Source organism: Eublepharis macularius, chromosome 9 (genome assembly GCF_028583425.1).
Source record: "Eublepharis macularius isolate TG4126 chromosome 9, MPM_Emac_v1.0, whole genome shotgun sequence".
Lineage (NCBI taxonomy): Eukaryota > Metazoa > Chordata > Lepidosauria > Squamata > Eublepharidae > Eublepharis > Eublepharis macularius.
In genome coordinates, this window is record NC_072798.1 from 18,345,602 (window position 1) to 18,467,497 (window position 121,896).

The 121,896-nt window shown below is 44.6% G+C and overlaps 2 protein-coding genes, 1 long non-coding RNA gene and 1 other non-coding gene across 5 annotated transcripts; 2 read left to right on the plus strand and 2 right to left on the minus strand.

Annotated features, from left to right (window-relative positions):
* Positions 1 to 31,212: 31,212 nt before the first annotated feature.
* On the minus strand, positions 31,213 to 80,226 carry DERA (deoxyribose-phosphate aldolase). Its single transcript, XM_054989226.1, has 9 exons — positions 80,122 to 80,226; positions 75,456 to 75,553; positions 71,915 to 72,062; positions 66,745 to 66,840; positions 65,375 to 65,509; positions 57,880 to 58,008; positions 41,217 to 41,329; positions 34,942 to 35,091; positions 31,213 to 31,457 (listed from the first exon to the last, which is right to left on the minus strand). The coding sequence occupies exons 1-9, from the start codon at positions 80,150 to 80,152 to the stop codon at positions 31,401 to 31,403; spliced, it is 957 nt and encodes a 318-aa protein (XP_054845201.1). The 5' UTR covers positions 80,153 to 80,226; the 3' UTR covers positions 31,213 to 31,400.
* Positions 80,227 to 83,289: 3,063 nt separating this feature from the next.
* Positions 83,290 to 95,271, minus strand: STRAP (serine/threonine kinase receptor associated protein). Its single transcript, XM_054989426.1, has 10 exons — positions 95,028 to 95,271; positions 91,004 to 91,139; positions 90,671 to 90,752; positions 90,419 to 90,491; positions 89,560 to 89,656; positions 88,203 to 88,340; positions 87,165 to 87,301; positions 85,470 to 85,619; positions 84,619 to 84,684; positions 83,290 to 84,078 (listed from the first exon to the last, which is right to left on the minus strand). Exons 1-10 carry the CDS (start codon positions 95,137 to 95,139, stop codon positions 84,017 to 84,019), a joined length of 1,053 nt encoding a protein of 350 aa, XP_054845401.1. The 5' UTR covers positions 95,140 to 95,271; the 3' UTR covers positions 83,290 to 84,016.
* A 1-nt stretch (position 95,272) lies between these two features.
* Positions 95,273 to 109,270, plus strand: LOC129336298 (uncharacterized). 2 transcript variants are annotated; one of them, XR_008597658.1, is made up of 4 exons: positions 95,273 to 95,367; positions 105,922 to 106,050; positions 107,727 to 107,981; positions 109,060 to 109,270. It is a non-coding gene; the product is annotated as an uncharacterized LOC129336298 (long non-coding RNA). The 2 variants fall into 2 exon arrangements; XR_008597659.1 differs by lacking the exon at positions 95,273 to 95,367 and adding an exon at positions 103,389 to 103,471.
* Positions 109,271 to 120,717: 11,447 nt separating this feature from the next.
* Positions 120,718 to 120,859, plus strand: LOC129336389 (U4 spliceosomal RNA). Its single transcript, XR_008597707.1, has one exon. It is a non-coding gene; the product is annotated as a U4 spliceosomal RNA (small nuclear RNA).
* Positions 120,860 to 121,896: the final 1,037 nt, after the last annotated feature.

A 121,896-nucleotide genomic window follows, 5' to 3' on the forward strand; every position in this document is an offset into this window, starting at 1 on the left:
TTTCCTGATTGTGGACATCTGAGAAGGCTTTAAACAAATAAAAGAAGAAGTCAGAGTGTGGGGTTTGTACAGTCATAAACCCATAGGGCAGTTTACCTCAGAAGTCCCCCCCATTTCTGTTCTCTCCTCCTGTTCCCTCCTTATTGCCACTACAGCCCTTATTCAGGAAGGCGAAAATCAAGCTGGATTGAGAAACTTTCCAGGTGGATCTCTCTAAATTAGGTGAATGGGCAACAACGTGGCAAATGAAGTGGGCAACAACGTGGCAAATGAAGTTCAGTATCGGTTAATGTACGGTGACACACATTGGAACAGAAAATCCAAGGGACTGAACCTGGAATTTTCTGCATGCAAAGCAGATGCTCTGCCACTGAACCACAGACCCTTCCTTGGCATGCAAGGGGTCCTCAACGCAGAAGAGGGTCCTCTAAATTTTGAGACTTTGAAATCCATGGGCTCAGGTCTGTATTTTGTCCTCCAATTGAGAGGCAGCTCTACAATATCTCAAACAGAAGCCTTCCCGAGCCTTGTTTTTTAAGCCAAAGATGTGTTCTGATGTTCCCTGAGTCCCAGGTATGTGTGAACCCAATTCAAACTGGGACAAACACATACCTGGTGCCATTTCCCCAAGGTGAAACAGTCCCCTAGGAGTCATTATTTTCTCCATTGAGGAAACTTACGTGTAACCATCAGAATATGCACGTTTTCCCAACAGATCAAAGAAGCAGCTCCTGGCGGCTGTTTGAGGTCAAGAAAATGGCATGGTGGGGGATGTCTGAGCACCCTCTCCCAGAATGCTACTGAGTTCCAGAACACATATGTGTAACATGTGAGTAGATTATGCTATACCTGCTTCTTATTATCTTCTCTGTAATGTTGAAGGGAGCCCCATGGCGCAGAGTGGTAAGCTGCAGTACTGCAGCCCAAGCTCTGCTCACGGCCTGAGTTCGATCCTGGCGGAAGCTGGGTTCAAGTAACCAGCTCAAGGTTGACTCAGCCTTCCATCCTTCCGAGGTTGGTAAAATGAGTACCCAGTTTCCTGGGGGTAAAGTGTAGATGACTGGGGAAGGCAATGGCAAACCACCCCGTAAAAAGTCTGCCAAGACTTTTTGCAACGTCATGATGCAATGTCCCCCCATGGGTCAGTAATGACTCGGTACTTGCACAGGGGACTACCTTTACCTTTTAATGTTGAAGGGTATGCACCCCTGATTTCTAACATACAAAATATTTCCTAACCCTTCTGTTATCCACTTTGACATTTCAGTTACTGATTAAATATTAGATCTGTATGAAAACAATAGGAAACTCTGAAATATGAACATTCGCAGAGAGAAAAATGCTTTGTTCATTTGGGTTTAAGACATAGCTCTACGCTTCACCTGTTTCTTCAGAAACTGAGTCTAATTTAAGCTTTATATTCTTCCTTGGGGAAGTGAGTAGAGGAGCTGGCATTGAAATCATGAAGGTTTCTGCCTCCTTATTTTCAAGAAGTGTGTCATTCAACTCTCCCCTGATTTTTTTTTAAATTCAAGTATTAATTGCCCTTCTTAATAAACTGAGCCTTGGCAGCTACAGTTACTGGCATCTCAACAAAAGGTGATCCAAAAAGCATGGCTTGAGGCCAAAAAAAGGTTGCCTTGGTTACCTAGATCCCCAAATGTTTTTGTAGTACTTCTAATAATCTTCTCTGCACTGGGCTTCTTCATTGTTTCGGGCTCCATACTGCATCGATTTCTCTCCAGAGTTTTGCACCAATCTCCAAACTGCTTCCCAGACTTTTTTGCATTCTGCACGATGAAAGGCTGATTCCGCACACATTGGATAATGCACTTTCAATGCACTTTAGCAATCGTTTGGAAGTGGATTTTTTGTTTCACACATGAAAAATTCAGTTCCAAATGATCTCTAAAGAGGATTGGAAGTGCATTATCCAACGTGTGCGGAATCAGCCAAAGGCTACATCAGCTGCAGAATCGATTTTTCTCCAGGTTTTCTGTGGTTTTTCTCTCTGTATGCATACCTTGATTCCCCCCTCCCCTCCAGCAAAGTCAAACAATGGCTTTTTTGAAGTGCAGACTGCTTTCTTCGATGTGAGGCTTGGCCTTGGCCCTGCCTTTCACCCTCCTTTATCCTCCTGCATCCTAACTGGTTGAACAGCAACCGATCCAGTTTTTCTTTTCTTTTCTTTTAAAAAACAACAACATTGCAATGCTGGGCCATTAAAAAAAACCCTTGAAAGTTTCCTTTCGGGTGATGAGAAAGACTTCCACTTGAGACAATGGTCAGGTGCTGCCAGTCAGGGTCACTCTAAACGTTACTTCTTTCATGCGTTCACCACAGAGCTAACCTGTGTTCCCCATGCAGCAGCTTTGGGGAATGGCTTCTATGAAAAAAAGTGGAGGTATTGTGTGCACACGCAGCAACAGAAACAGGAAAACTCCCCCCACCACCACCACCCTGCACTGTTTTTGCATGGGGGGGAGCTTGGGAGAAAGGCAGGAGTTCTCCCTCCCCTGGTGGCAGCTTTCCAAGCCCATTTGTGCTCTGCTTTTTTAAATAGGAGTCATCCCCCAGAGCTGCTGTGTGACTGCGTAGCACATGGGTTGACTCCATGTCAAACTCGTGAAGGAAGTAACATTTAGAGTGATGCTTAGAGTAGTTAATACAGACTGATAGCTCAATGGTCTGTTTCATTAGAAGTTATCTTTGTCTGTTCATACCAAAAAAAAGGGTGTTTTTGAATTAAAACAATGTGGCTTCAAAATTCTGCAGCATCTTCACTGTGTTGTCATGTCGTATGACCTGGATAGGCAGCATATATGGTATTTATATGTACAGGGTCTATCATTCATACATATAATATACAAGTCTGAATTATTGATGCGCAAAAGCATGCTGGAAAATGCGTATGTTTTATGATGAGAGGAAACAGAATATGGCATGGAAATAAAGAATCAAAGGTTTGTTTCACACCCAAGAGAAGTGAACTCAAAATGTGGATTTTTCAGGTCAGTGGAGATGACAATTTGAAATCAGTTTCCCTGGCCCATCACAGGGAAAAAGAAATCTCTTGGTTTACCATGCAATAGAACTCTTAAACAGACACTCTGAATGGGCAGGGATCTTATAACCCATCTTTAGTAAGAGCTGGAATAATAGCTGGAATCTCCTGGAATTACAATACCATCATCGCAATTAAGAAATGGGGGTGGTTGTGGAGGGTTCTGTCTCTGTGCTTCTGAAATAGCGGATCCCTTTGTAGACACAGCTGGACTCTGTTAAAATTTCACTGTGGCTTAAGATTCCATTTCTTAATTAGAGATAAAACTTTAAAACAGTCCAGCTGCCATCAAAGCTTAGCATCTGGTATGGAGGCGTGAAGAAGGTAAGACTGATGCAAAGTGATCTCGAGGGGGGGGGACACGACAAGTGGGAGACATGGACATTCCAAAGTGGGGGTTTTTTAGTGGCTTTTTGAGCAGCTATGCTCTTCCTAAAATACACCCCTGATCGGTTTTTGTTTTTTGGCCTGGCACTCTTATTTGCATTTTGAAGTGCTAAATGGAAACCATCAAAATGGAACATGAGTTAGTCAATTCAAAAACAAGAGAGATTCTCCACCACCCGCACCCTCCAGCGTGGCGTGACGATTCATAGGTTGGCTTCGATAGGGCAGTCCCAAATCCATTTCAGCCATGTAATTAAATAGAATCACTTGGGACAAATCTCTGCCTCTGGGCCAGACATACCTCACAAGGTCGCTCACAAGGAGATAAAGATTGTATCTAAGCTTGCGGTCCCTGAATGGAACATCATTTAAACAGAGATCTGCATCTTCTTAGAATCTTGCCGCAAGAATAACTTAATTATATCAGTTTTTTTCCTTTTTCAATTTTAAAAAACTCCTCCTTCTGCAAGGTTCATTCACGCTATCAGAAATAATTTTTAAAGTGTTTTAAGCTCAGTAGTGATGTTTTGGCCAAACCAGGTGCCATATGTAACTTGCCGAGGGAGCAGCCTCCTTCCATCAGAGGGACGTGATAGGGGGAGAGGCCAAGGAAGGGGAGGGGTCCTTTCCAGGGCCATTTGGGCCTCCTAGTCCAATGATCTCACAGGCTGATTTCCTACTGCAGCTGTATATAAATCGAAATTGATTTATTTGACGTTTTTAGCCATATATTTATTCAAAAATTGCTCCTTTTTTATTCTACTCATTTGGATTTCTTCAAAGGAAAGTTCCTTGTTTATAGTTTCGTTGACTCTGCACTTTAGCTTCCCAGATATTTCCTTGGACACAGAATGCTGGATTAGATGGACCGAGTATGTTTTACTTAATACTTTCATTTGTAAGTTTCCTCTTTTGAAATCAAATGTGACCATGCTGAACTTTCTGAGCAACTTTCCACTGTATGAATATTGGACTTGATTGCACTGCTATAATTGTTTACCAGTAGTTCAACCACATTTATATTTTTCCTCAAATCCTTGACACCGCCCCCCCCCCGCCCCCGAGGACCAAATTCAGGGGCTACTCTTTTCCAGTCAGCTCTATGATTAGTTCTTCTAAAACACAATCTTTTATCATATCCTGAAATGTTCTCTCTTTTTGTCATGACCCCCAAATAAATACATATCCAGGCCATTAAAAGCCACTCAGCATATTCTCATTTTCTATCTCCCCGATTTCTTCCTTTACCTCAAGATCACAATTACAATTTTGGTTTAGGAGAGGGAGACAGTGTTTCCCCACTTACTGGTAACCCCCATAGCCTCCCTCCCCTTTTCTGCGTCCTTCTCTTCTTCCCATTCACCAGCCAACGTACTTTTATCTGACCCACATCTTCAGTTGCACATGGCCAGCCACTGGGCTTCTTTGCACAGTGTGTGTCATAGCCTAGTTCAGGATGGATGAGTCTGAGGGCTCCTCCGGAGGAGAGGAGCCTTGTGTAACCAGCCAGGACTCCTCAGGAGAAGAGGAACCATATGTAGCCAGCCCTAGCCCTGACTCAGCAGAAGCCGTTTACAGCCAGCAGCTGAGGCAGAGGCACCAGCACCCTCCAGCCCCAATACCACAGGGGAAGCTCAGCCAGGGACATCCAATGCCCCAGGTGAAGCCCAGCCAGGAGCTTACACACACACACACACACACACACACCACAGACAGAAGCAGAGGCTAGAGCTGCAGGAGAGACGCTGACACCAGCTGCTGGAGAGCAAGGATGAGTAGCGTCACGAGTAAGCCCCAGCAGCTGGCTGCAAACCACGCCTGGCTATAAAAGCCAGGCTGGAGGAACTGCCAGGCGTGGAAGCAAAATGTTACTGCTGTTGGTAACTGACCTTGGACTGGACTTGTCCTGGAGTCTGGGCACGCCCCTGGTGTTTTCCCTTGTGCTCTAACTATGGACTGGACTTGGCTTTTGAATCTTGAACTCCCCTTTGGCTTTTTGTTGGTGCTTGGACTCCGACCACCCTGCTTGGGCTGGCCCAGCCCACAACAGCGTGATAATCACAAGGACTTGCAGGGAGGGCTCACTTTCCCTTGTATCTTTTCTTCTTCCAGGCAGCCCCCATAATCTCATCTTTCCATGCTTTCTTTTCTCTTTTCCACCCATTCACCTTTGTCTTGCCCCTCCTCAATCTACAGCTATACATATTATTTATTTACTGCATTTATACCTTTTTCGACAGTGGGACCCAAAGCATCTTCTATCGTTCTCCTTTTCTATCAATCTCTTCTATTCCATTTTATGTTCACAGGTAAGCTGTGAGGGGAGCTCCTGTGGCACAATGGTTACCCCCACAAGTAGGGTTACAGCTCCAAGTTGGGAAATTCCTGGAGATCTAGGGGGTGAAACCTGGAGAAAGTGGGGTTTGGGGAGGGAAAGGAACTTGGCATGGCATAATTCCATAGAGTCCACCCCCCAAAGTAGCCATTTTCTCCAGGGGAACTGAAGGGGCAGGACATAGGTGAATTTTCTCCAGTCACCTGGCTGGTGGGGGGGAAAGGCCCAGAGAATGGGCCTAGGAGGCAAAAAATTTCCTGGGCCCGGGCACAGCGGGCACACTCCCACTGGCAACAACAACATCATTTCCTTAAGTAAAATCGTGCCCAGCGACAGGCATGTTGCCACCCTTCACATGGAGATCATAACAACAACAACATTCGATTTATATACTGCCCTTCAGGACAACTTAATGCCCACTCAGAGTGGTTTACAAAGTATGCCATTATTATCCCCACAGCAATAATCACCCTGTGAGGTGGGTGGGACTGAGAGAGCTCTGAGAGAGCTGTGAGTGACCCATGGTCACCCAGCTGGCATCAAGTGGAGGAGGGGGGATCAAATCCGGCTCTCCAGATTAGAGTCCTGTGCTCTTAACCACTACACCAAACTGGCTTGGTGTAAAGGTAACCTGGCACTTACGTAAAGGTAAGTGCCAGGTTACCCCCCCTCCCACTGGGAGGGTAAGGGGACCTGGCAATCCTAGCGAATGAACTGGCATGCCACATGCCTGGGGAACGGTTGGCCCACTTGGCCTGCTCCAGACTGCTGTGTGCCCCCACTCACCTATCAGCCCAACCTCTTGTGTTCCAGTGATAACATCATGGAAGTGATATCATCATGCTGGGGCCTGGAGGGTGCACACTTTGCGGGTGCACAAAAGGAAAAAAGGTTAAGTAAAAGAGGCCCCGTCTGATTGGGGGGGGGGCATCTGGTAACCCTATGTTGGGGCTGGTTTCCAGAAATGGTAAGTTCCTTTTAGCTAGTACTCTTTTCTGCTTGTATGTCCCAACTGCAACCCTGCTTGGGGCAGTTGTTCCCCTGGGCAACTGCCCTGGTACAAGGAGGGACCCCAAGTTACAGGGGCGACAACCAGGGGTGGTGGCATACTACAAGAGAGAGGCTCAAGAGCCTACTTTGCATGGTTGCTATTATTTAGTGGGTATGACGGTTCAAGTGATTTCCAATAACTCTTTTATTAACAGGAACATCACCACTCAAAGCACAAACATCAAACAGCAGTTATAGAACACTCAACTCCCCACCAAAACACGCCCACAATTAAATTCAACCAATAGCAAACACCCGGTATCCAGAAACCCTATTCGCTAGTTCACTAGTCTGTAGGGGAATCCTGATTGGCCAGCTCAACAACCTGGCCAATTGGAATACAACTGTACAGAACCTTGCTACTAAAGCCTTTTTCTTGAAGCTCCCAGTACACTACAGTTGCTGGGGAGAGATTAGAGCACATGCCTTCCCCACCTCAGCCTCTCAAGCAGAGACATTGTACCAAAGAGGGAAAAATAAAGCTTCCCCAATCAGTTGGAGTGAGGAAAGGCATGACATTTCCCATAAAAATCCCTCCCTATGGGCAAAATCCTGCTATATATCTACTGCGAAACAAAACCCTGTCAGCTAAGCCCTCCTTCTCCCTGCAATTTCCCTTTTGTTGTTTCAGGTTAATTAATTACTTCCTGGTTTCACCAGGTTTCCTGCCAGCTCTCAAGTATAAATGTTTATCAGCCTTTCTTGTGTGGGGGTGGTGTGTGTGTCTTTTCTTTTTTTGCTTTGTAATAATCCAAATATCACCACTCATTTTTTAAAAAATGTATTATATTAATGATACTAATACAAAATAAAATAAAGATTTTGCTACAAAGGTAGAGCAGACTAGTTCTTCCACCTGTTCCTCTCCCCCAAATGCTGGTATTCAAGAACTTATTCACAAGGTGGGGCAAATGCAGAGAAATCAGGAATTAATTAATTAATTAAGCAGATTGGAAAGAGAAGATAAAGAATTTTTTCTTTAAAGGGATGGGAGTCCCAGGAAGCCTAGATAGTGGTTTGATTTCCTTCATGGGATAGTCTGGCAGGCAATTGTGTTCTAAGTAGGAGGGGGCGGGGGCAGGGGCTGGGGTGGGGGGGAGCACCACAAATGAAGTCTTTAAAGAGATGAGAAAGCAAGTCAGGGAATACTGGAATGCACCTGGTAGACCCATGATGTCGCATGGAGAGTATGCAACATTTGAGTGAACAAATTGTGGCAACTGCAGATTAAATAATTAGTGTGGTTTCACCAGCCTATATTTGTTTATTTAGATATTTATGCCCCCTTTTCTCCAAGTGGGGGCATAATCCTCCCCTCCTCTATTTTATTCTCACCACAACCCTGGGGGGGGGGAGGTGAGGATGAGAGAGGGTGACTGGCCCAGGGTCACCCAGCAAACCTCCACGGCAGAGCAGGGATTCGAACCTGGGTCTCCCGGATCCTTGTCCAACACTCTGACCGGTCTCTAATTCACTTCCTCCATCTTAGCTTGGAGGTTAACTCAAGTCATACAAATGCCATGCACTGTCTTCCTCCCCCAAAGGCCCTTTTTATATGCTATTTTTCAAAATACCTTTTTTCCGTTTTTTCCAAGTTGCCACTCTAGGCCCCCAAATCCAAATCCTCCTTAAACAGAGTCATCTGAACTAGGTGCTCCTTAGAAGCGACTGGCTTTCCCCTGGAAAGCAGTTTAAAGACTCTCCACAACCTTTGCGATGCTAAACACCAGCAGTCTGGTTCGGTGGTAGTTTAAGGAGAGCCCACCTGTTGCACGGACTCCGTATGTCCCTGAAAGGCACTGAGCAACTTAAAAATCCAAGACCTGGCCTATACACCTGGAAGAATGAGGTGGCAAAATCCTCCAGTGGCAAAGCAAGATGTCCTGTATCACACTGCTAGTAGCCATTGATGGGCCTTCTCCGCCGTTAAGTCCTCTGTGCTCATGGTAGCCACTTAGTTCTCTGGCAGTTAATTCCACTAGGTAACAACAACAACATTCAATTTATATGCCACCCTTCAGGACTACTTAACATCCACTCAGAGCAGTTTTCAAAGTGTGTTATTATTATCCTCACAACAAACACCCTGTGAGGTGGGTAGAGCTGAGAGAGTTGTGACTGACCCAATCGTAACCCAGCTGGTTTCCAGCAGAGGAGGAATCAAACCCGGTTCTCCAGATCAGAGCCCTCCTGCTGCTCTTAACCGCTACACCAAACCGGCTCTCACTCACTCACCAAACTGGTAGACCTTTGGCTTAATCCATCATGGCCGTGCTTACACTTTTAAAATGTATTATTTATTTACAACACTTTGAAGTTGCCTTCCTCCAAGTATATCGTTAATACTATTAAAAACTTTTGAGCTTTCAAAAGAGGAAAGTACTAAAGGAAATAAGAATATTACTGAATAAGAGCAGTTTCTCTCCCTGACAGAAGGAAAGGCGCCGATTTGGCCACCAGACAGGAAGACAATCTTTTCTTTGTCCCTGGAAGGAACCTGGCCCTGCCCTTGAGAGTGATCCCGTGTTATCTGCCAGTTGTTTGAATTCCTTTGTCAATGTGCCATGTCAACATGAGAAAGTGACCATATTTTTATTTTAACAATTCAGTTGACTGTTGCAGGTTTTTCTCCACAAGGAGTGAGCGTGAGGGGAAGAAACTAGAAATCTCTTTCGGCTTTTGAGCGTTGGCCTCATTTCTCCCTTTTAAAGATGTCTCAATTTATAGATTTATTTTGTACTCTTGTCTTCGAGACAGAATGTATCTGGATTTTTTTTTAGTCCCTCTTTCTCTGTTCTGTCACTTCCAATTCACAGTTGCTAAGCGTTCCAAGAACTCACCAGAGGGACCCTCTCATAGTGTGATTTGAAAACTTTGAAATAACACCTACCAGCAGAAGCACCATATGCTCTAAAGTTTCACAATGAACCGACAGGAGCATTCCAGATAGCATTTGAAAATCCCAAAGACTTCAGCCTTTGCTACCCACAAAAGCCACTTCAATTAGGGTTAGGGCCCTACCAGCCAATTATTTCTTTCCCCTCCCCAAATTTCCCCTTTATATATTGCTGCTAGCCTGCATAATTGAACCCTGAGGTGTCGTTACGTGCAGAGGGACAAAAATTTCTTCTTGTGAATTCAAGAACTCAGGAAAAACCAAAGATTCAGCCATAATATAATGCCATAGAGTTCGCCCTCCAAAGCAACTGTTTTCTCCAGCAGAACTGATCTCTGTAGCCAGTTGTAAATAATTCCAGATCTCCAGGCCCCACCAGGAGGCTGGCAACCCTATCAACTCAAAAGATGATAGCTGTGTGGATCAGTTGTGCCTTTGGAGCTAAGCTTCATTTACTTCTGTACTGCGGCTTGTGCCTGTGCAATTGGTGGACTCAGTCTTCTCAGAGAAGACTGCAAACATCCCCCAAGTCAAAGTAACTGAAGAAGGGCGCTCTGGCTCTCGAAAGCTTCTACTCTGAAAAACTTGTTGGTGTCTAAGATGCCACTGGACTCAAATCCTGCTGTTCTACTGCAGACCAACACGGCTACCCATCTAAAACCAGGGTGAAGTTTGTATCATTCAAGTGGTCTACTGTTCAAGCAAAGGTCACTCAGTGTTGCCCCTCTCTGTGAATGTATCTTTGGCCAGAGTAGTGTAGTTGTGGTTCAATTCAAGGTTCAGGTTATCACCTACAACCCCTCAATGGCCTTGGACTAGACATGGGCACGAACCAAAAAAACCCCAAACCATGAGGTTCATGGTTCGTGGATTTTCAAAAACCAGGAACCACAAACTGGCACGGAACTGGGGCCAGTTACAAACCAGTTGGTGGTTCGTAGGGTTTAAATACCCCTTACTGGCTGCTTAGCAGCAGAAGGGAAAGGGGCCTTTAACAGTTTAAAGGCCCTTTCCTGCCTTGCAAGTGGCAGCTCCCTTTAAACTATCAGCTGGCAGGCAGTGGGGGGATGCCCCCCTCGCTGCCTGTCAGCTGATAGTTTAAAGGGACCTGCTGGTGGCAGTGGCCTTTATACTGCCCAAACCCCAGCCCCTCCACCCTCACCCTGCCAACCCCAGCCCCACACTTACCTTCCCCTGCGGCATGCGGCGTCCTCCCTCTCCTCCCACGATGGGCAGGAAGGCTGTTTTCAGCCTCCTCCATCCCTCTGCGGGCCTGCAGGGTGGTGGAGGAGGCCAAAATGGCCTTGCTGCCCCTTGCAGGAGGAGGGGGGGAGGCCGTGGGCCGCAGGAGTCATCAAGGTAAGTGTGGGGCTGGGGCTGGTTTGTGGAACGTAGGGCCCTGCCATTTGCAAGCAGCAGGTCCCTTTAAACTACCAGCTGGCAGGCGGCAAAGGGATCCCACCTGCAAGCTCATAGTTTAAAGGGCCCTGCTGCTTGCAAGCTGCAGGGAAAAGGTTAAATGGCCATTTCCTCAGGGAAATGGCCATTTAGACTGTCCCTTTCCCAATACGACCCAAACGAACCCGAACCAGTAACCAGCCTGGTTTGTGTGTTTTTTGGGGGTCGTAATTAGACATGGGCACAAACAGCGTTACGAATGGAAAAAACCAACGAACAGGCCTCTCGGCTGCTTGCCAACGGGCTGTTCGTGAGGCGCCATTCCAGCTGAACAGGTGGTCAGTACAAGCCTTGTTCGTTGCACTCGGCCGCTGTTTGGGAAGCTAGACACTCAGGCGCCTTCAATCAATTGCCTCGGCAACGGAGGGGGGGAGTGCCTGAACTGTGTCTGCACTCCCTCTGTCACCCCGGACACCCCAATCAAAGCCCAACTTATCTTGATGGGAGGAACTTTGGGAGGTGGAAGGGAGGGAAATTAACTAGAATTCCTTCGAGACCACACAAGAAGGTAGTTTTGCACATAGATCTGAACAGCTCAGATTCCAGTGAGTGAGACTGTCATAGTGAAACACACACAGACACCAAAGAAGCGAGGCTCAACACAAAATGTAAAATGTTATTTTTAATAATGTGCCCTTTCAGTTGAAGGCAGCACCACTCCTGGATTGGGGAGGAGGGAGCAGCTGTGATAAATTCACACTTGTGTGGTCTTATTTCCCTGCAATTGGAGACATTAGAGCTGTTCAAACAGCTCATCGAACATTCATTTCCTACGATCACTTCAAGCAATGAGTACACAAACCAAACCTGTGGGTGATGAAGCATCCTTGTCACTCTTTCTAAAAAAGACATTTGTGTCTTTGACATGCTTACTAGTGCACAGGTTTGTTCCAATGTTTCCAAAAATAGCCCCTTGCAGTGCAAAAACAGAAATTAAGACAATGATATAGAGCCAAAACAGACGAGACGCCTGATGCGTGGAGGACATGCATCAGTTTCCCACAAGGTTCCATGGGAACTGTAGTGAGAAAGAACCTCTGCCAAGGAGAAGAGTCTCTCTTCTCCCTAGCAGAGGTTCTTTCTCTAGGCGTCTTGTCTAGTCTGCTAGGCCCCCTCTCACCACCACCTTTGCTCCCCTAAAAGCACTCAGCAGCCAGAGGGAGCTGAGCATGCAGGGCAGCAGCCAGAGGGAGCAGATTGTGCCAGCAGCAGTCAGAGGGAGCTGGCAATGGCGATAGACTCCTTGTCCCCCTTGCGGCCACCAGCACACTCGGCTCCCTCTGGCTTCCGAATGTATTTAGGGGAGCAAGGGGAGTGCACTGGCGGGGGCGAGAGGGACAAGGAGCCAGTCACCACTTCCAGCTCCCTCTGACCAGCTTGCTCCAGCATTCAGGGTCTCCTCTATTCATCAAGCTGTAGTCTCAGCCTGGGCTGCCAATGTATTTTACTGTATAAATTAAAGGTGTTATTGATGACCAGCAATGTTCTCGCTATCATAAAGTTGTCACCATCTTAACAGGTAAAGGGTATCACAGTTGCAGCCTGCATTCTCAGGAAGAGCTTTCCATGTAAATTCCAAAGAAAACGTTGATGTGTGAACATATCCTTCTTGCAACCTGAAAACATTAGGTTGGATCCAGACTTGTATGAATGTACGGAGCTTGTGCAAGCTGATCTTCCCCTTCCTTCTCATATCCACAGGAGCGCCAGCACACTATGAGCAGAACCACAAGTGACAAAAGGCAGAGATTGGACACTTGTCAGCTTCCCTCAAGTTTTGATGGGAAATGTAGGCATCCTGGTCTCGCAGCTTCGCTCTCTGACTGCTGTCCAATGGACTTTTCAACTGTCACTTGTCCAACATTCCGCCAAGCTGCCTACATTTCCCATCAAAACTTGAGGGAAGCTGACAAGTGTCCAATCTGTGCCTTTTGTCACTTGTGGTTCTGCTCTAAGGGACATCAGACTCTCGTAAGCAATATGATATGCCACATCAGAGACTGCAGTGAAGAGAAAATGGGCCAAATAATGACTTCCCCTTGCTCTTGCACCAAGCCCTAAGCCAAAGTTGCTGATACCACAACTCAATTTATTTTACTTTACAAAATGTAAAGCCCCACCTTTCTGCCCTCCTAAGGACCAACAAGATGGCTAACAAATTAAAACAGATAATAAAATCAACTTTTAAAACCAGCACAAAACACATCATTAAAACAATTAAAAGCAGAGATAAGGTATATATACAAAAACATAAAAACAACAATTAAAACATTGGGCTGGAAGGAGGGATCACTGAGGGAACACCAAATGAAACAAAAAAAAGGTTCATGCCCTGGCAGAAGATGGCAACAGAAGGGAACTGGAGAATCTCCCTGAGCTTTTGGTGCCACGACAGAGAAGGCCCCCTTGGGTTGCCACCTGCCTAATCTCAGAAAATGAGGGCACCCGAAGCAGAACCTCTGAAGATGACCATAGTGGTCAGGTAGGTTTATAAGGGAGAAGGGGGTCCCTTCTGTGCCGCGTGCCAAACCTTCTCAGTAGCAAATTAAGACTCATTTGTTTGCCAGAGTTTTGATGGTGCATTTTTATTGGTTGTGTCTGGCAGGCACATTTGCTGACATTGGTGTTTGCTGATATTATTTTTCTGCTGCTGCCATTTAAAAAATATTAGCAGCTTTATTTCTTCTTAGCTGCTGTTAATTCGTTTTATAGGACTTTTTTTGGATTTTAATGACGGCTGATTGACCGTTTTATAAGGATTTTTGATTGTTAGTGAATGCAATTATTTTAATTGCTGGAAACTGCCTAGGAAAACATTTTAATTAAAAAGTTCTCTATACAGATATGTTAAATAAAGAAACACACCCTGGTTCCCTGTCATCTAAATATGAGCTACTGGCCTCTCCCTTTCTTTTCTGTTCCTTCTGTCTTGTAGACCCTGGGGGCCATTCCACACATTCCTCAGCAGCATATCCAGAATTGTGACTGAGTATACACTTGACATGAAGCAGCTATCAGTACTAGCTCTCTGGTGAGAATCCATATTTCTGAAAATGTGTGGAGTTTTTTCCCTCATTCACCAATGGCCATGTGCAAATCAGTGCTTTCTCTCCTATCCATCCCCAGCTCTTCAGCATCCTCCACTGAACTTCCAAATGGAGCAAACGTCCTTCTTTTGTCCCACAAACCAGCCAGCCCCTTCTGCGGCCAAAATGTCAAACCAAAACGCGTTAGCATGGGTGGCGCGATCCGTTGGTGAAGAATTCTCTTAACGTTCACTCCAATCAACTTCATCTGCCACATGGTTTGTGACAGGTGGATTCCTTTACTCTTTCTAACACTGATAATTCCATGTACCCTTTTTGATAATAAGATGGAGCATGGAGGAATATCTTTTGGAATCAATCAAAGGCAAACTTCACATAAAACACAAGCTGTTCCCTTTGTGGTTAATTTTCATCCAGCTGCACTTAACTACTGATGGAGCCAGCAGAGAAAACTACTTGGCAACAGCTCCTAATTAGGGGACGTTAATTACTGCTAAATACTATACAGTTTCAATGTTAGAAGAGTTCATCTCCATCAATGTTATTACAGTATTAAAGGAATTAATAATGATTTCAGACTTGGAAACGGTTGCCAAAGTACCCATTAGTTTAGAGTTTTAAAAGTGGCTCCACAATGCAATCTCAGTATCTACATTTGCACAAAAGGCTTGGAGCCAGTCACGCCTGGCGTTCCTATTGCAACTGGGATAGAGGCCTCCAACCAAATAACATGGCTTGCGATTTTTCAAATCAGTATTTATTTATCACACCATTTATATCCTCTCTTTCACTGAAGCAATGAAGAAATAATCAAAACAACAGTAAAACCCCCACAGTTACAGAACTGCAAAAATATAAGCATCACGTAAGATTCAGAACTAAATCAAAATTGATAACCGTGACCCAAGAAGCAGGAAAAACAAGCAGAAATGTGAATTAAGTCTACCTGAAGTCCCCCTCCCCAACCCAGCACTTTTTAAAGGTTTAACCCTGCAGCCAAAGAAGATGAAAGAAGGAACAACACAAATCTCCTAGGAAAGGAATTTCATTGTCTTGGTGCCAACACAGAAAAGTCTGTCTCTCTCATTTATTTATTTACATCATTGCATAAGCCTTTCTCCCCAAAACAGCTTATGTAAATCCTCTCTCCTCTTTTTTATCTCTACAATAAAACTATGAAGTAGGTTAGGCCAAAGGTTTGTGACCAGGGCTGCCACACCTGCCCCAGCTGGCTCCCATTTCCTGCTACTGTATGGAGCAGCAGTGGGAGAAAAATAAAAGACTGGCCAACAGGAAAATCCCAAAGCGACAGTCATCTCTAGAAATTGTTGGAAATGTTTCCTAGAGAGGTGTGACTAGAGTTGCCTCCAGGTGGGGACCGGAGATCTCTGGGGATTACTGATTTCCAGATGACAGCGATCAGTTACCCTAGAAAAAATGGCTGCTTTGGAGGATGGACACCATGGCATTATACCCTCCCCGCTCCAAACCCTGTCTTTCCAAGGGTCCACCCACAAATCTTCAGGAAGTCCCCAACCTGGAACTGGCAACTCTGGGCATGATGTCATGTCTGGGTTTTCTCATTGTAAATTGGGACATGTCCCTTAAGTACATGTTTTGCAAATGTCCTGTTATTTGGTCTTTTGGAGGAAAGTCATTATTAATATGAATGTTGTGTTAGAATATTGATTTTTTTGATTATGCATGTACTTCTAAAATGTTCGTGAAGATGTATGTATTTCTAATCAATTTGCCATTTTCCGGGATCCTAACCATACCCTTACTGTAGCTAAAAGACTTACATTCCAGCATTGGAGAGACAAATGCCCACCTCCCATTATTCAGTGGATTGAGGAGGACCTTACAACTTCATCAACATGTCAATATATGGCATACAGATGACAAATCGTATGGATTTATTTTTGGATATTTGGAGACGTTTCATAGAAGTGTATGTGTAGACTTGCCACCATTATTGTTGTTGTATAAAAATAAAAATTAAAAGAACAATCATTTTTAAAAGCCTGGTCTTTCTCCATAAGCGATGATGACATGCCATTGCTAATCCATCTCCATTTCCTTAGTCTCATGATGGTTGGCAGACTATTCCTGACAACCTTCTTTGTGATTGGCCCAAGGACACCTAGTAAACTTTCGCAGCAGAGTAAGAATTCAAATCTGACTCTCCAAGACCCTAATCTGACATTTTCCCACTCTTTGTATCTGACAAAGGAAGCTCTGACTCTCAAAAGCTTATACCCTGGAAACCTAGTTGGCCTTTAAGGTGCTACTGGACCCAACTCTTGCACTTACACACCAGATCTCATGGTTACATGAGCAAAACTTACATTTTACAGACACAACTGTGGCCAGATTGGGTGAGTCTAAGGAGACAATTGGCAAACCAGATGCTGCTGATAGAAGGCAATTTTGGCCACTGCTCCAGCCTGCTGTTCAAATAGGAAGGCTGCTCCAGGAGCATCTCCAAGCTCTTAACCTGCTCTGCAGAAGCCAACTCCACTCTGTGCAGGATGAGTAGACGGTAGACCCCATCCTTCCAGAAATCATCTTTCTTGGACCAGCATTACCTCTGCTGCCCTGACCTGGATGGTCCAGGTCATCTGCTCCTGCCAGATCTCAGAAGCTAAGCAAGGTTGTCCCTGGTCAGTATATGGATGGGAGACCACCAAGGAAAACCAGGGTTGCTATGCAGAGGCAGGCAATGGCAAACCACCTCTGTTAATTTCCTGCTAGAAAACTCCAGCCAGGGTAGCCATAAGTCAGCTGTTACTTGATGGCACACCCGCACATATAGCCTCTGCTTGTCTGGGTTCAACTTCACCTGACTACGAAATCTAAGCACCAGCTTGCAGTGGAACCTCGGAAGCTCCAGGAGCCAATGGCATTGATGGAATCAGCTTCTCTCAAGAGACAGACGGCTTAAGGAGGGAGGCTGAGAATTTTGTCCTGTTCTGCAGTAATACTTTCAGCATTGAACCTGCAGCATTTCGATTTCAGCAGATTCACTTCTATTGCTGTCAAAACAAGGATGGCTTAAATCTAAACACTTTGCATTAATTGTGCTGTGGGCTTGGCAGGGTGACCGATCGGAACCTCAGGCCAACATCACTGCTTTATTAAGCAAAATGTATTTGCGATTTCTTTGACCCAAAAGCAGCACTCTTCCTATTTGAAACATTATTATCATCAAAACAAACAAACAAACAAACGAAAATCTCATTCAAACATTACTCATGATCTATTAGAATACTGCAAGGTATTATTTCACACATTCCTCCACACAATGGCTTGCCTTTCACTCTTTTCCATCACAGTTTATTTTTCAGAAGTGGTGCGTAGAGAAGCACTCTTCAATTATTCCTTCATCACTTAACAAAAACGCATAACTATTATGCTTCTCGTCATACTATAACCTATTAACTCATGCACGGTGAGAGAGAGAAACAGTGTAGAACTAAAAACAGGAAAAAAAGATTCTATTTCTATGGTATTTTCAAGGTGATGCATTTGCTTTGGAGCTTGCTTATTCCATTACCACACAATTACCTGCTCCCTGATTCTGCTAAAGCAACATGAGATCTGAAACCATAAACGCAAATGTGCTGGGGCAGTGAAAGGCACATCTTATCCAGCATTCTGTGCCCCACAGTGGCAAACCAGAGGTGCAAGTATACATACATGTATGTGTGTCCCAGGAGCACAAAATGGCAGCCCGCAATGTGTTTCCTGACACTCCCTTCTCTCCAAAAGCAAACAGCCAACCCTGCCTTTCTTCCACCTCACGGGAGCAAGAGGTATTTGTGAGGATAAAATGGAGGAGAATGATGGAAGACACTTTCGATCCTTACCGGAGGGAACGGTGGGGTATAAATGAAGCAAATCAATAATTAGTTTCAATGGTACGCTCTTGATTTGCTATTAGAAGGAAGAAGTTGGGGAGCTTGTAAGGACTTAAGGGGGAACTGTTTATAAAAATTTCTTCCCCACAGTACAGCATTCTACAAGCTCTCAGAGGTTTCAGGAGGCTGATCTCTCCATCTCCCTCTGCTCTGATTTCCCTTTCACTAATGCTCAACTATTCTCAGTATCCATACCTCCTTAAAATATGCTCAGTCCTCATCTCCCCCTGCCCCTTTTAGTTAATTTACAAGTCATCTTTTTTTGTATGCTTGAGGAGTTCCTAAATATGTAGAAAACCCTTACCTTCTCTGTGGCATCCTAACTCTACTAATTTGTGATTGGCATGAGCCAATGGGAGACCTTCAACGAAGACCCGGGTTACAGAGGCAGGCAAACCACCTCTGTTAGTCTCTTGCCATGAATGCCCCGCCAGCGGTCGCCATGAGTCAACTTTGACTTGAGAGCACTCTCCACCACCACCATCTTGTAAAGGAAATAAAGGTCTGTCTCTCTTAAGAGCTCTTTTCTCCCTCATTCTTTTGGAGGGTGCCCCAAATTGGGAACCTGGTATACATAGGCAGAGTTAATTGCCCAGGTGATATGTGTTGAGTCTTATATGTGTAAAGGATACTTTGACTGTTATAGACCCTGTACGGGTACCTATTTGGCTAACAGCCTTGGTGCCCACACCCTCACAAATTCTACATTCTCACTTTGGGTATTTGCGCCTAAGGGCCAAACTACACATGACGAATGACACAGGTTGGACACTTGTCAGCTTCCCTCAAGTTTTGATGGGAAATGTAGGCAGCTTGGCGGAATGTTGGACAAGTGAGAGTTGAAAAGTCCATTGGACAGCAGTCAGAGAGCCAAGCTGCAAGACCAGGATGCCTACATTTCCCATCAAAACTTGAGGGAAGCTGACAAGTGTCCAGCCTGTGTCATTCATCACTTGTAGCTTGGCCCTAAGAAGATCAATGGTAAATTCTAAAGCCTGGTTCACACACATAGGAGAATGAGATGGCAAAGGCCTGTGGTACTAAAAAAGACTGCACCACTTCAGACAGCAGGAGAAAGATTACAGAGAATCATATTTTACAGCACTGTCCTATTCTTAAAAACAACCCGTAAATAGAAAATCAGCATAGGGGGCAGAAGGAAGGCGAGTGGAAGCTTTCTTCTTGCTGCGCTACTTAAAGAGCAATCTTAAAATAGTCTGCTCAGAATCTTACTCAGGTTTATTCAGTGGGGCTTACTCCCAGGAATGCGTTCTTGGGATTGCACAGTTATTATGCAAAGCAACATTCAAAGCTGGAAGACACTGTCTGCATTCTGCCACCTCAGGCCTCTCTCTGTAATCTCATTCCCTGGCATGTTTGAATCAGGCCCAAGTTTACAAATTCCGCTTTTTTCTTGAAGATGCCAAAGTGCCTACTCCAAGTCCGAAACAGAGGAAGCTCTCTGCTCATAGAAGGGCCCTTGTGGATCGAACCCCTTTCAGCCTTCTGAGCTGAAGAGGCCAGATTGTTCTGTGGGCATCTGATTTAAAGATGTAAAATAACCACAGCAGGAAATTTGGTTCTTTGCGCCTGGTTTAGAAACACAAACATGAATTTGTTGCATTTCTGACTTAAAACTGGTTAGATGGTGGTAGAAAAGCAAAGACGTGAATGAAAGAGGCAGAGAGCTATGAAATTCTGTTAAGCAGCACAGAAACTGAACCTTTGTGATCTCTCCGGAATAAAAATGTCAATAATAAAACACAAGGGGGCGGGGATTAAAATACATGTAAGCTTGAGACTGCATGTTAAAATAGATGCCAGATTAAAAATAAGAGAGAGATTTTCTCATCTGGAAACATAGCTTGCTTTATTTTTCCTCCCTCCCTCCTTAACATTTTATAGTTTTCCTTTCATTGCAAGCCAGGCTAGGAAAAGGGGGGAGGGAATAAAAAGAACTTCTGCCTTGCTTTGCTCTGAACTTTTAAGAGAAGAGAAATGTGTTCGCAAGGGGGCAAGTTCTTTCCGCAACAGTCTGAGACTAATTCCCAAGATGCATTGAGAAACACTTCAAGATGTTAAACAGATGCACTTTGTGTGCGCGCCAAGACGGGGGAGTTAGAGACTTAACATCTTTAGTATCAAGAAGAATTTTCTCCTTTATATTTTAATAAAGTTCAAAGTCATGATGAGCTTTCTCTTGCATTCAAGAATAGAAGATCACAATTAGGGCTGTGGTGTTTTGATGAACCTTCGATGCTAAAAAGGTGTCCCTATCCAATCAGGCAGAATTTTTAAAATGTTTATTGCTAATGCAAGAATGACAAATTCTGTACGCAGCAGGGACCATCTGAGATAGGGCAACCTCTTCTCGCTCTTTCACACTTACAAAGGAATGCCTCTTTCTATGAATGTGCACAGATGTGACAAATATCTGCATCACCTGAGAATAAGGAACACATGCTCTCTCCTCCCCTTTAAAAAGTACAGTTTTATTTACATCTAATCAGGGCTTTTTTCCGGCTGGAACGTGGTGGAATGGAGTTCCAGAACTTCTTGAAAATGGTCACATGGCTGGTGGCCCTGCCCCCTGATCTCCAGACAGAAGGGAGTTTAGATTGCCCTCTGCGCTGCTCAGCAGTGCAGAGGGCAATCTCAACTCCCCTCTGTCTGGAGATCAGGGGGCGGGGCCACCAGCCATGTGACCATTTTCTCCGAGGGCAACGCACTGAGTTCCACCACCTCTTTTCCCAGAAAAAAAGCCCTGCATCTAATAAAGGCTGTTTCCACATGTCTTAACTGTTGCGCAAAGTCGCACAAAACTCACAGAACAATAGCATCTCTATGGCGTGATTTCACATCAAGACTCCATTTCGTGGCGCGATGACATCAGAAATCGTACTGCGAAACAATCATGATGGGAAATCGCGCCATGAAGACACCGTTCTTCTGTGAGTTTTGCACGATCTTGCGCTACGGTTAAGATGTGTGGAAATGGCCAGTCATGACAATCAATGCAGATTTAATGGGATAAAAGCTACAGGAAGAGTCCCAGAATTTCTGAGCTTGTGGGCACTTAGAAATTTTGAGAACCAGTAGTTGGCACCACTTCAAAATGGCTGCTTCGGGGACATTGTTGGGAGGATCTCAGTCAACTATGATGGAAGTAGCTGATTCCAAATGGAATACGTAGACGATACCTCCTGGGCTCTTGTTTATTTACTTCATATATACCCCCACTTCCTCCTCAATACAAATCCCGATTGGTTTACATTATTCTCCTCTCCTATTTTAACCTCACAACCCTGTAAGGTAGGTTGGATTGAGAATATGTGATTGGCCCAAGGTTAGTTGGTCCATGGCTGAATGGGGATTCAAAACCAGGTTTCTCAGATCACAGTTTGACACTCTAACCAATCCACACAGACTATGAAACAGGGGAACCTACAGATGTGGTAGCATCGAGCACATAGTATGGGTCCTGAGAAAATGTGGATTTTCCAATCTTTTATTTCTCCAAACAAGCTCTCACAGGTCCCTGTTTTTCAAGCACCAACCATAGCAGTGGCAAAAAGCACCACTGTGCAACGTTTCTTATCACAAAAGATTTCCATTCTAACCCAACGAAACCACAACTATACTATACAGGCAGGAGGGATTCCCCTCCCCCCTCATGGGAGTTTAGAATAGTTAAGGTTTCAACTCAGATAGCCATTAGACTTTTTAAACACTTCTATTGCACAATAAGAATGCTCTAGTTTTCTTCCACCCTATTAAAAAATTGACCAGATGGAGAATTTTTTTCCTATCTTTTCCTCCTGAGCAGGTTGAATTTAATTAAAAATGATTTTCCTTTTAATCCTACCCCTGGCATTTTATCTATCATCCAGATGTTACCTCTGATCACTTCAGCAAAGGATCATCAGGATAAAAAAAACCCCCACTTCTATTCTCAGAAGGAAACAAGAAACCAATGTTACATCCAACCAAATTAAGATATGGGAAGATAGAGCTTTTTTTGTTCTCTTTGGAGTTACGAAAGTTGTGGACGTTATAGGTCATCTTGCCCAACATGCTGACCTATGGGGCAGGAGGGAAATCAGAACTTTTGTTCTCCCAAAGTTATTGCCCAGAACCTAGAATCCAGCTCTCAGATAGACCAACAGATTAAAACCCATCTGCTGAACTTCCACATATGCACACCCCAGCTCTGAGAAAGTTCTCATGAGTTTATGACAAAATCTAATCTACATATTTATTTGTTTTAAAAAACTTGTATGCAGTCTAAAAATTAACATCAAACAGGCCAGGATGTAAAAAAAAACGCAAACCAGGGCATAAAACAGCCAAAAAACAGCAGTCAACAACCTAAATGGTCTTCATAAGGGACCGCCTCTCGCTATATGTTCCCTGGAGAGCTCTTTGCTCACCCAATCAACATCTTTTGGTGGTCCCTGCCCCCAAGGATGTTCACCTACCCTCAGCTAGGGCCAGGTGGAACTCTCTCCCCATCGAGATCGGGGCCCGGCTGGACTTTCTACAGTTCCACCAGGCCTGTAAGATGGAGATATTCCTCCAGGCCTATGGTAGTGGTTGGGGACTGGGTGGGCTACCTGGTTGTTGTAGGCTTGGTCCACTATCTATCTGATACATCTATAACCTGCCTGCCCTACCCTTCCTGGTTGTTGAAGAGGTGTATTGTTTTACTATCTTGCTGCTGTTGGAGGGTTTATGGTTTTAAACTGCATTTTGTATTTAGTACTGTCTAATTTTAGAATATATTTATTGTTACTGTATTTTAACAAAGTTGTTACCCACCCTGAACCCACTTGCAGAGAGAGTGGGCTAAAAATTCAATAATTAAATTAAGGTTCTCCTTAGGCTAAAGGCATATCATAAAACAATTAAAAATGAAGTGAGAAACTGAGCAGGTAGGATTCTAGAATAGGAGTTGGATTCAAATAGCTCTTCTGCTGGTAAAACAGGAAGGTGGGATTTCCCTTTGATCATCAAAAAGGCTATGCTGGGGGTCATGGAACATGCATGTACAAAAGCCATGTGGGACAGGGCCTGCAGAAGGGAAGAGAATTGGGTGAGATTCAGGGAAAAAAAGCTGGCTGGATCCAACCCTATCTGTTATATCATCAACAGCAGCATCTTGTCCTTCCATTACCACCTTCTTCAGAGCATACATGGTTGTCGCATCTGAGGTGAGAGCGCCCGTCCTAGGTGCCAGGCAGGTAGGCAGGCAGGCAGCTCACCGGTAGGCTACCTGGATGGCCAAAGTTCAGTCAAAGGGCAAAGCCAAAGCCAAACCAGTCAGACAGGGGAGCTGAAAAGAGGGAGAGTCCAGGAGGCAGGCCATGGTCAGAGTCCGATAAGTCCGTTCCACACAGGGCAAGGTCAGATACAGTGCTACTACCAGCAGGGAGTAGTGAACAAAGTTGCTTCCATGCTGGGTGCTGCCCAGCACCTGCCTTTTATGTTCATCTTAACTAGGTGCAGGTGTTGTCTCTTCCTCTGATACCCTTGCCCTGTGCTGTGCCTGTAAATGAGCACTCCTCTGTCTTTCCCACACAGCTGCCTTTGCCTTGTTCTTCCTTCTCTTAGCCGGCTCAGGTTTCTTCTTAGCTCTGTGGGAGTCTTCCTTTACAACAGCCTCCCCAGAGGTTCCTAGGTGCTCTTCCTGGGTTTCCTCTGGAGCTATGGCTGGCTCCAGAGTAGACCCTGCTGGCTCTTGCAGCTCTTTGTCCTCTGAGGAGGACTCTGGGGCAAGTGGCAGGGTGGCAGAGCGAGGCTGGTGCACGTCAAGGCGGGGCTGACTGACAGGGTGAGGCTCACTCATGACAATGGTTCTCCTATCTCCATTTACTCCTCACAACCATCCTGCGAGGTGGGTTTAGCTGACAGAATGAATGACCAGTCTCCCCACAACTAGTCTAACATATTTACCACCATATCTCACAGGTCTGTATCACTTAAACAAAGGATGCTGTCTTATACTGAGCGAGAATACTGGTCCATCTACCTAATTATTGTCTTACTCTGGCAGTGGCTTTCTAAGGTCTCTAGTAGAGGTGGGCACAAACTGAAAAATGGACCAAAATTTTACACAGACTGGGCTGGTTTAGCATTCGCAAGCCGGCAAGTCATGGGACGCGCCTTTTTTCACAGACGTGACAAACTTTGGCTGGTCCATCAGTCCGTGAAACCAGACCTCCTGGGGCCGAGGAATCAATTCCCCAGGCAACCTAGAAGCTGCCTGCAGACCTTCTGCTGCCCTTGAAACACACCAATCTTAGCCCTGAAAAACCTTGATAGGCAGCTCTGGCTGCCAACCAGAGAGCTCCCATTATTCTCTATGTGAGTGTTTAGTATTGTCATGTATGCCATGCATCCATGCCATTGTTGTGTTATATGCCATCACTGTGTTCTGACTTTTATACTGAGAATGATGTAGACAATTCTACCATTGTGGTCTACTGCATTTTATATTATAATACTGTATCTTATGCATTTTGTGAGAAGACTCCTGAAGGTGACCAAATTGCTAACATTAATTGCCAAAGGAGCTGGCAAGCTCTCCCTTATCTCTAAGAAATATATGCTTTCATTTTTGTGTGGCCTTGGCTAAGAGCTTGCAACTGGATACTAACATGTATCTGTTTCACAGGAGAGAAGACTCCACTGTGTACCTTATCTCAGACTAAACTGCTTTTTGTTCCCATGTAACTTCTCAGGCTTTCGCGCCTAAATGCAAAAGGGAGGGAGAACGTCCCTCTATATCAGTAGTCCTATTGTTTGCCTAATTACTTCTTCCATCTTTTCCCTATGAGTTAATACCTGAACTGAATGGATCTCTGAATAAAGTTCTTCAACCAATGCATTTGTTTGCTTGCTGTGAGGGACTTGGGGATCTTACTGCCAGGGACTGACACCCTAGGACTGACAAGTATATAAGACACAGCACACAGCTGCAGTTTCACTTTCCAGCCTGCAGTTACCAAGCAAGGAACTGCTTACTGTGGGAGTTTTTTCACATTGCATGTCACAAGAAGGAGGCTTGGGGCTTGTGCTGCAGCAAGGCTCTTAGGTTGGACTTATTGGATTTCCTCACTCTTCTGGCCTTTGGCTGAGGGCTCATTCTTGTTTCTCTTTTTTCCCTTTTCAATACTTATTTGCTTATGGGGTGGTCGGCTAGCCTAGGGCTGTGTTGCAACCCAGTCTCAGAGCTGCAGTCAGGCTCTGGGACCAAGCTTATTGGGTTTCCTCAGCTGAGGGCTCACTCTTCTGTCTCCTTCCCCCCCTTTCAATTCTTAGTTGTGGTGTTGGGATAGGGTTATGCCCCACCCCAGTCTCAGGTGTGGGAAAGGCTCCTTCCAAATAGAGTAGCACAAGTCTCCTCCCTCCAGCTGTGGGGAAGGCAGATGGTCCGTTCCATCACATCCACCACGTTGGCAAAGTGGGTTTTGCCAGGGACCACCCAAGGAATAGAGGAGCACAAGTCTCCTTCCCTCAGGCATAGAGACGGTAACCTCCAAAGGCAGACATTCTGTTCCCTCACGGCCACCGTGTCACCAACACAGTGTGGATGCCCCCCAGTCACAAGGGGATGTTGCCCCCACCCCCGCTACAGGAGCCCGTTGCCCCCAGGGGAAGGGCACCCAAGGTGTCCCGGGACCGGCGAGGAGGGGGCGGCCACCAAAGAAACCCACCTCAACAATGCGGTTTGGTCACCCACAGTCAGAAGGGGTTGTTGGCAGCTACCCCACCCCCTGCTACAGGAGCCTGTCACCCCTGGGGGAAGGAAGAGCAGCGGGCCCCTGAAGCCTCCTGTGCCCGCGAGGAGGGGGCAACCACTGATGAAACTCATCTCAACAATGCAGTGTAGCCACCACCAGTCACAAGGGGGGTGTTGGGGGCTACCCCAACCCCCGCTACTGGAGCCCATCGACCCTAGGGGAAGGAAGGGTGGCAGGCCCCTGAATGCCTCCCAGGCCGTTGAGGAGAGGGTGGCCACTGACAAAAGAGACCTCACCAACATGGCAGCTGCCCCTAGTCACAAAGGGGAGTGTTGGGAGCTGCTCCACCCCACCCCCTGCTACAGGAGCCTATCGCCCCCAGGGAAAGGAGGTGGGCCCTTGTCTCCCTGGCCCTTGAGGAGGGGCAGCCACTGACAAAACCCACCTCACCCTGATGGCAGCCCCTACGACTGGAGCCCATGACCTGCAGGGAAAGTAAGGGAGGCAGGTGGCACTTGATGGCCTCTCAGTTACATGAAAAAGAGGGCGACCACCATCTGAAGAACCCAGGCACTGGGGGAGGTGTGGTGGGCCACCCTCGCCTCAGGAGCCCATTGCCCCTGCACAGCTGACCGTCAAGGTCACAACCGAGGGCCAGTAGGTGTCTTGCAGAGTTGGGATGGAAAGGGTGAAATGAACTGCACTGTTGTTTATCTGGTTGCAACGCACAGCTTGCTCCCCCTCTTGAAATTCTTCTAAGGGCCTCTTGCTCCTAGAGAGCCGACACCCCTGTCCCCACCAGTGCAGCCTCTGTACCTCCTCGCAGAGGTCCGGCTTCTGCCATTGGTGGAGCTCCTCATTATGGAATACAATCCCAACATGCAATGGAGACTTGCCTGGCTGTCCACACCTGCCTCCTCCCAATTCTGGTCTCCCCCCAACAAAATCCTCACTTTCATCCTCCTTTCCATGTCTTCCCTCAAGATGTCTGCCCCCTCCCCAAGAGTCCTCCTGTCTTTTAGTCTCCCCATGCCCAGGTCTGCCTCATGATGATTGTTCTCCCTCCCAGAGTCGACGCTTTCAGCCTCCCCTCTGGCAGCTCTATGGGGAGATTTTTATTCCCCAAAGGAGACTCTCCTTCCCCCCAGGATCACCTCTGTCCTATTCTGTACAGGAATATTCCTGTCTCCCCAAAGAAATCCACTCCCTCCCCCCAAATTTAACTTCCTCTCATAGATTGTCTCTGTCTTCGTGTCCTTTAAAAGAACATTCCTGCCGTCTTCCCAAAAACATCTCCTTGACTGTCCCCTCAAAGAGTACTTCTCTCCCTCCCCATTCCAGCCCCAGAGCAGGTTTTCTGCTCCCAGGAACCATCATTCTACTCTGGGGGCCATCATTCCATTCTCCAAGGAAGATTCTCCAACTCCATCCCATGTTTTCATTACAACTGTTTGCTGCTGCAAGCCGATGCAAGTTGCCACTCCTATGTACTGGAAATTTCCTGGGGGAAGCCACTTTGAGGGTCTGTAACTCGGATGTCCGAAAAGCAATCTTGGCCAAACTTGGAGTGTGGCTGGAGGAGAGCCTGCTGAAGACTCACTGTGAGTTTGGCATCTGTAAACACGAAGGGGGCAGTCCCAGGGCCCCTAGAAATGACGGACCATGGACGACAAACCAGTCCGTGAACTGGGGTGGGTCTGTGAACTGTCTGTGGTCCGTGAAAATTGACAGACCACGTACAGATGGCCCATGGTTTTTTCCTGATCTGTGTCCATGTCTAGTCTGTAGCAGACAAGAGTCTTTCCCCACACCTGTTCCTTGAGAGGCTTTTAATTGAAGATGCTCAGAACAGAACCTGAGATTTTCTGCATGCCAAGCATACACTCCACCCTTCAGAGTGCAAGAGAAAAGGAAGCTCACATTTCCTGACTCCATAGAAAAGAATTCCTTGCAAGTAGAGAACAAGCACAACAGGCAGTATCACTGAGAGCAGACTTACCCCTGATTTCTGGCTATTATTTGAAGAGATTTTTTTTAAGATGGGGGAGAATTTGAAAATATTATCCAGCCATCTAATAGGACAGTATTCTATCAGTTCTTTCTGTGTCAACTTCTTATGTTCATCAGAGCTGGCTGGCAAAAAAACCCATGCTGAATTACAACCCCCAACTTCATCTTTAAGTTGTTTTTTAAAAGCTCTGGGCATAATGGCAACCTGGGATTCCCCCCCCCCCCGCCCAATAATAGGACTCATCCAGTGTCTCTGAGCATGTGCAAAGTGCCCCCACCCGAATAAATACAAGCACATTTTGTCTCGGAGGACAAGCTTTGCAGGCAGTCCAAGGAGCCCAGCTTCTCAAAAAAAAAATAGCTAACATTTTAGCTCAACAACATGTCCTTTTAGCTAAATACTTCATGCGATGGTGGCGGGAGACAGGAGATTTAATGAGGAAAAACACTTAGTCTGGCCCAGCATCTATGGCAGAAGGCAGTGCTGAAAGAAAGCGCCGAGCTTACTGTGGCCTGATCTTTAGAAAGGTAACGATTTTAGTATTATTTTTAGTTACGTTGTGTGCGTGCCTGCACTAATTAATCTCAAGTGAAATGAGAGAGAACAATCCCTGCACAGATTATTCTTTTATTTAAACATATGTTCTTAAAATGTCAAGCAATTTATTTCTGCAAAGTCAAAGTTGAAACATTTCTAAGATTTCACAAAGTAGAAACTTTTTTATTTTAAAAAAAGAGGCCCAGATTCATGTGTTAAAGGACTTTTAAAAAATATATTTGCATATTGGTGTGCTTTTTTGTTTAACCGTGACTCCCTATTTCCCCTGCCATTGCCCTATGAATAGTAAACTACACAAGTAAATGGCATCCTGATGGTTGGACTCAGAAGCTATTTATTTCCTAGGGTTCCATGGACTCTTGTGCACAAAACAGAGCTCTGCAAAACCAGAAACTTCAGAGTATTCAATATCACCCATACAGAACGTTCGCCGATACAAAATGAAAATAGGAAAGATCCAGTTCATATATCCAGAGGAGTTAGCCATGTGAGTCTGTAGTAGCAAAATAGAAGAGTCCAGTAGCACCTTTAAGACTAACCAATTTTACTGTAGCTAAGCTTTCGAGAATCACAGTTCTCAGTGCATCTGACGAAGAGAACTGTGATTCTCGAAAGCTTATGCTACAGTAAAGTTGGTTAGTCTTAAAGGTGCTACTGGACTCTTTTCTATCCAGTTCATGTGAATCTCTGTGCAATTCTAAGTATTCCACAGAATCATTGGCTCAGCTCTATGGGATTAATACCATGGGCACATGAGATCCTTAATAGAATCCTAATTACTAAAAATTACTGTAAACTTCCAATTGCTCTTTAAAAACAATGCTGATGTGAAAAAGTGAGAGTATCTTGCCCAGAGAGGAAAATAACATAAATTTCTTATCAGGAAAAGATGGAAGGTATCACTTTGGCCATTTCTTTACTGGAATTCGGTACCAGCCCGTACCTACTTCCCGTCATTCTTTATTTTGTTGCCACATGCAAGCATGAAAACTCAGGACAAAAACCAGAGAACTCAAGAGCACAGAGCAAAATGTGGTGATGGGGCAGAGGGTGCTTGAAAAAATAGTCATGGGTGATCCCACCCCAAACAATAAAATAACTCATGCCCTGTTGAATCAAGATCAGCCTACTAAGACTCCATGGCTGTGATCTTTGGGAAAATATGGGCTATACTTCTGCACAGTAAGATCTCACCTTTCCCCACCCAATACAATAGAAGATTTTGAAACTCTGGGGACTTTAGAACTTTTCTTCCACTTTCATCCAGTGGAACTTTAGAGACCCACAAGGTTTTCAAAGTGTAGGCTTTCAAGAGTCAGAGGTCCCTTCCTCAGACAGCTCCGACTCTCGAAAGTTTATACTTCGAAAATCTTATTGGTCTCTAAGGTGCCACTCGACGAAAATCCAGCTGTTCTGCTGGAGACAAGCACAGCGACCCACCTAACTTTCTTCCACAGGTGTGTGGAGGGGTGTACGAGGAAAGAGAGATCCTTCATTAAGCCCTGCTGTTTGCATTCTCTTGGAAAAGACATGCCAGATCATGTCCCAAAACAATTACTGTATTTACCCAAAAAGATGACCTTTCCCCTTTTCTGGCTTTGTAACGAAAAGGCTGGGGTTGTCCTCTCTTCAGGTATAAAGATGGGAGGGAGGAATCCTCTACTGTCTCTGCCTCCCAGTTGTCCTGTACCAGCATCCCATCACCACTTGGCTCATCAGACTACAAGCAGGCCTGAAAGCCAGCTGGTTTTCACCTCCCTCTGCTCCCACACCTTCTGGTTGATGCAAGAAATCAAGGGGGTGGAGAGATCAGGAATGGTTAAGTTCAGGTTTTGTCTCCATTTTTTTTGAGGAGGTCATCTTCCTTTTATGTAAACACAGTAATAAAACTACAAGTCCAGCAGCACAATATAAAGAAAAAATGGACATTCTTGGACATGAAGCTCTTATTGATGTCTGCGGTACCATACATCTGGGAAAGGCAATGACAAACCATCCGGTAACAAAAAGTCTGCCAAAAAAACGTGATGTCCCCCATGCGTCAGTAATTACTTGGTGCCTGCACAGTGTCATGTCTGAGCCCCATCCATGCCAATACTAATGCTGTTTAAATCAATGGTTCATGCTGTACCTTGATATCCTATTACCAGTGCCATAAATGTTTCTTCTGTTCAATTCTTTCACAGAATGAGTACAGGTGTTTATCTAGCAAACTGCAGAAACGTTCAGTCCTCATGACCTTGTATACTACTCACTCCTGTTCATTGCTATGTCTTGCTTCCCAGTGACTCAACCTGATAGTACAAATATGTGAGATGTTCTCACACAAAGTGCCCGCCAAAATCATGTTTATTGTTGGGAGGGGGAAGGAGTAAACGTGTGTGTTAAGATGAAGGGTTTTTCCACAATTCCCCATTCCTGTCAATTTCTTGCTCTTACTGCTTAGATCCTTCCATGCTTCTGAGCAGTCCTATAGACATATATATGGAAATGATTTGATTTCTGAATAAAACCATTTAACCAAAAGCCTGGTTTTCTTGCTGCAATGCTACAGGGATCTGTCTACCATATCCTGTCATCCATAGCCTGACACACAGGGGACTACCTTTACCTCTTACCACCATACATCGCTACCAAGCAACAAAGACCTGGAGGTCAATTTTCCATCAATAAAAGTGACACTGATATCATGTAAGGGGGTGGGGAGAGACAAAACAAAATTAAATGCTGCAAACCACAAAATATTCAGAGGTTGCCACATTTATCCTTAAAGTTTGGCACATTCTTAGGTACAACAGAACCATGAAATCGTAGCAGCCGGTCTTCTAATCCTTCCGTAAGCACTTTGGGAGCTTGACTGCAGGAAACAATTCAAGGATAGTTTTCTTTAAGCCTGTCTCTCTCTCACACACATCCTGAATTAATCAACAGTTCAAGCCATGGGCAGGTCATAGTACGCCGCATATCTGCCAGTCACATGATGGTAAATCTGCAAAGGAGGAGGATGGAGAGAACAGTTGACTAGAGAAGGTCCAGAAATGCAGAAATTAAACAGATGTAACAAAACTGACTAATTAAGGGCAGGTTAACAAGAAGGCAGATGCATAATTATAGTTACTCCCGTTTATTAAAATAAAGTGTGCTATCCAAGGATCTCTAAAGCCATTCCTCCGGGTGAAAAAGACCGAATGATCTCATTCTATCCAACTTGCTTTAGATTTTATTACCTGCTGTGCTTGTTTGCTGTTCTTCCTTCTCCTCCTCTGCAACGGCTTACCCGGGTTGCATTTTATGCTTGCTTATGAAGAATGATCCTGCTGGGCTTCACAGCGACTGGAGATCAGCCTCATCCAAAACCCGAGTCATTACTATCACTTTTTAAACCTCACCTTTCCTCTAAAGAGCACAGGATGGATGGTTCTTCATTTCCCATTTTAACCTCACAACCATCTGGTGGGGTAGGTTAGGCTGAGAATTACTGGCCCAAGGTCACTGCTGAGATTCAATGAGGAGTGGGGATTTGATCCAAGGTCTCCTAAATCCAAGTTTCCAACCCGGGGTCCCCAAAATGGTGCCCAGTCACCATGGTGACCACCAACATCTTTCCTGGTGCCCACCAAGTGCTTGTAGAAAGAGGGGCGGGCTAGGTAGATCTTTTGTCCCACCAGGCTTCTGATTGGTTATATGCAGATTAAAAAGCAACCTGTTAAACAGAGCTTCAGCCTGAAATGTTGAAGAGTTACTGTTAGAGTTATATATAACTCGCTCCCTGACATTTTGTGGTTGGCAGCCATTTTGTGGTTGGCTCTGTCCCCTGCAGCAACCATTTTGTGAATGTGCCCACCACCTTGTATCAAAATTCACGATTTGCTGACCTGGATGTGACATTTTCACGAACCAAACGAACCGGTTTGCTAACCGGGGCAGGTTCATGAAAGTTCGTGGTTTTTTAAATGTGACGAACCACAAACCACACGGTTCGTTTCCCCCCCGGTTTGTGCCCATCTCTACTAAGCACACATTTCTGACTGAGGAGCCTCTATGCCAATCTTCAACAGGAGGGCTGTTTCAGGTCGCCAGACTCTCCACACAGGCTATCCTAAGTGCTTCCCCAGGGCTGCCGTTCACATGGAAAATGTGGAAGGAAAACAAACCACCACAGCAGCTGCTGTCACTGCTAGGAAAAGTGTTGTGGCTGCACCCATACATGGGTCAGGGCAGTTACTATTTTCTCCACAGAATCGCAAACATGCAGGCCCAAAGAACAACTAAGGTACATAAAAAGAAATTCAAACATATGAATCAAGTTGCAGAGGAGTGTTCAAACTGGAGGCGACCTGAAAGGTTTACTAGTTTGTTTAGAGTCCAGTAGCACCTTTAAGACTAACCAACTTTATAGTAGCATAAGCTTTCGAGAACCACAGTTCTCTTTGTCTTTGTTATGGGTGGGGAGACACCTGTCTCCGCTCAAGAGTACAAGCCCATGAAATTACCTTATACTACATCACACCACTGGTCCACCTAGCTCATTACTGGTTCCTCAGGCTGGCAGTTCTCTTTGTGCATCTGACGAAGAGAGCTGTGGTTCTTGAAAGCTTATCCTACTATAAAGTTGGTTAGTCTTAAAGGTGCTACTGGACTCTTTACAATTTTGTGACTATAGACTAACATGGCTAACTCCTCTGGATCTTAGTTTGTTTAAGCTATTTATACCCTGCAAAGCACAAGACCGAGAGCCAATTCAAAAGTACATAGTCAACAAACACAAAGAAACGTGGTATGGTCCTCCCAGGGATCTGTGTTACCTCTGAATGTAAACTGTAAAAGAGTGGAAAGCAAAATCCATCCATACCCACATATAGAGAGACAACAGAATGGATGTGAGGGGTTTTTTAAATCTATGCACCCCTCCTGTTCACAAAATAAAACAAGAGTAATTTTGGGAGGGGGAGTCTACTTTTTACACCAAATGAGCTGTCCAGGTGATTGGTGTCAATCATTTCCTCAATTTACTTACCCATATTCTGTGGCTTCAGATTCTTTTATCCCAGTCTAATACCAGATGGGGGAGAAAAGTGTTTGAAGCAGCCAAGTGAGAGAGATAAAGAGTGTGCGTGGGGGGAGTGCAGCTCTCACCTCCCATATTCCAGTTGTGGTGTAAAAAGTAGAGTCTCCACCTTTTGCTCTGTATGAGCAGGGCGGGCATATGAAGAACAAACATGGCTGATCGATAGATCTAACATGCTCCCCCCCCCGCCCTCCCCATGCCTGGTAAAGACAACGTATTCCAGCACTTCTTTCAAAAAGCAAAGAGGAAGGCAAAGAAATGAATTCTCTGGAGAGATTTCACGCCCCACACTGTTGACTGAGATGGCGTTACAGAGAGGGAGGGACTGACCTTGCGGCATCACACGTTGCACAGCAGGAATTCTACCTCTGAGTTGTTACTACGAATCATACCTATGGGGTCACACTTCAGGGCACAGGAGCACAGGTTGACAGTGTGAGATAGTGGTTAGAGTATCATGCTACAAGCAGAGAGATTCTGGTTCACATCTCTACTTGCTACAAAGCTCACTGGGTGGCAGTGGGGGAATGACTCCCTCACAGGCTTGTTGTGAGGATAAAATGGGGGGACAGAGGACCTTCCACACCCACCCCAAGCTCCTTGGAGGAAGAATGGAAGGGGGGAAACCCACAAATCAATCAATAAAAGGGCACCAGGTCCAATTTATGGCATCTCCAGTTAAGATGAATCTCAAGGAACAGCTGGACAAATCCTTGCCGGGGATACTTTAGGCTGTTCCTGCATTGGGCAGGGGGCTGGACTAGATGGTCTGGAAGGCCCCTTCCAACTATAGGATTCTGTGGGTGGGGAGACACCTGTCTCTGCTCAAGAGTACCAGCCCATGAAATTACCTCATACCACATCACACCACTGGTCCACCCAGCTCATTACTGGGTTCTCAGGCTGGCAGCAACTTTCCAGGCCCTCAGGCAGAAGAATGCCCTTCCTAAGAACTCCCTCTGGGTATAGAGCAGGGGTCACTGGGGGAGGTGGGGGGGAGATAACTATGAATTTTCTGCATTGTGCACGAGACTGGACAATGTCCCCTGGGATCCCTTCTATCTCTCTGTTTCTGATTCCTGCAGCTCTTTTAGCCAGAGATGAACCTTGCATGCCGCACCTGACCCGAGAAATGCTTCAACTGGAGAAGCCAGGAATTGAACCTGAATTTCCTGAGCGCAGGGCCTGTTCTCCACGGCTCCTTCCCACAAAGAGCTGCAGTTTGGACCAATACTAGCTTCTTATGTCCCGCGTGCCCAGAAAATGAACACAAGGTCTGGTGGCTATAGAGGACACTCATATCCCCAAGGCAGATCTCATATTTAAAAGGGTTGGTTGGTAACCAGTAACAAAAAGCAAGGCCCTGTTAATTTTAACCACAAGGCAGTTAAAAAAAAAAACTAACCTGTCTCTCAATATCTGCCAGCAAAGTACTGGCACCCAGGCGAAAGAGTTCCGGCTTCAGCCATTCATCCCCCAGTTCTTCCTTCATCAGAGACAGCCAGATAAGGGCATCTTTGGCAGTACGGATTCCTCCTGCGGGCTTAAATCCAACCTTGATAATAAAAAAGAAGAAAACAGGAAACAGAAAGATGTTGCTTAGGAGCACAGGAAGCTGGGATATGGGAATCTGTAACAAAAATGCTTATTTACATACAAAATATGTAACGCAAGGTTGTGGGGGGGCATTCATGGTTAAGCGGCAGAACCCTCTCGGCCTAACCTACCTCAAAGGTTGCTGAGAGGATAAAATGGAGGAGAGGAGAATGATGTAAGCCGGTTTGGGTCCCCGTTAGGAAGAAAGGTGAGGTATAGATAAAGTAAATAAGTAGGCTGAGATTGGGCTCAAAACAACCAAGTATGTGTGTGTCCTCGTTGTTATACATTCAACTTCTAAGTCCCCATTGATGACCTACTTATTCTATTCATAACTTCTTGGAGTGGGCTGCAACACTTAACAGCCACTTGCAAAAGCAGCGTGTGGATCAAACACAACGAAAAGGAAACTTCCAAGTCAAAAGAAGATGAAAAATGAATACAAACGTTATGTGGTATCTTGGACTACAAAAGAGCCTTGGGATGGGAACTTTTACACATACAAGCAATGGGGGGAGACTGTGATTTTTTTTCAACTGCAGCTCCTTATAATGTATAAGGGCAGTTTGGGGGGACACATCCCCTGGATCTTGGCTATCCTTCTTTTTCGCTTAAAGATTTACCACCACCCCCAACACACACATACAAAATTCATTAATTTTCACCCCGATTTGCCGATCATTAGCCTTTCTCCATTTCTGCTCATTGACTTCCCAAACAGTCCACCTGACTGCCAAAACATGCCATTTACAAATAAAATGTTTCACTGAAGAGCTATATAAAGTCTGGCTACTTTCCCCCTGCTGTTTCCCACCATTTCATTATTTTGTTTAATAAGTTCATCTCCTTGAGAATTTTCTTGTCACCTTATATTATTAAAAGTAATAAGTTTTGCTGGACTGGGGATTTCCCAGCAGAAAAACCAATTTGTGTGTGTCCTTCAATAATGACAGGAAAAAGATTATTTCCCATTATGCTGCGTACTTTTTTCATATCGCCACCTCCGCTTATCATTCAATAAATGTTACCCTGCAACCTCCTTCTGTCCTCCGGAGAAGTTTAATTTCTACATTAACCTGTTTTTACTAGCCAACGCCTTGCTGGAAAGCATCTGTACGGCAGCCAAATTGGTTTGTTAAGGAAGCCATTTAGAAATCTCTCGTCAGTGATAAAATTGTCTTCGTTTAATAAAAAGGATATGAACTCGGTTTACATCTGATTTTTTTAAAAAAATCCTGAGCAGGTGCATGCGCGCCTATCTTTTGTGTTAACAGAACTTTAAAAAAAATGTTTAAACGAAAGGTAAATTTAGCAGTTATCTTAATGACACGCAAACTTTTCTGCTAAAGCAACATGTAAAAGACCAAACCCCATCCTCTGTCATGCAGAGCAATGGGGCAACCGAGAACTGTGTGATATTGTCACAACATAACATAGTTTCTAATGTTATATTGCCCAACTTGAACGCCTTGCTGGGAAAAAGACAGCCTAAAAAATGTCACGAATAAGTAGACCTATGGGACAAGGAGCTTTTCTCCATGGCAACCGATGCCATTGTTTCAACCGTGCACTTCAGCTGGTATAGCAGAACAGCATGGTTAGATATATTTACCAAAAGTGACAGGCCTCTTATGTTTAAGTCCCATGATGGGAGGGGGGATGGACCTGTTTTACTGGAGCCAGGAGTAATGAGATGGCTCATAAGCCTAACATTATAATATGGTGCATTTATGACTCTTCAGAAACGGAAATCTTTCTTTCAGGACTCAGGACATCATAAGAATGTGATGTGATTGTGTATCTGTACAAGGCCATATTCTATATACAGGGTCTAGGGACAGTATGCTTGGACCCAAGAGAATGGGGTGTCCACATACTATGGTGACAGGTAACAGTGAATGGGGGGGGGGGAGTGGAATTTCTTTCCTTATGAAAAATTGTTCCATTGTTTCTTATCTCAACCTGCACTAAGTCCTCAGCTTTGAACAGCCACCATTTAATTAAATAAAGAAGAAAAAAAGGAACACAGGAGAGGAACACAGGAGAAGAAGGGAGGGGCGGGCCAAACAGCATTCGTCTGACAGGGAGAGATTTCCTCTCAAGTCTGGTTAAAGATGATCCAAAACGACCAACTACTTTACCAATTCACGTTAGCTCCAATGCTACACATATTTTCTCCCATGTAAGTCATAATTACCTCAGTACAACTCACTTCAAAGTAAACATACGCAGGACATGAATTAAGCTTCAGAAACATCTGGAAAAATGGTTTTGGTGAGTCAGGGCAATCCAAGGCAATTGCCTAAAACAATTCTGTTTTCGAGGTACTGAACAACCAGCAGCAGGTCAGTACTAGTAACAGCTCTTAGAGACTGCCTAACAGGAATTCATAGTGGAAGAATGGCTGGTTGGGAAACTTGTTATGTTAATGTTTAAGAGGATACTGAAGTTTTTCTCTTCTTTGAGTGAAAGGATTTTCTGCAACTGGCATGTTTTCTGAAGCGACTGAGACCCTGAAGCTTTCAACTGTCTACAGTGGAATTAGAGGGCAAACCACAACCAAGAAAACGAAGAACAAGATTTATGAAGGCAACTACCTTATACAACCAGAAAGAATTTGCGCCAGTTAGATTAACAGTTCATGCTGACGTTTATGTAGTAGCTTTAAGCTATTTGAAGAAGCGCTGCCAAAGAGAGCCAGTTTGGTGTAGTGGTTAAAAGCGGCAGGACTCTAATCTGGAGAACCGGTTTTGATTCCCCGCTCCTCTGCTTGATGCCAGCTGGATGACCTTGGGTCAGTCACAGCTTCTCAGAGCTCTCTCAGCCCCAATCACCTTTCAGGGTGATTGTCACGAGGATAATAACAACACACTTTGTAAATCGTTCTGAGCGAGAGTTAAGTTGTCCTGAAGGGTGGTATATAAATCGAAAGTTGTTGTTGTGGCAAACAGGTGAAGAGTGGGAACAGCAGTGGTGGTAGCTCCAAACACTGTTGTCTGGTACACGTGAGAGCCCTACACATCCACTGAACGCACAGGAAGGGAGAGTAGGCACGAGCATGTTGACCCTGATCCCAGCCTGCATACAATTGGTTGTTTGTCTGCGGGGGCAACTGCATGTAGGAAGTAGCCACCCAAACTCTCCCTCCCCGTAATCAGCAGCATTCAGAAAGCAGCAGTGCAGATCACAGAGGGGAGTGTTCATGCGACCACTTCTCCATGTGGTCGTCCCTGCAGACATCCAGGTATCTGCATGGAGACAGTGGAGACAGCATGCTTCTATCTGCTCTACCTCCCCACACATTCAGTGAACTCATGAGGCTGTTATATGTACCGGGTTTATATTTACTAGAGTTGAAGGAGCTCTTCGGATGAGTGGACCCACTATCACAGCCCAATTATTGGTATAGACAGTTAAACATTTCTGCTTACAAACTCCTAGATAGGTTGGTCGCAGGGGCTATATTCAGACTTTACAAATAGACTTTGGTTTGCATGCAACAAGACACAGCCAGGAAGTCTTCGGCTCCATGTGCTCTCTTCCACCTTCCTCCTAGTATTTGGCAGGGAGCTGAAAGAGTTTCTAGCATGAAACAAAAGGCAGTTTGTTGCAACATCTGGATCAGGTGAAAATTACCAACTGCAGCTTGCCTACCAACAAGAATTCCAGTGAATTCTAAGCCCATGGAGTTCAATAAATTTAGAAGGGTGCTATTCTGCTTAGGACATGCAGCAAATCACTTCAACCTGGTTAGGCAGCAAGAGTGAACCACAACTGGTTATCTCGCCCAGTATGGGCTTCACAACAAACTGGAGTTTTCCAGTCCAAGAAGTCTTCAAACAGTACTTTACTATGAAGTCCACATCAGGTGAAAAGCCAAACTGCGGTTTGTTCTCTTAGCAGACAAACTTGGATTAAATTATTTCAAGTGTCATCATAAAAAGAGTTACACCATTTAATTTCAATAGACATCACTTCAGAGAGATGCTTTGGTAAAGGGATAAGGACTGTAGACCATACTACTGCATACTGTCTATTGTGGTAAGTATGCTCCTACTGGGTAATTTCTGCGTCATTATATATTGCTTATGTTTTGTTTCTGCGTTGTTTCAGATCTGTATCAGATTTTTGCTCATTTTTTTAAAAAATCTGCAATCCATGCTCTATTGTATTGTTTATTGAATGTCCCAGATACTGATCATATTGACTTACACTGTAAGCGGCCTTGAGTCTCAGTGAGAAAGGCGGACTATAAATAACACAAATAAATATGTAATTATGTTCAGGATGGCATTGTTGGGATCCTGGTTGCAGGCAAGCCACATTTGGTAATTTAATCTGATTCACATTTTGCAACCAGGAAGTCTTCAGTCTCCATGTCACACACTGCGTGGGGAAGGTTTGATCATGACATCTGAATGCAGCCAAGAATGCTACAGGGGCTCATACTGCTTTGTCATACAGCATCTAGCTTGAGACAAAGTTGTTATAGAGGGAGGGACTTTCTTGCATAATATTTTTCCCTATTTTAACATACGCAGTTGGGTTGAAGTTATCTCTGATATGAGCCCTTTTAAATCATGTGCTGATAAAGAGAGGCTCTCAACCAAAAACCACATCTCATACATTGCAAAGACAATTTTAATTTTTCTCCTTCAAGTCCACTGCACAATCTAAGATTGCAGATTTATATCATTTTGCCACATAAAGTCACATCAATTATATTAAACCTAATACGGGTCTCCAACTTGAAGCTACTGAAATAGCTTGCTAGTAACATCACATTATTTGCTACACGCAGTTTGGCCTTCTTCAGAGTAAACAACTGTATCTGTCAATCAGCATTTGTATAAGCCATTCTTCAGTCTTAAATTAGAGGACTGCTTAGCCAACCCAAGTGAATTTGCTTGCTCTTGGATTATTTTGTTTTCTCAGCTCTGCAAGAAAGAGTGCACTAAAGGATGTTCGAATCAGGTTAAAGGCTACTCTGACTCTACAAAACAACGTGCTCTATACAACAGATATTCTCCTCTGAGCAGTTAGTGTGGTGTGAGCTACATTTGACTCTCAACCTAGCGGAATGTACAGTGCAACCCTAAACAGATCTATACCCATTAAATCCACTGAAGACAATGGACTTAAAAGGATACAACTCTGTTTAGGATTGCACTATTAGCCACAAGGAACACATATGTAACTTTAAGAGGCGACTTAGAAAGCTGATGGACAGTGCTTGCAACCTTTTTCAAATCTGGCAAAAAAAAAAGAAGGCTAATGTTTGCTTCATCATCAAGTTTCAAAATAAAGCCAGAGTGGCATGGGAAATAGAGTACTGGAGTTGGGCAGCAAAGACTCAGGTGTGAACACACAGCCATGAAGCTCCGTTGGTAACTTTGGGCCAGTTACCCTCTATGCTTACCTCTATCATAGGGGGAAGACAAATTGGGAAGCTGGGGATGCATCCCAAACTCCTTGGACGAAAGTTGAGTTAGAATGCAATAAATAAACAAATGCAATCAAGTACCATTTGATGACTCTGCACATCAGGGGTCCCCCAATATGGAGCCCACGGATGCTATGGTATCCAACCACACCTTTCCTGGCACCCACCAAGTGTTTTTAGAAAGTAGGTGGGGGCTTTTGCACTGCAAGGCACCCAATTGGCTGTGCAGATTTTTTTAAAAAAACATTGCTTTGGCAACAGCTGCACAAGTATCTTCGCTGACTGACTGAAGGTAAACTGCTGCAACCATTTTGTGGTGGACTCTGCCCCCTGCAGCAGCCATTTTGTCACAGCCATTTTGTGGCTCTGCCTACCGCACTGTGTCAGAATTCCAAAGGTGCCCACAAGCTCAAAAAGTTGAGGACCCCGGCTGTACATCCTTTCCTAATCAGGGGGCCCTCTGATGTGCACTGGTAGCCCTGATGGGGGAGAAGAGTGGAGTATACTTTCTATACATAAATAAACGATGATGAAGATGAAGCGGCCAGGGGATCTAAGACCGTGATAATGTGCCCCCTTTTGGACACCCTTCACTCTGATGTTTTCAAGAACACAAAAACTTAGGCGTAGTACTCGGTTACCTTCTGGCCAGTTCTCCAGAAGAAATCTCTGATGGCCCTCACCATTACCAGCCCTACTGGAATGGTAGCATTAACCGCTTCTTTTCCTGTAGAGGTCTTAATGAAATCAGAACCTTAAAGGCAATAAAAAAAGGAAGAGTCACCAAAATGATATATTACTGGCTTAAGCTTGGCTAGTTATAAGAAAATAGTTATTCGTTATAATACAGGAAACGCAACTGCTGCGTGTGGTGGTGTGTACAGAAACACCGACCCCTTCAATTACCTCCCAATAAAACCAGTAGCCGTGATGCTGTTTGTAAGTCCAGCAAAATTAGATTCCTCCTTCGCTCTCTCAACACAGGCAAAACCTCACAAGAGACTCTGAACTTGAAGTCTTTAGGGTTTTCCCACCAGAAGACTTTCCAAGCTGTCTTGGGGACCATAACAGCTGGAAACAGGTGCATTATTTGGCTGAGATTAAAAAGTTGTAAATGACTAGTACAGAAGAAGATGATCACAAGGATGACCCAAGTTTGGCCCCAAGCAAAGCTTTCTGGCTGTTGATATGAAAAGAGACGGGGTTTAAAACTAGGCCTATCAGCTCCCGACTGTTGCTCACCTTCGTTTCTACCTGCTATAGGAAGACAGCAGCCACTGTCTGGAGCAGATATGAGGAAAAGATGGGGAAAGAGACCATTGTGGCGCGGCAGGAAACACCATGCCTGCTTATCTTTCATTATATCCAAGCTCTGATAATCTCTGGGTTCGATCTGGCAACCTTTATCAACTTCCCTCTTCAAGCTTGTTGGTCAAAAGTTTCTTCCTCCCTCCTTTCAGAAAAGCAAATCAAAAACTTTACCATACCAATTTCTACTTTTATGTTTTCCATTTTTTGCAGAGTTTAAGCCCTTTCGCACAATAGTCCCCCCGCCCGCCCGCCCACACACCCGAAAGACACATGCATACACTCATCTCTTCAGGATAAGGTAAGTCAAAGCTTTTATAAGTCTGGTAATTAGATATCTCTATGGTACAGTTTCATTAAAAACTTTCATTAAACAACATCTGCCCTTGTATAGGGTCTCCTAATCAATTTGGTCAAACAGAAGGGCTTCTAATCGGCTGTTGATAAAAATAGAAGATGAAATTTTAATTCTAATAGATTAACCACAAACTCCAGATAGTCTTCAAAATCCATCTCGCTCTATTCTCCAGTGGATTTAACGACTATTCAGCAACTCATTACTAAATAGAACAAGATGAACATTTTCCAGTTCATTAAAGAAATGTACTATGTATTTTTGCATTGTCCTCATGATTCGTTACAGGGAGTCTTAATTACAAGATAATGGATAATGGTTATTAAACGCAGGCTCCAGTAATGAAGCTCTATTCATTTGTGAGCCTCGGAGACTTGCAAAGAGGGGAAAATAAAATTACTAGCTTCAAAAGATTAACGGATCAAATTATTATTCAATTTTGAAAATCTCATTCAGACTTTGCGGAAACAAGAAGGGTCTTTTTAAAAATATATATATACACATACACTAGTATTAGGGCTGTAGGGATGCACTTATTTTTTTAACATAAAATAATATCTTAAGGCTATTAGCAGAATAATCAGCTTGAGATGTGATTATCAAACATTCAGCCAATTTAGCAGCATCTTCTCACAATGAAAACAATACATTTTTTATTTTATGAACAAATTCTATTTATGATATGAATGAGAGCTTTGCTAGCAGCATTCCAAAAAGGATGCGGAAGATCTATGCTATCACAGAGCACTACGGTATCAAGGTATTATTAACATTTTGTATCCCACTGATGAAAATGGGATCTTACACATATATCCAAAAATCAACAACTGCTTCAAAATAGGGGCCATTAAGCATGCTAACTTTTAAAATGAGATGACGTTGGTTGTATTACTCAGTTAGTAAATGGTGGGGGATTTTTGTATGTGTGTGTGCGTTTTTAAAGAGTAAACCAAAATAAAGAAAGATCGAGAGAGATTAGGCAAAAAGGCCAAAGTTTGGACACAAAGTTGCACCCAACATCAAGAACAAACAAAGCACCTGCATCATTTTAGCAATTCTGGGTGTCAGAGTAGGTCAAGAACAGATCAAAAGTCATCTCCAAGAGAACTTAAGAACAATCCTATTAGATCAGACCGAAGGTCCGTGTAGCTCACAACCCCATTTCCCATAGTGGCCAGCCCGATGTCCTTAGAAAGCCTACAAGCAAGGCACAGAGGCCAAAATCTACCCCTCCTGTCCCCTGCCCTCAGCAACTAGTATCCAGAGCTTCTGTAAAGCTGGTGCCACACATCTCAGGGATTTGTGCCAATTTAGTTGGTTCATAGTAAAACAAAATATAGCCAATGCAACCAAGATTGTGAATTATTCTAAAGGCAGAAGGTACATCCTGCCCCACTCCACTGAGCAAAGTGTGAAATATTTTCCCAGCCAAAGGAGACGTCCTCCAGCTTGTGGCGCTTCCATTGGAGAAAGACTCCTTGGATGATAGGTAGGTCCAACCCAGCTTGGCTTTGTCCTGTCCTTAATCCTAAGAACTCAAGGTGTTGTGCGTGATATTTCCTCCTTGGGGTTTCAACCTAAGTTACCTTACAGGTAGGACACATGGTGTTGGTTCCTACAACTCTCTTCTGCAAAGCATTCCTTGAATAGAGAGAGTCTTCTTCTGCTACAAAAAGACATTTCTCAATGGAGGAGCTTGTTAGAGGAAGACTTGTTGTTGAAGGACTTGTAGGAACCAATGCAGCAGAAGGATTCCATAGGATCCAGTCCTTTGGCACGCGCAAAGTCACGTACTATGCTACACAGCTGAGCACAGATCCCAAACCCTAACTCTTGTCCAAACTCCAATGTAATCTACCCGCTACAGCTAGTCGGAAAGGCTTAGGATGGCCTGTGGGCAACTGGTTCTCGTCGCTCTGCTCCATGAACATTGCAGAACTGGTTCAACAACTCCAAATGGACACTTCAGATGTGAATCTGTTGAATGGACAGGTCCCTTATTCAGAAATATCCACTCTGACTTGGGGAGAAGAAGCCAAAGACTAACATGAAGGGATCTCAAGCAGGGCCAAAGTACCCACAGTGCTGGAGAGTCCATGAATGGAGCCCACAAGCTTAAAAACAAGGAACAGCAGGCACGTCGTGCATCAACTGAGACAGTGACATTCGCCAGAGAGGGGTTTCACCCTTTCTTCCAATGCTTGTTTCCTCTGCTTTGAAATGACTCTACAGAGCAGCCCCAAGGAACAAGCCTAAGGCAACCTACAAAATGACTGTCTATTTGCCACACTGGGGCAAAGAGTGGCTCCAAGGAACAGTTTCAGCGTAGGAACCATGGCAGTGGCTGGGGAGGGGACAGGATAATCCATCCCATTTCTCTACAGTCAGAATCAGGACCTTGCAAACCTATTAAAAAAATAACCACTTAGGCCTTAGAAAAACAATACAGGGCAATTATCGAAACAAAGACCAAACACCCAACAGAGGTCCGGTATCAATCAGCCTCCCCTTGCCTCTTCCAAAGGAGACCACCAAAGCCGAGCCATTTCGGGGAGCCATTTTTAGGCTCTAGCATTGAAGCAGGGGCTTTCAGTGCTTAAGACTCAAAGCACTGAATTCCACAATCTAAAATGAGATAAATATAAAATGCCTTAGGGGAGTGTTTCCTGGGAAAAAACATTTCCGGGGTAAACACAGATGAAGCAGAGAGGTGGGACAGGTAATGCTCAGCAGGTTTTAATATCGAAACCAAAGAGATGCCAAGCCTAGAAAAACCACCTTGAGGCAGAAGTAATGACCCTAGCTGGCACAGGTCTAGCAACAGCATGTGGGTTTAAGCCGTTCTTACTCTCATGCCCTTCAGCTCAAATGCAGAGAAAAAGCTCTTGCGTTTCTAAATGCAGCCATTTACATGATTAAAACTGGAGAGTGGTATTCAGCTAGCTATATCGAAGAACAATATTATGGCCCCATTATTAAGCAGTAAAGAATAATAAGCCGCACAGCAATCAGGAAGTAATCACAATCTTTGCGTTACAAAGTGCCGTAAACACCCTGGGGATGTGATTATCTCCAGATAACCCCAGACTGCTTAAATTTGCTTTAGTCTTAATAAAGAGTAAGGACACAGTCTGCAATTTAAAATAATGCCGAACGATCTGGTTGATGCATAATCTTTTTTGTACCACAATTTTCACGGCAAGCCTTTCAAAATGCACTCATGAAAGTCCAGATTGGATGGCCCGGAGAAGAGTGTTAATCAAGAGGTACACACTTCCCGCCTCCCCCCACCCTTGAGCGTAAGGCTATAATAAGCCATCTCTATTCTGCCAGGCCCGAGACTAACAGTCTCATTCATCCAACACTGGAGCAGTATGGAAGCGGCCTATATGCGTGGCTACATCTCACTCTAGGGGCATCTATAGCAGCATTAAATGACTGAAAGTATCAGGACAAATTTGTCTCTGGGGTTTCCTTGTGAACCCAATACACCCTACCTTGGGAGCCAATTTGGTGTAGTGGTTAAGAGCAGCAGGACTCTAACCTGGAGAGCCGGGTTTGATTCCTCATTCCTCCGCTTGAAGCCAGCTGGGTGACCCTGGGTCAGTCACAGCTCTTTTAGAGCTCTCTCAGCCCCACCCACCTCACAGGGTGTTTTGTTGTGGGGATAATAATAACACACTTTGTAAACCATTCTGAGTGGGCATTCAGTTGTCCTGAAGAACAGTATAGAAGTTAAATATTATTATTATTATTATTACCTTGAAAATTCACCTCCTGAATGCAAATTTTGCTTTTTAAATAAATGTGGATCACTTCTTCAAGCGTTTTACCAAGGAAAAGATGAAAGACATTTCAGAGTTAGTGTATTATTACGACGACAACGACAACGACGACGACGACAACTACTACCACCGCTACAGTATTGTCCGGGGTTGGTGCTGACACCTCCCTCAGACATGCCATCACCAGCAGGGCCCCCATGATTCCCTGGGTCCCTGGAGACAGCCAACATGACCTCCACGCTCAGCACTCACCCAGGGGACATAGCCTAACCCCTCCTTCCGCATCTGAGGCCTGAGGGGGAGACCCTGGGGAGTATGCAAGCAGGGCTTCCTTTCCAGGAGCTCAAAGAGGTGTATATGCTTCTTCCTTCCTCATTTAACCCACATAAGAACCACAAAAAATGCAAGAAAGGGGATGCTGAGAAAGAGAGGTGGGCAGATTATCCAGTGAGCTTCGTGCAAGCATTTGAACCTGAAACCCCCCCGAGCCTAGTCTAACCACTTCACCACATTGGACCCACCCAAAATATGAAGCTTCCCCTAAAATGGGAACAAATTAGGCACCAACCCCTCCCTTGGGTTACCCTACACAATGTGGAGCCCTGTAAAGTTGTGCATCAAAAGTACTTACATTGATTTCCTACTAGGCAAGGTCTGAAGCCCCCAGCCCCCAGGGATTGAATTTAAGAAGATGAACCATCCAAAGAAACTGCCCTCTCTCATAAAGGTTTACGGAAGTACACAATGAATAATTTGCTCTAGTACAGCAATGTCTTAAGTGAGGCCCATCTTCTAAAAGCATTTATTTACTGTGCTTATACTCTGCACTTCCTCTTTTAGAAAGCTCAATGGTTCACAGGAAGCTCCCAGATGTCTCCCACCCAGTCATAGCATGAGGTTCATTTCTTCTTAGAGCCAAGCTACAAGTGACGCCTGACACAGGTTGGACACTTGTCAGCTTCCCTCAAGTTTTGATGGGGAATGCAGGCGTCCTGGTTTTACAGCTTGGCTCTCCATTGCAGATGCAAGACCAGGATGCCTACATTTCCCATCAAAACTTGAGGGAAGCTGACAAGTGTCCAACCTGTGTCAGGCGTCACTTGTAGCTTGGCTCCGAGTTTCAACAATACCACAGCATCAAGTGTTCTCCCTGGAATATTTCTACACTTTGTCATTGTAAATCAGGTCCCAGCAACTTGGTCTAAAACTCTGATGCTTTTCCAGTGTCAGCAGCAAGTTGTTAACTAATTTTATTAATAAAAGTCTATTGTCTAACCAAACTTGCAGGAAAGTTGCTGAAATGGGGAAAAAATGAGCTGCTTGAAATGGGTTTAGAAAATATATTACATTGAACAAAGCAAGCTGGAAAATTAGGCTCCTTTATCAGGATTTGAAAGTGCTATGAATTTTAAACATAACTCTTAAAAAGCCAGATATAAAACACAACCGAGATCATCACACTTCAATGTCAACTGGAGTGTATTTTTCAATAGTTTCTGATAAAAGCGCTCTCATTCCAACAAAAATGCATGCCTTGAAGAAAGGCAAAAGCTATTTTCGCTTAGAAACGAACAAGCTTTAAGCATACGTGCATTCTCTGCGTTGTAAGGGTGTGCACTGAAAACAGTCTGAATTTTTTTTTACTGAAACTGAGAAATTCAGAATTCTTTGAATTCTGAATTGATTCTCTAATTCGGTTCTGCTATTTCCGAAAAATCCTTTGAATTCTGAATTGATTCTCTAATTCGGTTCTGCTATTTCTGAAAAATGGGGCCATTGTTTTCTATGGGAAAATCACTCTGGAGGGCTAGCCAGTGGGCTGAGGGGGGTCATTTTTCAAACAAATTTCACCAAATTTGGAGGGAACCTACTCCTGACTGTCTTCTGCTTCATTTTGGTTTGGGTGGAATTGATGTGATTCTCTGGTGTGATGTTGGTCCTCTTGCTTCACTTTGATTCTGGGGGGATTCCATTCCTGTGATTCACTTTGGTTCTGTTGGACTTTCTCTGAAAAGAGTGCAGCTTGCATTTTGGCTGGCCATGGCAGCCTTGCCCCAGTTTGTTTCTGCAACTGGAGTCAGCTTTGACTTTTCCCATCGAAAATAATGGAGTGGCTGGGGGCACCTTGTTCAGGGGCTCACAGAATTGGACCCCAAGGTTCAATCTTCCTGAAACTTGGGGGTCTTTAGAGGGCAGACAGCCCCACCGGATAACCCCCAGATATTTTTCCCTAGAGGGAATAATGGAGATTGGGGGTGGGCACCTTCTTTGGGGGTCCATAAAATTGGCCTTTGGGGTTCAATCTTCCTGAAACTTGGGGGGGGGGATCTTTAGAGGACAGTCAGGAATAGGTTCCCTCCAAATTTGATGAAGTTTGGTTGAAAAATTACCCTCCCCAGCCCACCATATAGCCCACAGTATGATTTTCCCATAGAAAACAATGGCTGAATTTTACCAAATTTTTACTGAAAATTTGTTCAAAATTCAGAATGCCATTTTTTTAAAATTCAGAATACTTGGATTTTACCAAATCAGCCAAAAATCAGTATTTTAAGCCGAATTCCAAACTGAACAGCATCCCCCTATTACGTTGGTCTGCAGTAGAACACCAGGATTAGAGTCCAGTGGCACCTTAGAAACCAACTGGATTTTCAGAGTGTAAGCTTTTCAGAGTTGGAGCTTCCTTTCTGACTTTCAGAAACTTACACTCTGAAAATCTTCTTGGTCTCTAAGGTGCTATTGGATTTAAATCCAAACCGATGCATGCACTTGTATTCCTTTTACTTCTATAGTATCATCAGTGTACACAATGCTTGCCATAGTAACAAAACCATACACACACGACAGAGGTCCCTGCCCAAACACTCTTATAAGAGTTCCTCCATATGGGGCAAGGGGGGCAACACTGAGAAAAGGGAAATAAGGGATAAATCTGCAGAAATACAGCAGCACACTTAGGTTCCAAATCAATTCCAAACGAAGCTAATGGGCTTTGTGGAAGACGTGGTTTACTGTGACAGACAATAGGCTGTCCTGCCACTGAAAGGGAGAACAGTCACACAGCTGATTCATCCCTGACCCAGTGGGACAGCTTGGTATGGCTCTCCCTGGTACTGTGGTAGAGTGGTTTAACTCTGCCTCTGGAAGTGTCTCTGGTGATGGGCAGCCCTCGTATCCTTTGGTCTGACTCTTGGGAAAGGACTGGCTGGTGTGGGTGGAATCCTGTATGTGTGAGAGGATCTAACCCGGTGGCTAGTCAGTGAAAGCCTTAAAGGGAATTAAAATCACAGTCTGAAGCCATTACTAGCTTCAAGTTATGTGCGTCAGTCAGGTTTCTCCTTTATTAGGGGAGCTGGGCTGCTGATCTGTTCTTTAACAACAACATGTACATAAACGAATCATCTTTTCTATTTTTATAAACCTCACTTCAACGGTCTCCGAGTGCTTTCCACGAAACTTACCTCACGGCAGCGAACCCAAAGCCTTTGCACCCTCTACCATAACAACATCTAGGAACTGAGGGGGAGGTTTACATTTCAAAACAAACCTAGTTCCCACAATTATAGGAGGCCGTGCAGGTTTTCCTCAGCTGGAAGAAAAGGCCTGTCAAGGACATCAGTCTGACCACAAGGGGCGAAGATCTTTCTTTCCTAACAATGCATTTTCTCAATCCAGAATATTTGGAGCCCTACAGGAAACTGTCTCTGATATTTCTCTGTTCTGTAAAGTATTCAGCACATTGCTGGTAGTGGGACTAATGGTTTGAGTAAGGATAGCTTCATGTGCCATTTGTCATATGCCAAGGCTGATCATTGGCCCATCTGTCTCAGTATTCTCTGACGGGCAGTGGCTCTCCAGGATCTCAAACTGAGAAGCATCTTTCCTGATCCCAGCTCCATGAGATCTTTAACTGAAGATGCCAAGGATTTAACCTAGGATCTATATTTAGCACCTGTGGTCTGTCACTGACCAATGGCTCCTCCCTTCCCTGAGAAGATTAAAATCTCTGTAGTGAAAAAGACTGCCAGTTTGGTGTCGTGGTTAAGAGCGGCAGGACTCTGTTCTGGAGAACCGGGTTTGATTCCCCGCTCCTCCGCTTGAAGCCAGCTGGGTGACCTTGGGTCAGTCGCAGCTCTTCTGGAGCTCTCTCAGCTCAGTGGGGATAATAACAGACTTTGTAAACCGCTCTGAGTGGGTGTTAAGTTATCCTGAAGGGCGGTATATAATTCAAATGTTGTTATTCTTGTTATTAAAAGGGGATTAGACAGATCCATGGAGGATAGGTCTCTCAGTGGTTACTAGCCATGGTGACTAAGGAGAACATCCACCAAGTCAACCTCTGAATACCAAAGGTATTCCTCGGCCTTTATTTCCTGCTGTTGGCCCTTCAGAGTAACTGGTTGGCCATTGTGTGAGAGAGGATGCTGGCCTACACGGACCACTGGTCTGAACCCACGGGGCTCTTCTTATGTTCATAAAAGCCAGCCAACCACACTTGACAAAGGAAAAACACATGAGCAGTTACTACCTCTTTCCAATGCAGTGCCCTGAGGGGACTCCGAGGCACACAAAAACCAAGGAAGTCAAGTAAGACTGAAGCTTCCGCAAGACCCCAGTCCACACAAGAAAACTAAGGAATTCTGTGCATCTTGGATGCAGCAGTTCATTTCCTGGAACACAGGATGTTGCATGCAAACAGCCACCCACATTTGAATGCAGATGCAAATATATATCTGCATCAAAAGATGGTGTCTGGTCATAGCCACCGGCTGCACTCTCAAAACTCCGAATTAAGTCGCACATCCTGCATCGGTTGCTGCTCAGCTCTGGAAAGACTCGCCCTTTAGAATGGCAGCAGAACGAACACGAGAAGCTGCCTAACACCAAGCCACACCCACTGGTCCATCAGCTCTGCATCATCTGCTGCGACTGGCAAAGACTATCCAGATTCCCCAGCAGAGAAAGGCCACCTGCTGCTACCCAAGATTTTTCAACTGGAAATGCCAGGAAGTGAACTGTGGGGACCTTCAGCATGTAAGCATGGGGCTCTGCCGCTGAATCATGGAATTCGGGGCTGAATCCACAGTGTGTGTCTTCTTCCAGGGAGCATTAAGCCTTCCCACAAGTCTTTAGGATCTGACAAGATATTATCGTGGGCTAAGAGGACTCAACGATAGTTGCATCACACACAAAGCAGACAGAATCCTCCCTGTTACCACCAGATAGCTTCTGGGCATGGAAAACAGGAGCTGCTACAATGTTAAGCCCAGGACTGGGAAGAATGGCCCTGTGCAAGGGGCTATGCCATGCCCAGGTCCACCACCTGGAAGAAGGGAGGGAGGAAGAGACGAGTCCTGCATCCCGCACAGCTCCACTTTGTGTCTCCCACAGCTCTGCCAGGCACAGGTGCAACAATCTGTGTGCTGCACCCAACTCTGCTGGGGTGGACGCATCTGCACATAGGTTATCAGGCCAGGAGCATTCTTCCCTGGACTGGGCATGGCCCTTCTATCTGAGCTGGACTGGCTCAAGTGAGCAGAGAGCATTGGTCCACTAGGAAATTCCCTGATGGCTATAATAACCAGCCCACCACTGTGGGCATTACAAGAACAGACTCCCCAAGAATTTGTGCACATGTTGCAATGATTCTGTCAAGCTGTAACTTTCTACAGCAGAATTGGGATATATAAAGTCAGCGCACCGACAAATGTCCACTGAAAGCACGGTGGTCTCAACCTGTAATTTTATAAGTAACATCCTTTGATCTCCACCCTTAGATGCTTTAGGAGAACCGAATCAGGTAACAACAGAGGTTGATTTTGGAACATACACAGAACCATACCGGAGAATCTGCACACAAATGGAGGAAGCTAGCGTTCATAGCGATCCTCTGCTCCATACCTCTTCCCGTTTCCTGGTTCTTGTACCCATGAGAAACCTGTCCAAGACTTCTGCTACTTCAAAATGCAGCTCTCATTTGTACCTCTCCCTACGCTCCCCCCTCCCCAGACCCAACCGACTCATTCTGGGTGAGCATGATTGCAAAGAACAAATGAAACTTATTTAACAGCTTTATTAAAATAGTCCATCATAATCATTAACACACCACCTCAGCCCAACCCCCCCCCCCCAAATTAGCACAAAGTAGATTAAATATTTATAAGGATTACTCTTATATAAAAACATATATATATAAGAGAATGGGGAGGGGGCAGAAGACTTGATGTGAATCTTTGTCAGAGAATCAATTTTAAAAGAACGAGGAGGGAATGGAAATGAAAAGTGTAGGGGGGGGGGAGAGAGTTGGTTTCTCACTCCTGTAAGTTATTGCAGACTAAAATATCCATTTAAAAAATCCCAGCATCTGTTCAATGGCAGCTGTAAGTAACATTACCCACACTCAGTCAATTTATATCTTTCCCTTCTATTAAAAAATAAACAGGCCTCTTTAAATTATTCACCAGCAAGTTAACATAAACACAAAAAGCTGCAGCCACGCAAGCTCCGCCAACCGGCGCCTCCTCGCTCCCCAGCAGCCAGCAATCTCAGACTATCCACCTCGCCGTTCCTCCAACCCCCCTATTTAAACACACTTGGAAAACCCATATTCTGTATCAGTGTCACCATCTCCGAGTAACAACAATCACCCTTTTATCCCAAAGAGGTCATTGCAGTGTATGCAGTTCTCTCTTCCTCCTCATTTAACCTACACAATAACCCTGCATTGTAGGCTAAGGCTGAAAGAGACACCGGCCCAAGGTCATCCAGTGAGCTTCCATGGCAGGGTGGGGATCCGAACTCAGGTCCTCCAGGTACGGATCTAATAGTCTAACCATGACATGATGGTGGTTTTACTTAACAAAAAGCAGGAAATGTCTTGCTGATTCTTCATAGGGTAGTCTTAAAAAGTAGGTATGTTCTTGCTTTTTTCATACCTTTTAGGTAGTTTTACGGCAGAACTACAAGTGACAAAAGGCACAAATTGGACACTTGCCAGCTTCCCTCAAGTTTTGATGGGAAATGTAGGCAGCTTGGCGGAATGTTGGACAAGTGACAGTTGAGAAGTCCATTGGACAGCAGTCGGAGAGCCAAGCTGCAAGACTAGGATGCCTACATTTCCCATCAAAACTTGAGGGAAGCTGACAAGTGTCCAACCTGTGCCTTTTGTCACTTGTAGTTCCGCTCTTAATCTACCACACAAGTGTGAATCCTCCCTAGAATCTGAAATGACAAAACTGAGGCTATCCACATCATGAGAAGACTCTCTGGAAAAGTTAGTAATGCTGGGGAAAATGGAAGGCGGTAGGAAAAGGGGAAGACCTAAAATGAGATGGCTGGACTCAATAAAAGAAGCCACGCCCTCCAGTTTGCAGGATCTGAGCAAGCCTGTTAGCGATAGGACATTTTGGAGGTCTTTCATTCATAGGGTCGCCATGGGTTGGAGGCAACGTGACGGCACGTCACACGAACAATCCACCACCGCTCTTTGCCAATTTTCATGTTGCTGTCATGAGCCGAGAAATTTCATACACTTGTTTTGTAAAGAGATAAAGTGATCTTCCTGTTCATGCCGTCCCTGGCCTCTGGCTCACGGTCCCCCAAACCAGACCTACGTTCTGGCAACACAGCTGACATAGAGGCCTCGAACTCATACAAGCCTATGCCATGATAAATTTTATTTTTAAGGTGCTGGTTTTTGCTGTGCCCCAGGATACTTGTGATTCTCCCAAAGGTTATTAAGGAGTTCCTCATACGAGCAGGTCAAAAATGGCGGACATGTCTCCCATCTGCAGGATGGATTTTAAGGTGTTACTGGGCTTGAATCTGGCTGTTCTACTGCAGACCAACACGGCTACCCACCGGAAAAGCACTTGTTTTAAGGAGCAGCAGCTCCCTACTGGCAAAATGCTATACTTCTTCCTGGAAAATATATAGGAACCCAGACAGAACAGCACTTCTAGCTCCTGCATCTGACCTGGATAGACCAGGATCTCAGAAGATAAGCAGGGTTGGACTTGGTTAGTAATTGGATAGGATACCTCCAAAGAAGACCAGGGTTGCAGAGGCACGCAATGGGCAAACCACGCAGTTACAGTGCAATCCTAAACAGAGTTACACAAATGTGCTTAGACTGGAATAATTCTGCTTACTGCACTGTTAGTCTCTTGCCATGAAACCCACAGCAAGAGTCGCAGCCCTTTACACCACCATATAATACTGTAGTGCAAGTATTCATAACTTCTATGAAATTCTGCAGATAAAGGTTACCAAGACATAAACTGTTAATGGATTTGGTTTCAGGTGAAAAGCCGTGCCCATCTGTCAGGTGACTAGCTAGTGCTACTGGACTTGAATTTTGTTCTGCTATTTGGTATCAGAGCTGCTGTAGCACAGTAGTTAAAAGGCTGGATTGTGAATCAGCCCTTTGCTGGTTTGAATCCCACAACTGCCACAAACTCACCAGGTAGGCTTTGGTAAACCAGTCCTCTCAGCCCCAACTGCAATGTGGAGATAATACTGACTTTCTTTACCACTCTGAGTAGGGCACTAATCAGCCTAGAAAAGTGGTATATAAGCACAGTTATTATTATTATTATTATTACTCCCGAGAAGCTGTCATTGCAGAGAATCAGACTAGGTGACAAAGGAGTTATATGTGGGGATTTTCACCCAAAAGAAGTTGAACCTTTCCATCCAGTAATGGCTTCACATGGTTCTCAGAATTTCCTAGCCATGTGAGACACTCTCCTTTTAAAATATAGTCTGACATACCTGGGTGCAACAGTGCATTCAATTCAAACACACATTCTCAGGCTTTGACGACAAAGCCATAGATCAATGAAAGCTATTACATTATTTTCTTTAAAAATATAATATGGGAAACTGCACAGTAAAAGCTGCATCGAGGCGAGGAGGAAAATATGGCTAACAGCAGAGCCACCTGCTGCCAGGCAATGAAACTGCACTGGGAACATTCTTTAAAGTAGCAAATAATGAATTTAAAAACAATGTTTAATGGACAATTTAAAATGTTTTGAAATGGTTAGGAATCATCCACTGGATTAATTAAGGGACATCTCTTGCTCTAACGGTCTGGGTGTTTCCATTTTAGGTACAAAGCTTAGCACGGGTTTTTGACTACCTAAAAATAGGAGTGAGTTCTGGCCATTTCCACAGCTAGAGACAGAAGAAATTTGTTAGCGGATTTACACCCTTCTAAGCACACTGATGCCAACTGACTTAGAAAGGTGTAACTCTGTTCAATCCATTTGCTAGGATGGCACTATTCTCTTTTTCATGTATGTGTGTATGTAAGTACACCCCAGGTTCTTTGCTCTTCCTGTTACTATACATTGCTTCCTTTATGTATTGGATGTTTACTATTTCTTGGATTTATTTTGTTACCCGACTTGGTGCCTATTCATTTGGGAGAAAGCTTGGCCTTATAAACGTTAACCACAATGACAAATAATGGATGGTGGTTATTATTATTTCCCTGATCAGGTTGTCAAGGAGATCCCACACTCCCCAGGTGTACCCACCTGTGCGTGGCCAGTGAAGCTTTGCTCAGGGTACCATCTTTGTGGATGCAGGACTGGCATCCTCTAAGAGCAGAGCCTTTTCCGTAGTTGCTCTGATATTGTGGAACAGCAGGCTTTGAGTCCAGGAGCACCTTAGAGACCAGCAAGATTATTCAAGAGTATCAGCTTTCAAGAATCAAAGCTCCCTTCTTCAGATACAGGGAGTGCAGATCCCTGAGCCTTTATATCCCAGTCAGGAGGTGGGTCCGGTGAAGCAAAGAATCACAACACTCAAAAACCAGTGGGAGAACATTTCAATCTTACAGGGCATTCCATTACTGATCTAGAAGGGGCTGTCCTTGCACCAAAAAAGCATCAAGGGCAGATTACAACGTGAGATGGCTGAACTTGAGTTAATTTACAAGTTCACGACCATGGAACCCTCCTGGGGCCGAACAGAGACACAAGACTCTTCTCTCTCTACAGATGCTAATTTCTGCTCTAATCTAGCTGCATTCTACCTTTACAACCTGACTCCCTGCTTTGCTTCACCCCACTCACCTCCTGACAGGGATATAAAGGTTAAGAGATCTTCCACTCGTCCCTGTATCTGAAGAAGGGAGCTTCGACTCTTGAAAGCTTATATCCTGAAAATCTTGTTGATCTCTAAGGTGCCCTTACACTCCAATTCTGTTCTAACATGGTTACTTCCTTAAACTGATGTAGTGGAACACACTTCCCCTTGGAAGTTTGCTTGGCCTTGTCTCTGGCCTCCTTCAGGAGACATATACACCGTTAAGCTGTAAAGCCCTCTTTCTGCTGCTGTTTTTGAATATATTAATTGTCAGCAGGATTTTAAAAACTATGCTTTATTTCTATGCACAGCTTTGGAAACGTTTTTTATAAAGTGGAGTAGAAAGAGAACACACACAGTTCAGCTGCGCTTCTTCTCCTCCCACACTAAGGGGTGTGGCGCACACATGCCACAGATGGCATTTCTCCCTAAAAGTAACACGCACGTAAACCCAAGAGCCTCTGTGTACAATCCTGTTAAGAACAGACTGTATGTCCATGCTGCATGTGTCAATACGGCTTCTCTTGTGTCTCTAGCTCTCTTTCAATATTACTTTTTTGCCACTGAATAACAGAAGGACTTTCCAACAGCAATCCACAAGCAGAAACTAGGAGGAATCAGGTATCCATGTATTCTTCCTTGCAGCATTTAGATTCTCACTGTGTTTTCCACAAACATACCTCTACAGGTGCAATCCCAAAAACATTCCCAAGGAGGGAACAGAAAAACTTTGGCACACGCAAAATCCTTGGAATATATTTTTTAAAAGGTTTAACAAGCTACTTCCAGGGTCCTTGCCAAGAGGCTAATTTTAGTGATATGGCACAGCAATTTCACTTCTGAGCTCTGTAAGAATCCTCTGGTAGGTGTCAGGTTCAGAATGCTCTCATGTATGTTCTTGCCTAACCGACTCCATCTTTAATCCTTTCAGTGTTTAAGTTGCTTTCTTCACAGGTGCCAAGGTTCCCAAGCAGCTATCTCACAGAGAAGGATTGTTTTGGCTACTGCTGTTCCACCAAGAACCAGCCTTGAAGGACTTTCGCTTTCCTAGCTTCAAAGGGATTGTTTTGAGAACTATGCGGGGAGGTTGGGCCTGCTGGGATCTGTTACTTTGTACCTCATGCTTTGCCTGTCATTGGTAACAATTCACATGTACCATCCTGAATATTGTATTCAGGCTCGTGGACTATAATGCATTCTTTCTTCAGTAAACTTTTACAAACAACGGGCTTTTGTCTGATTGCAGAAGGTAGTCTGGAGTAAAGACATTATCTAGCCACAGTTCTGACAGTAGGTACTGCTTGGCCCCATGACTTGGTAATTTGTCAGTTAGACCAAGATGACAAAGGATGATAGGTTTAGAACTATTTGTATTCCATTCATCCACCACGGAGATCAGAGCAAAATAGAAAAGAGTCCAGTAACACCTTTAAGATCAGAGCAGCATACATACTTCCCTCTTCTCCCTCAATGTGTAAGAGGCAGGAGCAATGCCCAGTAACTGCATACACAGATGTTGAACTGACAAGGAAACCAGAACCCACTTCCTCCCACCCTGAGGCCCCTCGGATCTGTGATTCCCCCACACAGCTAGGTAACTCTACTGAGGGTAAATCCAGACTCCAGCCACCTAGGCAACTTCTTGTGGTTCAGTCTTGGTTCAGAGGATGGAGAATGACTTCCCAGTGGCTGCATCTGGCTGTAACCAGATTACTTTTCCTAAATTTCAGAAAGAGAGGGGGGGGGGAGATGTATAATTACCTGCCATCATGGCTATCAGACTGGCCTTATAGACATTAGTAAGTGATCCCAGTTCTCCAGTCCCCAAGATGGTCTTCATGTGAGCTTCACCACAGGCCTGACGGAATTGACGGATTTCCTCATAGAGGACTAGAAGGAAGGCAATTTGGAAAGAAAGAATGGTGAAATAGCCACTTTTATCTCACTATTACATCCCAGGTTTAGGTTAACATTAACATGCTTCTTGCTTTAGTTATTTTAGAATTCTCTTTGTTGTAAACCACTATGCAGATATTTATGTTGAAGGTCTGTTGTGGCATAGCAGTTAAGTAGTTGGGCTGCGAATCGGCACTCTGTTGGTTTGAATCTCACTACTGCCCTGAGCTCAGCAGGTGGCCTTAGGGGGAAGCCATTTCTCTCAGCCCCAGCTCCTCAGCTGTATTGAGGGAATAATAATAACACTGATATTGTTCACCACTCTGAAGGAGACATTAATCTGTCTAGAAGAGAGGTATATAAATACCTTAAACAAGTGGAATAATACAGTTTACCAAGCGTTTAAAAACCAAGTGAGGTCCCAAAATCCAGACTACGTTGTTGTACTAAAAGACTACAATTCCTTCTTTATGAAAATCAGTTACAGCTCCAGGGAGAATACTGGAAAGTCAACCAGTAGTGCAACCACCAATGTTATGATAGCAAATGGACTCATACTATCCAGCTTCGCATTGTCCACTTTAACTAGCAATGTCACACATCTCATGTAGGGATCCTTCCCAGAGTTTCCCATGTGAAACTCTTTAAATGGAGACGCAGGGGACTGAACCTGTGGCCTCTTGCATTCAAAGCATGTGTCCTTCCACTAAGCTGTAGCCCTGTTCCCCTACCCTCATCCAAAGGAGGGCTCAACAAAACTACAAAAGGATACTACCTAATCTGTCAGTGTTTACTACAGGCTCTCAGACTCGCATACAGCCCTCTCTACACCTTCGGTCTTAAATTATCAGCATGAGATGAGTATTTGAAAACACAAAAATCTACCCCACGCCTGGAATTTTTGGCAATGCAAAATGCTGGCCACCAGTTCCCATATACGATCCTGGCTGAGAACTGACCATTGGAGTAACCCACTGCCAGAAGCAAGATAACTGGCTACCCAAGACAGCATCTTTTCTGGGATGGTACCACCCCCGCCCCTTTTAGAATGCGGTCCCTGGTACTGCACAACTGACACCTTGTCTTCTTAGCTTCAGGTGTCCCACTAGGACCTTCCCATTCACCCAGGATTTGTATTAGAAGGTGGGATGCTTTTCCTGTTACTCAAAAGTTCTTAAAACATGGAAAAAGTGAAGATGTTGTATGCTGTTTTCTAATGGGTGATCCAGAGGAGTTAGCTGTGTTAGTCTGTAGTAGCAAAATAGAAAAGAGTCCAGTAGCACCTTTAGGACTAACCAACTTTACTGTAGCATAAGCTTTCGAGAACCACAGTTCTCTTCGTCAGATGACCCATGCATCTGACGAAGAGCGCCATGGTTCTCGAAAGCTTATGCTACAGTAAAGTTGGTCAGTCCTAAAGGTGCTACTGGACTCTTTTCTATTTTACTAATGGATGATGTGTCTTTTACTAGATTTTGTTTTTTACATTTTAAGGTACCTCAGAAACATTGGCCGATATAGGTTTTTTAAAAAGAAACAAATAAATAAAATGTGTTTGGATACGAGAAAGGATTTCTATGTGGTAACTAATCTTCACTCAGACATTAATTTCTGTTTCAGGATCTATGCCGTCATAGCATAACTAAGCAAGCAGCTGGACACTGGCTAGCACATGCCCCCTCCAATAAGGAATTCACCCCCTCTAGAGTAACAACCATCTGTATTTCTGCCCCCTCACCTCTAAAAAGCATCTGAAGACATTAATATTCTTCAGATGCTTTTAGAGGCTTCGCTGCTGGCTCTTTTTAATACATCTTTTTCCCTTCCTTTCTTCTCCACCCGTTTCTCCTTTTCATAAAAGATTTTAAAATATAGCAGCGCTGTATTTCTAAAATGCAAAGGCTCCCAAGTACCAATTTAGAGGAAAGTACTGACGTCATTTATATGAACCTGCATTTTTATACAGTTTTTTTTAATACAAAGTTGATCCACTTTGCCTAATAACCTTTGACTGAGGAAAATAGCAACTGAATACTACAGTGTAGAAACTAGTTACTTGACAGAACTTGGATTCCTAAGAATTTGGAGGCTGTATGTCCAGCACAAACTGCTGCAAGCTTGCCTCAGGTATAAACAGATTGTTACACATGTTATTGTGGGTAGATCAAAAGACAGGAATCATCCATTTCATGACCTATGAAGCACAAGGCCTTGTAACTTGGAAAACTGCTATGTTTTGTGGGACATGCGTTGGCCTGTAAGAATAGTTATATAGCTTTCTCTCTTGCTTTCTTTGTTCTCCAAGATACAGCCTTACAGAGCTATAGCACATTTGAAGTTTCTGTCTGCGTGTCTGTTCTAAGGAGGGACTCCTCAGCTGGTGTCCCGATTACTGACACAACCTGGCATCTGAAAAAGTGAGCCGTGGCTCACGAAAGCGCATACCCTACCACTAACTTTGTTAGTCTTATAGGTGCTACTCGACTCCTGCTCTTTTACACAGCTGGCAGACAGAGGTAGTTTCTAGGCATCCGAGTTTATCTGACTACAGTTCCAAGGTTCAGGCACGGGTTAGAAAACACGGCTTCGTGTCCAAAGGAGTATTCCAGAATCAGGTTTCTCAGTTACAGGGTGAGGTCAGAGACGAGGAAATCAATTCCAAACACAAGCAGCAAGGTACTGGACACACTGGTTCCACACAGCTACTTCCTTCCACACAGCCAGTTTGGTACAGTGGTTAAGAGCGGCAGGACTCTAATCTGGAGAACCGGGTATGATTCCCCACTCCTCTGCTTGAAGCCAGCTGGGCGACCTTGTGTCAGTCACAGCTTCTCAGAGCTCTCTCAGCCCCACTCACCTCACAGGGTGATTGTCGTGAGGATAATAATAACACACTTTGTTAACTGCTCTGAGTGGGTGTTAAGTTGTCCTGAAGGGCGGTATATAAATTGCATGTTGTTGTCGTTGTTATTCTATGTTGCTTTTAAGCCCCTCACAGTTTAACCAGCTGTGCTCATCATGCACCTCCCTGCTGCCTTAGTCCTGCTCCTGCTGTTGATGCTGGGCCAGTGTTGTGCTGCTGGACAGGCACTGCACCTTCCGACTTGACAGGTTCTCTTTATCCTCCTCGATGGCTTTCCCGAGGCTCTGGTAATGAGGGGGGAGAGCTGGCCAGTACCTGGCTCTCTGTTGCCAGCCCAGGGCTGGGAAGCCCAGGAGCCAATGTGCTGGGTCCTGGCTGCGGATCTATGTCTGACCCCTCAGAGGCCGCTGCCTCCTGCAGTGCTTCTGCAACTGGCTGTGGGTTTGGGTTCGCTGGCTGCCTCTTCCTCAACGTCTCTTTGCTCTGCTGGGTTTGTCCTGTCCACGATAGCTGGGTCGGAAACTCTTAGGTTTCCCACCAGAATACAAAAACACGCTTTCCTTTCCAATAGACTAGGCTAATGATTCAAATGCTGAAGATTTAAATGAGAAACTTCTCACTTCCAGAAGTAAAGTAACATAGATATGGAGAGGGAAGGGAGTTCGGGTCTGTGCTAGATGGATTCTTCATGTTCAGAGGCAGCACAGCTCTGAATACCAAACACTGGGGGCAAACAAGGGACGGGAATTCAGCCTGCAACTCGGAGGTCTGATTTGCCTCCAAGCTGCACTCGTGGTAATGCAGCTGAACAGCAAGGGAAGTGCAGAAGCCAAATTATTAGGAGCACATTTCAAGGTATGCCCATTTGTGCTGAAAACAGATAGATCTTTAATCTGATCCAGCAAGGGTCAGATGGAGACGTGTAGACCGATATGGATCACGCCTCTTTTGTTCTTTACTTGTGATATACCAGTAGGGGGAAATGCTAGATGGAATAATTTTTAACTTTAAAAAATCTCTCTCTCTCTTTTTTTGCACTAATGGAAGATTGTTGGAGAAAAGCTAGCTATCAGAAATGAGTTCAGTAAATCCAGTGCAAGGACTCTGCTCCTAAACTTAAAAAGGAGCCACACAATACACTTGCTTTTATACTCCAATCCATTAGAGAGCACTTAAAATAATTGTTAAAGACCAGGCTTAGTCAATTATAGTTCAAGTGGCATGAAGATATTCAACAATAGGTAACAGCAGATTTAACTTAAAGCTTGGCATAATTGGATGTACACTAAAGTACTTAACATTTTCAGCAATTTTTGAAACAAATTAAGTGCTGAAAGACTGTTCAGAAAGTCCAGCAGTTATCCAGCAAGCATGACCCTCAACGTTGCCACAGGCTTTTAAAAAGGCGTTAAAAAGAGAGTGGGGAAAATCAAGGGCAAATTTTCTTTCAAAAATCCACGTTCCAAATCCTGTAATAGAGAATGATGTCGCAAATTGCCTTTGGGGTGAATTTTTCTCCTAATCGCAAGTGTGTGGGAGAGAGAAGAGGTGGTTAGCATAACTGTGCCTTTATTGTTATTTTACCTGTTCTCGGTTTCATCCTTTGCAATGAAAACTGGTTCGACCCAAAATGAACCTTGGGTGGATAGACTTTGCTTTAGGTCCTGCTGTCTTCAGAAGTTTGAAGCAGGGGCACACAGGACAGAGCCTTCTTGGTGTGAGCCCCAAGGCTTTGGAATTCTCTCCCCTAGGAGGCTGAATCAGACCATTTGTCCATCGAAGTCAGTACTGTCCACTCTGACTGACAGCAGCTCTCCAGGGTCTCAAGTGGACGTCTTTCCCGTCACCTGCTGCCTGGTCTTTTTAACTGGAGATGCTGGGGATTGAACCTGCGACCTTCTGCGTGCCAAGCAGATGCTCTACCACTGAGTCACAGCCCCTCTCCACACCTGGCTTAAAAAGTCAGGTCCTGGGAATCTGGATCTGATTTATGCTTCCCACAGTGACACAGGAGCTGGGAGGAACTGCCTTTGAACAGCTGCAGGGGCCCAATTCTGCTCAGGGTTGCGGTACGGAAGGAAGAAGGGCTCCTACTTCTCCCCCACATAGTTTTCCTGAGCCAAACGGTCCTCAGAAGAATTATTTGCCCTCTTTTGTAAAGCTACTTTCCAGCAGTTGCTGTGTGACTGTAGAGAATGTGAAGAGAGGGAACTCGGATGAAACTCATTACAAGTCATAATGTCTAATTTGAGCCTGTGGGCCAAGCTACACATGACGAATGACACTTGAACAGCAAGTGTATTTCTCCCTGTTCACTTGCCCTCCACTCAATCCACTTGCCGTTCAAATGTCATTCGTCATGTGTAGCTTGGCCCTAAGACCAATCAAGGTTTCCCTTGACCTGGCACTGGGGTGACCCATACAATGCTCTACAGCCAGACAAAAGAACTACTTATCTTGGAGTAGCGTGGTGCTGATTCCACAGGAAAGTCCCAAATCCACATGGCTGGGTTATTCCAGTGAAGAAATTGGAAAATTTCTTCAAATAAAATTTGCCAATGAAAAAAACCTGGCAAATTTGGACACTAAAAACCTATACCAAAACATGTTGTAGAATGATTCTGGTTTAATGGAAACTGTGGTTAGGCTCAACAGCCACTTAACTTGGCATGAATGAATGGCTTAACAAGTTACAAAAGAATGTACATGAAGCACTTCAAATGTTGAAAATGCTTAGATCATTTATTTATTTATTCATTATTTCATATTTATATCCCGCCCTCCCTGCAAGTGGGCTCAGGGCGGCTCAGGGCTGGCATCACGGGTCAGTGCCTAGAGACAGTGGAGGAAACAGAGCACAAAAGAACCCTTAAACACCTTTCTCAATCAGCGCCCGAGAAATGTGGCCGTTGCTCCTTCTCGCTGGCCTTGCCGATCAGAGTGAGAGAGGATTCATTGTCCGGAGCTGCAGAGTGGAACCGGGAACATGTTTGGCCTGCTCTCGCTCAGATGTGTTACCTGCCGTTAGGAGCAAGCCAACGTAAGCCTGTGGAAGGCCTAGGAGTTCAGCAAAATGCTGGCACATAGAATCAGATAGCAAAGTCCGAAACAATTCTTGCCGAACGGCCTGTTGGAATCGGATTGTCTAGCTAAAGCAACGTTGCATACTAATGCATAGATACTAATTGTACCCATGGTTTTTAGGGGGAGGGGTTAACACGGAGCTTAGTTATTGGACCACTGTCAGCACTTAAAGACAAACCATTCAAGATACATTAAAAGAAAACCAATTACAGGTGGAGGTGGGGGGAGTCCATCTCCTCCTGTATTATCAAGCTTACTAATTAATAACATTCCAGGGAGACAAGCAACAGCAGTCTAAACGGTACTGAGCGTGCCCCAAGATTCTGCAAAAACCAATTAGAAAACACACAGATTTTCTTGTCAGGAACCAAAATACACTTATTTTTTTTAACAAGACCATCTAAACCGACAACCCCTTGAATTCTTTTCAACAATTCTGTTTGGAAATAATTAGAACGCTGGCACCCATGTAGTGTTGTTTTCCCCTCCCTGTTTCACTGACAAAAGTGGGGGGGAGATATAATTTCCCCCCTCACGATACTCCCTTGAGGAAAGCTCTGTAAAAACTTGGAACTATAACTGGCACAATCTTTAGCAGGCACTAACGAGTTAGGGTGACGCGCTCTCCCCTCCTCCGGCAATAGCAAGCGGTGGGAGGGGGGGGAGTCAAGGCATGACAAAAATATTTGGTAACTTGGACTACATCACTTTGAAAACTGAAAACTGACGCCAACTTGTGGGGCTCTGATTTTCAAAACTGCACCTAATTTTGCTTTCTGAACTGTCCCTTGCTCGGTAGCCGTGCTCACACATGCATAAATACCCCGGTCAATCCTCCCCACTCACGCCCCTCTCCAGTTTAAAAGAAATCCAAGAGGGCTTGGAGAGACTTCTGCTTCAGACAGGTGCTGCTCTTCACCAAATGATTCTCCCTTCAGGTACTTCAGCCATCCTACTGAAGCTAAGCAGGTGTGGTCAGTGCTTGGATGGGAGACCCTCTGGGACCCCCTCCCCACCCCCCATGCACACTGCCTTGAGTTCTGTGATGGAAGAAATGCAGGGTACAGATCTGATAAAATGTCACAAAGCCTCCAGGGGCTACATCCTCCCTCATTTTGGGGAGACTTATGTACTCTTTGGGGGTGCTTCGTTTTTCTCCATTGTCCCTTTGCCAGGCTCTGGGGCAGCTTTGAGATGCTCTGCAAAGACCCACAATGCTGTCCAATTAACTCTAATGCACACAGACTCAAAGGAGACTGACTCACCAACAAGTTGCTGAGCTGCAAGAGGCTGTCAACAGGGCCTCTGTGGCAACTACCAAAGCGAGAGAGAATAGCCACAGCCAAAACAAAAACAGCTTTTCTGGAGTTGAGCATTTATTCTTGCTTTGCAAAGGGGCTCTTCCCTGCTTACCTTCCCACTGGCCCGTCAACACCAAGGTTCTGTTAATTACAATGTCAATCTCTTTGGCACCATCTTCCACAGCTATTCGGATCTCTTCCAAGCGAGTCTTCAGGGCTGTCTGCCCTGCCGGGAAGCCCGTTGCCACTGAGGAGAGGTACAATCAGAATCCATAAAATAGTTGCAGGCTGTCTTCTGGCAGGTTAAAATAGAGGGCTGCATATTATGCTATGCAAAGCCATGGTTTCTACAAATGCAGGGTCTTAACAGCAGGAAACTAGTGTTGAAAACCAGCATGTGCGGCAGTAGTTACAGCAGGGGAGGGGAGTCCCAAATCTGCTTAAGCCTGTGGGCATTTCTGGGAACTAGTAGCAGGTACCACAACAAAAGGGCTACCATGAGGGGATGGTCCAATCACAAAATGGCTGCCATGGAGTGAGAGTTTAATCACAAAATGGCTGCCACAGAGGGAAGGTCCAATCACAAAATGGCTGCCACGGACGGAGCATCCAATCAAAATGGCTGTCACAGAGGGAGGATCCAATCACAAAATGTCAAGAGGCTCCACAAAATGTTAGGAAGTTCCAAGCCAAGCAACCCCCCCTTTCCAAATGGGTGCTCTCTACAGGGACTACCAGGCCCTTTTGAAGCACTTCTTACTCCAGTTATTAAAACCCAGGATTGGTCTTTGCTTTGGGCAAGAAGCAAGAGGGTGTCATGAAACATGTCGGCAGGTGCCACAGCCCCCATGGACATTGCACTGGAAACCACCAAGTTACAACGTTGGAAACAGGACCATGAAAACCCAGGGACAACTCCTAGCTAGACATAATGGGCTTGTGCCACCATTTAATGGGTTCACATCAGCAGTTAAAAAGCGAATAGCCAGCTAGAAATTCCTTTAAACTGTGCTGTGAAGGTCCAATTCTGGTCAGAACAACTGCGACGTGAGGGGAGGATGGGATTCTTCCAAGGAAAAATGGAAACACAGCAAGGGGAAAAGGCAGGATTCCCTCCTCCCCCTGTGCTGTGGTGGTCCTGCCCGAACTGAGCCCCCACAGCACAGTTTAAAGGAGTTCCCAGCTGGGATTTCACTTTTAAAATGGCAGTGCATCCTGAGGGTGAACCCGGGGACGCCCATCACGTCTAGTTGGGCCCTCAGATGCGAAGCGCACTAGGGTGGCCTTGGGCCAGTCACTTTCTCTGAGACTCACTGACTTCACAGAGCTGTTGTGAGATTAAAAAAAGAGGAGAAGAGAGCCCTGTACTCCACTTCGAGCCCCTGGGAGGAAGGGTGGGATAAAACTGTAACAATAGATAGACACAGTACCATTAACTGAAATACTTGGAGCCTCCTTTTCACATGAGGATGAAAAGCTTACCTGAAGCTACCGGGATGTTACAGCCGGCAGCCCTGAGCGCTTTCACAGCATCAGCTACTCTTGCTGGATATACGCAAACCGCGGCAGTAGTAATATCTGCAAAAAGCAAAATGGAAGACAGAATCTTGCCTTTATATACCTGAATGGATAGATAAACTGTATGAATATGCATCAAAGGCTAAATTAACTTCCTATGTCCATAGTACACCAATATCGGAATACCAAAAATAGTGGAAAGATACCTACTTAGTACAAAGACAGAGCAGTCAGACGTTAAAAATACTGAGTATAAGATATGGAAGAGGTGACTGATTAAAAACTATTGACATTAAAGTTTAGGAATAAGCAATCAAGGAAAGGGAGAAGAGAACTGTTACATAAGGTAGTTGTGTTGTCACATATTTTGAAGATACTTTTCTATTGTAGCTCAAATGTAGTGCTTTGGATTCTGTATAAGTTTCTATGCACTTTATAAAGTTATTTCTTTAATTCTTTATAATGTCATTTCTTCATTTTTAAAAAAGTAATATCTGCAAAAAAAAAGCCTCAGAGTTGAATGTTGCAGATTTTTGCCATCCTTCATCAATAAGCTATCTGCAGGGCCAGTCTTCCTTTTAGGTAAGCTGAGGGGACATCTTCTTGGCAAATTTGAAACTACCATGAAAAGGAAGGAAACTACACATTATTTATCATTTATTTCACTTTGGATTTTTGGGGTGGTGCCATCTATATTTTCCACTCCAGGTATTAAGGAAGCAATCACAAGCAGGTTTACCTGGAAGAAAGTATGTTATTCGATGGTGCCTACTCCCAAGAAAGTCTCTTTCGGATTGCAGCCTAAGATGCCTTGGGACAACATTTCTGCTTCCAGTTCCAAATGCATTTTGAAGAAGCAACAAAAAGGTGGGTTGGAAACAGGCTTAGATCTGAGAATGGCTGATTCCGCACATGTTGGATAATGCACTTTCAATGCACTTTAGCTATCATTTGGAAGTGGATTTTTTGTTTCACACTCGAAAAATTCAGTTCCAAATGATCTCTAAAGAGGACTGGAAGTGCATTATCCAACGTGTGCAGAATCAGCTAATGTTTAACCACATTGGGAGTTTATTCTCTGAGCCGAAGTAAGTACGCAGATTAATGTATTGTCGAAGGCTTTCACGGCCGGAGAACGATGGTTGTTGGGGGTTTTCCGGGCTGTATTGCCGTGGTCTTGGCATTGTAGTTCCTGACGTTTCGCCAGCAGCTGTGGCTGGCATCTTCAGAGGTGTAGCACCAAAAGACAGAGATCTCTCAGTGTCACAGTGTGGAAAAGATGTAGGTCATTTGTATCTACTCAGGAGGGGTGGGGTTGAGCTGAGTCATTCTGTAATGGGAAACTCTTACAGAATGACTCAGCTCAACCCCACCCCTCCTGAGTAGATACAAATGACCTACATCTTTTCCACACTGTGACACTGAGAGATCTCTGTCTTTTGGTGCTACACCTCTGAAGATGCCAGCCACAGCTGCTGGCGAAACGTCAGGAACTACAATGCCAAGACCACGGCAATACAGCCCGGAAAACCCCCAACAACCATACGCAGATTAAGTTTTTACCAAGTGCAGTGGCAAACAGTATAATCTACCAGAGTGCAGATGCCAGAAGCAGAGAGGTTACACAAAACCAAAGCAAAGAATCAAAATAATTTTATGATTGCAGCCTTCCTGCAAAGAAGAGAATGGGGGGAAATAAGGCACTTTAGTATTCAGTACAACAAAACAGCCTTTCCCAGAATGTCCCCATGGGTTAATCTGCTCATCAGCCTTTCCCAGAATGTTCCCATGGGTTAATCTGCTCATCAGAGCAACACCTACTTGCTGGTCTCTTACTGCAAGCTTGTTCAGGGTGGTCACTGCTTAATCATGGAGTTTTTGGTTAGTTCCACCCAAAGAAATGCCTTCCCGAATGCATCAGAGAAGTACCCACTTCGTTGATATTCCAGAACATTCTGTTGAGCAGAACTGCTTGCCGCAGTGGATGGCTAATCTTTCTGCTGTAGGTTAGCACGTCTCCCAGCCTAATTCAATGGGCTTGGACTGTATTGGGTTTCAATGATGATATATTGTTTTTAATATCTATGAAATCCACTTTGAGCCTGTTTATCGGGAAAAAGTGGCCTCGAAATGTCTTAAACAAATGAATAAAGATAAATCAATGAATACGCACATTACAGCACTTCCTACTCGAAACAGAAGGGAGGTCCCAATAAGTTAATACCAAGGACAGCAGTGGCACAGAACGGTTTTTTGGCCTATGAGAAAAACTCAATAAATTTTTGAGTCACCAGTGAACTTCCTGTATCAATGGAACCTTTAAAAGAATAGTTAAGTCAATATTCCCCCCCCCCTTTTTACTTTATTTTAATGATACTGCTCATTTGACCAACACTAAATACTTCAAATAATTTTAAAGGGACCTAACTGCACCTAAAATCCTTTAAATTTAATTACATAGGCCAAAAATTCGGCAATAGCCAGAGTAACTCCTAAGTCCATGCCTTCCAAAAGTTTTTAAACTTTATCTGTTATTGACAACCCCTCACAACAAAAAAGGAGTAATCCACATGTCTATAATACTAACAAAAATATCACATTCCAGTAAATGATGTTTCTGTCTGGCCAGTAACAGTCGGCTAGTCTATCAGAATCTTTTGTAATCAACCTTGCATTACTTGAGATGGAATAGTTTAGTCTTGCAAGCATAAATGCTCTCCTATATCGTGGGACATTTTTGTTTTTATGAAAAAGGTAAATCCATACACAATGCTGAATTTTCAACTTTTTTAAGGGTTTCTTTAGCTAGATCAAATTCCCTGAATTCAATGATTCACTGACAAAGGAGAAATTGGTGTTTGTTGTGGGGATAATAATAACATACTTTGTAAACCGCTCTGAGTGGGCATTAAGTTGTCCTGAAGGATGGTATATAAATTGAATGTTATTATTATATTATTATCATCATTGGGCTTGTTATTAGCAAGTTCATCTCTACAGATCATTATCTGTTCTGTTAATAGTTCTTTCGCCCAAAAGCTTTTTAAAACCCACAACAAACTGCCTTTAGCACCTTAAAAAGAAAACATCCAGACAGAAGGTTTCACACAGAAATTCAGATTACAACAGTTTGGCTGTACAGACACAATGGACGCTGCAGATGGGGAGTGCGTGAATCAAAAAGCATAGCGTTACCTGTTTTAAAACTTTGGCCGTTTTCACACTACTTACCAGCCATGGAACATCGTGCCAAGCTCCCGGAACGACAGCATCTTCCTGGCGCAATTTTGCACGCGCACCAGGAAGACGTCGTCGTTCCAGGAGCTTGACGCGATGTTCCGTGGCCGGTAAGCAGTGTGAAAACGGCCGATGTCTCCATGTTGGTGAGCCTCTAGTTTCAACAAATATAGACATGAGCAGGAGACCTATCACCTTAATCTTAGATACTGACAATGACTGTTAAAAGAGACGTCTCTCCTCCCCAGCCCCTACCATTGATCGACAGCAGTCTGATAACTTCAGCACAGAACGTTGCTTTGTGCCTTTCACTTGAGAAGTGAGAAATTCTGGGAGCAATGCTGAGAGATTTAAAGAGCAATCCTAAGAAGAGTCACATTGTTCCAAACCCAGTGACTTCAATGGATTTGGAAGGGCGTAACTCTACTTAGAATTGCACTGGTATGGATGAGAAAGACGGCGTGCACGGCAGACAGAAGGCATCTTGTAATCCAAGCAAAATATTATAAAATATAACATGCAGAATGTTAAAAAATAACAGACTATTGATCGCCCAGAGAACAAGATGTCCAACAATGTACCCCTAGTTTCAACTAACTCCATCCTGATAGCTCTCTCTCTACGGAGACTGCAAATACAACTAAATGCAACATAATTGTGCATATTTGCATAATTTAGCCACGCTGTTCAATTTGGGTTACAGCAGGGCAGAATTTTTTTAACTTTTTCGCTAGATCTTTGGCTCCCGTACAAACAGAACTGAAGCATTACAGCAGATTCACTGGCCTTATACTGCCATCTAGCAGTATTAATTGGGAGGGGCCACGGCTCAGTGGAAGAGCACCGTTACATGCCGAAGGTCCCGGGTTCAATCCTAGATGCTTCCAGTTAAAAAGATCTCAGGATACACATGTTGGGAAATGTCTTCCTCTGTCCCAGATCCCTACCGAGCTGCTGCTACCAGAACAGATAAGAGAGAGAGATGAGCCAACAGTTTGACGCAGTAGAAGGCAGTCCACAGCAATACTGCTTCCTCCTTGAGATTGAACCTGACGCTTTCTGCACATTACTGCTGACCTATGGGGCCATCCCTTGAAGATCAGACCTCTCAAAACAGTTCCAGGGATCTTGTAAGCAGGTGCCAAAGGCTGGCTTATGCATGGGCCTGTGTATCATATCAGCAGTCTAACGTGAACAAGTCTGTGCAAGTCCAATTGCTGTATGCCTGTTCAAAGTATTTATCCCCCACCCTTTTCCCTATGGAATGATGAGCTTGTATGTTACCCAGAAGTCAAGCGTAGCGATGAAGTTTGTGTAGAAAGCTGTGGTGAGCTCACAGCCCTTAACTGCACTATAATCTGGTTTTAGGTGGGTTTTCGTGCTGGTCTGCAGTTGAACAGCAGGATTTGAGTCCAGTGGCACCAACAAGATTTTCAGGGTGTAAGCTTTCAAGAGTCACAGCTCCCTTCTTCAGACATGAGCAGGAATGGAGATCCTGGAGCCTTTATATCCCAGCCAAAAGTGGGTGGGGTGTTACGAGGGAGGGCATCAAAACTCAAGACTCAAATCCCGCTATAATCTAGTTTTTGATTTCATTTCAGAGAACAAATATGCTCTGACGTATCGGCAACATGTTTGGCTCTCAAACAGCATTACAAAGTCCAGATTACCCTTCCTAGGTCCCTACTCATAAATGGGTCAACAAGCAACCAAGGGATGGGGAGAATTTAAGCTGGCCAAAAGATGGCACTAAGAAAACTGCTCAGAATTTCATGTGCAACATCCAAACAGGCCAAGTAAACAACCCCCCATCACAAACACAGTTGATTGACAGCAGGCAATCATGGTTAGAACTTCAGCTTTGCTGCCCCCCGCTTCCCCAAACCACTCACCATACCTTTAACAGGCACGTTCATGGCTTGCAACAGATCTTCTCGGACGGGATGCTTCGCTTTATAGCACAATCTGCAGACGTTTGAAGGGGTGTCATCGCCTGAAAGGGTGGTCAGGTCTATACAGGTGACAGCCTTCAGAAGCCAAGCTGCCTTTAAAAACATACATATGAAGTTATTCATCAAAAGCCCTTGTGATTTAGCCATGTGGAGGAAGAATACTTCTGCACTTAGCCTCCATGAAGTAAGTAAGACAGCAACATTGTGTAGTGGTTAGTGTTGGACTAGGATGTGGGGGACAGAAGCCCGCTGGGTGACCTTTGGCCAGTCACACATGCTCACCCTAACCCACCTCACAGGGTCATTGAGAGGATAAAATGGAAGAGGGGGTACCCATGTAGGATACCCTAAGTTTCTTGGAAGAAAGGGAAGGTTTTTAAAAATAAGAGATAAAAATGTAACAGGAAAAAACCCTCATACTATAATTTTATATCATGCCAAACTTTCATTGCCTTTTAGAGAATTCATGCGTGCAACTATTGCTGTTTATAAACGTTCTCAGAGAAGATCAAAACATATTTGGTTTACCCAGAATAATCATGTTAACTATTATATTTAGTGGGTGCTGCACAATCATATAGCTCAAGATAGCAAGTAAGGACATATTTAGCCAGAGTGGCGCAATGCTTAGAGAGTCAGACTAAATTCTGGAAGACCCAGATTCCAATCCCCACTCTGCCACGGAAGCCTGCTTGCTGGGAGAGCTTGGGCCAGTCACTGATAGCCTAGACTACTTTACAGGGCTGTTGTAAGAAGAAAACGAAAGAGGAGGCAATGATGTACACCACCCGGAGTTCTTTCAGAAGACAGGCAGGAGGAAAATGCACTAAACATGTTGACAACAAAATGGAAGGGGGGGATCCCTATAACTCATCCAATCAGCATTATCAATAACAGCACATATACTTACAAGGAGTACGCTGCAAGCTACATGAAGACTATTTCAATAAGCTGTACCACCCACCTGTGAGAAATCGTCTAGACATTAGTAGCCCACTGGAACAGAGTATTTGCCTATTTACAGCCTATGTTTCTTTTAAGAAAAGTTTACAGATTGGTTAATGGAGGCCAAAAGAAGGGGCTCTGTTCTCTCCTTCTCTCTCCTGTAGAGTAGCTGCAGAGATCCCCCCTTCACAAACAGTCAGTTCTCTTATAAGTATTGTTTTGCATGAAGCACTCTTTCTTAATCCCAGAAAGGAATCCCTGTTCCAACTAAAATAAAGTGAAGGAGAATGGGTATATCAGCAGCTAGGGAAGGGATTCTGGTCTTCCCCACTTGTGAAATGAGTTGTGAAGACAGATGTAGTCAAAACGCTTCCAAGAATTGGTGTGAACTCGGAGAAGGGGAGGGAGGGAGGGGAAAAAAAGATTTGACTTTTTTAAAATCAAGAGGTTATTTTTATAAAGCTTTAAGAGCTTGACAGCAGACTCCCAAACCAAACTTTCTCAAAAGTTCAAGGTATTTAGTGGCAAGGCATTAGTCTAAGCCAACGTCATCATACAATCCACTCACCCTTAATCCATCTTAAGTCAATACTTGCTTAAAGCCAGATAAAACCGTTAAAATGTCACTTGCTCAATGGTGGGATGATTCTGGTGTACAGTACCAGAAATATTCTGGATCCTTTTAAGGGATAAATGGGAATATTTGGGATTGCAGGTGGACACGAGAATGCAGATAACTGTACATATACAAAAAGCCAGACCACAAACTTAAAGCACAAATCTGTCAAGAACAACACAACAGAGGCTTTCCTTCTTAAAAAGGCATTCTCCAGTGGATCAGCCAGCAGAATTTATACTACATGCAACCAATCTTAGCAAAGATTTCTGCAGACCCAGGGCTTTTTTTCTGGGAAAAGAGGTGGTAGAACTCAGTGGGTTGCCCTCGGACAAAATGGTCACATGGCTGGTGGCCCCGCCTCCTGATCTCCAGACAGAGGGGAGCTTAGATTGCCCTCTGCGTAGAGGGCAATCTCAACTCCCCTCTGTCTGGAGATCAGGGGGCGGGGCCACCAGCCATGTGACCATTTTCAAGAGGTTCCGGAACTCCGTTCCACTGCGTTCCAGCTGAAAAAAAGCCCTGTGCAGACCCACCAGGTTGGAGGGAAGAGTTGTATCCTGAAGCCCACCCTCACCAATTAAATGATACCAGGCAGCTTGCAGCGGGAAAGACTTTTTCTGGAGAGCCAGTTAAGACTACACCAGGGGTTCTCAATCTTGTGGACTGTGTGGGCAGTTTTAGAAAAAGTAGCAGACACTACCACAAAATCACTGCTGAGGGAGATCAGACCATTCGCAAAATGGCTGCCATGGGAGGTGTGTTGATTAGTAAGTGGACTCCAGGAAATACGAGTGTTGCATAGTGGCAGTATTGAACTACCTGAACCAACTGCATAACTCAACAACAGTGATCCTCCAGCTAGTCTAGTTACACAACATGGTTCCCAAACCTCCAACTGGAAAGAACTGCCTTCGTTGTAGGGACACGCTTGGCTTGAAAGTGCCTATCAATCTGTGGTACCTTCCAAATCTTTGTGATAGGACCTAGTCTACAAGGCAGCTATTTTGCGAATGGTTCCCTGTCCCCTGCAGCCATTTTGTTGTAGTGCCCATTTCCTGATCGCAATATTCCAGAAATGCATGGCAGTAAGGAGGGGACCCCAATGCAGTGTTTAAATCCACTCAAGACCATTGAAATAGTCAGCTAAACCGTACCTTGCTCCCTAAGTGCACTATGAATCATCTGTCTATTTAGGATATTTTCATCCTGCCCCAGGGCAATGTACGTGGTTCTTCATTCCCTATTTTGTTCCCACGACAACCCCGCGATGTAGATTACACAGAAAGAGAATGTGCAGCCCAAAGTCACCCAATAAGTTTCATAACAAAATAGAGATTGGATCCCAGATGTTCTAGATCCTAATCCAACACTCTAGCCTTCCCACCACTTTTGCTTATTCCTATAATAAACATTCTTTGACTGAAATTGCAAGTTACAAGCAATAAAAAACAAACTCCTGCTGCCAGATACAAGAAGTGATATGAAGACAGGTTAAAATTGACAAGGGCTAGCATTGTACATTAAGCACTTTAAAATTCTGAGCATACAAAAGAGAGAGAGAAATAGATGATTGGTTTTGTATAGAGACTTGTCAGAGAAGCAGAATAAATGTGCTGGCATGGGTAACGTACACACCCATCAGTTCATGAATAAAGATGCTGTAAACTCATTTGCGGTTTTACCACTGGTGCGTGTACATCCCACCCAGCCCCATCCACTCGCGCATACTTTCCCAAGTTTGGATCAAGGAGTAATCTTTTTGTGACTCATCACTATTGTCATAAAAATGGTTAAAGTAAGACACAGACAAGCTTGATCTTTTATGTTTCTAGGAACCGTGAATTAAATTTAATATTAAAACTCATAGAGGAAGAACGGCAGTTTTAGAAGTGCTTAAGCAGAATACCGGAAGTAGCACTTACTTGCCAATTCTTTTTCACAGCCCTTCGGGTCTGAATTTGTTCCGCACGCCTCAGGACGGCTGGCTGATTCACTCGGACTCTGGCGAGCCAGCCGAGGTCTAGGAAGAGAAATGCAGAGTTATCTCCAGTGCATTGTTGAGGGCTGTTTGCTCGCAGCCCTATAGGGTAATTTTTTAATATTAAAGAAATATCAAAGACAATGCTCCAGCAGCCAGCCGGTTGCAAGCGCAATCCCAGACACTGAACTTGGTTTTCCCTGTTTTAAGCACTTGTATAGTTAGGGTTGCCAGCCTCCAGGTAGTGGCTGGAGATCTCCCGGAATTACAACTGGTCTCCAGGCCACAGAGATCAGTTCACCTGGAGAAAATGGCTACTTTGGGGGGTTGATTCTATGAAACTATGCCATGCCAAGGTCCTTTCCCTCCCCAAACCCTACTTTCTCAAGGTTTCACCAGGTTTTACCCCCCAGATCTCCAACTTGGAGCTGGCAACCCTAAGTATAGTTCATCATGTTCAGGTTACGGATGTAAGATTTCTGGAAATACTGACGCTATGCTGGGGAAGCTCGGGGGGTGGGGAACGGACAAATTTTAGAGGGATTGAGATACATGCAATATGTACTTTCTTATCAAGCTTAAACTTATTTTACTGTTTTGACAACAACAATATATTTAATTTATAACTTCACATATAAAAATGAAATTTAAAAGCAGAAATGTCTTAGTTTTTGACAAGCATCATTGCAAATACTCTGTACTAAAGAGAGAGAGAGAGAGAGAGAGTGCTGCAAACTTATGCACTCCACATTTCTGATATATATATTATTTTTTGCCATCTGAGGGGTAGGAAAAATAAACTGCAAGCAACTAAAACCTAGTCTTAAAAAGCAATTCACTCATTCCAAAAGAGAATATATATTTTAGGGGATGTGTTTTTCCAATGTTCACTAAGTCTCCAAATCTTTCCATTAGGAAAGAAAATTGGAAACAAACAACAACAACAACAACAACCCTATTTTTTCCACCCCACCCCCACCCCAAATGTGATGTGAAGGCCCAGAAAAAAACCCAGAAACATTCAGGGATTTTTTATAAAGAGTTCGGTGTTTACAGTGTTCTAAAGTTTAGTTTAATATCCAAACATACTGGTAGTCCTACTTATTGCAATACAATGAGAGAGTTTTCATCCAAATATTATACTTTGTTTACTACAGGATTTGTTTTCTATCTTCAACTTTTCTTTTTCCCTACCACTCAGACTGCAAAAATCAAAACCACAAGTGCTATGGTAGCATAATGTGTAGCAGTCTGCCACTCTTTCTCAAGCACTCTTTTTCTTCTAGAAAATGAAGATATTAATGCTTTTAAATTCCATAAATATGCCAAATCGTACAATTTTATAAGCTAACTACATTATAAATTATGCATTTTATGTTGTTCAAGCAGTAAAAGAAAATAGTATTGCACATATTTTAATTTCCCCCCAAATATCTGTAGTTCTTTTTTCCTGGAGGGAAAAAACCCAGTTTTTTTCCATGGCATCAACATTTCCAGAAATTATACAGTGTAGGAAAAAGAATGTCGTAAGAAAAATCATGGTGAATCTCTACTTTACAAATTATATGCATTTTTAGATGCAACAGAAACACGATAGGAAGAACGTGCTTGCAAAAAACAGGTACGAGGAGCAGAACGGACCTTTGACATGATTTTCCTATATGATGCCAAAAATCTGCAGGGAGTTACAAAATACAAGAGGACAGGGGGGAATCAGAAACCACGTATCTTCTCAAGCTTATATAATGGAACACACTTGAAGCTTTCTCCTTGCAGGAACCCTGAAAAGAAGAGGGGGGAAAAAAACAGGGTTCTCAATTGCATGGAAAATGCCAGTGTGCGGATTCATGAACATGCATGGCTTCTATACCTTCCAATGAATGTGCACAAATTGAGGACAGGGTCTATTGTTGAAAGGAAATAAATCCTCAGGTTGCTAAAATGTGTACTTATCTTTCCACACTTTTCAGTGTAAGTTATTGACAGTATAAGATAAAGGGGTAGTCCCCCGTGCAAGCACCGAGTCATTACTGACCCATGGGGGGACGTCGGGGTGGTTTGCCATTGGCTTCCTCAGTCATCTACACTTTACCCCCAGGAAACTGGATACTCATTTTGCTGAGCTCAGAAGGATGGAAGGTTGAGTCAACCTTGAGCCGGCCACCTGAACCCGGCTTCTGCCAGGATCGAACTCAGGTTGCGCGAGCAGAGCCTGGGCTGCAGTACTTCCGCTTACCACTCTGCGCCACGGGGCTCAGTGACAGTATATCAATAAACAAAGAGGAGGGGAAATATTTTTTTTTCATTTACAGAAGTGACCTTGTCTGGTTGCCTATAAACATTTATTCCTCACCACAGACAAGTTGGCATACTGGATATTTACGCACCTGAACTCGATTTTTTTTTCTACCTGCAGATAATATCCTTATTGTGAAAAAACATGTGCAACTGTCTAGGCCAGGAACATCCCCCTTTCCCTGAGCAAGCAGGTTAGCAAGTTGTGTTAGAATTGATAGCATGTGTGAAGCTGCCTTAAGTGTCTGGCTAAGGAAATCTACATTTTGGGTTCATTAAAACTAGAGTGTGAGCATTACTTTTTTAAATATGTCATCTGTTCGTCATCTGAATATTCATGCAGCTTCAGGGATAAAAGTAATTAAAGCAGTTAAACTACTGCTAATTAGCCAACTTCCTTTAATCCTGTTTTTTTTCTTCTGATGACATGTCAAAAAACTTCCAAAATTGTACAAAGAAGTTTCATGGGAAATAGCCAATTTTTGTTTAACTTCAGAGCCCTTCACCCATTGTGCCTTAGGATATAATAGTCTAGTTTGTCTTCTGGCAGCATAAAGACTAATAATTTTTTATTCTGTGATATGATAGCTCACTTCATAAGATACACAAGACAGAACTTCCATTCATAGATACACACACAAAAATGTAGGCATGTGTGTGTGCTCTGTGCCCTGTGGTGCGGAGTGGTAAGCAGCAGTACTGCAGCCCAAGCTCTGCTCATGACCTGAGTTCGATCCTGGCGGAAGCTGGGTTCAGGTAGCCAGCTCAAGGTTGACTCAGCCTTCCATCCTTCCGAGGTTGGTAAAATGAGTACCCAGGTTCCTGGGGGTAAAGTGTAGATGACTGGGGAAGGGAATGGCAAACTACCCCGTAACAAAAGTCTGCCAAGAAAACATGATGCGACGATGATGCCCCCCCATGGGTCAGTAATGATACACTGTGTCTATGTGAGACTTCTTCATTCCATAATACACTTTTTTATTACAAAATTTGTTTCCAAATTTCATCTTTTATTCTTTCTTACCTCTCAGACGAAAGAAATTAAGATATGTGAGCTCAGGTTCTAGTGCGCAACACTTTACAGCTTCTTTTCAAGCGTTAACTGCAATTTTGCTTGTAGAAAACTAAGGTCTTTATACTTCTAAATATCATAAATCTGCCGATTAGTGCTATCTGATGTGCTACATTAGTCATAAATGGAGCATTTTATGTTGTTAAAGTAGCAAAATTAGGTTTGATAGGAAAGTAAGTGTTGCATGTATTTTAATTTGCCCCCAAATTCCTATTCCCCCCCCCCAATTGCCATGGAAATTTTATACCTGTACATGCATGCAGCCACTACTGTAAGTGATCCATACAGCTACATCTCCTCCAACCTGCCTTTCTTTACTCTCACACACGGTCACTGAGATGGATTCCCTCCCTATGTGTACTTTAAACCATGCCACAACAAGAAGGGCACTGGGAGCGTCCTTGATTTGCAGAGGGACTAAAGAAAAGCAAACCAGAATGTTTTAGTCACTGCGGTCTCCCATTTGCAAGGTAGCTGCACTTACTACCCTCTTCTACACAACTAGTGGGTTAGTGGTTAAAGTGACAGAATAGGATCTGGGAGACCAAAGTTTGAAATCACCGCCCACCTGCCATGGAAGCTTGCTGGGTGAACTTGGGCCAGTCACACACTCTTAGCCTAACCTACCTCACAGGGGTGTTGTGCGGTTTTAAAATGGAGGAGAAAAAGAACAACATGAGTTGCATTGAGGGGGAAAGTAGCCCCAGGACACTAACCAAACTAGAGCTATACCCCAAGCAGGGAATTCAACACAATCCTGTGCAGACTTCTTCCAGTCCAAACCCCATGGAGATAATTGACTTAAGCCTGCAGTAACTCTGCAAAGGAGTATGTTGTTTGTTCAGTTGACCTCAGTGGGACCTCAGTTCAAACTTGCACTGCCTAAATGGTTGCCAACTCCAGGTTGGAAAATTCCTGAAGATTTGGTGTTGGAGCGGGGGAGGGGGTGTAGGGAAGGGAGAAATTGCAGCAGGGAATACTGTCATCGAGCCCACCCTCCAAAGTAGCCATTTTCTCCAGGGGAACTGATATCTGTCACTTGGGGCTCGGCTATAATTCCGGGAGATCTCCAGCCACCACCTGGTGGATGGCAACGTACAATCCATAAAGTTTGAGCAAACATCCCCAGGGGCTACGCGCCGCAGGGTGCAAGAGAGCTAACCCTCCTCTTCCTCCCTTCTTCCTCATCCTCCCCAACTGGCGCCACTGGCGAGCCACCCAGCCGCGGCCGCCGCTTCCTTACCGAGCTCCGCGCCCTGGTTTCTCGCAGCCATGACCGCGGCCCCAGCGACGGCCCGAAGCCCAGCGCCCTCTCCTTCCCGGGCCCGGCGCTTCCGCGCTTCCTGGGCCTGCCTCCTCCCCTTCCTGCCCTCCCACGACTGGCAGGAACCGGCGCGCAAGAGGCGAGCCAAGGCGTGCGCTCGGCAAGGCTCGCCAAAGGCGCACCGATCGGGTCTGCTGGGACCGGCATTTTGGCAGGGGCGTAGCGGAGGGGTTGCCCGGCCTTGGCCCTGGTTACAGAGCCGGGATTTGAAATCGGCACGGATTTGTTGCTTTATAAACTGTTCGGCCGAAACCCGTTAATCCATAGGCGTGACTACCCTGTAGCAAAAAGTTCGCCAAGAAAGCGTCCTGATGCGGAGTCCCCCCGTGGGTCAGCAATGACTCGGTGCTTGCACAGGGGACTACCTTTAACTTACTCGGAAGAAAGCTCAGTAAAGCTGATTTACGAGTAAGCGCAGGTAGATAATGCGGCGCTAGCTACGCTCGTTGCCAGATTTTACTTCCTCACTGCAATAATAATGGCCGTGCTTTATAGGCAGCGTGTCGTGCTGGGTTGTGTCTGACCAGAAGAGGGGATTCTCTGGTTTGAACTCTGTTGGCTATTGCCTGCTTCTGCACAGAGTCCCTGGACTTTCTTGGTGGCCTCCCATACAAGTGCTAACCAGGGTCAACCCATGATCTGACCAGATAGGCTAGCCTAGACATCCAAGTCAAGACATGTGAAAGAGGGGTAGTGGTGGAAACTGCCATCAAGTTATAGCTGACGTATAGCGACCCATGGTGGGGTTTTCAAGGCAAGAGCCTAACTGGTTTGCCATTGCCTGCCTCTGCAACTCTGGTCTTTGGAGGTCTCCCAGCCAATTACTAACCTTGACCGACCTTGCTTAGTTTCCAAGATGTGACTGGATGGGCTAGCCTGGGCATCCAGGTCAGGGCATACTAAAGAGTAGCCCTAGATAATTCCAGAAAAACGTCCAGGTTAGTCACGACGACAGGAAGCAAAAAATAAAAAGGGCACTGTAAAGATTAACAAGAAATTTTTCCGACCATAAGCTTTCTTGAGTCTCTTCAGTGGTTGCATGAGATAGAAATGTGTAGCTGGAAGGGCAGGATTTGAGTCTGGTGGCACCTTAGAGACCTAGATTTTCAGAGTGTAAGCTGTCAAGAGTCAAAGCTACCTGCTGTTCTACTGCAGACCAATACAGTTAACCACCTTGTGGGAAGGGGACCCTTCAGAACTGGCACCCACTGGCATCTCCAGTTAAAAGATCAAGTGGCGGCACAAAGAGCTTTCTCTGCCTCAGTCCTTGGAAAGGCACTGCCTGTCATAGGAGTCCGATGGAGCAATGGCAGGACTCGGTGTGGCTACTTCCTATGTTCATGCTCAAGCCGCTGTTACAGCCAAGTTGATGCACTACAGGTGAGTTTTTCACCCCAAGTTCTAACTGCAACCTCACAATTATAACTACATCCACAGAGATTCAGTCTCTTTATGAAGGCTCCATAGTGATTAGCAGTTTGCCCAAACTGGTAGCAACAAGTTTATTGCATGATCGTAGATGATTACATCTAAGTAATCACTGCTATATTTTTATCCCTCTCCAGTAAATAGAAAAGCAGCTCAGCAGGCAGAAGAATAAAGCTGGATGTGCTAGTTTGCTCTTTTCAGGGAGATTTAAAAAATAAATAAAAGTATTCAAAAGTGATATGCACCGTGTGACGCAGAATAGTATCATCCATTCTGCCTTTTTCCCACCTCTTTCTTCTGCAAGTGTGTACTCAAAAAGCTCCAAGTCTCAGCGGCCTGTAAGGAACTGATTTTCCTCTTTTGGCCACTAAAGAAAAACAAGCCTGCCATAAAACCCTGCTGATGATCAAATGGCCCCATTGGGTGGAATGGAGTTTGCAACCTTACATCAGCTAGCAGTCTTAAGCCATGCTTTCTCCTCTCATTAACTGACCTGTGCCTTGGAGTACCGAAGTTCAGCTCAGGTAGCCTTGTAGCGGGCTAAATAATCCAGACAGCAGTGTACTACAAACCAAGCAGGTGCATTCTAGAAATATGCCTACATTATAATGTTCCAGGGTTCAGTCTAGTTAGCCCAGGCATGCTCCCTTACAATTCTACGCATTTGCTGTGAAATGTTTTGTGATAGCTTTTCCTTGGATGTTGCAATCGCTAGAAAGCAAATACAGCCGGACGGCATTTTATTGAGCGCTCTTTCCCTATAGCGCACAATGATTTGAGCATCTTTTATCGCTTCCACCCCCTAATACAGCTAAAGTGCCAGTCACACATATCTATAATGCCTTGTAAAGGCTGGGGTGGGTAGGTATCCTGACTCAACGGGACACAATGACTGTGCCACAGAGAGCAGAGAACAATTCTTATTTATCTAAACAAGGCTAGACATAGATTCAAGCTATGCAATGAGCCCGATCACACTGCAGTTCTTCTGGGGATCTACTTCAGAATGATGATGGGAGATTTTCACACTGCCAATGGTGGGGGCTTATACACAGAAAATTAGCATACCTGCTGAAAAAACATGGCTACAGGACTGTCACACCGGTTTTCTACATGTGGGACTCTTTTGTATGAGACCAGTGAGAAGAAAGAACAGGTCATCCACAATCAACACAATCTGCACCTCTGTTCTTAAGAAGTCCCTTAAGCAGGCTCCTAAATCCAAGGCCCTACAAATGATGGGATCCTTACAGCATGTTTCAAGTTTTTGTCCTTTATCTTTCATGCTCCCCTTTAAGGGAAGGCTTCTTACAGAAAAGTGCAACTACTCTTGTGACCAATGGATTCGGGGATAAGCACAACCTCAAGGGAACGGCATTGCACAGGTTAATCCTGGCCTCCCCCTCATTAGATTCTCTTTAAATGCACTTACATGTGTTATCACAGTGTAACTGAAGAATTCTAAACCAGCTGGACTGGCTATAATGGAAATATGAGATCTAGGTACCAGAACATAAGAGCATGCTGAACCACATGGTACCGATGCTATCATTTTCAGCATCTAAAAATTCTGCTTAAGCTATTTATATAAAGTAGCCTCCCCCTTCAGGGATCTGTTTTTATGTGCTTCAAATCCAGAAATCATACAAACCATTTCTGCAACAGGGTATTATGTTTAATCACGGCAGTTATCGTACATGCATCTTCCACGTTATTTTTCGAGGGATACTTTTGAATAGAAAAGTTTACTGAAAAGAAAAAAAAATACAAGCCTCAGAACAGCAGGGCACGCAACCACCGTGCAAAACCACGAGCCACTCTTAGCTCCCTCCTCTTAAATAACAGCTCAAACGCTCAACACTGTATTGTTTGAAAACAGATGGTCTAGCATCTCCCTTGCATAAGCCTCCGTGGGATCCTGGGTGGCTGCGACAGAGGCATTTTATTTAGGCTGTTGAAAGCAGAAGCAATGTACAACAAACAGAACCCAAAACGAAACCCCAAATTAATGTTTTTTTAACCAATACAACCCATCTTCTGCCGACACTTCCCCGTTTCAGAGCACACACTCTACTAGAAGCTGTTACACTTCTTAATAATAAACGCTAGAATGAGTTAACTGAAGTTGGAGGAACTGGATCTCTGCCGCTGTTTTACATTCAGAAAAGGCAACAGGCAGTGGTGCCGGAAGATGGCAAAACCCAACGCTGTTTGACTTGCACCACTCTCCCTGCTCTTTAAAGACGATCAGTTCCTATGCATTCTCGTCAATGACTGCCCATCTGTGCCTTAGGTACAGTGTGCACCCTGGGAGGCCGCTGCATACTGCTGCTTTCTTGATTTTTGTCTCAAAATGTCCGTGTGTTGCAGTTGACAGCTGTGAAGCTCAAGCCTTAACTTCAGGGGTCGAACTGTAGATGGAATCTGGATTTTCGGAGCCAAGGTCTTCTGCAGGGTAAGGAAGAGGGAGTTACTTCTGACAAAACACTCAAATGACCGTCTTTGATATAAGGGATCAGCAAGAAGGACAACCCAAGTCAACTTCACACAAGCTTCCAACTAAATTGATTTTTTTGGGGCGACTCCTGCACTGACGAGTTAAAATGATACAGCACAGCGCAATACGGGGTAACAGCAGCACCAGCACAAGGCAAGCAGGTAAAGTCACCCTTTGCTACTAAACAGAAGGGAAACTCAATTGCAGTGCCCCCCCCCCGTCCCCAGCAGCACTCAAAGGCATATGGAGGCAGAAGCTCATCCATCACCTCTCCACTCCCTGCCCCCGCCGCAAAAGAATTGTCTTTGTTAGATCCCTTGCCCTTCACAGGGGCTTTGCGATGTCAACAAAGCTACAGCCGAAAAGCAACAGCTGCTGCTGCCACACAGGGGCCAGATCCCACAACTCCAGCAGGGGCATTGGGTATTTCCGACTGGATCTTTGGGCCGGGCTCACTCTGCTGGTCAGGCTCAGGTGAAGTGGCTCATTACCTAGTTCTTCTTCTGCAGTCCCTGGAAGGCTGACCTTTGGTTTCACCAGCTCTCCACCTTCCTCTTCTACAGACAAAGAGAGGAGTCCTTTTTATACCATGTCACGCTTAGTTGTAAAAGACTTTAAAATATCACTGTGGACCTAGAGAAGAACTCCTTGGTGACCTGCTAGCCATTTTCCAGTGCTGCCTTTATATACTTAACCAATGACATATTGTACTTCCACGTAGCCTGTTGTTCCTCTAATTTCAGTATAATTTCAAATACCTCACTGATTTAAGCAACAGGGTTTTCCATCACTTCTTAGTTTTACATGTTTGACTTCTATGGCCGCAAGAAGAAAGGGTTCCCAGTGGCAAGGAACAAAGAACATCTATTCCCAGATGGAAAGTTCATGCAAGGACTGTCCTAATGACATAATAAATATATCAGACTTCAGGTGAGGGCTCCTATGACGCAATGCTATGAAGTGATGCTCCTATGAAGAAATCCCTTTTACTAGATGTTAGAAAGAAGCTTGGCTTCTCTTTGATATGCTAGTTTTCTAGGAGGGAATTTGTCGGGGTGGGTGGGGGGTTGAATACTCCCTATGTCAGATGTGGCCTCCCAACCTGCAGTCAGTACAGCCCAAACATAGATCCAATGCCTTGGTGAGTACTAGGTCTCAGTCAGTACACTTAAGTGATATTATAGAGTATACTCTTCAAACACATATCACCAAGTCATCATATACCAAACCAGAGATAACGTTTTCAATGCAATTTACAATAAACTCATCTTATTTAGAGTCTTTTTTTAAAAAAATATGTTCTACCGCAGTTCAGTTCCATCAAACACATATTTGTTCTTACCAGGAATCACACATTTCCAGAGACCATATGTCTTGCCTACTGTCGTCTGCCACAATCTTAGTGTTCCATCCTCAGAGCCACTAGCGTACAGCTCTCCATCTGGGCTAAATCTGACACAGTGAATGGGCCCAAAGTGCCCCTTGTAAGATTCTGCAGAAGAATTGTAATACATTCATGAAATTTCAGGCAGGAAACGTGACTGCTAGAACACACACACACTAATTATGAATAATCTAGGCTTTATGAGTTCAGAAAGAAAATAGCCAATGGTTTGCCACTTGCTTTGGAGTGAAAGAACTGCTGGCCCTTCACCCTCCAGATAACTGGCCCTAGTGGCAGAACTTTAGCAGCAAAGTGCCGTCTCTGTAACTGCAACCTACTTTTCACAGTGTGGAGAGATCCATTATTGTCTGGGGAACAGATTGCCAATGGAAGTAAGTGGGGGGTTCATGAAACTGCTGAAGCTACAGAACCTCTTTTGACCAGGCACAGTGTGAAACTGTCTAGTATATGCAACCAATAAGCATCAGGCCTAGTCTTAAAACTTTACAGAAACATTTTCTCAAAGAAAATCAGACAAACAGCCACCAGCAAGCCAGTGGAGGCTGAAACCCCAAACTTCAAGCATTTACTTGTCTTGCTAGATTCTTTATTCAAAATCCGTATGAAGTTTAGAAAAGAGTGTTTTAGGAGTTTGCAGTAAGTACTCAGAACAGTTCTCAACTAAGGATCGAACCAACTTCCTGGAAATTGGAATTCTTTTTTCCCCACTATAACGGCATGTTTCTCATATACGGCAAAAGCTATATGAGAGAAAACTCCCACCTAGTAGTGAAAGTCTTCCTAACTAGCACTAGGGATGACACGGCACAAATGTTGGTTAATCTAGGCTGGCTTAAGCTATAACGCTGGTCTTCAATTGGCTTGGGTCCCATGTTTACCTCCAGCCTTTAACACTGGACCCACATAATTTTTAGAACCCTTTTTTGTTTGTTGCCTTCCTTCGACACAGCTTTTTGCTACACTTTCCTCCACGTGAGAAGGAGCAAGAATTTTCACACCACGTGCTTCTGGGAAAAGTGCCTAGAAGCAGCCATTTTGGGTTTCTCCCCCACTGTATGTGCTTTGTATAGCTTACATGCTTACGCTTACACAGCACAAGCACAGGTGTTTCTGCCAGCATCAAAGAAAAGGCATAGAAAGGCACGGCAGGTGAAGGATGTAAGGAGGCATCTACTAGGGAAGAACAGAGATGGTTCTGCATCTTTCCTCAATTGCAGTCATCCGATGACTGCGATATATGGCATGTGCTTACCAACCCTGGCCATCCAGAGACCACTTCCAGTTGAAATAAAACAAAATTCATCATAGGAAAGTCTGCTGCACTGACAGCAGAGAATGGCCAATTTAAAAACATCCAATAGCATGTGAATTTGAGCTTTTATTCGCATTAAAAAAGGCACCACCTCTCAATGATTCAGTCAAGGCACACGGGACAATACTGGCAGCACCATTCCCTTTACGATGATCGTTTAGGAAATTATTCTTTCTTCATCATGTCCAACCTAACAAAGCTACAAGACCAGCACCAAGACTAAGACCCTTAGGCACCAAACTAAGCTGGCTTTTTCATTTTAGCAGGAGCCAGACAGTCAAAGCATGCTCTGAAGATCTCTCCCTGGCATCATCACATACCTAGCTCTTCTCCGGTATTATAATCGTACTTATAAAGTTTGAAGTCTTCGCCGCCTGCAACTAGACATTCTTTCTCAGGGTGCAGTGATGCAGAATTAATTGTTGCAGGCGCTTCAAATGACTTAATCTGCTCCAGGCTGGTGAGAGGGGAAAAGAAAAGCATTAGACAAGTTCCAAAAATGATTCTAGAGAACCAAGCATGCAAAAAAGAGAGGAAAAGATTCAAGTCCAGTAACACCTTAAATACCAACAAGATCTCCACAGTATCAGCTCCTTAAGGAGCTTGACTCTCCAAAGCTTATACCTTGGCAACCTTCTTCTTCTTCAAGGTGCTACTGGACTCAAATTTTGCACTTCTACTGCAGACTAACACAGCTACCCACCAGAAACAAAAAGAGAGGGGTGGAGAAGTGAAAACACACACAAAAAGGTAAGAGTTCCATTCAGAATAATTCCCATTCCCTTATCAAATTGCAGAGTCTACTAACTTAGCTTATTAGCCTGACAGATGCATTTTTGAACAAATACAAGATCACAAGAGAGAAATGATTTAAAAACCACTCAAGAAATTCAACTGACTTTACCAAATTTACAGCATCTTTAATATTATACATTGTGTTTTAGGATACCTAAGGGCTCTAGACTGAAACTTTATTCCTGCCCCTGAAGAAAGTTTATTAAAACATCTACAGAGTTTTCCAAACTACATGATTGATTGTACACTGACCTTAATCAGACTCAAACAAACTTTCTGAAGGGAAGCAGAACCAAATTGCTTCTGCAAATCTTTACTGAGTACCAAAACGCCTGATGTGAATTGTTCATTTTGTACTGCAAACAACTATCAGCTGTGACAAATACAGCATCAAGCATATTTTAAAGTTAATGCCTCCTTTGTTAGCAAAGCAGAAGCAAATCTGAAAAGACAAGCGTGATTGGACATGGTGGCACAAAGGCACCCTTCCCCTCAGCCTATGCTAAAATCCAAGTACAGGCCAGATTAGGAGCCCTTTCAAAATTAGGTTGAAAACACCTTACGTTTCTGCACTGTGAAAGGCGATGGTCCTTCCATAAGTAATCACCAGTATCTCCCCTTCTGGGACATACTCCATGCTGCTCACAGACATGGCAACGTTGATGGCCTTCACTTCTGTCAACGTACTTCGGTCCCAGAGCCTGCAATGCAAACACACAGACTAAGAGGTCATGAGGCCAGGAGTCCCACAGTCCCCTGGTCAAAGGCTCGCCTCTCCTCAGTCATCACCTGCCTTCAGATACATAGCAGTCAAGATCATGGCCACATCGTTTCAGAAGGCACTGCTCCTTCTAAACTGCTTCCCAGCTGGATCGCTAAATATGTTACATTTTGCATACGATTACGTTATGTTATTGAAGCCTTGCACGCCTTTGGTGATCACAGATCAGAGTCATCTGCGGGTTCCTTTTCCCTTATGACCCCCATTACTCACAGCAGGGGGGGGCAGGAGTTGATCCTAAGTTTGATGGGTGAACAACAGGAAGGCATGAACCACGCCATGTCAAAAGCTGAAAGCTGAAGTCACTAAAGTGCACGTGGCACTGGAAAATGAGGGACAGCAAGAGCTTCTCCCACACAGCCAAATCCCTCTTTTGCATAGCACAACTGTTACTAACACTACCTCCCTTTAAGCCTTGATCATCTGAGGACGGGAGGAGGATGTCCCAACTTCACACCCATACAAAGCTATGACTGTGCTATGGTGCCAATTATGTACTTGCTCCACAGTTCACGGAGAGCCCCTTCCACAATCACCATCAAGAGAATCAAGTGACCACAGTATGCCACCCCACCAAGTATACACACACAACAAAATGGAACACAACAGTGAGTACAAAGTTGTGAAAAGGGCCCAGACGAGTCACAGGTGGCTTGTTAAAGAGTAACCTTTGGCCCCCCAAGCCACTGAGTCAGTAAAACTGGTTTAAAGTTACTGTAAGGCACCCCAAGATCTAGGCAAAACCAGAAACATAGGAGGACACGAGCGTAGGAGGGGGCACGTGAGTCCTGAGGCCCACTAGACTTGGCATCTAAACCACGATGATACCTGGCAATACAGGATAGTTTAGTGGATGTTTTGGTAGTATTATGCTCAAATATATGTATTTACCTGAACGAATAAAGCTGCCTTATACTGACTGAGGCCACTGCTCCATTAAAGTCAGCACTTTCTACTGAGACTGGCAGCAGCTCCCCAGGGTCTCAGTCTTTCACATCACCTACTGCCTGGGCCTTTACACTGTAGATGCCCAGGACTGAACTTGAGTGCTTCTGCATGCCAAACCGATGCTCTACCGCTGGGCCATAGCCCAGTTCTGATCTAAAACGGTGCTAGGGGGAAACACCTGAGGGTCTCACCTGACAGTTTTATCATCGGCTGAAAGGATCTGTCTGTCGTCACTGCTCCACAGAGCCTTCTTAATACCAGACGTGTGGCCAGGGACCACTTGAGGTTCTGAAAATTAGAGCAAATACCTTTAAGAAAGAAAATCCCTCTTTCCCCCTGCATTTCACCCCAAGTTTTCCTTGAACATGATCTGCAATCGGTAACCCTAAGTAGAATGGCAATAAAGTTATTAAAAGAATCCCATTATATGACAGTGTGCACATTAATGTGTTCTACTGCATTTTTAAATGTGTTCCGTGGTATAGTGCTAACACCTTCACTGAGGTTTGTTCATCTCTAAGTTTTATTAGTAGTTTATCCCACCCTTGTTCCAAGGAGTTCAGAGTGCCGTACGTGGCCCCTTACCCCCATTTTATCCTTACAACAGCTCTGTGGGGTATGCTAGGTTAGCCTTGGGTCACCCAGTGAGCTTCATGTCAACAATTAGGATTCGAACTTAAGCCTCCCCAGCCACCATCTGATGCTTCAACCACTACAGCACACTAGCTGTCAAGCATAACCTTTGATGAATGAACACCTCAACAATAAAACACTTCACAGATCCTCAGATCATAAACACAAGCTCACTGTTATGAATGTGTAATAGACACCATCTATTCCAGTAAATTTACACTATGAATTTCATTGGATAACCTTGGGCCAGCCACTCAGAATGACCTACTTCACAGGGTTTGTCGTGTAGATAAAATAAAATAAAAAGGCAGTGGGCTGGAATCAAAAACTTTTTTGGACTAAGCATTTAATAAATACAAAAATATAAAACTTTTCATGAGTACCAGCTGCAAAGATTAAAGAAACAGTAAAACCCACCTGCCTCTGGTTTGCTTAAGTCATAGATACGCAGTATCTTGTCTTGTCCCCCTGTCAACAGGTAATTGCTGTCCTGGAACACAAAATGAAGGCTGTCATATTTATCCATTCGAGATACTGGTTTTGTTTTCAGAAAAGCTAGTGTTTGACTTTTACCATCACACTGGAAGCTGTCTGTATGAAGCTCTAGCAAAACATAAGGAAAAAATGCAGGCTCTCGGGCCTGGAAAAAAGAGATTTAGCCATACATACCTGACTGAAGTCCACAGATTTGACAATGTGCTTGTGAGCCAAAGTGATCAGCTCGTCTCCTGAAATGCCATCCCATACTTTGCTGAAACATAAGAATGCTTATTTTAATTAAAACATTTAAGGACACAGGGCTAGTGACATCCTTGAAGCACTGTTTGGGCTAAACAAAACTCTCCTTTGCACAGGAGCAGCAGAGTTTCCCTTCAGTTCTTAAGGACCTGAGAGACCAGAAAAGATGAACAGCTAGGAGTATTAAAGGTGTCGGCATAAGGAATAGGAGGCTGCAGAAGTGGGTGGAAGTCTTCTCCGTTAAGGACAGAAAGGTTCACTTACGCTGTGAAATCTGCAGCTGCCGTAGCTGCTTTCGTGGCATCCTGATTCAAAGTAGCACCCCAGACAGCGCCTTTATGACCGAGGAATGTCCCAATCCAATCTCCTGTGTCTCCCTGGCGCAGCATAGGCTTTCCATCTGGAGAAGGACCAAGCAAACAGTAAGACCCAAGACCCAAGCAAGGGCTTCATCTCACCACATGACAACGGGCAGCCCAGGTTGATGCAAAGGATCTGCATAAACCAGTCCTAACGCATCAAGTGCTAGCACGTCATCTTGAGGTTAGACACCCTGGCACAGTGCTACACAAACCAGGATGCTGGAGCCAAGACCCCATATAAGCTCCTTTGACTCACTGTTTTCCTTTGTGGATATATGAACTCCACCCATCTGAAAAGGCCTGCAGCGCCGTACATGATAAATTATTTGCAGATGGATGTAGTATGCCAACAGCCCTGATCTTGCCATGGAACAGGATTTCTTTTGACACCCCATTCACCACCCAAAAACATGTACAGATCAGAGGCTGAAGTGAATTCAGGATAATTGCCCCAAGACAGTACTAACAATTCCTTAATGGTATGAACACCTGGTAATACACTGGATACATTCAACAACCCAAAGAATGCCCCTGTATAGGCAGCAGCTTCACTGGACAGAAGCAGGGGCTGCTTCCCCTAATCAGAAAAAAACCTGACAGCACAACTAAGTAGAGAAGTGCTGCTAAATATCTGCTGTAACTTTTTTATCTGTCCTTTCTCCCACAATGGCACACAGTTTTCTTCCTCAGCCCTGGCTGAGACGGGGCCAGGCTGCGAAAGAACCAGTGACCCAGGGCTAACTGGATGTAAGAATCTGGACCCCCATCCCCAATCTGAAACTCTAATCACCACATCATACTAGTGACTAACTGCAGAAGCCTATGAACAAGAAAAATTGGCCTCTTGCAGCTGATCTTATGCAAATAGGAATGGCGGTTTCCCCCTAGGATAAACTTATTCAATAGGGAGGACAACCATCTCCCATCTTCCTTATGTACCTATACAGAACATTACTTCTGTATCATGAAAAAGCTTCAATTTGAACAGATCACGTGACGCAGTCTTGGGAGGTTTGTCTCCTCCTTCCATACTCTTTTTTAAGGCTGCCAAGTTTAAATGCAAGGAAAGACCCTTGTGCTCTGCTTATTAAAAACATTTCTAAGCTACTTTTTCTCCTGTACGTAAGAGCTCAAAGTAAGTTTAGGAAAATCAAGATCCCAAAGATGTGGGGACAGACAAAAAAGGAAATGGTGCAAAGCTCATTCACCACTGAAGCAGCAAGGAGATGTCAACCAACCAGTCACACCTGCCCCATGATAAAGTCTATTCAGATGCTCTTTGAGATAGCTGTGCCTTATAACACTTCTGGAAAAGGTGCTCACTTCACTACCTCTAGCAGACCAGTCCACAAAATTGTGGAATCATGTCACTGCACAGGAAGTCAGGAGGGGTCTTTTACAAGCCTACACTTTCCCCCAGTGAGGCTAAGAGCAATTTTAAGTGACTATTGCAATTCTGAAGAGGATTGTAAAGGGAGTTTAAAATCCTTCTCTTCTGGCACTACAACCCTTAATCGAAGCAGCTATTGGGCAATACAACTATACTGGAGATACACCCTCAAAACTTCCAGTCTACTTTGGCCCTTAAGCACACTCTCAAAACCAAGCAAGGGCTCTTTGTGAGTGACTGCCAGCAAAGGAGTACCTTTTGCATGTTTATCACAGGCTCTGCAAAGTCCCCCACATTGATATTCCATGTGCTTTTTATATGAACACAGCATTTGATTGCAACAGGATACAATTACCATTAGCCAAATACTCTCTGAGATGCCCCCTCCTTAGTATGCATGCTCGCGACCAGTCAGAACAAAAATAGCAAAGGTGGACATTTTCCCGCCTCGTTCATTAAACCTTTTTTTTTTAAGGTCCATGTTAATTTTTGCGACGAAGCAACTGGAGAGGGCAGTTAACTCCAGCACAATTCACCCAGGGGAGAAGGGTGAATCTTCTCATACTAATTATTCCAATAGTACTTTTCAGGGACTGAAATATACTGAATTCTTGTCTCAGGTCATACTAACAGGGATGGGGTGATTCCGAATCAAAACAATACAAATCAGCAATTTAAATCACCAAGAAAGTCGGATTTATAACCTGATTCAAATAATTCCAATTTTGTAAGGTATGCACTACCTAAGAACTAACTGGGTGTCGTAAATTACGGAACCATAATTGTAGAATTAATGGATCTGTTTTGGCTGTGTTTATACATGTACAAGGCACTATGCACTCAATACAGGATTGTGGCTTACGTGCCCAGAATTGCAAACAAGGACTGGTAATTACTGGGCAAAAAGGTTTTTCTCACGCTCTTTAGAGAAAAAAATTACGTTGTTTTCCCACAGCACATATCTTGTACTTCATTTATAATGGTAGCTCTAAAGAACCACGTGGTGGTGGAAAGTGCCATTAAGTCATTGCCAACGTGTGGCGACCCCTGCTGGGGGTTTCAAGGCAAGAGACTAACAGAGGTGGGTTTACCATCGCCTGCTTCTGCTTAGCCACCCTGGTCTTTGTCGCAGGTCTCCCGTCCAAGGCCGACCCTGCGTTGCTTCTGAGCTCTGACAAGATCAGCCTTTGGACTATCCAGGTCAGGACAACAACCAGGTAGTACAGCGTTTATTTTTGTAAGCATTTTAACATTGATCATTGCATAAGCTGTTTGAGATAATGACATCTAATATAACGATGTATTCCAAGACTTCACTGCTACAAGATATAGGAACAACTGATGGCTTTAAAAACAGATTAGGCAGCCCAATTACCCAGAAAGACTATAGAGAACAGCAGTGTTCAAAGACTCTGAACACCAGTGGGCAGGGAAGCAAGAACAGAAGGAGGCTTTGCACCTGCTCCCGAAAGCTTCCTGAGGGCATCTGGTTGAGAACAAGATGTGGGAACAGAAAAGGATGACCTAAGATGAATCTTTTTTTTAAAAATAGGAACACTTAGACTGGCGGTGTTCATACTCCAAAGTAGGAGCCATATTAATCTGCTTTAAAGAAAATAAACTTGTGACACCTTAAAAACTGACCAATATATATCTCAACAGGTGCTTCTGTGAGCCAGCACTTGCTTTGCATTCAAAGAAGCAGGCTCTGGGATGACAGAGGCCGTCTTGTCTTTATAGCATCGCAGCAACTTCTCTTGCAGAGTTTCACAGGCTTCACCTATGCGATCCTATCCCTCCCCACTGCTGAGCCGCCAAGACTTCCTTGCAGCCAATTTGCTAAAACAGTTGGCCACCAGAATGAGCTCTTTGCCAGATAAAAGCTTTGATAGTTTGTATTCATTGAGAACAAGCTGCCTCTCTTTGCACACACACCCTGAGAACCACCACAGGATAGTGGTTCCAGATGGGTAGTCATGTTGATCTGCAGTAGAACAGCAGCACTGGAGACGAAAGGCACCTTACAGACCAAAAAAATTTTCAGAGTCTGCGGTGTCCAGAGCCAGAGCTCTCTGCTTCAGATCCAGAGAGGAGTGGAGACGATCCTAACGCCAAATTTCTGCTCCAATCAAGCTGCATTGCACTTTTCCATCTTGACTCTTCCCCCCACCCTTTGCTTCGCCTCCTGAATGGGTTAACAAGACTCAGGGGTCGCCACTCCTCCCTGTATCCAAAGAAGGGATACTCGGGAAAACTTACATCCTTGAATAATCTCGTTGGTCGCCTCTGGGCTCCAATCTTGCCGCCCCCCTCAGAGTGAGAAGCCAGAGCACCCAGCAACTGCCGTTCCAAAAAGGCACCAAAGGGAGATTTTAAAATGTATTGGGATTTAAAGGAAGGGGGGAGGGGGGGGAGAAAAGGCTTTAAAAACCGTATCTCGAAACGCCAGTTGCTGGGGGGTCGTAAAGCGAACCGTGAAACGCCCCAGACCCAGCAGGGCCGTCCCGCCTCTCGCCCACCACCTCGCCCGCCTCACCCTTGCAGGCGCTGATGAGGAAGTAGCCGAAGGGGGTGATGCCGCTGAAGGCCAAGTCCACCACGGGCCGCGTGTGGCCGGAGCAGGTCAGCGGGGTCTGCCTCATGGCCATGGCGGCAGCAGGGGAGGCCTGAAGGCGAGAGGAAGGCCGCGGGGAGGGAGGGACGGACGGGCAGCAGCGCCGCTCGCCTCAGCCACGCCAACCAACTGGCCCAGGCGCTGGGCGGACAGGCGCTGCCGGTGGCGGAAGTGACGTCAAGGGACGTCGCACATGCCGGAAGTCCGGAGAGGTAAAAACTGAGAGGCGCAGAATCACGCTTCATCTCTATTGCAGCAGGACGTAGGTATCTGTGGGCGGGCTTGTCGAGGTCACTCTATCCCTCCTTTCAGTGTTGAAAGGCTATGCGTTTCCATGGAAGTACGAAGGTAGCCGCTCTATCCCTCGCCATCTCTATGATACCGTACAGGCCGGGGGGGGGGAGAGGCCTATCGTGCCGAGAGCGGAAGTTACGTATCGCCGTCTCTGAGGTGAAAAGAGGCCCGCTAACTATTCCGAGACGGGAAGTCCCTTGTTGTATCGTTCTGGGCTTTTCTGCCTCGATAGCAAGGCAGGCCTACCTTAGAAATAGGAGAAAGCTGCTCGTGGGCGCCTTTGAAGAGAAAACGTAAATTTCAAAGTTATAATAATGGGAGAGGAGGGGTTAACCACAGAATGGTGACGGGAGAGCGACGCACCATGGAGGCTTGCGCACATTACCGGAAGTGTCTTCTGTATGTCAGTCTATCCTTGTCGCGTCTCTATGGCCCAGGCTCCAGGGGTTTCCCATCTTGGTCGCTTCTGTATTCCAACTCAGGGTGGCTGAAATGGGACTGGGGAGCGAGAACGGTTGCAGGGCGAAGCGGCTTAAAGCCTCCCTTCCTTTCACCCACCCAGAAGGATTCTTTGGGCCAGACTCCACGTGGAACAAAATGAGAAAGGGAAGGAGGTGGTACAGTCCCGATGTAATGGAAGGACTGTGCCACTCATTCTAAATAGGGGAGGGGTCTGCAATTGTCTAATTATATACATTAAAATGGTCTTAAAACCTGGTTAACCACCCAGAGAATGCTTCTCTGGGGGTTGTTCGACCTGGATAGCCAAGGTGAACCTAATCTTGTCAGATCTCAGAAGCTAACAGATTCGGCCTTGGTTAGTAATTGGATGGGAGACCTGCAACAAAGACCAGGGTTGCAGAGAAAGGCAATGGCAAACCACCTCTCTTAGTCTGTTGCCATGAAAACCCACCTACGGGTTGCCATGTCAGCTATGATTTAAGGGCACTCTCCACCACTTGGGAGCTGCAGTAGAAATCAGGTTGGACTAGCATCTTCTTTTAATTACAGGGCATATTTTAAATAGGGAGCATTCAGAAATGCTCAATGCCTTCTGTAATGTGTAGTGGGATGGTCCATCCTACCACCTCATTCTACTGGACTCAGTAAACTAGGCCAGTAGCTGATTTCTGGCTGTTCAATAGCATGCAACAACTCTGAACAGCAAACATGGACTTTTGTCATGAGTATGGCCTTAGAAACAAATGTGGAATAGCACATTGGTCCAAGGAGATCAGAGCATATCAAATGTGGTCCCCCACACATAGAATCATAGAGTTGGAAGGGGCCATACAGACCATCTAGTCCAACCCCCTGCCCAGTGCAGGATCAGCCTAAAGCATCTCTGACAAATATTCATCCAGCATCTTCTTGAAAACTGCCAGTGAGGGGGAGCTCACCACCTCCCTAGGCAGCTGATTCCACTTTTGAACTACTCTGACCGTGAAAAAGTTTTTCCTAATATCCAGCTGGTACCTTTGTGCATGTAATTTAAGCCCATTGCTTCGGGTCCTACCCTCTGCTGCCAACTGGAACAGCTCCTTGCCCTCCTCCAAATGACAGCCTTTCAAATCTTTAAAGAGAGTAATCATGTCCCCCCTCAATCTCCTCTTCTCCAAACTAAACATTCCCAAGGCCCTCAGCCTTTCCTCGTAGGACTCAGTCTCCAGACCCCTGATCATCCTCGTCACTCTCCTCTGCACCCTCTCGATTTTGTCCACATCTTTTTTGAAGTGAGACCTCCAGAACTGCACTAAATACTCCAGGTGTGGCCTGACCAAGGCAGTATAGAGAGGGGCTATGACCTCCTGCAATTTCGACACTATGGTCCCTTTGATACAACCCAAGACTGAATTAGCCTTCTTTGCCACCGCATCACACTGACTGCTCAGATTTAGTTTACAGTCCACTCTTACCCCAAGTTCCCTTTCACATATACTACTGCCCAGAAGTGTATCCCCCATCCAGTATTTGTGCTTCCCATTTTTGTGGCCCAGATGTAATGCTGTGCACTTGTCTTTGTTGAATTGCATCTTATTCACAGCTGCCCACTTCTCCAGAGTATTCAGGTCTTGTTGAATTTTAATTCTATCTTCTTGGGTGTTTGCTACTCCTCCCAATTTGGTATCATCAGCAAATTTAATGAGCTGCCCTTCCGCTCCTTCATCCAGATCATTGATAAAAATATTGAAAAGTACCGGGCCCAAAACTGAGCCCTGCGGTACCCCACTGGACACCTCCCTCCAATCTGATGAAATGCCGTTGACCACCACTCTTGGAGTGTGGTCCTCTAACCAGTTCCCTATCCACTGAACTGTCCTATAGTCCAGTCCACAGTCTTCCAGTTTGCCCATCAGAATGTCATGGGGGACCTTATCAAAAGCTTTACTGAAATCCAGATAAATCACGTCAACAGAGTTCCCCCGATCCAGTAAGCTGGTCACTCGATCAAAGAAGGAAACCAGGTTGGTCTGGCAAGATCTGTTAGGGACAAAACCATGCTGACTTCCCCGGATCATTGAGTGGTCCTTCAGATGTTTACAGATTGATCCCTTTAAAATCTGTTCTAATATCTTCCCAGCAACAGAAGTCAGACTGACCGGCCTGTAGTTTCCCGGGTCATCCTTCCTCCCTTTCTTAAAGATTGGGATAACATTTGCTCTTCTCCAATCTTGTGGCACATCCCCAGTCTTCCAGGATGCCTTGAAGATGATGGACAGGGGTTCTGCAAGTTCTCTAGAAAGTTCTTTCAGCACTCTTGGGTGCACCCCATCTGGCCCAGGGGATTTGTATTCAGTGCAGCCAGATGCCTCTCCACAACCTCTCTGTCAATGTCAGTTAGCCACTCAGGTGTCCTGCCACATATTCTACTATCTCTAGATGTGCCTGAGTTCTTCAGGGAGAAAACAGAGGCAAAAATGTCATTAAGCCTGTCTGCTTTTTCTCTGTCCTGCTTGTATAGTGGTTCTGTCTTTGTCTGCTTTCATTAAAGCAACCCATATATTTCATAATATCTTGCCTCTGTGATCTTACTGACCTCCCAAATTCCTAAAACATCCCCCTGCCTCTGTCAGAACAGGTAGGGATATAAAAACTGTCTCATTTTTATAGTTTTAGGTGAGTAGTTGCATTGGTCTGATGTAGAAGAGCATGATTCGAATCTAGTAGGCCAACAAGATTTCCAGGGTTTAGGCTTTAAAGAGTCAAAGTTCCCTTTATCAGATACCTGCCTTTAGAAAATTTATATGCTGGAAATCTGAATCTTGCTGTGTCCTATTCTCAGACTTTTTTCTGCTTATTTATTTTACTTTCTCCCTAATGGTGGCCCAAAGTGGCGTACATCATTCTCTTCGATTTTATCCTCACAACAGCCTTTTGAGGTAGGCTAGGTATTTAACTTATGATTATTGTGGGAAACATCTAAATACATATGTAAACACAGAAATGGATCCAATTAAAAAAAACTTACTTAACCACTTCCCTTTATATACAATGTGGTCATAAGCAGCGTTACACCTTCCAAAGTCCATTAAAGGGTGTAATTTTGCTTAGGATGGCGCTGGTGGAGGAACATTTTAACTCCCTTGAGAAGCCTCCTGACAAACATAATCTGTTTTTGTTAATTTCAAGTACTGGCAGAGGATCACTTTTGACTTAATTAGCAGAGCTATCTTTTAAAACACTTTAAAAGACTCCAGGGCAGGCTATTACGGAATATTGTGTGATGTAGCCTCTTATAAAGAAATTAATAAAGCCCAAGGTCAGCAAAGTTGGCTTGGCACAAAACTTGGAATAAGCAATGAACTCTGTGCAACTTGAGCAGCGGCACTCGCGCGGTCAATCTATGCTCTTCAAGAACATTTGACTTTATGAGTCCCGCAGCATGGCTTATAATTTAATTTTCTGTACAACTGGCCAGCAATTTGCTTTCTATGCAAAATGGCGCTATGATATCCAGTTGGGGAGATATAAACCTCTGAATAATCAGAGGGAACTCGTAAATATCTCAAGCACAGTGGAAAGCCAGAAATAGAAGGACCCTGGAGATCAGGCTGATTAACATCAGGATATACTATCTCAACGGTGACTTGTTTTCCTTAAAACCTGCCTTTTAAAAATATACCCTTGCTGCCTGTTTTGATAGGATCCTTCCTATGAACTTTATGAAGATCCAAAGAAACTAGATCAAAATACTGGGTCTGGTGCTGCAAATGATAATATTCTTCACATTTTCTGAATAAGTTCTATTGTAGCTTCTGCTGAAGAACTCAAAGAGGAATCTCAAAAGAAACCCTTCTTTAATAAAATAAATTGAGAGTGTTCAAGTCTTTGGACTGTGTGATCCCACTTTGTGATTCCTATGTTAATAAAAATAACAAGCAACTTCATTCTTTTTTACACATACATAATGGTATATATATATAACAATAATTAAGGTATGTCAGGGCTTTTTTTCTGGGGAAAGCGGTGGTGGAACTCAGCGGGGGAACTCAGGACCGCACAATGACGTCACTTTGGGTCAGCTGGAACAAGGGGGGAGTTTTTTAAAGTTTAAATTGCCCTCAGCGAAAATAGTCACATGGCCAGTGGCCCCGCCCCCTGATCTCCAGACAGAGGGGAGGTTAGATTGCCCTCCGCACTGCTCAGTGGTGCGGAGGGCAATCTAAACTCCCCTCTGTCTGGAGATCACGGGGCGGGGCCACTGGCCATGTGACCATTCTCAAGAGGTGCCGGAACTCCGTTCCCCCACATTCCAGCTGAAAAAAAGTCCTGATGTTAAACAATAATTAGTGTGAAACAGTTCAGGCCTGTTGAACCTAAGCATATCTGGGGGAGGGGGGCTCTTACAGTGTCTTCTGACTTTCATCAAGCCAGCCCCTTGGAGTCAAATGGAGAGCTACAGCTCTCCTTTTGGTGTGTAGTCCTTCTCTTATTCCAGTGGTTCATCGGATACTAATGTATAAGTTTATAGACAAGTTGGAGTCCTACTGAGGCAAGCTTCCTGCTGCTTCTCCAGGCCCTCCAGTCACTTTTCCTTATATGGAATAACTCAAATCTTTAGCCCCCTAATTGAAGTCAGGATCACAGGATCATAAGTAAGGCAATGGATGAAGACTTCCAGAGAGAGAAAAAGCTGCAAATGCAAAATGTACTTATCGGAAGGAAGTCCCACTGAAATCAGTAGGACTTTCATATGCTCCAAGTGCTTACAAATTATTCTTATTTTGGAAGAGTTCCCCTTTTTACTTTAGTGGGATTAGTCTTGCCAGCAACCCTTGGAGTAGGGGTTCCCAGCACTGTGGGGCTTGCGGTCACTTCTGGAATTGGAGAGCTGGTAGTTGGTGCCACCACACAATGTTGGGGAATTCCAAGCTAAATGTCCTCCGACAATGGACGTAGCTTTTTCTGAAGGGGTGCTGCCAGTCCCACATATTTTCCCTGAGCTCTTTGAAGCGCCTGCTGTTCCAATGAGAATAGTTTCAGGTGGGTAACCATGTTAGTACTCAGTAGAAAAGCAAGATGCTTCTGGGCCTGAATCTTGCTGTTCCAATGAGGTGGAACAAACCTAGGGTGGGCTCTTCGCTTTGGGAAAACAGGAAGTATGGAGGGAACATCATGCTGAGGATCACCGAATTAGAGCAAAGCTGCTAAATCTCCCAGGCAGATCAGAAGAACAGAGCTGCTGTTTCTTCCATGTATCCAGCCTCATGCTGCAAGGGTGCTTCAAGGAGCTGACAGGGAAAAGTAGTCTCTGAATTCAGCGGTCATTTGAGTCAGCCGAGAGGGAACCCTGGGAACGAAGCAAGCTGAAGTAACGAGCTAATTAGCATGACTTTAAATTTAGGAGACTGTGAGATGGGCCAGCAAGGAAGACCTGGGGAATATGGGGATGTGGGGAGAAAGGATTGTGTGCTGGAAGCCCAGCAGTTAGCTCCGCCATCTTTAGATCTGCAGGAATTGCCCAGCACAAAGTTGCCAACCCGACACTCTTACCTTCCATGGTGCAGTAGCAAAGCCCAGCTGGCCTTACCAGTGCCCATGAACCAAAAGTGTGCCACAGAAAATGCCCAGAATCCTGTACAACACACAAGGCTTACATGGTAGACAGCAGGGGTTCCTTGGCAGACAAATGGATGTGGAAATGGGTCCCTGAGGCTAGAAAGTATGAATACCAAAAAGGTAGGAAAAAACAGTGTTTGAGCTACGCGTAAGATTACATTTTTATTTGAAGAGAAGCAAAATTGAATATATGTATATTTAAAAATCCAAGATATGTTCATCTTAGATCAGGCTTAAGATAAGCAGAACCCTTTAAAAAAATCTCCATTTATTAATTTACAATAAAGACCTTGTTCGTTAAAATAGATATTAATGTTATTTAAATAGTCTGATTCTTGGAGATTTGAAATGATACTAGCTGTGGTGCAAAAAGAAAAGAAAAACAGATAAGTGAAACAGATTTTCGTCTTTAAACCAGAGATCCCGTCTGTCACAAATTGTTTCAGATGTCACTAAAGCTGTTGTTAGACTATACCTCGCTTTGCCTCTAGATGGAGCTCTGCTTGTTCCCTGTATGAGAAACCAAATACTACATAACCAAGAAACAAGCAATTTTCTGGTGTTCAGATGCAATTAATATCATGTTTTTCATAGTTCCGTTGTTGACATCTTGAGCATGTGAGAGTGAGGATAGGAGAGCCATCATTGGATCTTCCAGGCGTTTTCCAAGGGAAATAGCAGCAGCGCGGGCTCCAGGTTTGGATCAGAGCTACATTGAGGCGGGAGGAGAGTTGAACCCATTCACTGCATGGCTTTGTGGATCAAAACCAGCTCCCCGCATACATTGCTATTCGCTCGAGAAAGGAAAAAAGACAAGCAAAGAGAGAGTACCACCTGCCCCCTTCTAGGCTAATAAATAAAGGTTTGCTTGGCAGCATCTCATCAAGGGGGAAAGCTTAAACCCCGTGCACCACCTCTCCAATGTGAACTGTACTCCTTCCCCTTTGCACACAGTTTAAAAATCTTTAAAATCATGGGAAGATCTGTTCACAGGTCTATCAGTGTTGCAGCTGTCCGATTTTTAATTAGAGGAGGAATGTCAAAGCTCTTCAAGGTCTTGGTCTCTCGTATCTGCAGGTCTGTCTCTTCCCCCTATGCTCCACCATGGCGGCTTTGCTCATCTGAACAGGGCCTTCTGCAGGTGCCACCCTGCAAAAGAGCAAAATCAACAGCTGCATGCACATGCACACACACACACTTTGTGGAACGGCCTGCCTGATGAAGTTAGGAGGGCTCCCACTCTTCTGGCTTCCAGAAACTATGCAAGCTGCATTATTCAGGAAGTCCTTTTTACGTAGGTAGGAGGGTTGTACAGTAAGAAAATGGTTCCAAGGGATGCATTGGGAAAGGGCTAGGGACTGTAGACTATACTACTGTGTATTGTCTGTTGTAAGTATGATCCTACTTCTTAGTTTCTCCTTTGTTTAATTGCTTATGCTCTGTTTCAGCATTGTTTTAGCTCTGTATCAGATTTTTCAAATCTCTGCAATTTTGGATTTGCATATTCTATTGCACTGTGGATTGAATGCCCCAGCTGTTGATCATATTGACTTACATTTTGTAATTTGCTTTGAATCTCAGTGAGAAAGGCAGACTGTAACTAAAATAAGTAAACACATTATTTCTTTTTCACATTTATGCATTCCTTCAAGATCCTCTGGGCACATCTCAGTTTATTCTTATAACAACCCTGCAAGGTGTGTAAGGCCGTGGAGACGGCCCCTGCAGCACCTAGCTCATACTGAAGGGGCGAGACGGCATGTTCAGGATGGATCTACTTAGTGTCCAAGTGCTTCTATACTACACTTGCTTATGGGCCTGTTGTATCGCACAGACAGATTGGGCCATGGTGGCAAAGGACGCTATGTTTTCTTATGCTTTCTCATGTCTTCTTAAACAGATGTGTCTTTTGTGTAAGACAACCATAAATTAAAAGCAGGCTTTGAATCCAGTGACAGAGACCAAAAAGATTCTCAAGGTACAAGCTCTCAAGAGAAAGCTTGCTTCTTCAGGTACGGGGAGGAGTGGAGATCCCTAAGCCTTTATATCCCGGTCAGGAGGTGGGAGGGGGTGGAGCAAAGAAAGAAGTCAGGATGTCAGCTGCACAAAAGCAATGTAAAAATGGGAATGCACTTTATATTTGTGATACAATTTGAACAATCTTAAGTGCTCAAGGTTTGGGGAGTTGAGGATGTGGCTTTTAGTCTGTGATCAAATTGTGATTCAAGCAGAGGAGTTTTCATATATAATTGCAAAGGAGTAAAAGCAAAGGCACCCAGGCTGCAAATGCCTCAGTCTTGTAGATTTGGAAAGCCCTCCTTAAGCAGGTCTACTCAGAATGAAGTCAGAATTTAGCAGTGCATGTTGAGGCAACTGTGTGTCTCATACCTAAAACCTCCCTGCAAAAGCTCCCGTTCCCACTTTACCACCCCGCGACGATTGCAGAAGGGAGCCCTAGCTGTCTCTCCAGAGAGGAAAGCCATTGCAGGAGGATCAGGAGGAAGCTCTGAGAAAAAGCACCAGCTTGGTGGGAGGAAAGAACGGGCTCCTTGGATGTAAAAACAAGCCACTTAACTGTTTGTTTCTGGATAGGGTAGAAACTCCTGAGTTCAACCGAAAAGAAAGTGCTCCTTTCCCTTCCAAGCCCTTTCCCACATCCATCTATCGAGTACATTTTATCTGGCACTTTTCTCCCCATTTTATCCTCAAAACAGTCCTGCAAAGTCAGGCCTGAATTCTCTTTCCCTATGTTTGAGAGTAATGGAAAAATATTCTAAAACAAAGATTATGCTTCTAAATGAAGTAGTAGGGGAAAGAGGTTCTTTTCTAGATTGTTGTTCTCAAATTCTCTATTATCACCACCAGAGTATTGCAGCTTCTCCCCACGCCCCATTTTCTCTCTAATTAGTGTGGTTCAGCGGTTGACCTCTTTCCATTTTATGGATTCACTTTGAGGGAGGAATATACAGTGAGTGGAGGTAGTTGGCGAGAAGCAGGGACAGTCCAAGGATTCAAAAGTTGTTACGTGAACTGGGGATGAAAAGAAGAACCTTATCTGTATTCTGTTCCTGGCTCCAAGTGCAAAGCTAGCAGAGACACTTCAAAGAAAGAGCTGGGGCAGCATGTGGTTTTCTCCTGAAATGGTGGGAAAGGTGCTTATATCATATGATTTCTATTAGGCTTGTCCAGCATCTAATTGCCACCTTAGATTGGGCTGCACTAGTGTTGCCAGATTTGATTTGGGAAATTCCTGGAGATTTGGGGCTGGAGCCTGTGGAAGGTGGGGTTTGGGGGTGGGGGGAGGGAGCTCAGCACAGATATGATTCCATAGTCTACTCTCCAAATCTGCCATTTCTGGTGGATCTTCAGCCAGCAACTGGAGGTTGGCAACCCTAGGATGCGCTACACTACACAATCTACTTAGTCATACACTGCCTCTTGGTTCCTTCATGTGACGTTAGGACCTTATTAAAGAAGAACTAGCCTCAGAGCAATATTTCTTAGGGTACCCTTAGCAAACACAGGGCTTTTTTGAGCCAGAATGCCCCAGAACGTGACTGGTGTCATGTGGGTATTTTTTAAATGGACTGTTTGGGACATTTTGGGCCCGGACTGGGCCCAAAACGAGCAGAAGTGGGCTGCTCCCTGGTAGGGGAGGGTTCCCCTGCCTAGCAGGTGCGCATTCCAGGCCATTTCATCCTCAATCCGGACTGTTTCAGGGCCATTTTGGGCCCATTTCAGGCCCGAAACGGCCCAGATCAGGGCCGAAACGGCCTGGGTCAGGCCTCTGCCGGGCAGGGGAACACTCTGAAGGATGGTAAAGTAGACACCAGACAGGTCTCAGGGGGCGGGGAGGGCAGTATTCCAAAAGAGAGGTGTCACCACTGAAAAAGCACTGTCTCTGGTCGTCACCTGCTTAACCACCGAAGGTGGAAGCATAAAGAGCAGGGCTTGTGAGGAGGATCTTAAATGGTGGGATGGATGTCCTTCAAGTACCTTACCTCTTGGAGAGAGAAATCTGGAGACCCAGGTCTATTAAAAAGCATCAGAAAGAGAAGGCAATAGGTGCTCACGGCTTTGCTTCTCCCTTTCATTCCCTTAGTTGTTTTTTCCTGCCTTGGGTTCCCAGATGTTTGCCATGCCTGGGTGAAAAGAAGCTGGAGGAAGGGGTGTGTAAAGGAGATGCAGGTTCACAGATGTGCATCTTCTGACAAGCATCTGGTTTGCCCCCATAGAGTTGCCCCCAAAGTTTGTCAAAGTGAACTTTTGCTGCAAACCTTGAAGCAAAATTTCGCACACCCTAGTGAAACATCCAAGGAATAGCTGGAAAGGCAGAAAAGGCATTGTGACCAGAATACTGCGATGTTGCTGGGGTGGGTAGAATCCCACATCTGCACTGATACAAATATCGAGCGCAGCATTTATAGAACTTACAGTCTTGTGGTTGTCCTTTGTTTCCTAGCAATCTCCAGCTGTCTGGATACACGGAGAAAGGAGGTGAATGTAAATGAATTTCCATATATACACAAACACACTCTATTAAATATGAGGCCATCTGTTTACTGAGTTCAGGAAAGCAGGAGAAGGAAAGGTAAGAGCATCCTTGTTCGTATAAATACGGAAAAATCTGTGTGGAATTGTCATTATTTCCCCCGCACACCCCTGTAGAGCTAGAGCAGTCATGTGGGTGGAAGTTACAGAAGAAGGAACTGGAGAATTGTAATCCGCAACATAGTTCTGAGCAATTAATCAACAGTGGGAACTTGGTATCTTCCCCTCCCCCTTTAAAGGCTCTGAGAAAGAGATTTATTAAAAGGAATGTGATGCAAAACCAGAGAAGTCACAATGATTTTAAAGGGACGTTGAGAATTCTAGATTTGGCTGTGCTGCTAGAGGAACCTGGGCAACTGCTTGGCGGTGTTCTGGTTGCACGTGATTAGAACTCCAGGCATCTAATTTGGCCTAATAAAGTGACTACAGGGAGGCCCAATCTGTATCAGAGTTGCAGCACTGGGGAAAGAAGGTGGATTAATGCTTCTTTCTGCTGTTCCCATGATCAAAAACTATTCTTCCCAGTTGCTTTAAACCCTTTCAGGAAACAAAGACAGACACTTGTTCTGTGCCTGTCTTTTTCCCCTCATGGGGCTTAAAACAGCCTTGGGAGTCTTTTCCAACTGAGGAAGTGGCACAAAGGAGAAGCAAACGGCTCTACACATATGCTGCCGCCCTGATCCAAATCAGGCCTCCCCACAGCTACTCTATAAAGTCAAATTACACATCTGGAGTTTCGTTCATGCAACTGCAACACCTCAAGGCACTGGGGCCCTAAAGAGTTTTCTCAGGTGACTTTTGATCTAGAGTATGGGGGAAAAAACAGAGGCATAACCATAGATGGAGTTGGTGGGTGTACCTGCCTCACCTGGAGCACTGGTTCACCCCACAATTTTTTAAAAATAGACTTTTCAGATTTGTGGCATTTAAGGAATGAGAGTTTGTTCTTAGAGTAGAAAAAATTCTGGGGAAAAGTCTGTGTTGGAGGCTCCCCATTTTCTAAGTGGCAATTTCCAAGCTCCCTAAAAATGACCCACTCAGCTCTGCTCACTCAAGAATCCTTCCGGCTCATGTAGGGTTGCCAGATCCAAGTTGGGAAATTCCTAGAGATTTGGGGGTGGAGCCTGAGGAGGGTGGAATTTGTGAAGGGTAGGGACCTCACTGAGGTATAATTCAATACAGTTCGCCCTCCAAAGCAGCCATTTTCTCCAGGGGAACTGATCTCTGTGGTCTGGAGATCAGTTGTAATAGCAGGAGATCTCCAGGCCCCATCTGGACATTGCTTAGATTTTTCAAGATCGGCCATTTGCTTAAGAGTGCCTGAAACAAATCCTCCTTTAGCAGTAGAAAAGAGCAAGAATCCAGTAGCACCTATAAGACTAACAAAACTTGTGGTAGGGTATGAGCTTTCATGAGTCACAGCTCACTTCTTCAGGTACAGCTGGAATGGGAGTCCATCTGTCCTTATATACCCACCTTGATCTAAATTCTGCTTTATCTACTATGGTCGGATGTTTAAAGTGCTAAGGAAGAGATTATTTATTTCAGGAAGGTGTTCCTTATAAGCAGGAAAAAGCTTCTGACCTTAAAAATATTATTCTCATTCCACTTGTATATTGTTAATGCGAACCATTTTAGAGGCATGTAATTCACTGGCTCTTGGGCTTGGCAACAGGACTATAGAAATTTGTTTTTTATCTTTCGTTTACCATTCAGTTTGTTGAAGGCCTTCTTGAAATCTGGCAGCCCCACCTCGTGAGGAAAGATGGCAACAGCCCTGAGAAGGAAAAAAGAAAGAATGATTGCTACAGAAGTACCCAGATTGCTTGGCAGGAGCACTCCCGCACTTTGCAGAGGGCACATTTGGGGCCCTACGAAGCGCAGGAACGCTCCTCGCCCCTGCATGATGGCATCTCTTCCCGGAGGTGACGTCATTGCATGACCCCAGGAGCAATCAAGGCATCGGAAAAGGTGAGTGCCGGCTCCCCCCTCCCACCGGGAGGGTGAGGGAACTTGGCAACCCTAGGTGCTCTGGAGGGAAACATTAAAATATTAAGTGAGATTTTTTTAAAAAATTAAATGTTGCAATGTAGGTTTTTTTTAAAAAAATTAAAAATCAGGGATAAAAATGCAGGAAACACAAATGTCATCCTAAATAGCTTGTGTTGGTGAGATGGTGGTTTCCTTCATACTGCGAAGGTTAGCGTGTACACACAACACATAATAAACATAGTGACCTGGGGGCTGAGAGTGGTGGGAGAAGGGTGTGGTTACACATTGCTGTTCAACCCATCAGGAATTAAGGGATAAAGGGGAGAGTGAAAGGCAGGGCTAGGGCTTACACAGAAGAAAACATTCTGCACTTCAAAAAAGCCATCTTCACTTCGCTGTAAAAACAAATAAATTAGGGTGTATGTCCCAGGAGAAAAACTGCAGAAACCCCAGGGGGTGGGGGATTGAATCTGCAGCAGATGCGGCCTTTCCACCATGCAGAAGTCAAAGGAGCATGAGAAGCAATTTGATGACTCAGTTGAGGTATTTGGACTATGCCTGAAGAAGTAGGAGGATACAAAGAAGCTGTGCGGGGCCAGAACTGACGAAACAACCCTGTGCAGAACAGCTCAATAGCCGGCACATTCAGACCAGACAAAAGAGGTGTTCCTTTACTCAATGAGTAATTAATTTGTGTCATTCACTGCCCCTGGAAAAGCATGGATGGTTTTTAAAGGAAATGGACATATTCATTGAAAACAGGTCAGTCAAGGGCTTCTAGCCAAGATGATAAAAGGGAGCCACGTGCAGAGGCAATGACCTCTCTGGATATCATCGCTAGCATAACCCCCACGAGCTGGTTGGTCTAACCCAGTAGAGCGGAGTCAGTGTCTGGAGTTGAGGAACAGGCAGGTTGCTGAGGACCTTGATACAATTTTATGTGCACTTATCACCTTGAATGAGTTAGCTGGAAAAACGTATGTGAAAATTAATGAGTAAAAAGTGTCTGTGCTATATTTAGCTTGGTATTATTACTAGACTCATATTATTATTGCAGGGCTGTAATTCCTAAGCTGATGACTGAAGCCTGGATTCCAGTTTGTTTCTATAATCAAGAGGACTTTATCACCTGGTGGACCTGAGCCGTTGGACTTTGCTCACCCCGAAGTGGTGCCAAGAGGCAACCAGTAACGTGGCTGAACTCAAAGACATTATTTCTGTTCTCTGTTCCACGCATGCCTTTGGATATAAAAATCTAGTTGTATGGTTCTGATGACTGAAAGGTTTTGATTTAAAGAAATTTCTTAACTTAGGTTTGTCTTGCAGGCTTGGTTCCTAATTGAGTCCCATGGAACCCATACAGAAAGAGGTCATGTCAGGGGAAGGCCTTGACCTCAGTGCCCCCTTAGGATGCTGGTAAGTTTACCAGCAGCCTAGAGAAAAAAGCGTCCTACCAGTTTACAATAGGTTTAATGTGTAGAAATGGATAGTTGAAGCTTTCTATGGCGTGAAGGTATGTAACATCAGCTGGTAAGTAAAGTCTGATGAAGCTTCTATTAAGGGGGCCGGTCATTTTTTTCTCCAGGCTGTTGGCAACTGTAGCTAAATGAACCGCTGTTTTTGGTCAGCAAGGTTCCTTTGTTTGGTTCACTTGATATATAGCTATACGTTTACGGATCACTTTCGTTTTCTGAACCAGGAGTTCCCCCTCCCCCACCCCAATATCATTTAAAGTAACGCTATCCATCTTAGAGAAGTTAAATTTAGTTTAACAAATGAGGTTTTTCCTTCCTTTCTTCTCTGGGGAAAATTCTATGTTTATTGGCTCTTTCCCAAAGGCCTGCAGCTGTTTTTAGAGCTTGGGTTGTATTTGACGACTTTATTGTGTGTTCTTCTCTGGAGAACCCGATTTCTGCAGAACTGGTAATGTTATTGAGAAAGAAAATGGTTCGAAAAAGATTCCCGCAAGCACCGATTTATAAGTACACAAAACAGATTTTCTAGAACTTGATAGAAACTTACTTGTTCTTACCAGCAACAAATGAAGAATAAAGTCTGCTTCACACTGAAGACTGCTGGTAACTGGCCACTGGTTGGGAAATGCCTTGAGATTTTGGGGTGGAACCTGGGGAAGGTAGAGTTTGGGGAAGTAACGGAACTCAGCAGGGATCTGATTCCATAGAGCCTGCCCTCCAAAGCTGCCGTTCCATTCAGGGGAACTGATCTCTGTAGTCTGGAGATTTTGGCAAAACTCCAGGCACCGCCTGGAGGATGGAAAGAAGCAATAAACCGTGAAACACTAACTATAAATACATTGCATGTCCCAAATCATAAAACCATTTTTCTAGCAAAATTCTTTACATCAAAATTCATTAATACAGTGCATAATTCACCATTTTAAAAGGGCTCCAATGTCTAAAGTGCAAAACATTGGCACCCAGAACATGAATAATCTTCTACGACCATCTCACCACAGACGTTTCACACTTAAAAGTTACATACAGCCCTAGAATGGCAACTTGGCCGAGAAATTTGCTTAAACATGACACTGTATCCAAACCATAGATATAAATGTGACATGTCCAGTTCTTTTTTAATTGCAAAGATGAATATAAACCGGGGATGGTGGACATAGTGAACTGAGTGAAGCATGGTCTGGTTGATGTCACATTTCCCCAACAGGGAGCTGGCTTGCACGCCTGTATAATTTGGGACATGCAATGTATTTATAGTTAGCTTTTCTCGGCTTATTGCTTCTTCCAGTCTCTTCCTGTGACACTGTCCTTGTAACACCCTAGAAGGGGGAGGTCCACAGCAAAAGCTAAAGATCACCAAGACTTGGGGTCAGGTCACAATTTCCTCCAGGCCAGTTCAGCTAGGGATGCTGACAGTGTTTTGCCATCTTCTGGGCATGGAGCAGGGGTCACTGGGGGTGTGGGGAGGGGAGGTAGTTGTGAATTTCCTGCATTATGCAGGGGGTTGGACTAGATGACCCTAGAGGTACGTTCCAACCCTATGATTCTATAAGACCAACCAAAATAACATGACACCCTGTGAAAAGCTTCCAAGTTCTCTTCGTTAAACTGGATGTTAAAGATGGCCATGACTTTAAGACCTCGTTGTCAGCCTCTTCTCTAAAATGATTTGCTGATTTCAGTGGAAACGGGGTGTGGCTAATATCAGGTTACACCCTTGGCATGCTGTGACCAAGAAACAAAAATGGAAGCCATCCAATTGAAAACATAATAACTTCTGCTTGATTAAATCTCTCTCTGATGCCAAACGAAACACACAAGACCCCTAAAAGGCAAAGGGAAAACGTAGCTGTCCTGATATGAATAATACTGAAGGTTAATTTTATCTGAATCCATAAATGTTCAGGCAGTTTGAATCATGTAGGAAAAACAATGAGTGGCAATAGGAGGGTTTATAACTGTTCTTCCCCAAATCCTCTCCCCTCTTCTATGTGGCTTCTATATTCCTACTTTGCCAGAAGCGACATAAGAAGGAACCACGTGGAAAATGTAACTGTCTACGGGCTGAAAATCCAGTTGACAGGTTCCCCTGACATCACCCTCTCCCTCAGAGAGCTCTTTCATCTTCCAGCAGAAACATTTTCTTCAAGTTCTTCACAAATTGCAAACGAATTTATTTATTTAGAACATTTTTATGCCTCCTCACCAGGAACCTGCCTGGCTTACAAAATAAAAATAATAAAAACCAAAACATTTTCCCTCGGAGCCATGGAGGGAAGGGAGAGCTGTCTAACCCTTACTTTTCAACCTGTTTTTGGCTCCTCTCTCTGCTTTTAGCATTTTAAAGATGTGTTTTTTAGTTGTCTCTATGGATAGGCCTGGAACTGCCTGCTTGGTCCCCCCATCTATTTGCTCAGTGGGCTTATGGCCCAGATATGGCTCTCAAGGGCCAGAAAATAACAATGACCCCACCACACTGGTCCTGCTTTTTCGTCTGGACTTTTTGCAAGTGAGGTGGATGATGGGTATGCCCCCCCCCCCAAAAGACTTTCTGTACTGGGATGCCCCATGCCAGGTTTAGGAGAAGTGACAAACATCTTTCCGAAGGTCAAAGACGAAGGAGACCATTTTTGGCAATGGAAAGAATGTACTGCAGTAACCCTGAAGTTTGGCTACGAGACAATCCTTAACAGCCCAACTTGTCCTCAATAGATAAGCCATGGTGAAAGAGTTCCAATGTATCTCCAGAGGCTTTCCCTTTTCAGTACTTGAACATGTTATTTGCTGGTGCCAATGTTTTTGTGAGGAATTTTAGGGGGAAATAAATAGTTTCAGTTTTTCCCATGATCTTGGTGTCATGAGAATTTCAAAGTCATAGACTTAACAATGGATGTAAGTACAAATCCAAAATAATGGAGTCATTGCGAAGAAAGATTTGGCGGAGATGAGTTTCCTGTGTTCCAAGTCTTGCTGTTTACCCTGGGGTGGTTTCCCCCCCTCCTACTTATGATAAAAACAGTGTTGTGTAGTGGCTAGTGTTTCAGACAAGGAAGAGTCAATGGATAACCTTGGTTACTATCTCTTAGCCCAACTTATCTAACAGGATTGCTGTGAGGATAAATTGGAGGTGAGGAGAAATATAGATGCTGTTGTGAGCTCTTTGGAGAGAGTTTGCGATAAAGGGGATGGAAAGATAAAACACTGCCCATATTTAGCCTTTGGGGGAGACGTGTCATATGGTTATGTGCATGCACGTGAAATCAAATTCTTTAGCCTTTAGCCCGAATCCCCAAGAACAAAAATATCCAAGTGGCGTCCCAGATACATTTTAGCTGCGTGGTGGAGAAGAGTGCCCTCTAGTCATAGCTGACTTACGGCAACCTCTGGCGGGGTTTTCATGGAAAGAGACTAACAGAGGTGGTTTGCCATGGCCTGCCTCTGCAGCCCTTGTTTTCTCTGGAGGTCTCCCATTCAGTTACTTACTAAGGCCGACCCTGCTTAGCTTCTGAGATCTGGCGAGATCAGACTCACCTGGGCTATCCAGGTCAGGGCACGTTTAAGCTATACTGTGCCATGTATGGTTATGCCAGCATGTGGTCTCTTACCAATCCACTACCAATATTGGTTGCAGCCCTCCTGTGGTTTTTATCTGGGCAGCAGTATGGAAATGCTGGGGGAGGGGGGTTGACCAATGTTGCATGCATCACAGCATCACTTCCAGCTAGGGTTGCCAACCTGCAGGTGGAGCCTGGAGATCTCCTGGAGTTACAACTGATCTGTAGACGACAGAGATCAGTGCCTCTGAAGAAAATGGCTGATTTGGGAGGTGCACTGTATGGCATTATGCCCTGCTGAGCTCCAGCCTCTCCTTAAACCCTTCCTTCCCCATGCTCCACCCCCATAGCTCCAGGAATTTCCCAATAGGGAGCTGGCAACCCTTGCTTCTAGCAAAAACCCAGAAGCGATGTTACATCCACCTTGCGATGCTCTAGGAATGTCCCAAATCTCTATAGTCTATACCATAGAGGTTTGGGAATTCCTAGAGCATTGTTGGGCGAGAGTTTTTACTAGAAGTGATGTTGCGATCAAGGGTTCTGCCTCCCCAAAACTCCCACTCTTTGCAGTGGCTAGACTAGCAACCCGACCGTAGTCTGTAGATCAGTTGCAAGATTGGTCACCTTCCTGGAAATGTAAGAACAATTTGGAAATCTTTCGCAGATGTCTTTCAGGATTCTCTCAGACGCTTGAGCAGACAGATGCCTCTTCCATCTGCATTTCCTTCCACTGACGCTCAGCTGTGCTCACATTCCCTCCCTTCTGGAGTGGGGCCAGATTTTGAGGATTTTCTCCCCCTCTTTGGTTAATTTTCAAAAGTCATATTTCTTGCAGACCTAGAACTTCCTTTCCCAGTTTTGTATAGACATAGTAATTTATATATAGTTAAATTTATATATTTAAAATATATTTTAAAATTCTTATTGCATACTGCATTTTATTTTGTTGCATTCTATGCCAGGAACCCATGGTTGTGAGTTGTGGGATATCACTGCTAAAAATGAATAAATATTTTTGATCTGCGAGTGGGGGTTTACAGTGGGGATTAGCATCCAGCCGGCCACTTGTTAAATCTCAAACTCGCAATGGTTCTGGAATGCACAGCCGCTGGACAGCTTTTTCTGTGAACTTCTGAGTCCACAGGATATCTTTGCAGGATTTATAATAGGAAAGTAGTCCACTGGGGTTGGGGGACTCTGGAGCCATGGAGGATTTTTCTCTGCCACTGAGGTTGCACACTTAAAAGGGTAAATCCCCCTGAGCTCCCTCAGACTTACTTCTGAGTAAACATTTTAAGGTTTGTGCTGTGAGAAACCTTGCCTCACTGCTATTGGTCCTCTCAAGATGCATTCAATGAGATGCATTATATCCTCGTTCCCGGTGCATGCCCGCTTGCAGCAAGTCTTTCTAAAAGGCAACAAAAAATGGTTGCTCTGTAGTAGGATTCACAACCCAGCAAAGCAGGACTCTACAACTCACCTGATGGTCCCAGTCCCGGGGTTGAAGTTCACTGGCTTTGAGCGCTGGACTAGGACTGGAGAGACCTGAGGGTAGGTCCCAACTCAGCTGTGATGCTTACTGGGTGACCTCAAGCCAGTCACTTTCTGCCATCCTAACCTACCTCACTAGGTTGTTGTGAGAACAAAAGAGTGGGGGGGTGGAGTTAGGGTTATAAACAGGCCTCGATGAAAATGTCCTGTCCCTTTAATATAAGTTTTATGTGTGGAAATGAACAGTTGAAGCTTTTTGTGGTATGGAGGTAAATCATATTACCTCATAAATAACATTCTATTAAACTTCCAATAAAGGATGGGATAGTTGTCGCCAAGTCTGTTGGCAACTCTATATAGATCAGGTACTGCTTCCTAAGCTCTTTGGAGAAAGAGCAGGAACATATAACATAACAATAGGGCTCATTTCGAGGGAGAACGCACAGGAACGCAGTTCCGGCAGTTCCCCAAAGAGGTCACATGTCAGGTGGCCCCGCCCACCTCTCAACCATTTTGGGCCCGTTTCGGCCTGGATTGGGGCCAAAATGGCCTTGATCGGGCCTCTGATGGGTGGTGGATCACTCTCCCGCTCATCAGTGGCCTGATACTGACTATTTTGAGCCCCCTTTCAGCCATTTTCAGCCCCTTTTTGCCATTTTGGGCCCAATTTCGGCCCTAAATGGCCAGGATTGGGTCCAAAACAGCCAGAGGGTGTGGCATATGCAAATCAGTTATACTAATAACACACTTCCAGTGATGGCAAGAGGCATGGCATATGCTAATGAGTTATGCTAATGAATTCTTCCAGCTCTTTTTCTATGAAATGACCCCTGCCTAAAAAGATAAAAATATTGAGATTATGATGTATCTACTAGATACACAAATGAAAGCGCATATCCTTTATTATAAAAAGGGGTGTGTTCTGTCTTCATAATATAGTTGCTATGTAGTATTAAAAAATCACAATAGATGTTCTTAACATGCAAGCTGTTTTTGCAGTTTGACCTTGAAAGTATCCAAGACTAGTCCTCCAGACCATACTGAATATTATCACTGCACCTGCTAAAAAGAATCCTGTCTCTCATTCCCCTGAAACTATGCCCCTTGTGGCATTCTGTACCAAGTTAGTAAGGAATTTTTAGTAAGGAGTTAGTAAGGAGTTTTTGAAAAATCTAAACACTGATCCGTCCCTTTTGTTGAAAAAACAGATAACATAGCACATAGACTAATCTCTAAATTAAGCGAACATTGTTTATCCTTTTAATAAAGGAAAGTCCTCGAGTGTCCAAGGATTTTTTTGTTTAGAAATCTGACCTTGGCAGGAAAGTACATTCAAGATTTCACATGACTTCAGTTATGCTCCATCAATTTCTCTAGTGTATGTAAAACAATACGACTCTTCTTTCCACCCACACCCTCCTTTCTAGCTTTCTGCTTTGACAGCCCAAGCCTCTCCATGTTTACTCAAAGTAAACCCTACTTTAGTCAACAGGACTGATTTAGCTGTGCCTTCCCAGAATTCTTGACTTTACTTCAGGGTTATCTGTTGAGAAGAAACTATAGATTCATAGACACTGGCGTAGGGTTGCCAGACCCCCGGTGGGGGCGGGGCATCCCCCGCCCCCACCCTCCCACCCCCACATACCTGGCCAGTGGGGGCACGTGCACCTTCCATGCGCGCCCCCCTGCAGTGCTGCATGCCCCCGCGCACAGCAGCCCCAGTGTCAGGCCTGTTTTGGCCTGGATCGGGGCCCCTGTGGAGCTCAGGAACATTCCTGCGCTCCTCAGGGGCCCACAACAGGCCCAATCCATGCCAAAATGGGCCCAAACCATGCCTGTTTTGGCATGGATTGGGTCCGTTTTGGCGCAGATTGGGCCTGTTGTGGGCCCCTGCGGAGTGCAGGAACGCTCCCACGCTCCACAGGGGTCCAAAATGGGCCCAATCTGCGTCAAAATGGACCTGATCCGTGCCAAAACGGGCGCGGATTGAGCCCGTTTTGGCGTGGATTGGGCCTGTTGTGGGCCCCTGTGGGGCCTGGGAGCATTCTTGCACTCTGCAGGGGCCCACAACGGGCCCAATCAGCACCCAAACAGGGGCTGTGTGATGATGTCACTCCCAGAAGTGACCTCATCACGCTTGCAGGAGCACGCTGCGTAGCGTGTGTGCACACGAGCTCCTCCAAGGTAAGAGCCAGGCCCCGGTCTCCTGCTCGAAGTTCGAGGGGGCCTGGCAACCCTACACTGGCGTGGTGTAGTGGTTATGGTGTTGGACAAGGACCTGAGATGACTAGGGGCCAAACTAGAAGTGATGACTGACGAATGACACTTGAATGGCAAGCGAACTGACTCACGTGTATTCCTCTGTTCACTTGCACTCCACTCGATCACTACCGAGTGGAGCGCAAGTGAACAGGGAGGAATACACGTGAGTCGGTTCACTTGCCAGGCAAGTGTCATTCGTCACTTGTAGCTTGGCCCTCGGTTTGATTCCCTGCTCTGCCGTGGAAGCTCACTGGGTGACCTTGAAGCAGTCACTCTCTCTCAGCCTAACCTACCTCACAAGGTTGTTGTTGTGAGGATAAAGTAAAGCAGGGAAGAACAATGTGAAAAGATGCTTTGAGTCTGATCAGGGAGAAAAGTGGAATATAAATAAAATAAAACCAAGAAGCTGCCAAATTAGGATTCAGCTGTCATATTTGTTACTTTTAAAAAGTCTGGTATGTTCACATTCAGCAGGTAAGGCTCCTCCCTCTGTATTTCCACATTTGCAGCAGTTGAATTTCTACCTGACATGCAGCAGTTCAAGGAAGAGTCCTTTCCCATTAAAAAGAGCTACTGATAGCCAGTGCAGTATTGAGGTTACAGAAGAAAGGCAGTGTGGTATAGCCCAGAGGTGGCCAAACTACAGCTTGGGAGCTGCATGCAGCTCTTCTAGACATATTGTGCAGCTCTCAGAGGTCTCTGAGTATCGCCGTGGCTGTACAGTTTATTTTAGTTTAGTTTCTTTCCCTCCCTCCCTTCCCTTCTTTCCTTCCATGTCTTTCGTATTTTCAATAAAAATGTTGGGGTTGCCAGGTCTGACTCAGAAAATACCTGGGGACTTTGGGGGTGAAGCCTAGCAAGGATGTGATATCATTTTTGTCAAATGTCAAGTGATGACTCTTCCCAAGCTCCACCCCGTTTGATTATGTCACTTCCAGCATACTGCATCAAAACCCCACCCCTTCCTGTGATGCCACTTTCAAGACACTCGCGCCAACTCGCCTCTTCCTCTGAAGTCACTTCAGTGCATCATGTCTGACTCTTGTGGCTCTCAAACATCTGACATTTATTCTATGTGGCTCTTACAGTAAGCAAGTTTGGCTACCCCTGGTATAGCCCTATCTCATATGATCCTGGAAGTTAAGAGAGTTGGCACTTGGAAAGGCAACCCCCAAGGAAGACCCTGCAGAGGAAGGTAATGGCTGACCATCTCTGAATGCCTCTTGCCACGAAAGCTCCGTGATGCGGTTGCCATACATCAGCTGCAACTTGACAGCACATACATACACGTAGTGGTTAGAGTGTCGGACTAGGCTCTGCGAGTCCCAGGTTCGAATCCTCACTCTATTGTGGAAGCTTGCTGGGTGACCTTGAACCAGTAAACTGCTTCACAGCGTTGTTGCAGGGATAAAATGAGGCCGGAATTATATACTCTGGTCTGAACTCCTTGGAAAAAGTATGGGCTAAAAATATTCTGGATAAATAAACCAAAGAGACAACTAAAAAGACTTCCATGAAGGGTGCCTGACCTAAAATATGACTTTACCATTATAACCCTCCCCCACTTTTCTACTGAGGTTAACTTTCTGATTTTTAAAATTCGTATTTTAATCTGCAATTTGTGAAACCATTTCTTTATCACCAAAAGGCTCTAATCAATAAATAAAACACAATCACACCGATCAATTCCTTTGTTGCTAATCTTGTATATGGTGGGATGTTGGGCGGTTTCCTAGAGAACTTGTGGCTGCTATTGCTAGGTAGCAGCCCACTTTCAACAAGATGCGGTGCGAGTGCGAAATCCGTCCCCTCCCCCTGCCCCCAAGTGCTTTTGCTTTGGTGGAATCACATTTAAATCAGACCTCGGAGACAAGCTTTCAACCAGAAGCCACTAATAAATTATACAAAGAGACACAGGACTGCACTGGCAAATGCTGTGATGGAGTATCTCCAGACATCTGATGGAAGGAAGCTGATGAATTGTGTGAGAATAAGGTCAATACAATGTAGTTAAACTCCCAGGCAGGTAGGATGGAGAATAAAAAATCCAGCAGATCACTCTACCGGAACAGAAAGATGAGTGAATGGTGAGAGTTTTATTTCCTGAGTAATGCTCCATTCACTGCTGGGCAAGTGAATCAATCATACCTTTTGCTGTTTTCATGGAATCTCTAATAGAGCTGCATTTTTGTCTGTAGAGGACATTCCTCAGGTAACGGCAGGCAATCCTAAAAGCTGATGGGGAACGTGGGCCGGATAACCCTTGATGCTAAGTAAACTCTAGCCTCCACTATAGGGTCCTCTGGTGTAATTAGATGATCTGAGAACTTCCCATTGAGCATCCAGCTCCATCTACCAAAGTTATACATCAGACCCACATCTGATGCCCTGAGCTCTCCTGATTCCTCTACAAAGAATTAGGGTGTTGAGGATGTTGAGGACAAGTGTGTGTGAGAGACTTTATCTCCTCTGTCTCCTACACAGAGACTCTGAGGTTCCTAGGCTGATGACACCATTCGGATGGCTGTGGAGCCCCTTTTACCTCCTGGAAGAGGAACCCTCCAACTTCCTATCTTGTGGCCACATTCAAGGAGTCAGTGAATCAAAGGTTAACCTTTGCAAAAGGGCAGCAGTACAATGTGGGTACTCAGAATTAGGCCCATTAAGACCTTCATGAGTCTAGAGGAGGACAGGAGGGATGGCTCAGGGAGTGGCCTTCTTAATTCCCAGCGATACCAAACGTCAGCTGTGGATAGAGTAACCCGGGCACAATTTCTAATCCTTTGCTTTGTGCCAAGTGGGGTGTCCTACCGGTGGTGATCCTTCTGACCGTGAACCATCATAGACCCGTAGGCTGGGGGTTGGGAAATTCCTGGAGATTTGGGGATTGGGGAGATGAGGGGCTTCAGTAGGGCCATAGAGATCACCCTCCAAAGCAGCCATTTTCTCCAGGGAAACTGATTTCTGTAGTCTAGAGATTGGTTGTAATTCTGGGAGATCTTCAGGCCCCACCTGGAATCTAGGGATCCCATTTCCCCTGATGGGTGTGGGGTATCCCCCATTTTTACCCTCCACCTCTCGCCACCACTTATCTGGCTGGTGGCAGGGAAAGGTGTGGGAACGGGCCTCCTGGGCATGCTCCCAGGGCAGCATGATGACATCACTTACTGAGAGTGATGTCATCACACCACCCCAAGAGTGCTCCCACTTTCACAGTGAGCTGATTTGGGCCCCAAATGGTTTGAATTGGGCCCATTTGGGGCCCAATCGCATGCACCCTTGCAATGGATTCACTTTCCAGAAGTGACGTCATTGAGCAGGCATGGGGGAACATGTGTGCTTTGCACATGCACAAGGTGCATGATGGGAGCACCAAAAAGTTACGTGCCAGGTCCTTCCACCTCGTGTCAGGAGGGTAAGGGGACCTGGGAATCCTACTGGAAGCTGACAACCTTACCTGTACGCCACACAGTGTAAATGGGGGCTGTTTTAAAATCTAGACTATACTGGTTTCTGCATCACAGGCTAGAGGGTATTAGATTTGTTATCAGTTTAGAAGTTACAAATTCATTGGAGCTTGATTCTCACCGTCATCTTAACCGTGGTGGGCCTGTTATTTTTCACGAATACCATGGTGGTTATGTTTTATCAGAAGCGAAATGTACATTGGACTCAGGTTGTGCTTGGACTGCAACAGTTTAACAACGGAACAGCTTATCATAAGTAAGACGTGGTTGAAGATTTATAGTACTCTACCAAGAACCTCATGCAGACAAAATGTAATATGGGCTGCAAACGTAAGACTGCAAGGTAAAATGCATTTAGGAGTAAAACTTGCTGAGCCAAGTGGGATTGACTTCCAGCTAAAGATTACGTGGTACATATGTTGGTATGCCCAGGGCAGTTATGAGACATAGCCTTGGTATTTGTAGAATATGTGGGGGAGTGGCAGTATCGTAGCCAATGAGGTTAATCCGAGGCGCGATTATTGCTAATTGAAAACTTTTCTGCCCAGTGCATGTGTAACCCTTGTCCACTAGAGGGAGATAAAGAGTTGGGGTATTCCTTATAAGGAAAAAAAGGCGCAATTTTCCCTGAGACACTGGAGGGCCTGAAACTGCAGGGAGAAGCACTCTTTCCTCAGAAACACTCCTTTCTATGAACTCTCTATTAATGTTTTAGGACTCCTGTGAAGACCAGAAGGCATCCCAACGCAGAGCACAGCTACAAGTTGCTGCATTTCAAGGGACGGGCTAGAAGATGTCAGAAAGACCAAGATCTGGGTCTGCTTGTTTGGTTACATGATTGTTGTTGTATATGTTTTATTATTGAATTGTTCCAAATAAGATGTTTTCTGTTTCCAAGTTTGTCCATTGTTATTTTTATAAATGCAAGTGTCACAAGGTAGGATTACACTATCATAGACATGAACTCTCTCAGTTCTCAAATTAGATACGTCTATTTATCTGATGTTGTTCCTTGAACAAAACAGGTTATACGTGCATATCCAACAAAATGTATATATGCAAGAATGTGTAATCTGCCTCGAGTCTCAGGGAGAAAGGTGGACTAAATAACATGAATAACAATGAACGAATGCATGCCAGAAGTACTGATGGACACCCAAGTTGTATACTAGCTCTGACATACAAGCAGTGCTTTTTTTCTGGGGGGACACAGGTGTACGCATACCCCTAAACATTTTGTGAATCAAACGGGAAAAAGTAAACATTTTAAAATGTTGGAATTCCGGCTAAACCAACTCCAAACGTATTAAGGACATTTATGTGATTTGTTAAGTTTTATGTAGCGTATGTTGGCAACAAAGATGTTTAGTTATATTTAAACTCACTAGAAGCGCTGTTCGTCTTACAAAAAATGGAATTTCTTTGAGCACTGAACACGCCACCGAGATCGCTGGCATACTTGGTGACCGTTAGGGTGCAGACAAATACAAACAAGTCTTCTCTAAGCCACTTGGAGCTCTGGTAGTTGGAATCTAGCACGGTGATTGGTCAGTCTTGTTGCTACCCCTGATGGCGGTGACCAATTTGTGTATTTGTGTACGTTTTGTGCAATTTTTCCATTTTTCCGATTTGAACTATAAAATGG

Coding starts and splice junctions, on each gene's coding strand:
- DERA (XM_054989226.1), bottom strand. CDS start 80,152: ATGGCTGCGAGAAACCAGGGCGCGGAGCTCG. Junction 65,510..66,744: donor TAACATCCCGGTAGCTTCAG/GTAAGCTTTTCA, acceptor ACCTCTCCTCAG/TGGCAACGGGCTTCCCGGCA. Junction 35,092..41,216: donor TCTGGAGAACTGGCCAGAAG/GTAACCGAGTAC, acceptor TTTATTATCAAG/GTTGGATTTAAGCCCGCAGG.
- STRAP (XM_054989426.1), bottom strand. CDS start 95,139: ATGGCCATGAGGCAGACCCCGCTGACCTGCTCCGGCCACACGCGGCCC. Junction 88,341..89,559: donor GCCGATGATAAAACTGTCAG/GTGAGACCCTCA, acceptor TTTGCATTGCAG/GCTCTGGGACCGAAGTACGT. Junction 87,302..88,202: donor GCCTTTCACAGTGCAGAAAC/GTAAGGTGTTTT, acceptor CCCTCTCACCAG/CCTGGAGCAGATTAAGTCAT.